This window comes from Bubalus kerabau, chromosome 17 (genome assembly GCF_029407905.1).
Source record: "Bubalus kerabau isolate K-KA32 ecotype Philippines breed swamp buffalo chromosome 17, PCC_UOA_SB_1v2, whole genome shotgun sequence".
In the NCBI taxonomy this organism is placed as follows: domain Eukaryota; kingdom Metazoa; phylum Chordata; class Mammalia; order Artiodactyla; family Bovidae; genus Bubalus; species Bubalus kerabau.
In genome coordinates this window covers 5,706,996-5,808,944 of record NC_073640.1, presented here as the reverse complement: position 1 = coordinate 5,808,944, position 101,949 = coordinate 5,706,996, and the positions used below count along the sequence as shown (strand labels likewise).

Here is a 101,949-nt window from a genome sequence, read left to right as displayed (position 1 = left end):
CTTGTTTTAACCTGTGATATATACCGTGAGCCATGAACCATGCACCAAGCCATTACCATGAACCATGGAAAGTGTACATCCCCACTCTTCAAACATTCTTTGTTATTTTGCTGCTGCCAAGTCACTTCAGTCGGGTCCGACTCTTTGTGACCCCATAGACAGCAGCCCACCAGGCTCTGCCGTCCCTGGGACTCTCCAGGTAAGAACACTGGAGTGGGTTGCCATTTCCTTTTCCAATGCATGAAAGTGAAAAGTGAAAGTGAAGTCGCTCAGTCGTGTCCGACGCGTAGTGACCCCGTGGACTGCAGCCCACCAGGCTCCTCCGTCCGTGGGATTTTCCAGACAAGAGTACTGGAGTGGGGTGCCATTGCCTTCTCCCTTTGTTATTTTAAATGACTGCATAATATTCCATTGTGTGCTTGTATTTATGTCATCAATCTTCTCTGGCCACCGAGGTTGCCCGCCTTTGTTGCTCTACACGATGCTGTGGTGAACTGCCTAGTCCTGGGTCTGGACCTGCATCCCTGACCGTTTCCAGATCCCCGCTACAAGTGGAGCTGTCATCACAAGGAAGGTGCAGGTTTTTTCAAGGCTTTGAAATATGATGCCAAGTTACCTCCCAGAAGGGTCTCCCTCTCTCCAGCAGGGCGGTTGTGCCCCTCTCTTCCTATGTAAACTCTCTGAGAAGACAAGATTCGCAAGGACACTCGTTCTGCCTGTTTGTGAGCACAGTGAGTTTCTGAGCCAGTGCTTTGGGCAAGACGTGTCCATAACCAAAGGGAGAATGGCCCAGGGAAGACTGGCCTCAATGGTCCATGAGTACTAGCACCTTCTGCAGTTCCAGCCCAGGGCTCTGTCTCTGGAAGAAGCATTTGGACTGGGCGGCTGTGATGGTAATTTTTTTGTGCCAACTTGACTGGGCTAAGGGATGCCCCGGTAACTGGGGAAACATGTCTGAAGGGGCTTTCTAGAAATGAGTAGCATTTAAGTGGGTAGACTGACACTGGTGAGAGTCACCAGTGTCGATGGGCATCCTCCAACCCACTGAGGCCGTAGGAGAAGGCCAGGCGAAGGAAGGGCAAGTGTGGTCTCAGACCCCCAGCTAGTCTCGCCCTGAGCTCAGACACCCGTCTCTCCCGTCCATTGGCGCCCCTGGCGCGGGTGCCTGCAGGCTTGGACTAGGACGCGTGCAGCCAGCTCCCTCGGGTCTCCATGGCGCTCTTCAGCCTGTTTGTATCCTACTGTTTCTGCCCATCTGCAGAACCCAAATGCAACAGGAATTTGCCCCCAATGACCCTGCATTTATCTAAACCTAGTTTTGTGGCACATTCATCAGTGAGTCGCTCTAAACATTTTCTGAGACCATTTATCAGGACCTCCCTGGTAGCTCAGCTGGTAAAAAATCCGCCTGCAATGCAGGAGACCCCGGTTTGATTCCTGGATTGGGAAGATCCCCCTGGAGAAGGGATAGGCTACCCACTCCAGTATTCTTGGGCTTCCCTGGTGTCTCGGATGGTAAAGAATCCACCTGCAATGCGGGAGACCTGGGTTCAATCCCTGGGTTGGGAAGATCCACTGGAGGAGGGCCTGGCAACCCACTCCAGTATTCTGGCCTGGAGAATCCCCATGGCAGAGGAGTCTGGCGGGCTACTGTCCATGGGGTCACAGGGTCGGATATGACTGAGCAACTGAGCGCAGCACACATTTATCCTCTCCCTTCTCAGGGATAGTGAGCTTCGTGTGGTTAAGAGGCAGAGCTTCACTTAACTTCTCTCACACTTCCAAGGGGTTCTGAGTTTTGGTGAGCAGGTCCACATTCACCTTAAGTTATCATTCACAACCACGTGGCCTCCACCTCATGGGCTCTCAGTCTTTCTCTCCCCTAACTCAGGCCCCTCTTCCTCTCCTCTGTGGCCTGCCCGTCCTTTTCTCGTGTCAGCTGCCCCTTTGTGTGTCCAGGGCGCCCATGCCCATCCTGACGGGCAGTCAGGTTACACGCGGCTTCCCAACTTGGGGTTCGGACCTCAAACATCAGTTTTGGCGCCCGCTCTCTTGGATTTTGGGCTGCTTCATGCAGTCTCACTTTTGCTGTCTGTACAGTGGGGGTTGACAGTTACGAAGCAACCCAGGCAGACTGGGCCTGGGGCGTCGGCTCCACTCTGCATCCTTAGACAAGGGGGAGCCAGAACTATGTGAGAGCCAGAGCTGGCCCCTGCTGGCAGTTATAGCAAGAGCCGGGCCTCCTAGGATGAGCTGAGCTTGGGTCACCGTAGGCCTCAGGGCTGGAAAGACTCCTTCCTTGGAGATGTGTGAAGGGACTATCTGCGAGGATATCATTTAAGACAGAGCCACATCCTTCTTGAGAGCTGAGACAAGAGGCAGGAACAACACCCTCAGGAAGTTCAAAGTCCCTGGGGCAGCTGCCCTGTCATCTTACGAGCTGAGCTCGTGGCGTTTAGTGTCCCCCCAGGCTGCTGGCTGGCCCAGGGTGGCTGTACCCTTAACCACTGCCGGCATTATTACCTACTCTTCATTGTTCGACAAACCAACAGGCCCAGAGGCCACAGAAGAACAAAGCAAGCTTGCGGCTGCTCCAGAGGGAGCTGTCTTACCCTCACACCTCTGATCTCTGTCGTGGGTTTCCTCCCAGAAGACCGAGGTCCTAGCTGCAGCTCTGTGTGCCTTCTGAAGCACTTCTCTCCCCGGGGGCTCTTCCCTGCACAGGGAAGGGTTTGGGCCTCCAGGCAGCAGCGCCCGCCTCAGGGGAGCCTGAGAAGCAGAAAGCCGGTGGGGGGGAGGGGCGGGGGCCAGCAAAGCAGCCTGTGGTGCTTTAACCGGGAGCCCCACTGGCTCTTCTAGGCCATCCTGACAGCCCGGTCTGTCCAGGACTTCTGAATCAGGGCGCCGCGGCCCTGCGGGACTCTGGGAGGGAGGCGGGGGTGGTCTCAGAATAAAGAAGGAGTGGGGGCTCCCAAAGCTGTGGCTGCTGGGCTGCTTTACTGAGCCCCGTTTGACAGACGGGGTGAAACTGTGCTCAGAGAGTGTACATGCCGTGCTGAAGTTCACGGCCAACCTGCTGCCCAGAGCTGGCCGCCGCGCCCTGCCACCAGAGGCCAAAGGGGCCACTTCCGTCACAGTACAGGCCTCCCTCCCTGCAGTGAGTTCCTTCCGTTTCCATGAGAGTGAGCCTTGCTCCGGGATGAGCAGGGAGGCGCTCCCAGCACCCCAACGCCGACCCTTGGCCTCCAGACAGCACAGCAGCGATGGCAGTGGGGGCCTGGCAGGCCCGCCTCGCTGAGAACAGAACTAGTGCTCTGGGGACTCGCACTGGTCACCCTGGCGTGGCAGCCACTGTTTAATAATTTAGAGAATGTGTACTCATCAGCTGGGAGGCTTCATCCCTGGATTCAGAAACACAGTGCCCTGGGGGTTGCTTCCAGTGGAGAGTGAAATTCCACTTGTCAGGGTCACCGAGAACGCAGGCCTGCTCCTGGAAGGGCTCTGGTCCCTGGGTGTTTACGAACACCGTAGAAGAGAGGAGGCCAGCGGCAGGGCCCCAGGAGCAGGGGTCAGGGCCCGCGGGTCTGCCCAGCTCCGCTGCCTGCTGCTGGGCACCTCCGGCAGCTCCCTTCCCCTCTGTCTGCTGCCTGCTTGGAGGTGACGAGGCTGCCTGGGAACCTGTACTTCCTAGACCTTGGCAACTAACATCTTGCTAACTGCAATAAGCCAGACACAATAGGATTAATATTGTATGATTGCACTTATCTGAGGTACTAGAATAGGCAAATTCATAAAGACAGAGAGAATGGTGGTTGCCAGGGGCTAGGAGAGGGAGGGGAGGTTATTGTTCAACAGGCACAGAGTTTCTACCCAGGAAGATGGGGAAAGTTCTGGAAATGGATAGTGGCAATGGTTAGAGGGCACTGTGATTGAATACTTCCTGCTGCTGAATTGTACACTTAAAGTAGTTAAAGTGAAGTTGCTCAGTGTGTCCGACTCTTTGCGACCCCATAGACTGGAGCTTACCAGGCTCCCCCATCCATGGGATTTTCCGGGCAAGGGTACTGGAGTGGCTTGCCATTTCTTTCTCCAAGTAGGTAAAATGGTAAATTTAACATTATGTATGTTTTACCACAATTTTAAAAAGTGTTTACTATGAGAAAAATTGTACAAATAATGAATATTCACTCAAGAAACATCAGAAGATGGAGGAAATAATTTTAGTTACATCAAAACCCCCTCATCTCCTCCAAAAAGCAACTAAAAAATCTAGTCTCCTGTGAAATTTTAATCCATAAAGAAAGAAAAAGCTCTACTTATTAATCTGTAGAGTATCAAGCACTGAATAGGCCCTCCCTAAATATGACATGCTGGTGAAAAAAATCCAACCCCTACCCCAAGATATCCATACTTGTATTTTGGTATCTACCCTTCCACACTTTGCCCAATGCAAATATACGACATAAATATAAATATGTGAATTTTTATGAAAACAGGGTCCACCTGTACCTATTATTTGAAGCCTCTTTTTCCTTACTTTACGGTATATTATAAACACATCTCCATGCCATTCTACATCATTTGTGGTGGCGCCCAGGACTGAGTTCTGTCCTGGGAATGCTCCATGCACTGTTTCACTGCTGTCTTCTTGAATTTGTGAGTCGCTCCCATAAGGAAAGCTGCAAGTTACATCCTTGCACGTAAATCTCTGGCTACTTGTGAGTGCATTGTTTTGCATGCATTTTTTAGGATAAATTTATGGAATTTCCGGGTCAAAAGTTCCCTGCCTGTTAGAAGTTTTTGCCAGACTGTATGCTGGAGCCACACATGACTTATAGCTGTTCTCACGAACAGCCAGAGATATCTCTTGAACTGAGTGAGAGGGTTCCTGGGCTGGCCAAGTGGGTAGCCACGGTGGAAGTTTAGGCTGTAGTACCTAGTCCGGGAGCAGCTTCAGGGTACCAGGGTCTCCCCCTCCCCGTACACATCTGACTCCCCAGTCTATGATTGAGTTACCTTATAAGACAAAATGTGCTTTGCCACGTGTGATTAAATTAACCATCTTGAAATGGGGAGATTTTCCTGAATTCCCTGAGTGGGCCCAGTGTAATCTCAAGCTTCTTATAAGAGGAGGTCAGAAGGGCCAGAGTGAGAGAAGGAGATGTGATGATGGAAGCAGAGTCTGAGTGACGCGGGGCCACAGGCCAAGGAAGGCAGGCGGCCTCACGCAAGGGAAAAAGCAAGGAAAGGGGTTCTCCCGAGAGCCCCCAGAAGGAATGCAGCCCTCTCAACCCATTTTGGACTTCTGACTTCAAGAACTGGAGGGTAATAAATTCATGTTGTTTTAGCCAGTAAGTTTGGGATAATTTGTTACAGCAGCAATAAGAAACTAATACATCTTCTTCTTGCTACCAGGTCCTAAAACTTCATTGTCTCAGGGATGAGGGTCTCCCTCTGGGCCCAGCAGCCTGATGACCTGAACTTCACTCTCTCCCCTAACCAGAGGCCCTCCAGCAGAGCATACCCAAGGTTCTGTGCACGAGGACAGACAAGGAGGAGCCCTACCCCGGGGGCCTGTCCTTCACCAGACTATGAAATTACCCTTGTTGGAAATTGGACTTGCTTAAGGTCACATGCTAAGGTGTGAGGTGGTGCCAGGACCAAACCCCAGGATCTAGCCTAGCAGGCTAGTGAGGCCCCCCACCCACTCCACTCAACTGAACCTCTTTTCTGTTCCAATCTGACTTGCCTTCCTGAAGAGAAGTAGTCATTCACACTTTAGCATGAGTAAGACAGGACAACTAGCACTGATACTCCAGGTTGATATGGTATTACTACAGAGTAGCAGAGCTCAATTCTCATGCTGAAAACTATGCTTGGGGCGATGCTCCTTCTTATCAACCCCGGGGCTCACAGGGTCCTGCCAGCCACCTCCAACCCTGAAGTGTCTTTCTAGGTCTCTCCCAAACAAACTATTTTGTGTCCGATTCTTTTGTGACCCCATGGACTGTAGCCTGCCAGGCTCCTCTGTTTGTGAGATTTCCCATGCAAGTATACTGCAGTGGGTTGCCATTTCCTTCTGTCGGAGATTTTCCCAACCCAGGGATCCAACCCGCATCTCCTGCACTGCAGATGAATTCTTTTCCACTGAGCCACCTGGGAAGCTCACAAGCAGAGGAGCAGGGTTCAAAGCAGATAATCCTACTTCAGGACTTAGAGCTGCCAGAGTTGGCAGGAAGAAGCATTGGCTTACACAGTCAATGTTTCAAAACCTAGAGATTTTATAAAACAATCTGGATTTCTAGATTCACTTGAAAAATCTGATTCACTAACTGAAATAACTCAACCCAGCCAAAGCAGGAACAATTTGAAGAAGAAAAAAAAGTATTATTGGATTCTAATCCAAAAGTTAAAATAAAATATCCATAAATTCATATGATATAAATGATTGAATAAATAAATAATGGGCACAATTTCCCATACAGAAGAAATACAAATAATTGATGTAGATACTCTATCATCAAAGAGGTGGAACATAACGCCTTTCAAAGGGTACATTGTTGAAAACTGAAGAAAAAAAGAGTCACTTTTTAGCAGAGTAACCTGACAAATGCTGTCTCAGTCAGGAGTTCAAGGTCAACATCACATTGGCAAGAATAAACCCTATTAATATTATGTATCCTTGAAATGATGTGTTGAGAATGTCATTTTACAAACAAACTCTTTTGTGTCCAATTCTTTTGTGATCCCATGGACTGTAGGCTGCCAGGCTCCTCTGTTCATGAGATTTCCCATGCAAGGACACTGGGAGTATATGTCATTTTACCTTCCTCCTAAAAACTCATAACTCCAACCTAACTGTGAGAAAGACATCAGACAAATCCCAGTTGAGGGACATTGTATAAAATCCGTGACCAGTAGTACTCTTCGTATCTGTCAAGATCATCAAAAATAAGGAAAGTCTGAAAAACGGTCACAGTCCAGAGAAGCCTAAGGAGACATGATGACTACATGTAATGTGGGATTCCCGGTGGGATCCTGGAACAGGAAAAGGACAGAAGGGAGAAGGAAGGAAATCTGAGTAGAGTGTGGACTTCAGTGAGTAAGGATGTATGTATCATCGTTGGTTCATCAATGGTGACCAGTGTAGGATCATTACACAGTGCTGCTGGTGCCTCCAAATCCTCACTACACTCTCCTAGGCTGGCAATCCTCTGGCAAAGCCCGGGGCTCAGAGGCTGGGTTTGAGTGTCTAGAGAACTGGGTATGAAGCTTGTCTTTGCCCAGGCTTTGTGTCTGAGTGTGCATTCATTTGCTAAGTTGTGTCCAATTCCTTTTTGACTCCATGGACTGTAGCCCATCAGTCTGCTCTGTCTTTTCCCAGCAAGAATACAGGAGTGGGTGGCCATTTCCTCCTCCAGGGGATCTCCTTCATCCAGGGATCGAACCTGTGTCTCCTGTATTGGCAGGTGGATTCTTTGCTACCTGAACCACTTGAGAAGACACTCTGGCCATGTCCAAATTCCCTTCCATCCAAGTGCCAGGAGCAACCGGAACCCCTGTCTCCCTGGGTCCCTGGTAAACTTTGAGGACACTCCCAGGGTGCTGGTGCCTGCTCAGACAGCCCGGTGTAAACTCCTAGTTGTGAGGTGCCCAGAACCTGTTCTCTGCAGCACCGAGGGAGTCATCCGGGGATCATTTGCCGGCTGGGTAGTGAGGGGGTGTTGGGCGGTGGCGAGCGGGAGCAGCCTTTTTTCACAGACCTGGTCCTGCCTGGTCCTGCTGGCTGCTCAGCACACTGATGGGGCCCCTCTGGCTGCTCCCAACCCCACACCCAAGGCCCTGGGTCCCTGCCTCGGAGTGAGGGAGGGTCTGGCCCGTGTTCTCTCTTCCAGCACTAAGGGATGAGCCTGTGATGGCCTTTCCGGGAAAGTAGTCACAGGGGGTCGGTCGGAGGCACGGATGGTTTTGGAGATTGTGGCCCAGCCGCACCCCTCTGCTGGGTTTCCATTTCCCGGTACCCTGGCCGGGAGAGGACACAGGAACAGTGGGCGATAAGAATTCAGACAGACTGGGAAAGAAAGAAGGGGTGGAGCCAGGCTCCAGCAAGAAGGCGGGGCTGGGGCAGTGTCGGGGTGGGGTGGGGGACCTCTGAGACAGCGCGCCGGCGCCACACTGAACTGCGGCTTCCAGCTCAGGAGCCCCGGGCCAGCTGGATGCGGGCGGGTGGGCGCGGGCAGGACCTCCTGCCAGACACACACAGAAGGCCCTTTGAGGGGGTGGCAGCTGTCACCCCAGACCCCCCTCTGCTTGCTGTGGCCCTGCCTGCCGCCTCTAGTCCGGGAAGCACCCCCCCCCCGGAGCGGAGACAGTTTGTATGTGGTGGGAAGCAGAACAGAGTGGTCAGACCCCCGGTAGTGCCTTCCGGTAGCTGAGGGGGCTCAGAGCCTCAGTCTGTTAGAAGTAACCTTGGGGACAGCAAGGCCTAGCTGGCAGGGGATGGGAAGCAGCTAAGATGCTCAAGTATGTGCCCAGACTTGGGCACCAGGGCAGCTGTGCAACAGCTGAAGAAACTGGGGGTTAACCCAGAGAAAGGAAGGCTCAGGCCCTGGAACGTCTATCTTCGGTGTCTGAAGCCCGGGCTCCGGGGCAGGGCCGGCCCTTTAGCGGGGATAAGCAGAAGGCAGGATCTTCCCCAGAACCCAGGCCAGCTCTGTTCGGTGACCTGGATCAGCCAGGCTGTTTCCGGGGGGTCGGGCGCTCCGCATCCCTGGGGAAGGGCAGTCAGGGGGGCGCAGCGCCAGGGAGGAACGTCCGGCCTCGCTGCCTGGTTGGGGGTACAGAGTGGGGGTAGGGAGGGGTCCCAAGGCCTTCAGCGAGGAGAGCGGGAAGGGTTTCTAGGAGCCCTGATCGGCTGACTTGCAATCGTCCTCAGACACAGGGGCTGGGAGCCCGGCCAGAGAACCAGGCAGGCGCCCAGAGCCCTGGGCTGGGCAAAGTGGGGTTGGGGGTGGGGTGGGCGTTCAGGCTTCCAGAGCCGGCAGGCAGCCAGGAGATGGTGCGCCTCAAGGTGGTCCCTGACGAATGGGTAAAGGGCGGAGACCGAGCCCCGTCGCTGCGTTGGGCCGACAGAAAAACCCCGGGTTCGGGGTCCTCTCCTTTAACGCGGCCGCGGGCGGGGGAGCCCCGAGGGGGAGGGGCGGTGCGGGCAGCGCATGCGCGGCGCGGGCTGGGGAGCCCGGACAGTCCGGCGGCCGGGAGCGCGCAGGAGCCCCGAGAGCGCCGGGACCCCGCGCCGGGAGCGCGCAGGAGCCCAGAGAGCGCCGGGACCGCGCTGGGGGCGCTGAGCGCGGCGGACTGAGCGCCCCGCCTGCCGGCGCCGCTGCCCGCCCGGGCCCCGGGAGCGGCGGCCAAGATGTCCGTGCCGGTGAGTACCGACCGCCGGCCGGGCCCGCTCCTGCCCCCGCCGGGCCCGCAGCCTCGCGCCGCCTGGGGCCGCCGGGCTGGGGCCCCCCCGGGCCCTCTCGCGTAGGGGACTGGGGGCAGCCGGAGGCGGCTCCCCGAGGCCGGCCTCCGCGCCCCCGCCTTTCCCTGCGCCCTCTCCCTGGGGACCCGGGTCGGGCGGGGTCCGCGCTGGCCCCCAGGAGTCCCCCCGCCAGGGTGGCCAGGCCCGGCGGGGAGAGGGCCCGGCCGCTCCCCGGGACACACTCCAGGCGGCCGGGCCGGCTGAGGGGGCGGGGTCCGCGTCCCCCCACCGGGGGTCCGCCTGGGACTGCCGCCTTGCGGTGCTCAGGGGCCTCCCCGGCCGGGGCCCGGGTGTTCCTCTCGGAGACCCCTCGCGCCCGGGCCGGCTTAGCGGTGGGGATCTGCGCCCACCCTTTAGAACCCGAGGATGCACTCTCCAGGAAGCGTACCTCTGCCGCTGAAGCCCCCATGGGTGCAGGCCCTCACCTCTTCTTCCCCCCTAGCCGTGGGGCTTCTTTTCTCACCTGGCACCCCCTGCTGCTACCCCAGCAGGCGGCTCGGGCGACCCCACCCCGGGCTCCACACAGGCCGGTCACCTGGAGGCATCCGAGCCCGGCCTGCGCGGATGGCCAGTGGTCCCCGCAGCCCTTGATCACCAGGTCTCAGGTGCAGCCCCCAGCCCGCTTTGCAGAGGCACCCACTGAGGTGGGGGCTGCTTCCCTGCTTCCTGCCGGGAAGAGGGCCTTGTGCTGTAAAGCCCTGGCCTCCAGCCATTGTTTCTCTGCGGCCTTTAGGGGTTTTCCCTCTGACAAGAGGGGGCAGTGGTCCCCGGGTGCCTATCCACCTGGCCTGTCTGTGGAACTGCTTCCCACTTGGGGGACCCCATCCTTACGATGAGGCAGACTGTTTGGGGCTTCTTGGCAGGGCAAATGGCCTTTTAATTAACCACCATAGAGTACGCGGAGATTACTGGAGAAGAGATGCTGTGTAAGAGCAAAGCATTGTTATTATGGAATTAAAGATCCCAGCTCCTGCCCGCCTCCAGAAGCGGTTAATGCAGAGTTACAGATGAAAAAATTAGGGCTTCCAGACCGTGCTGATGTGAACCCCCCACCCCCGTCTGTTCTGGTTCTAAGCATAATTGCCTCATCTTTAGGAAGAAAGAAAGAAGACAGAAAAGGCCTGCCAAGTCCTTCTCCTGCTCTGCCTTCCTGCAAGGCTCTGGGTCCTTTCTGGCTCAGGGCATCAGGACACCTTCCCTGACCCTGTTGGGCACTGACCGGAGAGATGAGGTGGACCATCTAAGCCTGCCCAAGGGCCAGAGTCTCCAGGGCACGAGTGAACAGGGAATGAGACTTTTAGGCTACATCAGAACCTGGACGGCCTAAGTTTGGGAGGTCCGTGCTCGATTTGGTGTGGTTTTCCACAGTCACAGCAAAGGTCTGGATACAGGGTCTGGGGTAGCACCCAGACCCCTCGCCTGAGCACTCTTGGCAGCCCTCCTGGGCTCTGTGCCTCCGTGGCTCCGTCTCTAAGAGGAGAGGGCTGGTGGGAGGGCCAGGCTCTGGGTGTGACTTGCGCAGACAGGCACCGCTGTAGACACCTGCCCTGGACACCTGTGGTCCCCTTCTGCCCCGTTCGTCCACACTGCCAGCTCCACATTGTTTGCCACCCTTCCACCTGCAGCTGCAGTCCTCGGAGGTTCTGCAGGGGGAGTGGGGGCCTCACCCTCTGTGCGCACATGCCGGGCTATCGGGTCACCCTGGGCCTCTCCTGGGCCCCCTGGTGATGTGTGAACTGGTGGCAGTGGGAAACAAAGTTCATTTTGGGAGCAGCCATGAAATGTTCCGAAAATTGCTTTCATGTGCTGGTGAGTGGTGAGGCCAGCCTCCTGCTCAAGCCCTGCTCTGGGAACCCAGAATGATGACCGCCCACGTGGTGCTCACAGACACGTTTGGGTTTTAAGCATACCCGTTCATTTGGGCAGTCTTTTCCTGGATGGGGCTGACGCAGGCACTTTGGCCCACAGCAATTACCAGATGCTTCAGAATGGGGTGGGAGGCAATGGTGGGCGGCAGGAGGGGGCGAAGAGGTTGGGACAAGCCAGATTGGGCCAGGGGGTACCTCCTGAGTGTCAGAGCAGGGGGACCCTCCAGGGATCAGCTGGTCTCACTCCATCATCTGACCCACATGCAATCTGGGGCTTCCCTGGTGGCTCAGACAGTAAAGAATCTGCCTGCAATGCAGAAGACCCGGGTTTGATCCCTGGGTCAGGAAGATCCCCTGGAGGAGGGCATGCAACCCACTCCAGTGTTCTTGCCTGGAGAACTCCACGGACAGAGGAGCCTGGTGGGCTACAGTCCATGGGGTTGCACAGAGTCAGACACGACTGTACGACTAACTGGGGCCCAGAGAGAGAACAGCATGCAGGGTCCTCCCGACTCCCTGCCTCATATCCCGCCTGTGCTCTGAGCTGAGGGCAGAGTTGACACAGCACCAGGAGAGGCACTTTCTGGCTGTTCTCTGAAGTCTCCCTTCCTCTCGGGCATGGCTGCTCAGTGCCCAGGCCTGCCTCCTCTCTCTGGGCAGGCAGGAAGCATTTGGTAAGGGAAATGGCTAGGTTTCTCACCTGAGACCCCTGGTGGGCACTGGCATGATCTGAATTTAGGAGTGACACTGCCCCCCAGCACTGTCAGGTAGGAAGCCAGCTTCCAGCTGGTAGAGAAGTTGTCTGCTGCCTGTTCCTGCCTCTTGTTCCCTGTCTGTGAAATGGGCACAGCTGCTCCAGCCTCTCCTCTGCTCCTGTATTAAGTAAGGGATGGGTTCTTTCAAGGAGCGAGGTGCTGACGTGTGTGGAGCATTCCCTGTGCCGAGTGCTGGGCTCGAGGAGGTCTTGTCGTCCTGCACAGTTGCACGGCCACTGGGGGATGGGGCCAGGCTGGGAACTGAGTCGGGCGGCATCCAAAGCCAGCAAGCGAGCGTGGCCTCTGTAATTGTGGGGGCTGCGGCCTGCTGGGCTGTACAGAGGCCAGGGCCGCTAAGAGAGTGCCCCTCCGCTCATGGCTTTCTGAGCATGAGTTCAAGTCAGCCCTTCAGCACCCATGGGATGTGGGGCTTCTGGGGTTCCCGATGGCCAAGCAGCTCTCCGGGGAGGTGCGGCAGGGCAGGTCAGCCCATCGGGAGACCCACAGAGCAGGAGTGGCACCTGGTTGAGCCTCTGCCAACGGTCCCAGGGTGCCCTTTGTACCTGGCTCTGTGTCAGTTGCTGCTGCTGCTGGAGAGCTGGCCAGGGGACCGGGCGGCTCCGGCCTGGGCAGCCAGGCCAGCAGCGGCGGGGGCCTGGGAGAATGGGTGCAGAAGAGAGCAGTGGAGCTTGGCAGAGCCCAAGTCCAAGGTCCTCGATCCAGGCTCCAGGGTGCCAGGCACACCCCTCCCACCGGCCTTGGGCTGCGCGGGAAGTGACCTCCGACCCCAACCCCGCCTCGCTCCCCATCTCTCCTCTCGCTCAGCAGAGGGCCCCCTGCAGGAAGCCCTCCAGGATTCCCAGCGGTGGTCGTGCACTCCTCAGGGGGGTTGCCTTGTTGCTGTCAGGCTCCTGGGGCAGGACCTGGGCTGCCTGGCTCCTCCCTGTCCAGTCTGCTCTGATCGCCTGCCGAGGAGGTGGTCCCGGGAGCACTGATGACCCCCGGCCAGCCCCCACAGCCTGGGGTCTGCGTCCCTGCACAAGCCCTGGAAGCCCGGCTGGGGGCTGATGGGGCCCCAGAGAGTCGCTTCTGGAGGGACGATGTTTGGCGGGTCAAGGGCCAGGGCTCTAAAATGATGGGGCAGGGTCGTCTGTACCTTGAGCGAACCCCTGAACCTCTCTGAGTCTGTGTCCTCTGTGTTCTGGGGATTATAAGGGCACTGAGCTCTTGGGGTTTTATGAGATCTTGGCGAGGTTTGCAGAAAGCTTTCTGTAAGAGGCTAATAAGTCATAGTAGCTACTGTTGTTGAGGTTATTATCTTTATCCTGCCACCAGTGGCTGGTACGGTAGCCAAGACCCATTTCTGGCTCCTGCACAACCAGCCCCCTGCCCCCGTAATTCTCCTTGGCCTGCCCAGTCTGCCTCCAGTAGCCCTTTTTTTGTGGCCCATTCCTGCCAGGGCTTAAGCCATGGGATGACCCTGGCCACTTCCCTGCCTGGCTATTTGGATCCCTGTCTCAGCCTTGGATGGACAGGTACTTGCCCTCACCCAGTAGATGGAGTGCCCTCCAGTGGGGCCAACAGCAGACCCACTGTGCCCCAGGCCGGCTGGATGCCCTGCCCTGAGTGCCCTCAAGAGTGGGTGCCGTGTAGCAGCAGATGGAAGCTGCTGGATCGGTGGGTGCTGGGCTGATTTCACATGTGTCTGGAGCAGCCTGCCTAGCATGGGACAGGCAGGGTCCTGGGTGGGAAGGAGACACCATGGGGTGGGTCCTGGCCCTTCAAGGAGGGGTCTCTAGTTTGTGGGTGAGGCAGGACCGCAAGGCTAGGAGGCTGCCCCTCCCGACCCCGCTCCCGTGGCCCAGCAAGAGGTGTGCCTGCTGCCCTCAGCTGCGCCTCCCAGCCTCTGACGGGGCTTCATCACAGCTGCCTGCTCTGATTGCATCCTAGTCTCACCCCATCGTTTCTTCGGCTTTCTCTTAGTTTGCTGGACCACTGTCTCCCTCTCTTCAAGACAAAGATTTGGGGATTGGTCAGGGACCTGGGAGGTGGTGATGGCTGCCCGCTAGGAGAACTGGTCACAAGTTACAGCTTTCTAAAGTTAATCCCTTCTCTAAGGTCTTTTTTTTTCTTTTCGTAATTCAATTTTATTATTTAAACCCTACCAAATTCCAGTAAGGATTTGAAACAGATTATAGTGAAGGACAGAGTTTGGGATCATCGCAAAATCCAGAACTCTGTAATGTATGGGGAAGGTAGGCATACAAATTTGACTTGAAGCTTCCTGATGGCCAGGGCAAAAAGGGTAACGCGGTGGGTTTAGGATTGCCAATTCCTACTTTTGGGTATTCCTAATGCTCTTTATTGTTTCCTCTGTGATTTGTTTTATTTTTACCAGTTGAGACTCTCTTAACTGAGAAGGTTTTCTATGTAGTGAAATGGACAGACGTTAGGTGTACAGTTGGGTAAGTTTTGACTAATGTAGACCCCATGTAACCGTCAATCGAATCAAGATGTTGAGCCTGTCCGTCATCTCAGAACGTTCACAGGTACTACCTTACTGTCAAGTGTGCCCCAGCCCTGTGACATGGTCAACATTCTGGTTTCTTTTTTTTTTTTTTTTCAAAAGGAAAAACTATGATTATCCCATGACCTTGTTCTGGACATTCATTTTTTATTGGCGTGGAGTTGATTGACAGTGTTGTGTTCGTTTCTACAGTGGCCAGCATTGTGATTTCTCTCGTCACGGCAAGGTTTCACCTATTCTTGAACTTGATGCCAGCAGAAGCATATTATAGTGTATACTCTTTGGGGTCTGACTTCATTCAGCAAAATGATTTTGAGAGTCTCACCCACAGGGTATTTATCAATAGTTCTGTCTTCACTGCTGTGCTGAGCAGTCCACTGCTGACTCTGAGTTTATGTATGTCCTGCTCTCTTGCTGATGGATGTCTGTCTCTAGTCCTTGTGTGAGGAGGGCTTTTAATAGTGGAACATACTAGTGTTGTTGGTGGTATAATACCCTATTTCAGTATTTTATAAAACCTGATATCCAGGGCTGTGTGCCTTGAGGCATGCCCAGAGGTGGCTGTGTTCCCTAAGTGCCAAGTTCCCCAAAGTACCGTGATTGTTCAGAGCGGTGTGACGTGTGCCTTCTTGTCCACAGCCCTCCCCAGGTATCCGGGGCTTGAATCCCCTCTTCCCAGGGCCCGTACCTGCCAGAGCTCCTGGTGGGGAGAGGCTTCTAGGAGGAGATGGAGCTCTCCTGGGAGCGGCCCCTGTCTCTCCACCCTCCCTGGCCTGGACGGATTCCTGGGCTCCCCACTTTGTCCCTGGCTGCCCGCCAAGGTTCCCCGCCAGGCAGTCACTCCACAGGCAGGTCCCAAGGACACCTGAGCCCTCAGGAAGCTGCAGTGGGGGAGGCTGGCCTGAGAGCCGCCCTGCTCCGCGTGCTGCGCTGCACACCCGGGCAGTTGTTGGCATGCCTGTGCTATTTTTTACAAACCTTGACTTACTTTTTTCTGTATAATGATAATGAGCCTGAGTAAAAGAGTCACACGCTGCTCAAATGCCACCTCAGCGAGGACCCCTAGCATCTGTATAAAGAAGCCCCTCTCTGTGTCGTTCTCCCCGACATCCCGTGTCTCTCCGCTTGCTCCCTGCACCCACCCTGGAGTGGACGCTCCCTGAGGACGAGGACTTGTTTTCTGGCAGTGGTGTCCCAGCGGGAGCGGGTGCTGGAGGGTGTCCTGATAGACCCTGTTACGGCCACACCCAGTCCCTGGGCTGAGGGGAGACCTTGCCCACCTCTCTGCCTTGGCTGGGGGTCTGGGGGCACCTGGGCTTTGCAGAAAGGTTTTTGCTGCAGAACCGTTCAGGGGATGTGGAAACACAGGGCTGGGGGTGGGGGGCCTTACTGGAGGGCACTTGTGCACAAGGTGTGGGTGCCCAGGAGCATGCCTGGTGGGGCAGGGCTGGTGTGTAAGGCAGAGGCATGAGTGTGCCTGCAGCGTCCTGGCCAGTCCCAGAGGCTCTGAGAGACACAGTGACCACGGAGGGCCCCACGCCGGGTGGAATCAGAGCTCCTGGCCTACAGGCCAACCCGGACGAGAACTGGTGGGCCCGGGGCGCGTGGAGCCCCCTGCAGGCTGGAGCAGGCGCAGGCGGGGGGCGCCGTAGCTGTGCTGTCCCTGCGTTCATGCCGGCCTGGGCTCCTGAAGTCCCCTCCTGTGACCCCACCGGCCCCCCGACCCCCACTGATGTCGGGGTCACACCGCGGCCCCTTGGGGGCCGTGGTGGGTGTCGGCACCTGTCCTCTGGCAGAAGCAGGTGGGGGCGGCAGATGGCATGTGCGGTTGCCCCTCCCCTTGCCCTCGCGCAGGGGCCGGTTGCCATGGGAGAGGCAGGCAGATGGCAGGCTGGGGCTGCTGACCACACCCTGGCCCTGCCGCCCAGGCTGCCCGCCAGAGCTCAGCCGCCCAGCTTTCTCTCCGAGGACAGGGGCTTGTCCCCGGCTCTCCCTTCCCCTACCCCCACCCTCCCCCAGGCAGTGTTGAGGGGCCACTGCCCCGGGGACTGGGGTCCCAGTGCCAGGGGAGGGGCGAGGACCTGGGGACTGGGGTCCCGGTGCCAGCGAGGGGCAGGCCTCCCTGTGCACACAAAAGTGCGGAGCTGGTTGTTGGTTCTCTGAGGCACACCGGGAGGGGGTACAGACAAGAAGGGGGCACTCAGGCTACTGGGGTCCGCACCCAGGGCTGGGGCAGAGAGGCCCTGGGAAGCGCCCCAGCCATGTGAGCAGAGCCCCTCTCTGAAGGCAGCACCTCCCTGCAGGTGCCTCTGCGCCTGCTTAATTTTCAAATTAGAAAATCAATTAAAAAATTAGGAGAAAAAAAAAATTAGGAGACTGTGCTGTCCTTGAAAGAGCCTGAGAGCGGGGGAGGGAGCTGCTGGAAGGTGGGGGCGCAGGATCGGCAGGGGTCCAGGCCATGCACCCCCAGCCCTGCCTCTGCCCCCACCCCTCTGCCTTGGTCCCGCCCTTGCACCCAGGCCCCTGGGGGCTGACCCGGGGCCCTGTTGGGGGACTGGAGCCCACCCCACAGCGGGTCACCACCATAATGACACATGCACACCCGTGGTTTCTCCACCGGAGGCAAGGCTTCAAGGCTCCAGTCCCCGGGCTCTGCTCTGTCTGGGGTCCCCTGGGGTGCTCTTCTGTGGGATCATGCCCTGGTAGCCGGTTTGCATTTTGTGGCTCTGTCAGTTCCCGGAGGTGTGACGGGGCGAGGCCCTGCCCCGGCCCGAGCCTCTGGGAGGGGATGGTTCTGTCCTGGCCCCGGGAGGGCGGTCTGTGTGGCGGAGGCAGTGTGACAGCGGCTCCTGGCGCAGCTGGGCCTGCGCGGTGTCCTGCCCCCTCGCCCGCAGGGCTGGCTCCGGCCGCAGGCTGCCTTGGAGCCTGCCGGTGTGCGTGGCCAGCCCAGGGCTGGGCGTCCACTGCGGCCTTCTAGAGGCATCGTTTCTTCCTGTCCCTGCGGCTGGCAGCCCTCACCTCCGGCCTCAGGAAATCCTTCCCTGCTGCTGCGCCCGGAGCCGGCCGGCCCCCCTCGGTGCTGCTGGGAAAGCCCAGGCTTAGGAGAAGGCGGCTGTCCGAGTCACTTGGAGCTAGCCATTTCAGTCCACGCTTCACTTGGCATCAGCATTTTCTTGCATGATTTTAGCCTTTAAAAATGGCCATCTTAATAGCTGCACAGGATTCCATCGAGAGGTTCTGGTGGCCCAACCAGTCCCCTATAGCTGGGCATTTATGTTATGCCCCTCTTTGTTCACTGTTATAAATGCTGCCACAGACATTGTTGGGGCTAAAGCAAGAACCGTTCTTTGTGCTGTGGGTCTGACGTGGAGAATAAGACCCCCTAAAGCCCAGAGAGCAGGCGCCAGGTCTCCTCACTCAGGGCCTAGGATCACCAGCAGTGCCTGCCCCAGCGGGCCCGTGATGGACGCACGGGAACCAGTGGCCTGGGGCATAGGCCACCATCGGCCCTGCACAGACAGGTGCTCCCCCGGGGCCTGGGGGGACACCCCAGCTGTGAGCTCACCTGCACCTCTGGGGTGACCACGGTGCTCTGGGAGGAGCCCACGCTCTGCCAGCTTCTCCCGGCCCGTCCATCCAGCAGGGTCCTCTCCTTCCCGGGCACACGGTGTGCTCACCCTGCTGAGGGGCGCTCCTGGGCCTGTTCTGAGCTCACTTGTGTCTGAGGATGGTGCTTGGGTCTCACATGCTTGTCCTTTGGGACCTCTGAGTGCGGCAGGGTCCTCAGCTTCCCTGGGCACCCATGTTCCATGACCTCTTTTCTGCCCTGCAGGTCCTGAAGGTGCCGCAGGGGGTTCAGCTTGGGCTGCGCTATAGCAGCCCTGCCTGCCCTCCCTTCTGGGACTGCAGTCTGAGGGGGGGTGCAGGGGGGGTAGGGGAAACTGAGTCTCAGCCTCTTCATCTGGAAAATGGGGCGAATTGGGAAGCCTGTTGTGCAGGATCACTGTGGACACGAGATGAGCACGTGATCATGGAGGCCTTGGCCTAGTGCTGGCCTGAGCGCTGTCCTGGGGGCTGCATCCCTTGGCCATTGGCCTGGGAGGGTCTGCTCCCCCACAGACCCCCAGAGCTGCCCAATGGGCGCCCCTCCCCCAGTTCCCCAAGGCAGGCCTGGGAGGGGGCACTCAGCTCCCCCTTCAACCCCTCCCCTTCCAGCACAGTGGGGCACAGATCCCAGGGCCTGGATTCCAAAGCGGAAATGCCATTCTGGGAGGCACAGTCTTGGGGGGAGTGGGGAGTTTAAGTGGAAAAGGAACAAATTTTTGAAATGCCTGGGCCAGAGCTGGGTTCTCCTCCCCCGCCTGCCCGCCCACTTGAGCAGCCCCGCCCCCGTTCGGCTTTAATCCAGCCCCGCGGAGGGAGGGTCTCTGGTCTTCTCCTTCCAGGCGCTTCCTCGCGCTCCCAAGGCCGACTTGCACAGGATAAGGCCGACTCGACAGGGATGTCCCTGCCCATCTCTGTGGAGACCTACTGACTAGCTGTGGAGCCTGGTCCCCACCCTACTCCCCACCCAAGTGGAGACCCCGGGAAAAACCTAAGGATCCCCTCCACTCAGCATGTACAGATATTCACTCACAGCAGGCTGTTCCGATGTTTCCTTGGAAGCGGAGGTGCCAGTCAGGCTGAGGGCAGGGCAGGCCCAGGGCTTCCTTTCTGACTTTGGGGCGCAGCCTTGGGAACAAGCAGGAGGGGACACCCTTGGCAACATTTCCCTGAGAGCTGGCTCTTCTGTGGGGAACTGGGCTGTTTTGAAGGGTACAGGTGGGCCAGTCCTAAGGCGGGCATAGGGTGGCAGCTTGTCCCGTTCCTTCTTGAGGACTCTGGGTCCCCCTGTGTCCAAATCTTGCTGCTCTTTACCCACACCCTGTGCTGAGAGTTCCGTCCAGTGGTTCCCCAAGCAGTTTTGGGGGAAATGCAGATGTCTGGATTCCCCCCCTCCCCTGCCAACTCCCAGTTTTTCTGGAGGAGGGGACCTAGGAATTTGTTTCTTAACAAGCTTTCCAAGGGATCTATGACCAGCCAGACGTGGGGCGTCCTAGCCCAGCGTCTTCCTTTTATAGATGAGGGAGACCCTGCCCATGGTAGCACACCTGGAGAGGGGCTGTGTCAGTCTGGGTGTCGGTGGAGGGACACCTTTGGATCTTTCTCAGTCTTGTATGTATTTTATAGGCCACGCCCGAGGGTTCTCTACAGGACATGCCCAGCTGCTTCACTGGCATTCCGAGCTGCCTGATGGTGTCTGCACACTCAGCAAGTGGCTCGAGAAGGCAGCCTGTGGGAGAACCCCAGATGTGAGGCGTGGGACCGTCCAGGTCTGGAGCCGGCTCCTTCCTAGATGTCCCTGCAGACCTCCGTGCAGCCCTGGACCACGTTCAGGGACGGTCACAGCTTGTCTCCTGGGAAGGGGAAGCTCAGAACCACAGTGCCCTCCACTCAGCTTCCCTGTAGTGCGTCTCCCTCCCGGTCATTCCCATCAGCATCCCTCCCAGCCCCTGCTGCTGAAACGGGAGTTGTTGGGCCAGAGGTGTCAGCCCTGGATAGGGCTGACTGAGGGGTCTGGGTGGGGGCAGAGGTCCTGGGGCAGCACTAGGGAAGCTGGATTCAGTTCGGAGAAGGGGTAGATGGACAAGCTTCTTGTCCCCGGTGCGCTGGGGCCTCCCGCACACTGGCTATTAGAACACGATGTGCTCCGGGCCTCCTCTCCCCGCATGACCCACGGAGACAGCTGCTGTCCCCGGATCCCCTGCCGTCCCCGGCGTCTCTGCCATGTCTTCACATTCTGGGGCTCTTAAGACACCACAGGCCTGACCAGAGTCGGTGCGGTGGTGGTCGGAATCTTAGTGTTCTGCCAGCTGGGGCATACTCCTCCGGGTGCAGATCTGAGTCGGACTTGTTGGATGGACGCATGTGAAATGACCCGCGCTGGCGGCCGGGGAAGGCTGGCGCCTCTGGGGCTGCCACGGCCGCAGAAGAGGAGGGCAATCCCGGCAGTCTTCCAGAAAGAGGAAGGCCACGGCCTTTGAGGAGGGTGCGTGCTCGCCCTCGGTGGAGGGCAGGGACAGGCCTTCGGAGCGCTCGGCAGGCGGGCTCCTGGAGCCCCTCGCAGTCCCGGCACCGGGGGCGGGGGCGGCCCTGCTCGGCGCCCCGCCCCCGGGCCGGCGGGTCATTTGCATGGGGGCCCGAGTGGCCAATGGGTGCGCGCGGCCGGGCACGCCGGAGCCGGGCGGGGCGGGGCGGGCCGGCCCTGGGCGGTGGCAGTGGCGGGGTAGGCGCTGAGGCGGCCGGACCGGGGCCCGGGAGCCGGGAGGCTTCGGGGCGCTTGGGACCCCGCGAGCGCTCGGCGCGAGCGGCTCGCTGTGCGCTCCCACGGGGAGCCCAGGCCCACCGGACACCATGAACTACCTGGTGAGCTCGGCCGGGGCGGGGTCCACGCACCCGGGGCCGTCGGCGGAGGCACCCCGGCCCTGCCCGCGCCCCGGCGGACCCGGCGGGCCCGGGCGGGGAGGGGATAAGTGAACGGCATTTCCTGCCGGACCCGCGGGTCCTGGGAACGGCCGCAGCGGGGGCGTGGGGCCGGGATCCTGGGAACCCCCTCTGCCCGGCCCGGGCTCTCGAAGGCCGAGACTGTGGGGGACCGCAGGCCCCACGCGCCCGCGGGCTGCTGGAAGGACCGGGCTCGGGCGCCGCGGGCCGCAGAGAAGTTCCTGGATCCGGGAAAGTAGCTGGCCGGAGGCCCGCTACCGCCTGCCGGCAGCGCCTGTCGGGTGACCTTGGGCCTGAGAGCCGGGTCTCCGAGCCCCCCCTCCATCGCCTGGAGCAGCGACCCGGGGCCCCTTGGGCCGTGAATTTCCAGGAGGCGGGGTGGGGCTCCGTGTGTTTTGGGGGGACGGTTGCCCCTGCCCCAGGCTAGGGATCGAGGGCGCCGGGAGCAAGTGCGTGGTCCGCGGAGAAGTTAATAATTAACCTCCGGGTCGCCAGCGTTGGATTCCGGGATCCGGGGCAGACTCCTCTCGGTTATGGCCTTCGCTCGCTGTAAAAGCGTTGTAGGAGCTGGACGGCGGGCAGGGCAGTCCAGGCCCACGCGGCGGTCCCATCCCGGGCCCTCGTCTCCGCGGGTGGAGCGTGCGAGCCGGGAGGGGCGCGGACGCCCCTCGGATGGCGTGTCCTCGGGTTGCTGCTGCGCTAGGCAGAGCCCCGGGTGGTGGTGACGGGTTCGGAGAAGCTGAGGTTTGCCGAGGCCTGGGGGAGGTCGGGGAGCGTGAGAGGTTAGAGTCCGGGGAGATGTTGGGGTCTCCCATCTCTAGCTGGTCTTGAGAACAGGGAGCTTGTTTTCTCCCCAGCCTTAAGAGTCTCAGCTGGGAGGTCCTGTCTGGGTTTGCTGTGCCAGTTTCAGCCAGGCCCGGAGGTGTTCCTCATCCCCACCCCACCCCCCCACCCATGACCGTTTCCTTTCCAGGGTGGGGAGCTGATGCTGGGGTGGAGGGACGTCAGGGCTAACAGGCGTAGAAAAGCAGGAGAGGGGCCCCGGGTGCAAGTGGAGCCTGGTGGGAAGAGAGTCTGGGAGGAGCTGTTGGCAAGCCCTTCTGGCACTGGCACCCGCCACCCACTTGACCTCAGCGAGGGGAGAGTCCAGTGGGTGCAGGGTGGAGGCGGGCTAGGGCAGTCTCTAACTCTGCCAGGACAGTCAGCCTCAGGTCTGGAGAGCTGGCCCCATCTGCCCAGGCTTGGGCAAGGGACTGAAGTGAGGGCAGTGCCCCGGGAGTCCTGCCCGAGTGAGAGAGGCCCCCAGACAGCTGTTCCCCCCAGGCGCAGATGGGAGCATTGAGGCCAGAGAGGGACGTTACTGTCCTCAGAGCTGACCCAGGGCATAGTCTCCTGCTGTGGCCCAGCTCGTCCATGTGCTCCCCTTGCTCAGGGACTGGGGGGACTGCCAGCTCCATGGGGTCTCTCTCTGGCTCCCGCACTGTGCTTTAGTGGCCCCCACCTGGCCTCCATCATTCTTTTAGGGGTCCCAGCGCCCATATTCTCTCAGCCTGGAGAGCTCTCCTCCGTCCCCCAGGAGCCCACAGCCGGCTGGGGCAGCCAGAACCAGCCAGCAGGTGGAAGGGGATGGGGACGGTGCTTGGTGGACACTGGGCCATTCTCCGGGAAGATACTGTCCAAGTTCCTCCTCTCTGGGCCCTGAGAGCCCCGAGTATGGAGCTCTAGGGTGGTCTCCCTGACTTGGCGGTCTCCCTGACAGGGTGGTCTCCCTGACCGGAGAGCCCCTGACTTGCCCTGCTCCCATCTCTTGAGTGGCGAGAGGGACGAAGTACTGGCTGGCCTGGAAGGGGCTCAGGGCGGAGGGGCAGGGCCCCGTCTCAGACCCCTTTTCCAGCAGGCACTATGGATGTCAGGGCTCAGGACCTTTTTTGAGCTGGAGAACTGTGCTCTTTGTGCCATTGTAGACCCTCCTCCTGCTGAAGCAGGTGGTGTGGCTTTAAGGGCTACTGCGAGTTACCATTTAGGACTGGAGAGGGGGCTTTGAACGCCGAGGTGGGGAAACCAAGGCATTGTAGGAACAACGCCTCTGCTGCCCAACCTGGGCTGTGCCTCTGCCTCGGCCCCTCCGGTGGCAAACCAAGGGGGTGGCCGTGGTGGCTTCCCAGGGCCTGATGCTGTCCGTGAAGTCAAGGTTGGCCTGTGCTGGCCTCTGCCGAGAAGCCAAATCCCAAGACTGAACAGGCCGGTCCGTCCCAGCGAGTCTGGGGTCTGGGTCAGTTCCCTGGGTGGGTGGCAGTGGTATGAGGCTCAGGGAGTGAGGACCACTCCCAGCTGTCAGCAGGTAGGTGGGCTCTGGGATGGCGAGCTCTACTCTCGTCCCTCCCCAGAGGGCTCTTCAGTGCCCAGGGCCAGGCCCACCTCTGCCCACCATCTGGTGTGGCGGAGGCTGCAGGCCGTGCTCGCGGCAGGAGGACCCTCCCTGCCCAGCCTCCAGGGTCCGTGCCCGGGACACCCTGCCCGCGGCCTGCTTCCTGCCCAGGACCTGAACGCGGAGGCTTCTGCTCTTGCCACTGTTGATGAAGGCCAGGTCAGGGCACCTGCTGGTCTCAGGGAGCTGCTAGCCATGACTCCCCACAGCTGGGTTTCCAGTCTGTGTCTGTGGACCTGTTCTGGCTGCTGGGGTCAGGCCTGGGGCTGAAGGCCCACACCCAGCCCCTGCTCTGCATCCAGGGCTCGGGCGCTGCCCAGTAGGCGGGGAAGGAGGCACGCCTCCCTTGTTCCCCGAGGGTGGCTCTGGCGCAGGGGGCTCACCCATGCTTCTCACGCTGAATAGTGAAGACCTGAGCCCAGACCCTGAACTCTCAGTTGTCCTGGGCAACGCCAAGGCCAGCTGTTCTGGAGTTCTGTCCGAGATGAGGGTGTAGGGACCCCTGGAAAGGGAAGAGGCGCTGCCTTCCTGGATCCCCAGCCCAGAGCAGAGCGGGGGCTTGTCAGGGCCCTGGGCACGGGGCAGCTCTCCTGGGGGTGTCCCGGGGCACGGGTGAGCTGTGGGCGTGGGCTGCCACGGGGGCATACACACGTTTTGGCTGTATCCACTGGCCGCAGGGTCTCCTTGGGACAAGCAAACAGAATACCCCAGAAATAAACTTGGCCCACATTTGAGACAGCCATGCATGAAGAGAACCAGTGTTTGCCGAGTGAGTGCTGTGTGTGGGGCTCTGTGCTCAGGGCTGGGGTGTGTGGCGGGTCCGGGGACGGGGAGTGGACAAGGCCTGTGAACTTTCCGTCCCGGCCGCCCGGCTGCACTTTGCCACACAGCTTAGGGCTCCTCTGCCACGCCCTGCCCACGACGCTGGCAGATCAGGTAACGGTTGCGTGCCTCAGTTTCCCCATCTGTAGGATGGGCGTAGTCCTGGTGTCTCGAGGTGAAGGAGATACTGAGTGTGCAGAAGAGCCGTGTCGTCAGGTTGTCACTGTGAGCCTGTCAGTCTCTCAGCCACCAGGTAGCACCACCCCCGAGTCCGCGTTTGGGGACACCCAGAGCACACCCGGGACTCCCCGGGGCAGCAGGTGGAGGGTACACCCATCCGGCGGCCACCGATCTCCCGGGCGCGTGCCCAGTGGAGGCCATGGCCCAGCTGCTCTGCGCCCTGGGCCCAGTGGGTCTGGCACACACAATGAGGGCCATTCTCACACCAGGCCGGCCTGTGGGACAGTCTCTCAGCTCCCCGTGCAACAACCAGGCCGTTGTTCTGGGCACGCCGGCGGCAGGCCGTTGCCCAGGGAGTATTGCTTCAGGCTGGGGGTGCCCCTCTGTCCCCTCCCTCTGGGGCGAGGCTGTGTCAGGGGGCCGACCTGGCTTCCTTGGGTGGCTCCCAGGGAGGCCAGGGCACCGCCCCCTCCTGCGCCGGGCAGGTCAGCAGCCCCAGGTTCAGCCCTGCTTGTGTGGGGGTCCCCTGCTGAGGGGGCAGGCCCCCCTCCCCTTCCTGGATGCCCAGGTTGGGGGACATGAAGTGGGCAATGATGAAGGGTGTCGATCGGCACTTCAGGGAGGGCGCAGTGGGTAGTGGGTGCCCAGGAGAGGACGTGGGAGCCTTCCGGGGGGTGGTGACACCCGAGTGGCATCCTGAGGGAGTAGGATTTAGCGAGGGGCTCCCCAGGTCAGGAGCAAGGGGTCAGAGGTGCGGGCGGGGCAGCTGCCGTCCGCGTGGTGCCTGGATGCGGGTGGGCCCCTGTGCTGTGCCCTCCCGGGGGCCCGGCTATGCGCCCCTGGGGCTCATGAAGCCCGGCAGTGATGGAAGCTGGCGGGCTGGGTGCTATGCCCTCCCGGGGCCAGGCTGTGTGCCCCCGGGGCTCGTGAAGCCCAGCAGTGATGGAGGCTGGCGGGCCGGGTGCTGTGCGCCCCCCGGTGCCTGGCTGTGCACCCCTGGGGCTTGCGATGCCCGGCAGTGATGGAGGCTGGCGGGCCGGGTGCTGGGTGGATGGGCCCCCCTTCAGCCTGGAGCGAGGTCGTGGGCCTGGGGGCGCGCATCCAGCGCAGGAGTGCTCCGGAGCGGCGGGTCTTGCCTTGTTCCGCCATGGTGTGCCGCCACTGGATGCGCTTACTGCCCCCCCCCCCACGTCCTCCCAAGGCGGCCTGCCCTGTGGGCGCCCCGCCCACCCTCCCCGCTTCCCGGTCACGTCTCGTGTGTGCCCTCTGTCCACACGCCCTTCCCCGCACCGTTTCCTGGCCACCTGGTTTTCATCCTTCATGAGTCGCCAGAGATGTCCCTCTTGGGGAGGCCCTCAGCCCGACCTCTGTGAGGTGGCCCTGTCACGTTAGTTTTGCGTCCCACTCTTCGCCCTGTCCTGGCAAACCGTGGTGTGTCTTCTTGGTTGAGCTAGGCTTGCACCGCGTTTCTGAGGCTGGCCCAGCACCTGGCCAGGCGAGCCTCTCATTAAACAGAAGCAGCGTCCTGGGAAACCAGGCTCGCCCTCTGAGCGCAAGGGATCCGGGTGCTCAGAGAGGCCACGGGGCCTGCTCGGGGTCCCCAGCAGCGGGCGGAGGGCAGACCCAGGTGGGTCTTGGTGCTGCTGCTCACCCGGGAGGCGGGGCATGAGGAGCAGCTGGAGCAGCTGGGAGGCCCCGGGGTGGTGCCCGGCCAGCTGGCGCGCAGTAGTGCGTGGACTGTGGCTAGCCCACCCCTGGGGCTTGGGGTGGGGCAGGGGGCACCAGCTGACGCAGGCTGAGGCGCTCCCGGTGCCAGGCGCCTGCTGCCGTGTGCCCGCCCGAGAGGCGCTGCGCAGCCCAGCTCGGGCCTCCCCAGACTGTACGGTCACCGCGGGATCGGCCCGACTGCTCCACGTGCTCACACCGCCTGTGACTGGGCCTCCCTGGGTGCAGCGGCCCCGGTAGCTCCCTGGGCGCCCTCCTGGGCCCCGGGGGATTCCTCCCACCCCCTCCCCCTTTCCCACTGGCCCTGGCCCGGGGTGGAGCTCTCCAGCCGCCCAAGAGGCCAGCGCTACCCAAAGCCCCTCTGCTGGCCCTCCACCCCGGCGGCCCTCCTCTGAGGCGGGGGGCGTCTGCAGGGCATGCCCCTGTCTGCACCCGCCCCCTTTGGCTGGAGGGGTTTTCCTGTGACTCACTCTGCTGGCACTTCCTGTGGTCACGGGGCAGGGGCTGAGGGGACCCAGCCGGGTGGCTCCGTGTTCTGGGGTCACTTGCTAAGGGAGGGTGGGCTGGGCGTCCCGCCCCCCGGACGGAATCGGAGTGTGCTCTGTCAGGAGGACTGCAGACCATATTTGGGAAACTTGCTCTTCCTGCAGGCAGCGGGGCTGGGACCCGGGGATCAGCGAGCTGCGGGGCTCCTCCCAGGCCTCTGCCCTCTGACCCACCTCGCCTGGGCCATCCCATCCTGCTGTGGAGCCCAGGAGGTGGTCAAGACGTATGTGTTTTCAGCCCCCAAACCAAAAAATGCTTATTAAATACAAATTGCAAATTTCTGAAAAACGAGGAAAAAGCATCCTTTCATCGTCTCAGACATGATCCTCTCCCCGTTTTTCAAGTTCAAGTGACTTTTTATTGAGGACTCAAGTAGGCCTCTTGTGTTCATAACTGACCTGGTCTAACGAGCTGCGGACGGTGCCGTGTGGGACCCGGACCCCGGTGCTGCCCTTGGTGCAGGTGGGCCTCTGCTCCACGCCTGGGCTGACCTCCCCGGGCCTCGTCCCCCATGGCTCCCGGCTTCCCTGCCTCCGGCTCTGCAGGGGTGCACTCCCCGCCGACACTGCGCCTGGAGTCTGAGCGTGTGGTCCTGGGGCCGCCTGCCCGGCCGGCCGCCTAGACACCATGTCCTGCCCCCAGTTCTCAGCATGCCAGGGCTCAGAGGGGCTCTTTCTGGCCCCCGAGGCCGACGTGGAAATGGGGGAGACCCCATCCTCTCTCTTCTCTGCCCGCGGATGAATCCAGGGGACAAGACGCAGGCCCCAGCGGACGCGGACGCGGGTGGTCCCACCCCGGATCCCACTGCCAAGGCAGGTCCAGAGCAGGCTTTGACTCTTCAGGCCCCAGGAGACGCAGAGGAGGGGTTGGCGCCCAGCCGGCCTGGCCTCCCTCTCGGCGAGGCCTGGGCCTCTGCTGCGCCCCGCCAAGCTCTTTGCCACCCCTGAGGCTGCAGCCGCCCCAGCCCTCTCAGCAGGAGCCAGCTTTGCTCCTGCCCGCCGCCTCGCCCCTGCCCGCCGCCTCCCCCCTGCCCGCTGCCTCCCTCCTGCCCGCTGCCTCGCCCCTGCCCGCTGCCTCCCTCCTGCCCGCTGCCTCGCCCCTGCCCGCTGCCTCCCTCCTGCCCGCTGCCTCGCCCCTGCCCGCTGCCTCGCCCCTGCCCGCTGCCTCCCTCCTGCCCACTGCCTTGCCCCTGCCTCCCCGCTGCCTGCCACCTCGCTCTGCCTGCTGCCTCCCCCCTGCCTGCTGCCCCTGCTCGCTGCCTCGCCCTGCCTCCTGCCTCGCTTCTGCCCGCTGCGGCCGGGCTGGCCGTGGCTCTCCCGCCGGGCCCCTGGGGCACCTCTGGGCCCTGACCCCGCACACGCAGCGGGGCCGAGGACTGAAACCAGGTCCTCTTCCCGGTTCTCTGTCTTCAGGGAGGTTCTAGGCCTGTCGGCACGCTGTCTGCCAGGACTGGGGTCCTTCTGTGTGACCCCAAGGCCTGCACAGGCCGCTGGGCCGTGGGGCCTCTGCGTGGAGCGTTCTCCCCGCTCCGGGGGGGCTGACTCACGGAGAACAGAGCAGCGCCCCAAGTCAGCAGTTCTGGGGCAGCTGTGAGAGCTAAGGGGAATTACTGGAGTAAAGAGCGGGGCTGGGGGGGACAGTGCTGCCCTTCTGCGGCCTTCCTCAGCCTTATGGGATGCCTTCCCGTTTTGCTGTATTTTCCCTATTTATTCCCGATGCCTGGCTCATTCCTGTCCCTCCTCCAGAGGCACCCATGCTAATGTAACGTGTCTGGAATCTCCCTGGACAAGTATCTGAGAAAAACACGTAGAGTTGTTCTGTATGTGCCTGTGACATCTGCATAAAGCGTTCGGGGCCATAGAGCGCCTGTTTGCAGCCGTAACTCAGGAAGGCATGGCTAGCGTTCCTCACCAGCCCCCGGGCCCTGCCAGAGCTCAGAGTGGAATCAAGAACGTGTCCTGCTTCACCAGCGGGAGCCCTGGGCGTCCTTTGTGGCTGTCTTGGCCAGTCTGCTTTGCCTTTCAGAGAACTCTTGGCGTTTTGTGGGTTTTCTGTTGGTGTTCTTGCCTTCTCGCTGCTTACGTGTCGGAGCCCCTCCAGACTCCAGATTTGACTGGCTTTTCATTGGCGGCCTGCCACCCTGTCAGCTTTCTGTGATTCACCTATCCAGCTGAAACCGTTCACGTCTGTGAGCTTGAATCCGTCTTTGCTCCTGTTGTTACCTTAGATTTGGCGCTTTTGTGGTCTTTCTTCCTGGGTTTTGTTTTATAATTTTTCCAGCCCAAAGTCCCAGAGATAGTCTCCACAGTGTTTTCTTCTGTCACCTCTAAGCTCGTGCCTCTCACAGGCGGGTCTTTGTAACGTGAGGCAAGTGTCCACATGGACCTTTCTTCCCACGGTGCGTGAGCATGTGGGTTGTGGTCCTGCCCTTGCCGTCGCTGCAGGGTTCCCAGTCGTGGTCCGGAGTTGTGACCCGTCCTCATGGCAGAAACGCGGTGCTTCTTTGCCTTCCATTTTCAGAACCAACCTGCCTATTTGCCGACCTCTGTTTCTCCACTTAATTCTAGGAAGGTTCTTTGTCTTTGATTGACTTCCCTCCCCCCCCCAAAATTCTGCTGGCATTTTTCTTGCAGTTGTAACATTTTAACTAAGCTTGGCCCAGTTGGTGCATTTTCTTCCTCCGAGGTCTCCTGGAGTCTGTGCTTGCTTAACTCTTGGATAACTTGCAGCTTTTGTTATCTGCTGAGTCTTTGCCGTGAGGTCGGCCCTTCGTGCTTGTTGGGCTCTTGACATAGATGGCGTGCGCTCTGCCGACGATGACTGCTCTGCCCCTGTGTGTTGTCTGGCCTCTCCCTCCTGGCTGACCGCACCTGCGGGGCAGCAGGCAGCGTGTGCATCCTGTTTTCTCTGCAGGACGTGGTGGCCATTACTGTCATGATCGCTGCCTTCCCCAGCCTTGGGTCTAGCCTGTAGCGTGACTCCAGGAGTATTTGGTTGTTGTTTTTTTCTTTTCTCCAGAAGCTTGGGTGCCATCCTGGAGTGTGGGTGGAGGCTGTGGTCGCGAGGGTTTTGAGGCACTCTGCAGGCGTGTTTGAAGAAGCGCCAGCATCAGCGGGGCTGTTCTGCCAGGGGCGGTGGGCACAGAGGCGCAGGGATCCCGCCAAACCCTGTGTAGTTCCTGCCTCGGTGCCAGAGCCACGTGCCTCCCCAGTCCCGGAGGGGATGGGAGCCGGGCGGGCCACGGGTGCCCAGCACCACCTCTGTCCTCACTCCCCATGTCCTCTCCCTAGAACGTGCTGGCCAAAGCCCTCTACGACAATGTGGCCGAGTCCCCGGACGAGCTCTCCTTCCGCAAGGGCGACATCATGACGGTGCTGGAGCGGGACACACAGGGCCTAGGCGGCTGGTGGCTCTGTTCGCTCCACGGCCGGCAAGGCATCGTGCCCGGGAACCGCCTCAAGATCCTGGTGGGCATGCATGACAAGAAGCCGGCGGCACCCAGTCCGCCCCAGCCCAGCCTCCTGGCCCCCGCGGCCCCGTACACGCCCATGCTGTCAGCCACCTTCCCGCCCCAGCCGGACGGCGTCTACCTGGTGCCCACCCCCAGCAAGACTCAGCAAGGCCTCTACCAGGCCCCCGGGCCTAGCCCCCAGTTCCAGTCCCCGCCGGCCAAGCAGACCTCCGCCTTCTCCAAGCAGATGCCTCATCACCCGTTCCCCAGCCCAGCCCCCGACCTCTACCAGGTGCCCCCGGGGCCGGGCAGCCCCGCCCAGGACGTCTACCAGGTGCCGCCCTCCATGGACGCACGGCACTGGGAGGGGACGAAGCCACCAGCCAAGGTAAGGCCTCCTGGGAGATCAGGCAGCCCTTCCAGGGGGTCTTGCCCAGGCCTGATTACTGGACGCAGCAGGGCCCAGTCAGTGATCTTTGGGACCACGGGGGTTCCTGTAGCGGCTCCATGTTTGGTCTGGGGCCACGGTGGGAGGTGAGTGCCGAGTGATTTACCTGTCTGCTGGTGTCAGAGTGAGATGCCCAGGAGAAGACACGGAGCTGGTCTTGGGTAGTGGGGTGTCCTTCAGCTGACAAGACCCAATGGGAGGGTGTCCCCGGCAGACGACACAGCTTGTCCAAGACTGGCGTGGCAGTTGGAGCTGGCCCAGCAGGCCTGAGAGTAGGCCAGGACCCTGGGAGCCTGGTACCCTCCTGAGGACAGAGGATTTGGGATGGGAATGACCTGCCCAACCGTGTCCGGGTAAAGCCATTCTGCGCAGAAGGGAGGACGCAGGGAGCCCAGGAAAGGGGAGTGGAGGCGCTTGATGGGGGTAATTGGAGTATGGAGCGCGAGGCTGGAGTGGCCAGGATCCCAGAGGGATGCAGTGGCTGGCGGTGACTCTCCTCTGCCCAGTAGCACGGTAAGGATGAGCGGTACGGAGCTGGCGGGCGCCTCCGAGACTGTCGGGGTCCATGGCTGCTCCATCTTGCTGCTCTGCCACCTCGCCCGGGGCCCACAGGCCAGGACGGCGGCTGCATGAGCACTAGCCGGCAGGGCACAGAGGAGGGGCTGGGGGAGGCCTGCCAGCTAGTGCCCGGGGCACCCAGGGGCCCCTCGGCGGTGAGCTTGTCCCCCAGGCACCCGACCATCTCCCGGGCCGTGGCAGCGAGCTGCGGAAGCCGCAGGGGGACCTGCCCGTGACTCCTGGACTGAGGGGCAGACACTGCCTGCTGGACCTTATGGTCTCCCTGAGAGGGCCTCGTTCCAAGTCCCTGGCGGGCTGTTGCCCACGGGAGGTAGGAGCCCAGCACCCCAGCAGCACCCCAACCTGCCCACGCACCCCTCACCCCCGGGCTGTCTGCCGTGGAAGGAGCAGGACTGGAGTGCATGTCTCGCCCAGAGCCGCCCGTCTGAGGACACTCTCCTCACGGCACTGGGCCTCTGTGCTCTGCCTGCCTGGGGCCGAGATGCCAGCCGGGCAGTGGTCCAGCATGTGTGTTGCCCTGGCCCTGCCACGGGCAGAGCTTGGCAGTTGGGAAGCCTGGGTGGAGGCCCCTTGTCTCTGCTTGCTCCTTCCGCTGCCTGGCTGGACAGGCTGGGGGCTGGGCTGGGGCGGCCCAGACAGGGACTGCTGAATGGTGGCTCGGGGCGGGGGAGGCGGTAACTGGCTGGTGAGCCTGGGGACAGGCCAGAGTCCCCCGCGCACACCCACACAGCTCCATTCCACAGACTCCCCGGGCAGGCGCCCTCCCCGCCTGCCCTCTCCTTTCCAAGCCTCTGCAGGCAGGCCTGTCCTGGCACAGCTTTGAGGTCAGACACGGTGGAAGCCCCCAGCCCGGAGGCACAGCGGGCCCCACTGCGGGCTGTGGACTCAGGCCCACATTCAGCTGTGGGTCCTATTTCCCTCCCGTGCATGCGGCTTGCTCGTAGACTGCTCTCTGGGTTCCCCTGGCTGGCGAGCTCCCCCCACGTGCCCACTGGGGGGATTGCCCAGAGCCGGTGTCCCCAAGGGCCCCGACCTGGCTGGGGGCCCAGGAAGTAAGGCTCTGTGTCCAGGAATCTCACCCTCCCCTGAGAAGCCTCGCTGCTCCTGGCCTGGGCAGCCTCGATTGCATCTGCTTTTATTTCATAGTTGTGAAAGCCGTGCTTGCTTGTCACGGGCAGGTGCATAAAATGTATGAGAACGCCTAGAGAGGAGCTTCCCCAGTCAAGACGGGCTTGCTGGGGGATTTCAGCATATTTTGTCTAGTGAACTACTCGTCTTGCACAGATTGGTACAGACTTTCGCCTTTGAGGTTACAAATCTGGCATTAGATACCAGAAGCATTTTCTTGGGTCCCTAAGCGTGATTACAACTGCCCCCAGTTTTGCTTGTCACCCCCTCTTTGGGGGACAGGCTCCAAGGGGTTTCTGATGGCGAGTGTCTCTGTAACAAACTGCAAGACTGTAAACATCCTGCAGTGTGTATCTGTGCCCACATTTCAGGCTGTGCTTTCAGAAGCCTGGGAAACTGCGGCCCCTGGCTCTAGGGCTGGAGGTTGGCTGGACTGAGGGGGACCCTGCAGAGTGTCGGTGGGGCTTTCAGTCCAGGGAAACAGAAGGCGAGTGATGAGGCGGGCGCCCAGGAACAGCCATCTGCCTGCAGCCTGGAGCAGGGCGGTGCCCCTGTGGCTCGGGGCAGGCCAGGGCCACCTCGGGAGTCAGCACCCTTTGGGGCTGTGGCATGGCTAAGGAAGCCGAGGGCAGAAGCCGGGGGGCCCCGGAGGAGGAGGCCAGTCCTGGAGGAGCGTCTCTGGGTCAGAGCTGCAGACGAAGCTCAGCCTCGCTCCTCAGGAGGGGGGGACCCACGTCAGGCCTGGGCCTCCGTCCCTCAGCACCCCAGAGCAGAAAGCTGAGGCTCTTAGGTAGGGCTGGGGCCAGAGGTTCCAGACGGGCTGGCCTGGGTTGCGTGGGGTGACGCCCATTGCCCAGAACGGGGACAGGCTGCCTGGCAGTGGTCGCCTGGGACAGAAGGCAGCAGGGCGCTTGCTGGGTCCCGGGGTCTTGGGAGCCTTCAGCCTCACTTCTGTCTCCCGACGGTTCCCTGCGGCACCTGCCTGGTCTGTGGTTTGGGTGTGTGTCTGGCTGTGGCTGTTGGGTGTGTTTTCTCGGCCTCTGCGTGTCTGTCTCCTGCACCTTGAGATGTGTGCGTGAGGGAGCGTGTGGGCTGTGGGCTGGGCTCTGTGTCTCCTACGCCGGGGGCGCCAGGTCTGCTGAGGGGGCCTTGGGTGTGGAGCTGGCAGCCTGTGATGAGGGGCTCCTCTCTGGGGCGTGGGTCTCCCAGACGAGCTCCCCCACGCCCCACCCACCCACCCCCCGACCGTGGCCGCCTGCTCTGCCCTCTCACAGAGACATCTGTCAGCCAGCATGGCTGCTCACCGTCCCTGACTCAGCCGCAGGCCCTATCCGGCCCGCGCCCCCCCTGCGCGCGCCCCGCCCTCCCATCAGCGCGGGCGGAGGCGGTGCTGAACGGCGCGGAGAAGCCAGGGCGCATCCCTCGTCCCGGGGTCCCCTTGGGCCTCGCCTCAGGGCCCCGCCGACCAGCCAGCCGCCCGCCCCCCGCCCCCTGGCCTGATGCTGGCCAGGTCCAGTGTCTGAAAATAGCCCTGGAAGAGACTCAAGTCTGGGGCTGGAGGAGAGGGACGAGCTTGGGAAGGTCCGCCAGCTCCGCGCACAGACGCGCCGGGGGCGGGGACACCGCGGGCGAGCCCCGCCCTGCCGCGCCTCTGACCAGAAAGGGCCGCGCTGCCCCGGGGGCGCCCAGCGCGCAGGCTGCAGAGCGGGCGCGGGCCCCTGGGGGCGCAGAGCTCTGGGAACGCAAACCTGGGGCACAGGGCTCTGGGGCGTGAGCACCGGGGCAGGCCTGCCTCCACCCCGCGGTCCCCAGGGACGTGTGTGGGGAGCGCATGAGTCACCGCGTCCCGGACTTCCCGTTTGATTAGGGGACAGAAGGGCGTTTTGTCAAGAGGGCTGAGCTGGGAGCTGTGTGGAGGTGTGCCCCTGCCCTGTCAGCAGATCCGGGGCCCTCCAGTCCCGCAGGGCCAGTGCCCCGCAGGGCGAGGCTGCCTGCCCAGCCCTGCCCACCAGCTGGCCCAGGGAAGGGCACTGGGAGGGGAGACTTCCCCTCCGAGGCCCTGTCCTTTTGGGTGCAAGGAGGGTGGTCTCTGCAGCCCCGGGGTGTGTTGCTATGGGGAGCAGGGGTCCTGGTTCCAGTCTCTATCGTTCCTCACACCCACACACAACTTGCCAGAACAGCGTCTGTCCTGCTGTTTGCGATAGAATTGGCTCTGGGCGCTGGGAGTTCTCAGTGGCCCCCTTCCCAGGAATCCCCCAAGGGTGTGGGAGACGAGGAGGGCAGGAAGGCCCTGGGCCCTGATCCCTGGGATCGCCTGCAGGCCCCTTCCTCCTCCCACCTGGCACCACCACCCCCATCATCTGGAGCCGGAAAGTGGCTGCCGGGCCCTCCAGTGGGGACAGCCCCGCAGGCAGGCCGTGGGTGGATGGTGCAGCTGGGAGGCGCCGTCGTCAGGGGCACCCCGGGTAGGGGCGGCCTCTGGAACCTTGCGAGTCACTGGGCTGTGGACTCCGCTCCTGTGTCCTGCCACACCAGATGGCTCTCAGCCTAGAGTGGGATCCTTGTAGTCCTTGCGCGATGTTTCATTGACGGGAAGGCAAGGACTACGAGGGACGCGCACACCCTCGGCTCTGGGGGCCCCTCGTGTGTGTCCTGCTTCCGTCAGGCGGTGGCATTTCCCTGAGGAGGTCGTGGAGGCTGGTCTCCAGGGCTGGAGGTGACGGTCGGCCATCTGCCTGCAGGTGGTGGTGCCCACCCGCGTGGGGCAGGGCTACGTGTTTGAGGCCCCCCCACCGGAGCAGGACGAGTATGACATCCCGCGCCACCTGCTGGCCCCCGGGCCCCAGGACATCTACGATGTGCCCCCCGTGCGTGGGCTGCTGCCCGGCCAGTGCAGCCAGGAGGTGGGTGTCTGGGCTGCTGGTGGGGTCCTGTCCTCCCCCTGCCCAGGGCGCTGTGCTGTCCAGGCCCGGCCGGGGGGGTCCCTGGGGTGCAGCTTGGGGTCCCCCTCCCTGCCCTCAGGTGGCCCTGGCCCCTGTATTACTGTACCTCTCCTGCCCTCAGGTATACGACACGCCCCCCATGGCTGTCAAGGGTCCCAACGGCCGGGACCCCTCGCTGGACGTGTACGATGTGCCCCCCAGTGTGGAGAAGGGCCTGCCGCCGGCCAGCCACCACGCGGTGAGCGCAGAGGGGATGCTGCGGCTGCACAGGGTGCTGGGTGTGACTGTGTGCTCCCTGCAGCAGGGACCTGCAGAGCAGGGGTCTCCAGAGACCTGCCTCCAGGACCTCTGTGACGGGTGGAAACCAGGTGCCCCTCGGAGCCTTGGCTTCCTCATCAGGGAAAGGATCCCTCCCCTGCAGGGCGTTCTCCAGGAGGTTCTTGAGAGCGTCACATGGGATAGCAGGGGGACCACAGAATGGACCATCCGAACCAGGATTCTTCTCAGAGTGGGAGGAGGAGGATGAATAATTAGAAGGGGCCTCGGGTGTGAACCAGGACTGTCCTGGGCAAACCAGGGCGTCAGCACCCTGAGTACAGCATGCAGGTGGCTCAGCCACCTATTAATATCTGCCACAGAGTAAAGAACCTGCCTGCCAATACAGGAGACGTAAGAGGTGCAGGTTGGATACCTGGGTCGGGAAGATCCCCTGGAGGAGGGCATGGCAACCCACTCGAGTATTCTTGCCTGGAGAATCCCAGGGACAGAGGAGCCTGGAGGGCAGCAGTCCATGGGGTCACAAAGAGTCAGATACGACCGAGAGAATAAGAGTAGAGAAAGAGTAGAGAATACCCCCGTGGTGGTGGTGCTGATGGTGGGGGTGGTAATGGTGCAATAGCTGACCTCTCCCTGAGTGTTTGCAGTTATACAGAGAATTAAATCGTGTAGTCCTCACAATAAACCCGTGAGGGTGTTCTCTCATAGGCAAGCGGACAGGCACAGAGAGGTGCACCCAGCACCTGAGGTCACACAGCTAGTAAGCGGTGGGGCCGGGATTTTGAGCTCTGGTCTGGCCCCAGAGAAGGCAATGGCACCCCACTCCAGTACTCTTGCCTGGAAAATCCCACGGATGGAGGAGCCTGGTAGGCTGCAGTCCATGGGGTCGCTAAGAGTCGGATACGACTGAGCAACTTCACTTTCCCTTTTCACTTTCATGCATTGGAGAAGGAAATGGCAACCCACTCCAGTGTTCTTGCCTGGAGAATCCCAGGGACAGGGGAGCCTGGTGGGCTGCCATCTATGGGGTCGCACAGAGTCGGACACGACTGAAGTGACTTAGCAGCAGCAGCTGGCCACAGAGTTGGGCTCTGAAGTGTAACCTGCAGGAAGAAGCATCACGGCGTTTGAGCGCCGGGCTGTGTGTGCACAGATGCCTGGGTCCACCCTCAGGTCTGAGGGGGTGGTGGGGCAGGGGGGCAGGTGGACGGGCAGCCGTGACCGCTTCTCGGCCCCCAGGTGTACGATGTCCCTCCCTCGGTGAGCAAGGACGTGCCCGACGGCCCCCTGCTGCGTGAGGAGACCTACGACGTGCCCCCCGCCTTCACCAAGGCCAAGCCCTTCGACCCGACCCGCCACCCTCTGGTCCTGGCCGTGCCCCCTCCGGACTCCCCGCCGGCCGAGGACGTGTATGACGTGCCGCCCCCGGCCCCCGACCTCTACGACGTGCCCCCAGGCTTGCGGCGGCCCAGCCCCAGTGCCCTCTACGACGTGCCCCGGGAGCGGCTCCTGCCCCCCGAGGCGGCTGGCAGTGGCACAGCGGATGCGGGCGTGTACTCGGTGCCCCCTGCAGCCGAGCGGGAGGCCCCGGCCGATGCCAAGCGCCTGTCGGCCTCGAGCACCGGCAGCACCCGCAGCAGCCAGTCGGCCTCCTCCCTGGAGGCAGCGGTGCCGGGCCGTGAACCCCTTGAGCTGGAGGTGGCCGTGGAGGCCCTGGCCCGCCTGCAGCAGGGCGTGAGTGCCACCGTGGCCCACCTCTTGGACCTGGCAGGCAGTGTAGGTGGGTGCGGGGGCCGGCGCGGGCCCCCTGAGCCTCAGGAGCCTCCAGCAGTGGACCTGCGGGCCGCCGTGGCCGCCGTCCACGCAGCCGTCCACGAGCTGCTAGAGTTTGCCCGCAGCGCGGTGGGCAACGCCACACACACCTCCGACCGCACACTGCATGCCAAGCTGACCCGGCAGCTGCAGAAGATGGAGGACGTGTACCAGACGCTGGTGGCCCATGGCCAGGCCCTCGACAGCAGCCGCGGAGGCCTGGGGGCCACCCCCGAAGACCTAGACCGCCTGGTGGCCTGCTCGCGGGCAGTGCCCGAGGACGCCAAGCAGCTGGCCTCCTTCCTGCACGGCAACGCCTCACTGCTCTTCAGACGGACCAAGGCCTCTGTCCCAGGGCCGGAGGGGGGTGGCCCCCTGCACCCCAACCCCACTGACAAGGCCAGCAGCATCCAGTCCCGGCCCCTGCCCTCGCCCCCCAAGTTCACCTCCCAGGACTCTCCTGATGGGCAGTACGAGAACAGCGAGGGGGGCTGGATGGAGGACTATGACTACGTGCACCTGCAGGTGGGTGCGCCTGGGCCTGGGGAGGGCCCCTGATCCCCCACAGAAGGCTCTCATGACCAAAGGTAGACGTGGGTCCCGGCAAGGTCTTGGTGAGTCCCTGTGCCCTCCTCACTTTCCAGGCCAGCTGGGCCCCTGGAGTCCCACCCTCCCCCTGTCTTAGGCCCTTGGACCCATGTGGCCGCACCATCAGGGGTCCTGCAGTGCCCCCCAGGGATGGCTGCCGATCACCTGCAAGGGCAGGGCTTGTCTGGCGCCTGCGCCTTGTCCTGTTTGGGGAGGTGAATCCTGAAGTACAAGCAAAAGCATCTTAGCAGGAGAGGGGAAACAGCGAGGTGAAGGTGACGGAAGGTGGGCCCAGCTGGGCCTTTGACTGGAGGCCCGGCTGCTGGCCGAGTGGGCGTCCCAGGGACAGCGGTCAGGGGTGGGCGGGCAGACCCTGTACCCCAGGGGGCGGCCTGGACATGGTTCCCGCCGTGGGGGCGGGGCAGGGCGGCGGGGCCTGACCGCGTGGTGGGCGCCCGCCTGGTCCTCACCATGAGCCGGTGTGGCCGCGTGGCGTGTGCCGGCCTGAGGGCTGGGACTGAAGGAGGCCCGGGGCCCTGCTGCCTCGCCCCGAGCCCCTAGCCCCGTCCTCACTCCGCACGTGGCCGCAGCGCTCCCGGTGGCCGCTGGCCTCACTGCACCCCTTGGCCTGGGCGCTGTGGCTCAGCTCCATCCTGTGTCTCCCCTCCAGGGGAAGGAAGAGTTCGAGAAGACCCAGAAGGAGCTGCTGGAAAAGGGCAACATCATGCGGCAGGGGAAGGGCCAGCTGGAGCTGCAGCAGGTGAGGGCGCCCGGGCTCGCAGCCTCCTGGCACCGTTGTCTTTTGAGAGTCTGTTTTGCGAGCTGAGCCTCCGGGGCTCCCCAGACCCTCCCCGCCCCGCTCTCCCGCATAACTGTCCCATGTGTCAGCGGGATTTGTGTCGATTATTGTCAGTCATCGTGGCAGGTATCTTAGCACACGCAGAGAAGTGCCAAAGCAAAAAGAAGCCACTCACCCTCGGGGGCGGTCGCCAGGCTCAGGGGCTGGTTTCCGTTCCTGCTCCGGCCTTGGAAGGGGCCTCCATCCGTGGCTGAGACGTGAGTGAGAACAGTTACATCTGCTTTCATCTCAGGACGTTTCCGTGGCATTAAATATTGACCATAAATTGTTTTTAAAGTCAGCCTACATCAGTTACAGTTGAATGTTTACTTTGTACCCAGTTTTTCTTATTGTGAAAAACACTGCTGTGTTTATCTGAGGACGTAGAATTTTCCTCATATTTTGGCTTGTTTCCATAGAATAGGAAAGGGATTTTTTTTTAAGGGGGTTTTATTCTGATTATGAAGATTTTAAAAATTAAAATACAGTCTGGTAGAAAATCAACACAGAAAATATCACCCAGAAAGTTTCCCTCATTTCCCATTCCTTGAGCATGGGGAAGGGTGGTCTAGGAGAGAGCCCACCAGATTCACCCTGAGACCGGGGACTTGGGGTGTGGTGTTCAAAGCCACGTTTTCCCAGCTGCAGAGTAGGGGACATAGTTATACCCATCTTGGGGTCAGTGTGAGAATTAAATGAGTAAACAATGTATAATGCTTAGAAGGTGCTGGGCACACAGAACATGTGCAGTCAAGGTATAGATGTTAATGACTGGTTGTGAATGGAATCTCCACTGACTTAGGATATGGACGTATGCTTTGTCTTCTCTGCCTTCTGCTGTCCTCTGACAGCATTTATTTAACCAGACTCGTGTTGGTGGGCATTTAGTTTGTTCCCAGAGGTACTTTTGTAAACAAATCTGTGCTGCCTACAAATCTCTTCACATACCTGGTCAGTCACTTAGATAAATTACTAGAAGCTGAAATAAAAGGAGCGTGTTTGAGAAACTAAAGAACTTGAGTTTCTAAGAGAGGGGCATAGGAACATAAAATGTGTTGACCGGAGCGTTGGTTGTTCCACATCCACATCAGTGGAGACTCTGGAGACCCCACCACCACCAAATACCTACCTTGGAGGGTAGGCTGAATAAAGTGTGGCCATTCGGACAGTAGAATATGATGTAGCTGTTAAGAATCTGTCAAGGATTGAAAAGGACTCACTGGAGATAAAGCCGCAAAAAATGAGCATATTCTCACGCTGGACAAGAGAACCAAGTGAGTTTCACGGAGTAGACGGCTAAGAGGGAAAGTCAGGGTTTCGAGTGCCAGGAAGGGTCAGTGTCACACTGGTTTCCTAATTAAATAAAGCCTGAAACCTGAGTCTGTGCAGGGCTGGTCACAGCCACCCAGTCAGAACCAGCGTGGGGTGAGGACTTGTCAGTCCCCACCGCTAACACCCAGGCCAGAACTGCTGCTGGTGGGGATTTTTATCACATGGCTTATGTGTACTCACTAACAGGAAGTAAATGACCCATTATTGTTGGGTGTTAAAGGTAGGTTATAATATGTGTATATATTTAATATATATTGTAGGCTATATGTGTATATTTAATATATGTGTATATAGTACACTGTATGTTTCCAGTTTTTATCTTTTCCTGGGGTTGTGGGTGGGGAGGGAGGGCCGTTTGTAGGATCTTAGTTTCCCGACCAGAGATCAAACCTGCACCCACTGCAATGGAAGCAGTCTTAACCATGGGGCCACCAGGGAGGTCCTCCAGTTTTCTAATTCAAGAGGGAAAGGGATTATTTGTGTTTAAAGGAAAACGCCTTTGTAGAATATTCACTAGTTATGGGTGGGAATTTTTTCTGAAATAGGCCAATACTATGACCTTTTGGTTTTTCCTTATCATTTTCATTGTGAGAGATTTAATACACGTATAAAATTGAAGAAAATAACCCCCCAGGTAAACTCATTGGAGAAAAGGAGCCCCGGGCCTCCCCAGCCCCAGTCATTCTCAGGGCAGCGGCTTATCTGCCACATGGTTGTGAAGGCCTTACATTGTTTCATCTGCAGATACTTCAGTGTGTAGTTCTAAAAGGATAATTCACCAGAGATTTAACAGATTTCACGGTGCATGTTACTCTAGGTGAGAACTCTCTTCTTTTCTGTTTCATGTATTTGAATCTTTTCACACTGCATACATTAAGGAGACTTTTTTTTTTTTTAACTTTTCATTTTGAAATACTTAGAGATTGATGGGAAGTTGTAAAGAAAGTGTCGAGTGTGTTCCCTTCTCCCAGTCCCCCAGGGATGGCATCTGAGGTGACTGGACAGCAGCATCCAAACCAGGAGACTGCCACCCCTCACCCTGCCCCGCTCAGCCGGCCCCCTCTCTAGCATTTCTGTCTTTTCAAAGATGTGACACACACGGCCTGCCACCTCTTGAGATGAGTGGGAAGACCGTCTGGAGAATGTCTGAGGGCAGGCTGGGCGGGTGGGGCCGGGGAGGCCAGTGTGGGCCTCTGACCAGGGGCCCTCGCTCTCCCGCTGGGCTCTGTCCCTTCGCTCCATGGCCTGCTTTTCACTCTGCTGTCCCTCTCTGCCAGCTGAAGCAGTTCGAGCGGCTGGAGCAAGAGGTGTCGCGGCCCATAGAGCATGACCTGGCCAGCTGGACGCCGGCTCAGGCTGCGATGCCGGGGCGGCCAGGTGGCCTGGGGCCTTCAGACCGGCAGCTGCTGCTCTTCTACCTGGAGCAGTGCGAGGCCAACCTGACCACGCTGACCAACGCCGTGGACGCCTTCTTCACCGCCGTGGCCACCAACCAGCCACCCAAGATCTTTGTGGCACACAGCAAGTTTGTCATCCTCAGTGCTCACAAGCTGGTGTTCATCGGGGACACGCTGTCGCGGCAGGCCCAGGCGGCCGACGTGCGCAGCCAGGTGACCCACTACAGCAACCTGCTGTGCGAGCTGCTGCGCGGCATCGTGGCCACCACCAAGGCTGCTGCCCTGCAGTACCCGTCGCCCGCCGCCGCCCAGGACATGGTGGACCGGGTCAAGGAGCTGGGCCACAGCACCCAGCAGTTCCGCCGCGTCCTGGGCCAGCTGGCCGCCGCCTGAGTGCTGCCTACGGAGGGGCAAGGGCAGGAGGGCAGGGTGGCATGGTCCGGAGAGCCGCCGCGCTGCGTGGGGCCAGGCGCCCAGACTGCGCAGGGCAGCGTGTGTATTTATGACGGGCCAGGAGGTGGGGTGGGCCTCCCGGCGGAGCCCCAGCAGAGCCGAGGCCATGAGGGCTAGTGGTCTCTCCTGAGCGCACTGTGGGCCCAGGGGGGCCTGGCTGGGGTCCACAGGCCTCACCACCCACACGGCCTCAGGGGACCCCTTGGGCTGACCAATGAGGGGGCCACGTCCCCCCGACAGGGCAAGTGTGGCTGGTTCTCTGCACCAGGAGAAAACCCTAAGAAACTATTTTTCATTATTGATTTTCCAATCATTTGACTAATAGTCTACATTTAAATAAAATTTAAAATGAAAAGCACCCTCCTGAGGTATGAGAGGCAAGAAGGCCAGGTGGGAAGGCGGGTGTGCCACAGGTGGGCTGCCGGGTTGAGGGGTTTCCAGGGGTTTCAGGCTGAAGCTGTGAGAAGGGCGAAGAGAAAGTAGGTCTCTTCAAAAGAAAACGAAGGCCTGAGGGAGCAGGGCTGGGCCTGGAGAGGAGGCGGGGATGCCGGGCTGCTGGAAGGAGGCTGAAGAGCAGCGTCCGGCGGAGCCCTGCGGCCAGAAAGGCTCAGTGCGCGTGTGGCCAAGGGCACAGCCAGCGCCGAGGTCTGATGGAAATCCACCCTGGTCCCCGGCAGTAGCCGAGGGGAAGGTGGGTACAGGGGCGGGAGCCGCTCCAGGAGCCAGTGAGCCTTGCTGGGGCCCCCACATCTAAAGGCAGAGGGCACCCCTGGGGGACACGGGACTCCATGCAGAGAAACCCTCTTTCGCAGCCCTTGTCCAGAACTTAGCCCTTGGGAGCTCTTAATTTCAGCTTGTGGAACTTCTCCAGAAGTGTTCCATCTGAATTACACTGAGACTTGACTTCCAAGTTGGGAGGTAGGGGACCGGTGCGTGCTAAGTCACTTCAGTCATGTCTGACTCTTTGTGGACTGTAGCCCACCAGGCTCCTCTGTCCATGGGATTCTCCAGGCAAGAACACGGGAGTGGGTTGCTGTGCCCTCCTCCCGGGAGGGGACCAGCTGTCACCATGGTGCATGGGAATCTGGGCCTCACTCCTCATCTCCATGAAGAAGGGCATAGGGCTGGGGGATATGCCAGCCCTCTCAGCTCTGAACTCCAGAGGGTCCTCAGGAAAGGCGGCCACCCTCCCACCCTTCATCCAGCCCGGTGAACACGCAGAGGTGAAGATGCAAGCAGTTTTATTTGGGTTTTACACAGATGGGAGCTGGGGTGGGGCAGAGGCTCAGTTGGCCTCCAGAACTTCAAGAATCCAGGGAATGAACTTGGTGACCCGGGCATACACACCAGGTAAGAATGGGCTACACCGGCTGCTGCCCCAGGACACGATGCCTGCCAGGGTCCAGGCTCCGTCCTTCTGGCAGACCAGGGGGCCGCCTGAGTCGCCCTGTAGGAGGAGACAGGACTGTGTCCAAGCCAGAAAGAAGGTGCCAGGGCCCCGCTGTGCCTAGACCTGGCCGAGTCCAGGGGGGTGCAGACCAAGGGCAAGTGGGGGCCCAGAGATTGTACACAGACACTCGGACCTGCTCAGATGGCAGCCCCTGCTCTGCCCCCTACTCCTGGGCGGCCTGGGGCGGGGGCTGATCCTCTCAGCCTCCCCATCACCTGTAAAATGGATGGAAATGTCCATCTTGTGCGGTTGCTATGAAATTAAATCCCTCTGGAAGCACCATACCACACCTGGTTAGAACCAGCTCTCACCAGGGGCCTCTGATAGTGCTGGTCCACGCCTTCACTGGGGCACTGGGCAGGGCATGAGGGTAAGGAGGTCGTGGCAGAGACGACAGCCCTCCTGGCCTGACCAGGGGGGAACCTGTGAGGGCGGGCAGGGTAGCAAGCAGTACCATGCAGGAGGAGATGCCGCTGGCCCCCGCACAGATCATCACGTCGGTGATCTTGCTGCCCCAGAACTCTCTGCAGTCGGCATTAGACAGGATGGGCAGGGTGGCCTGCTGCAGCTTGTCAGGGGTATCGAAGGCTAGAAGGACAGAGGGCGTGGGGTCAGGGCCCAGGGAGAGGAGAACAGCGCCCACCAGAACCCTGCCTTCCTGCGGCGTGGTCCTCCATCACAACGGTCGTGGGTGATGAGTACCACCTTCCAAGAGTCTGGGAGGTGGTTCCTCTCCAGTTCCACACCAGGCAGTGCATCTGCAGTCCCAGCACAGTTGGTCAAGCAAGTCCTGCCTGCCGGGCCCCTGCGCCACAGGCCCACCAGGCCCTGCGTGTGGGCGGAGGGGTGTCCCTCCTCCCCAGTCCTCTGCCTGGGGATGCTGGGGGGACCCATGAGGGAGCACCTCCCTGTTCTGCCCTTTCTTGGCTGCTCACGTCCTGTTAAAGGACCAGCTGGTAGGCTGTGACCTCGGTGGAGGAACTCAGGAGGAGGAACTCAGAACTCGAGGAAGAGCCTGAGGAGGCTGGAGTCGGGGAGGGAGGGGAGACCTGGGCGCTCAGGCCTGAAAGAGGCCTGGACCGTGGGCTCCCAGCACAAACTTCAGGGGTGCTGGGCACACACCCTTCTCACTCTACCTCCATGCAGATTGGGGGGGGGGGGGCGACATTTAGGTGCTGGAACTTAGGTGTTTCTTCGGAAACTGTTCAGGTATATATTGTTAAAGTTCGTTTTTATTTTTGCTTGATAGGTTTTTAATTAAGAGGGTTAACTTCCCTGGTGGGTCAGACGGTAAAGCCTACAATGCGGGAGACCTGGGTTCAATCCCTGGGTCGGGAATATCATCGCGAGAAGGAAATGGTTACCCACTCCAGTACTCTTGCCTGGAAAATCCCATGGACAGAGGAGCCTGGTGGGCTACAGTCGATGGGGTCGCAAAGAGTCGGAGACGACTGAGCGACTTCACTTTAGCTTTCTTTAAGTAAAGAAATGGAAGGTTGATTGTTGCAATTTACGATTGTGCTCAGGACTTAGCTGGAAGCACAGAAGGAGTCTGGGTCCTGAGCGGTTCCCGCGGACACTCACCGTTGTACCGGGTCTTGCCCCAGCCGGTGACGGCGCACAGGGAGCCCGTGGGGAAGCTGGTGTCGGCGCTGGGCAGGCAGACGGGGGCCACGGCTGCGGAGAGGCGGGCGGGTGCCGCCAGCTTCAGCAGGGCCACGTCGTTGCGCACGGCGCGCAGGTCCCACTGTGGGTGTTCGAAGACCTGCGCGGGACAGCGGGGGCTGGGCAGGCCACGGGGGCGGGGGCAAGGGGGGCGCAGGTGTGCAATTGGGGGGTGGGGGTGCAAAGGGTATTGAGGGAACACAGATGGGGCCTAACAGACCAAATGGGGGGAGTGGCATGTGACATAGTTTGCATTTTCCTACAATGAGCAAAACAGCCTTGAGTGTTTGTAAAGGAGCTGTGTTTGGGAAGGAGAAGAACAGAAAGTCGGTCTAGAGAGGTGCGGGCAGGGTGAAGCGGAGCCGCTGGTCAGGGTCTTCAGTCCACAACCCCCCCAGGCCCCCGCCCCCCTCCCCGCCCCAGCACTCCCCCGGCACACCACCCACCCACAGTGAGTACCTCGGCGACCCTCAGCACCTGGCCAGCCTCCTCCTCAGAGCCCTGGTCGGACACCCCGGCCACCACGAGGTGACCCTTCCTAGAAAGGAAGCCACAGTCGGAGCACAGGCTCACAGCTGCCCCTGCAGAGGCCTGGGCACTGTGCCAGGCGGGCGAGCCCACCCGGGCTGCCCAGTCATGCGGGGACCCCGGGGCACCCCTGTTCTCCCTGGGCCTCAGTTTCTCTGTCTGTACTGTGAAGGCAGAGGCCCAGACCCACTGTCCTGGACCAACCTGGGGTCTGGAGGCCGGGGTGCTGGCGGGGGTTGGGGGTTGGGGGAGCTTTTCCTGGAGACTGTTCTGCCTGCAGGTGGGGAACAAGAGCAGCTGCCCCCAGCCCCTTGCTCCCCGAGCAGCCCCGTGCCCACTCCCCGAGCCTGCTTGGGGCTGGGAGGTAAAGGTGGTCCCTTTGAGCAGGTGAAATAGGGCCTCACCTGACCCCACAGTGGGCGGCGGTGACCACCCAGTCCTCACTGATGAGGGAGCCCCCGCAGAAGTGGAAGCCGGAGCTGGTCTGGGGACGGGGGGTGGAGAGAGTCAGCCTTGCCTCTCCCACCTCAGCCCCCTCTGTCTAACCTGCCCCTCCTCAGCCCCCCCTCACCTGCAGGGACACCTGCCAGGGCCAGGAGCCGGGCACGGCGTCCTCCCCATTGACAATCCTGGAGAGGCCGCTCAGCACAGGGTCGATGGCGGGGACCCCGCAACCTGAGGGACAGAGACAGGGCGGCTGGTCTGTAGATGGTGCCTCAAGGGGGATCAGGGTGCGAACGCAGCTCTTCCAGGCCTCTGTGGCACCCTGGCACCCAGAGCTTTGTCTGCTGCAAGACATTTAGCCCCCTCCTGGCTAGCTGACAACTGCCCTTAGGCGCTCTTGTGGACGGTCCCTGAAGCAGAGGGTCTCTGCAGTTGGGGCCCAGGCTCCCCAGCCTGCTGTGTGCTCTGAGGGGAGTGTCCATCCCCTCTGAGCCCAGGAGCCTTTCCCAGAGGCTGGGATGTCCTGTGTAAGTCCTGGGTGCTCTCATGGCCTCTGAGTCTTCAGGGGAAGCAGCTTTGGGTGAGGGTATTTGTGAGGGTATTTCCTTGTAGTTCGGCCACCTGATGCAAAGAACTGACTCATTGGAAAAGACCCTGATGCTGGGAAAGATTGAAGGCGGGAGGAGAAGGAGGCAGCAGAGGATGAGATGGTTGGATGGCATCACCGACTCAATGGACATGAGTTTGAGCAAATTCTGGGAGAAGGTGAAGGACAGGGAAGCCTAGTGTGCTGCAGTCCATGGGGTAGCAAAGAGTCAAACACGACTTAGCAACTGAACAAGTACCATAGGTGGGGTGGCACCAACCCAGGAGTGTGTCCAAACCCAGAGGGTGGGGGGACTGGGCAAGATGGATGGACCTGGGGAACATTCCTGAGGCAGAATTCACATGGCTTGGTGGCATGTTTGGGGGGTAGAGGAGCCCCCACCCCAAAGCTTCTGAGCAAATGGAGGAGACCAGATCAGAAGTCCAGGGGACTTCCAGGTGGCGGGGGGGCCCAGGCCCAGTGGAGAAGTGGGGAGCCAGGCGTAGGTGCCCAAGGAGGGTCAGAGGGGCACCCAGAGGGATGGGCGGCAGGGGTGGTTCAAGGTACGAGGACTTGGACCCTCCCGTCCCCTGTTTCTGGGGCTGAGGGCCAGGGCGGGGGCGAGGCTTGACCTGGGGCTGCCAGGCCTGCCTGAGCCTTGCACTTACCGAAGCTGCTGCCAAAGAGGAAGAAGCCAAGGACAACCCAGAGAAGGGCCATGGTGTGTGGCTCAGCAGGGGAGATGGGGTCTGCCCGAGGGACCCCCAATATATTGCCCCAGCCCACCAATCGCAACCTGCCTCGCCATCCCCTCCTTATCAGAAGACCTTGGGCTGAGAAGCACCTGACTGCAGCACGGGCTTGGGAAAGAGACAGCCCTTGGGGGCCACTCCTGGGAAGGTTTCCTGGAGTCACAAGTGTGTGGGGCCAGCACCGGACTCCACCCCCAGGTGCCCCCTCCCCAGGGCAGGCCTTGAGCACAAGGAGCCAAGGGTCGATGGTGAGGACCCCGTAGTGGGAGGCGGGAGGCCAAGGTCCCCCCTCATCTGTGTGCGTCCCTTCTGGCCACTCATGGGAGGCGGACTAACAAGGGGCCCTCCTGGACACCCCCTGCCACCTGGTTCAGTGAAGGTCCAAGATCAGGAGAAGAATGAACTCCCAGAAACCCCAGCACAGGACACAGACACCGTCAACATGTCTTCCACCGGTTTATTGAGGCTACGTAGGAGCAAGGTTGGCAGGGAGGCCAGTGTGAGGCTGGGGGCTCAGTTGGCGGCCAGGATCTGCTGCACCCAGTTGACGAGAGCAGTGACGCGGGCGTACACGCCAGGGGTGGACGTGGAGCACGTGCTGCTGCCCCAGGACACGATGCCCACCAGGGTCCAGGCTCCGTTCTTCTTGCAGACCAGGGGGCCGCCAGAGTCGCCCTGCAGGACAGGGAGGGGGAGGCTTGGAGCTGGCAGCCCAGAGACTCGTGAACGTTGTTCCCAGCACCCAGTCCCAGGCCGGACAGCCAGTGGAAGCTCAGCACATGCATATTAGAAGGATTGTGAAAGAAACTTCAGCAGCTCCTGTCGTTTGTGCCCCTGGAAGTCTGGGTCACCCCCTGGGGTCCTATAACAGAGGCTCAATGGAGCAGGTTTGATTGACAGGAGGAAAGTACAGGCGGTGCTGGCCACGGGGCCACAGGGAGAGAGGAAGGTCTGCCAGGCCCCTTCGGGAGCCTTTAGGGCCGCCATGCTCTGCTGCCCAGGCTGTGCACTGCACAAGGTCAGGAGGTGCCACTGCTCAGATGCAGATATCAAGGGCATCTTGTAACATGGCAGCTCTGAGAGCAGAGGCCCCTGCTCTAGTACCCCTCTGCTGAGGTCACCGGGGGTTCTCCAGGAGCTCTGTTTTCCCAACTACTCTGGCAGGAATGCTCCAGAAGAGAATGGCAGGCCCTGAAAGAAGGCTGCCTACGGCTTCCATTTCCTCCATCTTTGCCCAAGCCCTTGGCCTGAACCCCACCGAGGCTGGGAGGCCCTACCATGCAGGAGGAGACACCGCTGGCGCCCGCACAGATCATGGCGTCTTTGATCTTAGTGCCCCAGTATTTTTTGCAGTTGGTGTTGGACAGGAGGGGCAGGGACGCCTGCTGCAGCCGGTCAGGGGTGTTGGCATCTGGAAGGGCAGGGTGGGTGGTCAGCGACCATACTCCCCACCTCCCAGCCAGCCCACCGTGGTCACCCCTCACTCACTGGTGTATCGGGTCAGGCCCCAGCCTGTGGTGACGCAAATCGTCCCGGCAGCGAAGTTGTCGCTGGCACTGGGCAGGCACACGGCGGACACAGTCTGGGAGAAGCTTGCAGCCGTGGACAGTTTCAGCAGGGTGATGTCATTGTTGATGGTTAACGAGTTGTAGTTGGAGTTCTTGAAAACCTGTGTGTCGGGGCGGGGCGGGGGGAGACAAATAGCCGCTGTTGGGGTCTGGGGAGAAGGCGTCGGGAGACCCCTCGTGGCATCAGTGCCTCTCCCTGGACGACAGCCTGCTCCACTCGGCAGCTCCTCCTGTGACCCCAGGAACCCCAGCCCAGGCTCAAGGTGCAGACCTTCCCTTCCTGAAGCCTCGCACACCTGGCCTTCTGCTTTGCTCCATCATGATGGGGTATCAGGGTAACCAGGGGAGCTGGAGTGTCTGGGACTTAGTGTGGGCGGCCACTCCCGAGGGACGACCCTACCTGGGGTCACACCTGGACGACCCGGGGGGGCCACCATACCTTGGCAATCTTCAGCTTCTGGATGTTCTCAGAGCTTGAGCCTTGGTCAAACTCCCCAGCCACGACCACATCGGAGGTTCTGCAGAGAGCCAGAGAAAAGAGAGGTTCCCGCTGGAGGCGGGTAGGTGGGGCGCGGAGTGCGCATGTGCATTGGGGCACACGTGTGTGGGCGTCTGCGTGTCTTTGTGCGTGTGCTCTCAGGGGTGTGGTGTGGGTCGGAGCTTGAAGCTCGGAATCTCCACTGTGCAGTCTCGCTTGCCGCATGTTTTCTCCACGACCCCAGGGGACCGGCAGGACCTGGATTTGCTGCACATCTCAAAATTAGAACCTGGGAGGCGGGCGCCTGGACATGGAAGCCGCAGCTCAGGCTGCCGAGCATGCGGAGCAGCCTCGGGGCAGGCAGGTGAGAACCTCGGGGTTGGGGCTCGAAGCCTACTGGTGGTCCAGCTTGGCTAGGGGCAGCCTGTCCTCTGCTCCAGGGGAGACCCTCGCCTGGGAGAGAAGGAGACCCCAGGGAAACGAAACAAAAAGAAATTGGGAAATGGCATTAAAGGGCAAGATCTCAGTGCTGGAAAAACCACCCCAAAGGGTTTCCTGGGGACCCTGGGCCCTCACGTGACACCGCAGTGGGCGGCGGTGACCACCCATTTCTCGTTGATGAGGGAGCCCCCGCAGAAGTGGAAGCCGGTCCTGTCCTGGAGGAAGATGGGGAGGGTCAGCGCTTGCTGGACACCAGCAGCACTGACCTGGGCAGCGCCCCCCTGCCCAGCAGACCCCCCAGTGCCTCTCCCTTCATGCACAGAACCCCGCTCACCTGCAGGGACACCTGCCAGGGCCAGGAGCCAGGGACAGCTTCTTCCCCATTGACGATCCTGGAGAGGCTGCTCAGCACAGGTTGGATGGCGGGGACCCCGCAGCCTGAGGAGGGAGGATGGGGTAAGGAGTGGAGGCCAAGGTCTCACCCAGGACCCATGGCTCCAGGAATACCCCAGGGACAGCACAGACCGATGTGAGTCTCAGGCCCAGCAGACCGAGTGCAACGTGGCGGCGGCGCCAGAGCATGGGCTAGGAGGCTGGGCTCTGTGGGTTTGAACCCAGGCCTATCACACCGCCCAGCTTACTCACTCCGAGTCTCAGTTTTCCCATCAGCAAAATGGGGATCTTACAGTTGGCAACCTCACAGAGTTGGTATATAATAAAGCTGAAAGATGTTTTGACTACCAAGGCAAAGCAGGAACTTACTCTGTTCCTGACACACAAGTTTAAAAGTTTAAAAGGGCTGGTTCAGGGCCTGAAAGAGCTGATGAGGGCCAAGCCACACCCACCCACTTGCTCATCATCTGAGCCTGCTTGGGAGCCACGAACTCTTCACAGAACTTTCTGGCCCTCTGGAACTGCTACCCCTCCTTGAACAGGGTCCACCCTCCTTACACATAGGAAGGTCCACCTCCACCCTGGGGACTTCACACTGGATGGTGTGGTCCAATCTTCCCAGCATTCTAGAGATGTGAGGCTCGGAGAGGGAGAAAGACCCGCTCAGGCTCACACCAACCATGCATGGCTAAACTGGGAGCAGGGACCCTGCTGCCCTTTGCTGATCTGGGGGTTGGTGGAGCCAGCACCCCTTCCAACAGTGGGTGGAAGGGGAGACAGCCTTTCTGGCCTCTCCCTGCCCAGGTACTTACCAAAGGCTGTGCCCAGGAGGGCGCAGCAGGAGAGAAGCCAGAGGAAGTTCATGGTGCTGCCTTCAGAGAGGTGTGGGGTGCCTGCTGCAGGGCTCCCTATTATATCCCTGTGCACCAGGCTGTTATCTGAAGACCTTGATGTGATAATCCCTTTCCTGGGCATGTGCCCCACTGGGTAGGATGTGCCAGAGCAGGGCTGGCATCAGGGCCTGGGATGGCAGCAGCTGCAGCCATGGCCGAGTATGGGCCAGTGAGAACAGTAAAGGTGGGGCCGAACAAGGTGGCCCTTGACCAGCTAAGGGGAAAGGACAGTCAGGTTTCCTCCTCCAGGCCCTGCTTCTGGAGGGGCCCTTTGAGCAGCAGCCAGGTCTGGGCAGGATTTGAGCCCCAGTTCAGTCTCTCATAGTCTGGAGGACCCTGGACAAGTAACTGAGTTGGTCTGCAGTTGTTCAGTACCCCATGGGCAGTGTGGTCAAGTAGGAGGAGGGGCAGGGTCTGCAACATGGTGAGGGCACGGGTGACGAGTGGGCTAAGGATGCTCCCCTGGTCTCAGGATGGCCAAGAAGCTCACTGAAGGCTCAATTCAGTGTCAGCCGAGTCACGTGAGCTGTGTGCTGCCTGGTTCAGAGCCCCCACCAGGTATCTTGCCCTTAGAATTGAGCACATGGCATCCAAAGACAGGTCTGGACTCAGGGCCAGCCAGGGGGCCCCTGCTGTTGTCCCTGCAAGAGCTGGTGGAGGCTGCACCAGGTGGAAATGCAGGAGGCAAGGAGGCCTATTCCCAGCAATTGGGAAACTGGGGAGTGAGAAATTTGAAGGTGAGACCATCAGGCACAGGGCAAGCACCCCATAAAACGGTATCTCATGACTATTTTTCATTTCCATTGCACTGACGACTGTAGTGTGGTGGTTCACAAGTTTTGGCACAAAACAGCTGTGGGGGCCTTGGGCAAGTTACTTAGCCTCTCTGATCCCTTTTGTAAGTATTAATATGTAAAATGGGGCTGCTTAGAGTACAGGTCCTACTTCATGAAAGGCCTGGCCCATCTTCAGCAGTGCTGGGACCAGACCTAACCTAATGCGCGTTGGTCAGCCCTGGTATTTTTCCTTCTTGACTTGCCAGTGGGGCTCTTCATGCTTTCTAAAGGACTGCCAGTGACAGGAAGGGATGGCCACAATGCATTAGGTGGGAAAGCAGGGCATGAAACAGAATGCAGAGTGTGGGCCCCGTGCATATGAAACTCACCACCTGTTCAAGTTCATCCATCTTATCAACCAGAGCTTACCAGGCTGCCGCTGGAACAGAACAAACAAAAGAAAGAAACACAAAGTCCTGCCTTACGAGCCTTCGTGGGAAAGGCGTGGAGAGTTTATGGAACAGTTTGAACACACACACACACAGTAAAATATACATTACCAACAGCCAAGGAGTTATCATAATCATTGTTGTTGTTGTTATTACTAATACCAAGGCAGGAGGGCCCCACTCCGAGGGAGACATTAAGCTGTGATCTACCGTCTGCTAGCTCTCTGGGTGGGGCCGGTGTCGAGGCATAGGGAGCAGGAGGGCACAGGCCTGGTGGAGCGAGCCTGGATGGCAGCAAGCGCCGGGAGGGCACGAGGCAGGGGGGGAGAAAGGCCAGGGGCCGCTGGAGGGGGCCCTGGTGAAGCACAGATGCGAGGAGGCAGCCGCCGAGCCTGAGTGGGCTGGGGCGCGGCCGGTGGGAGAGCACGACCGGGGCCGACCCGTGGCGGTGGCCTTGGGAACCGACAACCGGCCGGTGCCCTGTGGGCGCCGCGCCACCTGCACGAGGGCGGGGCGATCTGGGAAGTCGCGCAGCTGCAGGGAGGGGCGGGGCGGGCCGGGCGGACCCCTCTGGGGGGCGTGGCTAAGGCTGGCCGGGGCGGGGTTAATGCTGGACACCCCCCTTGGGGCGTGGCTAAGGCTGGCCGGGGCGGGGCAAGCGGTGCCCTCCCGCTCGCCCCCCTGAGACTGCGCGGTCTGCCCGCCCCCTCCCAGAGAAAGGACCCCTGAGGGCTGAGTGTTTCTCCGCATCTCCGACTTCTTGTCTCTGGACCTTTCCCCTTCGCGTGGAACAGCCGCCGCCCTCCCGGCCCCTGCCCCAGCGGTGGGCGCCTCCTCACAGGTCGGAGGCCGGGGTCTTTGGACCCCGAGGTTGTCTGGCCAACGCAGTATACAATGAAGAGCCTTTTCCTGTGTTCCCTTTGCCGCGAATACTTGTCTGGCCCGTCCCCGTGTCTGAAACCTTGCGTAGACTCCCAGAGCCCAGACAAACGCCCAGGGGCCGCGGGCGGTCTTCCTGTCAGCAGGCCTTCACTCTGCACCTGTTCGCTCGTTGCCGGTCTGTGGCGTCTAGAATGTTGGGGGGCCATGCGGGAGCCAGCCCGCGGACAGGTGTGCCTCAGGGACCGTCCCTCAGGAGAGGAGACGGGGCCGCCCGGGAGCCCGGGTCAGCGGGCGGGGGCCCGGCCGCCTCCTGGGGTTTGGCCCCGCGCGGGGTCGTGTCAGGGCTCGGGCCCGCGCCTCTGGAACTGTGCCCTCTTCCTCCAGGCGGCACCTCAGAAGGCAGTCTCCTCAGGTTGGGGAGCTCCTCCTCTTGAGGGGGTCAAATCCCAACCCTCTTTACCATCAAAGGTAAGATATACTGAACACAGTTTGCACATGGTGAAACGCACAGATCCAAAGTGAACAGATAAATGCTGACATATGTAGATGATAGTGTAACGAACCCCACAGCCAAGATGTAAGATAATATCACTCCCCAGAGTTTCCGCGTGCCGATTTCCATCTTCCCCTTCTCTGAGGCAGCCAGTAATCACTGTCCCGATGTCTTTCACCATAGATTAGTTTTACCTGTTCTAGAAATTTATACGCATGGAACCATACAGTATGCTGTCTTTGTGTCTGGATTCTTTCACTCTTCCAAATGTCTTCCTGAGTGTGTCAGCAGCATGTTCCTTTGTGTTGCTGAGTGGTGTTGCACTTCATAAGTACATAACACTTTAAAAAAAAAAAATCTTTTTGAGGTATAGTTGCTTTGCAATATTGTGTAATACACCACACTTAAAAAAAACTTTTTTCTTTTTAATCTTTTGGCCATGCTGCTTGACATGTAGGATCTTAGTTCCCCAACCACGGATGGAATTCACACCCCCTGCTTTGGCAAGGCAGAATCTTAACCACTGGACCCCCAGAAAAGTCTCATACACCGCGCTGTATGTACCCATTCTCTTGCTGGGACATTTGGGCTGTTACCCATCTATCATCCCACTCGCTTTTTGCTCCTGGTAATGAAGTGATTCTCAGCCCTAAACACAGGCAGGGAAGAAAGGTAGGTTTCTTTATTTTGCTATTACAGATTGAAATTTGAACTTTGATTCTTTATTCTGCCAGGAGTCTCACTAGAGAGTCTAACAAAGAGACTTTCTAAAGAGACTTTCTAAAGGTGTAGCAAGGACTTAGGGAAACCATAAGGAGATGCAGGTGCTCAGGGCTAAGGCCAGTGGGGCTGGAAGTGCAAGAATGATTACCTGACAAGCAAGGAGGAGGCCACCAATAGGAGCTTGGCCTTTGTGGAAATCAGTAATGCTACTGCTGCTGCTAAGTCGCTTCAGTCATGTCCGACTCTGTGTGACCCCATAGACGTCAGCCCACCAGGCTCTCCTGCCCCTGGGATTCTCCAGGCAAGAACACTGGAGTGGGTTGCCATTTCCTTCTCCAATGCATGAAAGTGAAAAGTGAAAGTGAAGTCGCTCAGTCGTGTCCGAAATCAGTAAAGACTACCCAAATGAGGACTAGCAAAGAGTGTTCATTCAGAGCTTGCTCTACCCAGGTAGTCAGGCAGCATCACTTGCGTTTGGCATAGACTCAAAGGCAAGCAGAGGAGAGGAAGTACTTTATAGTGGAGCACTTCAGATGCACCTGTAGAAGGTGTGGGCACAGGGAAGCTGGAGGAGGGCCAAATAGAACCCAGGCATTCTTTGGGACTGATTAGGAATACACACTTAGCTTTCTGCAGTTAGTCCTAAATTGGATGCAGGGCCAAAGATTAGGGATTGTGTACCTAGAAGAGGAATTGCTTAGTCACATGGTGGCTCTCTGTTTAATCTTTTGGGACTCTGCCAGACTGTTTTCCACAGGAGCTGTACCATTCCCACCAGTAATGTACAAAGATTCCAATTTCCGCACAGCCTCACCAAAACTTATTTTCCATTTTAAAAATTATAGCTATGAAGGGGTATCACTGTTTTTTTTTTCACTTTTCAAAATTGTACTAAAATATGCATAACATGAAATTTACCATCTTAAACATTTTTAAGTGTACAATTCAGAAGGTACAAAGTGCAGTCATACTGTTCTGCGGCCATCACCACCATCCATTTTCAGAGCTCTTTGTTTTTTTTTAATTGAAGTATTGTTGATGTACAGTATTATATAAGTTACAGGTATACAATATAGGGATTCATAATTTTTAATGTTACTTATATTTATAGTTGTTTATAGTTATTGTTGTTTATAGTTACAGTTATTGGCTTCCCTGGTGGCTCAGACAGTAAAAGCACCAGGTTTGATCCCTGGGTTGGGAAGATCCCCTGGAGAAGGAAATGGCAACCCACTCCAGTACTCTTGCCTGGAAAATTCCATGGATGGAGGAACCTCGTAGGCTACAGTCCATGGGGTCGCAAAGAGTCGGACAGGACTGAGCAACTTCACTTTCACTTTCATAGTTACTGTTAAATATTAGCTACATTTGTAGTTATTGTTGAATATTGGCTGTATTCCTCATGTTGTACAATGTGTCCTTGTGGCTTTTTTTTTCTTTTTTTTCCTCCCTGAGCATGCAGGATCTTAGTTCCCTGACCATGGTTTGTCCAGGGGTTGACCAGGGATTGAACCCATACCTCCTGCAATGGGAGCACAGAGTCTTAACCACTGGACTGCCAGGGAATTGCCCCCTGTAGCTTATTTTATACAGAGTAGTTTGTGTCAACCCACAGCAGCCTCTCAGGGAGGGAACCCAGAGAATAAATACTTGACTTCTGTCTTCTCCCCGTCTCTGGCCTTGACCCCAGTAGGAAGCCAGAGAGGCAGGGACGCTGTCGTGCAGTCTCATCCCTGAAGGTCAGTCTTGCTGGAGGCCAGCAGGATAGAAACGGTGGAGAGTAGTTCTGCAGGGAAAACAGAAGACACTGGGACCATTCTCACATTTACTCTGCGTCACTGAAGATGCTTTTCATAATAAAACACTTGGCGGACAGTGGCTCAGTGGCGGAGATTTGCTTTTCTCACACGGCAGAGATCTGGAGGTGTGCAGGTGTATGTAGGCTTTCGCTCAGCTCTGGGCAATGGTGTGGTTCTGGGTCAGGGTCTTTCCTGTCTGGATCTGAGGACGGCAGCCGAGGCGCCAAGCACCGCCTCTGCACGGAAGTCAGCCAAGGTGCATGAAGGGAAGGGCGGGGGTTTGCCTCACCTCTGCCTCCGCCAGCTTCTGTTCATCAGAGTCCTCCCCCCGCTGAGAGCTGGGCTGGGGTGACCTTCCAGGGGAACCCTCCTCGAGGACAAGAAGGGGTAGATGGCTTTAGGCAAGAGGCAAAGGCTGTCATTCCTTGTGACAAGACGGTCACCCTCATTCTAGGGGTGCTCACCTCATGGTCTGGAAAATCTCTATGGGCTAGGGAAGCGCCCCCTCCCCTGTGGTGAACACCCCCCCACTGCCCCACCCCTGCGGAGGCCTTATCCCTCCTGAACTCCATTCGGCCAGTTTACTTTCCCAACAGACCTCAGGAGCCAGTGACCTCAGGCTGCTTCTGCTTTCTGCTCTGGAAAAATCCCAGAGCCAAGGAAATCACAAATGGCTTTGCTACCTGCTTGGGATGAGTGAAGGAAAAACAAAACAGCAAATGTTAATATTTCCATAAATTACCTTGGCCAAGAATTCAGTATGGATTACTCCGTATGCTCAAAACCAGGGCTGACTTTCCTGGACTGAACCCAGCCTGTTAAAATATCAAAAGTGGGTCTTCCCTGGTGGTCTAGTGGTTAAGAATCTGCCTGTGAATGCAGAGGACACAGGTTCAATCCCTGGTTGGGGAGCTAAGATCCTACATGCTGTGGGGGCAACTAGAGAAGCCTGTGCACTGCAATAAAAAGCCCATGTGCTGCAACGAACATCAAGCACAGCCAAAAATAATAATAATTCTTAAAAAATCAAAAAGCTTCAGACCCAGTTATCAAACAGCTGCTGGCCCCACTCTGTTTGCCCCGTGCAATCTGGCTGCCTCCGCCTCCCCTCAGAGACAGGGTTCAGGGCCTCTGTGGGCCTGTCCCAGCCATGGTTACCATTCTCACTGGTTAGAGTGTCTGCTCAAGAGTGTTTAAATATTTTGAACATCCCCCTGCAGAGAACTCTAAAACAAAACTAAATTCACAACTTGGAGACAGAACTTCAAAGCTGATGAAGTCCAAATCCAGACCCGTAACACTGTCCTGCTTGCCCTGACCAGCTTCTCTCTAAATGCCTGTGGCCCTGGGACCACAGAGCCCTGGACGCCTTGGAAATAGACGCAGTTTGCCCAGCTGGCTTATTTTCCTTCTCAGACTGGCTTATCGGTGAGGCCCAGGCTGGACTGTCCGGAGCAGCAGATTTCCAGACCCTCTCTTGGTTTCTCGGACTCTGCACGTTCTTTTCTTGTTTGTTTCATGCCTGTGTCTCTCACTGGGGTCTTGGCCCCAGGAGGGCAGGGGCGCCTTGTGCTCTGTCCCTGTGGGTTGCCCCCGGGGTCCACACCAGGCCCTGGCCCAGGGGAGAGAAGGGCATTGTGTCCATGATGCTGGAAAGTCTTTGGCTTACAGCAAACATGCCACAGGCGTATTACCTACATCTGTCCTCTTCTCGTTGTTCTGTGACAATTAACATCCTTTCTTTGCCGTTTCCTCAGTGTATCACTTGATGGTGCTAAATCAAAGCCCCATCTTATCTGAAACTCAAGTTTCATGCAATCACCAGTTCCTTAAGTTGTGAGGTATCATGGGAGGAGAGAAGGTGTGTTTGAGCTTAGCAGCAGATACAGGCATGTCTGCCAACCTGTGAGCTGCCTGTGACCAGCCGTGGGGGTGATTCCTTCACGTGCCTTCACACAGGCTCGAAGCTGCTTGCCTGGGCTGGTTTCGAGGTGACCTCTGGATTGCTCAGCATCTCTGTGTGATACTGTGCTTCTAGTTGAGTCTCACATTGAAAGCACTCTTTGCTGAGAAGCCAAGTCCCCCAGTGATGACCAGCTGGGATTCTCTGCACCCAGTGCTGGGACCACCTGTACTTAGGAGCTGGGAATCCTCCCGGTGCACTGGGAGCAGAACCCACCACCCTGTGTCCTGGCTGCCCCGAGATGGGCCCTGTGGGACCTGAGCTCCCAGCCTGGACACTGGCCTTGCCCTCAGCACCCTGGCAGACTCCTGGGCGACGTTGTGCCAGGGCAGCTGCCCTTTTCCCAGGTGCTGGGATGTCTGAGGCTGAGAGCCAGTTCAGGCTTACAGGGGGGCTTGGTCCCCTTTATCTCCCAAGGTTCCTAGATAACGGGAGGGAGGTGGCTCTTGGGCTGGGCGGAGCCCTTGGTGTCCCAGAGCATATAAAAGGAGTCCAGGGCAGGTGCCACGTATCCCCTGGGGGCAGAAACATGGCCCCTCTCTGGCTCCTCTCCTGTTTTGCCCTTGTAGGGGCCACCTTCGGTGAGTGCCAGGGTACATTCAGGGCTTCCCAGCTGGCGCTAGTGGTGGAGGCCCTGCCTCCCGATGCAGGAAACATGAGAGACTCCGGCTCGATCCCTGGGTCAGGAAGATGCCCTGGAGGAGGGCATGGCAACCTGCTCCAGTACCTTGCCTGAGAATCCCATGGACAGGGGAGCCTGGCGGGCTGCAGTCCGTGGGGTCACAAAGAGTTGGACGTGACTGAGTGACTTAACACGCAGGGCCATGGTCGGCCACGTCTGGGAGGTGGCTGAGGAAGTCCCTGAGTCCCTGACCGCCTGACGGTCCCAAGCCAGGCCCCATTCGAGGGCTGAGGAGCTCTGTCTGGAGCGAGCTGGGCCTGGCCGGGAGGGAGATCGGAGGTGCCCTGCCCGCTTGGGCCTCACACCCTGACAGGCAGGGCCTTTGGGAGCTTCCCGAGCCTCACACCCTGCACCTGGAGCAGAAAAGGCCAGTCCGAGCCGCACTGAGGTCTGGGGCCCCAGATGAGGCTCAGGTTGGGGCGCTGTGGGCAGAGTGAGGGTGTAGTCACAAGAGCCTCCCACAGCCTCCGCCCGGGGCTATACTGTTTGAGGCACTTTCCAAGTATTTTTTTTTCCTATTAAAAAAAAATAGTGGAAAATACAGAAAATAATACCACATCTTTGTACCTTTCATTGGACTTTAGCAAATGTTATTTTTTTTTCCTGATTTGCTTCAGGTATTTCTTTTTAAAACATAGAACCATTTAAGCTAAAGTCCCCTCTCTCCTTCTCAGAAAGTGATCCCTATTTTGAACTCACTTCTGTGTGGGCTTTTCGAATTTACCACACGTTACTAAATCCACCAGTGCAGTATAATATTTGTAAAAACTTACATGAACTGTATCATCTGCTACTTCAGGTTTACAACCTGCCTTTCCCTACCTATGTAGTTTTAGATTTATTCCCATTAATGCAGAGACCCAGCTCATTCACTTTAATCGCTGCAGAGCACTCAGCTGGGTGAATGCATCACAGTTGATACTGAATCTTCTTGCTAGTTAAAAAAAAAAATGGGTTGTGTTGATGATGTGTATTTTGGTGATGAGGGGCTGGTCTGTCCACACGGGCAGGAGACACTGGACTGGACCTGAGGCAAGGCCCATATGACCTGCAGGTGGCCTGGCTGGTCATCAGGGCTGTACCTGCCCAACACTCCTCGCTGTCACCGAGTTGTAGAACCTGTATACAGGTGCCAAGAACTCCCCGGGTCCTGACACAGCAAGCGTGTCCGGGACACATCCAGTCCACCTGCCTTTTCTCATTGTCTTGTGCCAGTTCAGGTCCTCTGTTTTCCGTTTTCCTCAATGTGTCCTTTTACAGCATGGAATCAGTGTTGTTTTATTAAATAATTAAAACTTTATACAATGGAGAGTTCCTGAAATCTCTGGGAATAGAGATTTCAGTGTAAAACGTTCTCCCATCAGCTGTCAGCGTTCTGGGTTCCCCAGGGGCTGGGGTTATCAGATTTTAACCTCACGACCCCCAGACCCCACCAGGCTAACAGGTGAGCTTTGACTTTGCTCCCCAGTGTCTGAGGAAAATGGGATCTGGGGACCGGTGGGAGGCCTCCCGGCAAGGAGGGGCGGGCCTCAGAGTCCAGGCAGGACAGTCCCTGTCTCAGCCTGTCCCCTGCTCCTTCAGGCAGGGTGGCCCTGGGTGGCGGCAGCTCCACGCCTCTGCATCCAGGGTGGGCTCCTGGGGTCGGTAGGCTGTGTGAGGGGATCCTTGAGCCCACAGGGTTCCAGGAGAAGCGAGGAGTGTGGCGGTAGGTTCTGGGTCTGCCTAGACATCTGAAGTAAAAGCAAGGATTTCCGCAGACTGGCTCTGGGTCTTAGCGCTTCTTCACCCTCCTGTCACCCTCCCCAGGCTGTGGAGTCCCCGCCATCCAGCCTGTGCTGAGTGGCCTCTCCAGGATCGTCAACGGGGAGGACGCCGTGCCCGGCTCCTGGCCCTGGCAGGTGTCCCTGCAGGTGAGAGGGTAATGAGGTGGAGGCACCAGGGGCTCAGCTGGGCAGAGGGCCGCTGCCAAGCTCGGTGCTGCTGCTGTCCAGCACGCACTGACCCTCCCCATCTTCCTGCAGGACAGTACCGGCTTCCACTTCTGCGGGGGCTCCCTCATCAGCGAGGACTGGGTGGTCACCGCCGCCCACTGCGGAGTCACGTGAGGACCAGAGCTTGGGGTTCTGCTTCCGGCTTCGGCCTGGGGTCGGGGAGGGGATCAGGGCGCATGCTCAGTCCTTAACCACCACCTGATTCCCCCAGAACCTCTGATGTGGTTGTGGCCGGGGAGTTTGATCAGGGCTCACAGACCGAGGACACCCAGGTCCTGAAGATTGGCAAGGTACGCGCAGGCCTCACTGGGCGGGCCGGGGGACAGCCGCCGGGCTGCAGGCTGGGGCTGGGGAGTGGGCAAAGGGAAGACCCTTCAGCCCCTTGAGAGACAGGAGCCAAGTGGATCGAGCCAGTCTCAGGATTCTCACTCTGGGCTCCTATGGGTCCGTTTGTCCTGAACAGATCACCAGGAAAGGAGATGGTCTAGAAACCCATGGATCCCTGATTTACCCCAGGGCCTCATCTGTCTTTCTGGGCCTTGCCTGCAGGTTTTCAAGAACCCCAAGTTCAGCATTCTCACGGTCCGCAATGACATCACCCTGCTGAAGCTGGCCACGCCCGCGCAGTTCTCAGAGACTGTGTCGGCCGTGTGCCTGCCCAGTGCCGACGAGGACTTCCCCGCTGGGATGCTGTGCGCCACCACGGGCTGGGGCAAGACCAAGTACAACGGTGAGCCTTTCCGCCCACCAGCTGGGGGTCTGGGATGGGGGCTCCCTGAGCCCAGGAGTCTCCAAGTGGCACACACATGGCTGTTCAAAGATGTTTTGGTCGTAAATTCCTTTACAGTCATCAACCTCCCCATTTCTTTATTTAAAAACACTCAATTAAAAACCTATCAAACGTGAATAAAAATAAGGTTTAATAATACATACATGAACAGTCAGCTTCTGAAGAAGCACCTGAGTTCCAGCAAGCGTCGCCCCACTCTAACCTGCATGGAGATGGACTGCCCAGACTCCCCTCCAGACTGAGGAGGGCGGCTGTGTCCAGCGACCCTAAAGTCTGAACCCAGAGCCCAGGCTCCAGGTCGGGTTTAGGCCTGAGTGCCGGCCACAGCCTGCCAGTCCTTTAACAGGACGCAAGCACCTAGGAATGGAGGAGGAAATGGCAACCCACTCCAGTGCCGTTGCCAGAAAATTCCACGGACAGGGGAGACTGGCGGGCTTCAGTCCCTGGGATCATGAAGAGTCGGACACAACTGCGCAACTGAGCACACAAGCAGCCAGGAAAGGGCAGAAGAGGGAGGTGCTCCCTCTGGGTCCCCCCAGCGTCCCCAAGGAAGAGGAGGGCTGGGGAGGGGGGACGGCCCCTCCGCCCACACGCAGGGCCCAGCGGGCGCGGGGCTCAGGGGCTCGGAGGCAGGAGTTGCTTGACCAACTGTGCTGGGAGCACAGACGCACTGCCTGGTGTGGAACCGGAGAGGGACCGCCTCCCAGACTCTTGGAAGGTGGCACTCAGCACCCATGACCGTCGTGATGGAGGAGGACCACGCCGCGGCAGGGCAGGGTTCCGGCGGGTGCTGTTCTCCTCTCCCTGGGCCCTGACCCCACGCCCTCTGTCCTTCCAGCCCTCAAGACCCCTGACAAGCTGCAGCAGGCCATCCTGCCCATCGTGTCCAACACCGACTGCAGGAAGTACTGGGGCAGCAGGGTCACCGACGTGATGATCTGTGCGGGGGCCAGCGGCGTCTCCTCCTGCATGGTACGGCCTGCTACCCTGCCCGCCCTCACACGATACCTGCCCCTTCCCCACCACCACTGTGGTCAGGCCTTGAGGCCCACTCCTCTCTGCCATGCCTTATTTAACCTCAGGCCCTGCCCAGTGCCCCAGTGAAGGCAGGGACCAGCACCAGGAGATGTCCCTGATGCGGGCTGGCCCTGACCAGGCGTGGTGTGAGGCTTCCAGGGGTGTTTAACCTCACACTATGCTCACAGAGTGGACATTTCAGGCCATTTTACAGGTGATGGGAGGCTGAGAGGATCAGCCCCCACCCCAGGCCCCCCAGGAGTAGGGGGCAGAGCTGCCATCTGAGCAGGTCCGAGCGTCTGTGCACAATCTCTGGGCCCCCACTTGCCCTTGGTCTGCACCCCTTGGACTCAGCCAGGTCCAGGCACACCTGGGCCCTGGCACCTTCTTTCCGGCTTGGACACAAGTCCTGTCTCCTCCTGCAGGGCGACTCTGGCGGCCCCCTGGTCTGCCACAAGGATGGAGCCTGGACCCTGGCGGGCATCGTGTCCTGGGGCAGCAGCACGTGCTCCACGTCCACGCCCGCCGTGTACGCCCGCGTCACTGCACTTATGCCGTGGGTGCAGGAGACCCTGGCTGCCAACTGAGCCCGGGCCTCCTGGCATCCCATTCCAAGAGTCCCTAATAAAATCCTCTGTACATAAGCACGGTCTGCACATGGCTCCCTGTGTGGTCGGGGCAGCGTGGGGCTGCAGGGTCCCCGTCAACCACCAAGGGGGTGTTACTGCTCCCTTCCCAGGCTGCCAGTACCCCAGTACCCCCACACACACGCTTCTCAGGAAGCTGAGGCTTTGAATCCCATTCTCCCTGCTCAGGACTCCATCCTGGGGTAGAACCCAGGTCCTAATTGCTGGCGCCACCTTGACCCATGGAGCATTCTGGAAGGCGGGAGTCTTGCGCCATCCACGGGTGGGGCCTGGGAAGCTGTGCAGAAGGTTTTCTAGGTCCTTGGTTCCTCCCCTGCACATTTCTGCACGACCCGTGTATACTGATGGCACCTGTCCTTTCCATCAGAGGGGCCTGGGGCAGAATCTATGGCCCCAGAGCACTGGGTTTAAGGGAGAAGCAGACAGAATTACGACAGTTAATTTCCCATTTTATCCTCCCGGAGCAAGGCCTACAGCCTCCACCATCGGTCCCAGCACACATCAGTCACACACACACACACACACCCTGCCCCGGTCCACATTGTCCTCTCCCAGGTCCCATATCGTGATGTTTCCCTCTGGAGTTCCTACAGATCTGGTCTCAGAAGAGGCGGCCAGTAGCCCAGGCTAACGGGGCATCTGGGAGGGAATGGCATTGGTCTCCTTGCTGCATTTCCCTGTCAGTATCCTTCCTAATATATTTCTCCTCCCAGTGAAATTTTAATTGTTCTGATAGTGGGTCATAGTATGTTGAATTTAAGGTTACACACACAATTTAATTAGTAACGAAGCAGAGAAAAAGCCCCCAAACAGTTAAACCTGATTTGGAGAATGAAGATGTGAAAGGGTGAAAAAGAAACATGAGAGAGAAGGGCTGGGCAGAGGAGTTGGCATGAAGTAAATTATTCAAAACGTTACTTAAAGCCCAGTGTCTTAAGGAACACTGAGGGTTTGAGATGGGGATACTGTTTAAACTCAGGAGACCAAAGTACAAGCATTTTATGTCTACATCAAAACCATTTACACACAGATGGATGTGGGATGTGATTCGAATTAAAATGGAGTAGCAAGCACAAGACTGGTTAAGTTCCTTTTTTACTTGGTAGCAAGACCTGCCTTCACCTCTGCCCACCATCCCACCAACCCACCTCCCGGAGTCTGAAAACCTCAAAACCAAAATTGCCACCTCAAGGCCCATGTGAAAACCGTGAGGCTGTGTCTGGCTTCTGACTTACTAAAGAAACGTGCATGCATGCTCAGTCACTCAGTCGTGTCCAAATCTTTGCAACGCCATGGACTGTAGCCCACCAGGCTCCTCTGCCCATGGGATTTCCCAGGCAAGAATACCGGAGTGGGTTGCCATTTCCTCCTCCAGGGGATCTTCCCGACCCAGGGATCAAACCCGAGTCTACTGCATCTCCTGCTTTGGCAGGCAGATTCTTTATCATTGCAGTGCCTGAGAACCCCGACTTAGAAATGTAATGTGAGCCAAATGGATGACTTTAGATGATATTATTATAGCCTTTCTAAAAGCATCAAAAGAAATATGTGAATTAATTTTACTTATGTATTTTATTTAACTGAGTATATCCAAATAATGTCATTTCAATATGTTTTAAAATTGCTAACGTTATATTCTACATTCTTTTTCTCATATTAATTCTTTCAAATCCAGTGTGTAATTTGCACTTAACAGCACATTTCTATTAGGATGCTAAATTTTCAAAAGGAATATTTGCTCCATATTTAAATGTCATAAAAAATTGCAGTTTAAAAACTAGATTAGCATACCCAAATAGTTTCCAATTAGGTGTTAAACTGAAAAGTATAGATAAATTAAAAGTTCCATTATTGAGAGTCTGTCCCAGTTTGTAAACAGACCCACTGTAGGGAAGGGTCTGCCTATGGGCCCTGCTGAGCTGCCTCATATAGTATTCTTTTTTTTGTTTTTTAACTATTTATAATTTTTAATTGATATATAGTTGATTTACAATGCTGTGTTAAGTTACTGCTATACAGCAGAGTGATGCAGTTATGCACATATATATTCTTTTTCATATTCTTTTCCATTATGGTTTATCAAAGGATATTGAATATAGTTCCCTGTGCTACACAGTGGGACTTTGTTTTTTATCCATTCTGTATAATAATCTGCATCTGTTAACCCCAAACTCCCAACCCATCTCTCTCCCACGCCCTGCCCCTTGGCAACCACCAGTCTAATGTCTATGTCCCTGATTCTATTTCTGTTTCATAAATAAGTTCATTTATGTCATATTTAATGTAATTAATTTATTTTTGGCCTGTGCTGAGTGGAATGCGGGATCTTCCCCTACCAGGGATTGAACCCGTGTCCCTGCAATGGAAGCATGAAGTCTCAACTGCTGGACCGCCAGGGAAGTCCTATGTCATGTTTGAGATTCCACATATAAGTGGTGTCATAGGGTGTCTCTCTCTCTGACTTACTTCACTTAGCCCGTTCAGGGTTCCTGTTCTGTGTTAGACACAGTGCATGCCGCCATCCTTTTCTGTCTACAGATGACCGGGCTTCCTGCTTAACTGTCCCGACAGATCAGAAGGCAATGGTCGTCATTAACATGTGGAGGGTCACGCCATTCGCAGTCATCCACCATCCAGCATCTGTGCCCACAGCTAATGGCCACGGGCATGATCTGCCCAGACCCTGCTCCAGGGCCGACGGACACCCAGCTACAGGGAGTGTTGCCCACGCACAGCCCTCAGCGGTCAGTGCTCGCGGCTTCCTCAGCTGCAGGGAAACCTGACCAAGGGCATGCCGCCTTTCTAGGCCATGCACATCCCTGATTCGTCAGCTCTGTTTTAAAGCGCCATCCCTTCCTTTTCCAGGTTTTGATCCCAGAAGTCTTCCCTGATGCATTTCCTGGTGCCAACCTCTGGCTCAGCCTCTGCTCCCTGGAAGCTCAAACTGTGCCTGCTGCTCCCAGGAGCGAGTGGAGCCCAGGGAGCGGACACCAGGAGGTTGTTGGAGCTGCTGCTCTCTGCCGCTGGCTTGAGGACCCTTCACCCTTGGTGGTGAAGTAGCACCCGTGGCACAAGGTAATGATGAAACTGTTGTTAAAACGCCCACCGCGATGGACTGATGGTAGTCTGCCGGGGGAGAATTCACTAGTGGGGTCCATGTGTCAAGAGTTTGAGAAATGGAGCGGAAGGGAGCAACTCCAAGGCTGGTGAGACGCGTGGCCGTTGCTAAGACAATTCAGGCTTCGGGGGTAAAAAGGAAAAGCTGAGAGTGATTCATTAGCAATTAAAAAGCCAGGCCTGAAGGCCAGGGAGCCTCCCTGCAACACAGAAAGAGCTGCCCCCCAATCTCACCGCCCCCGGCCACCAGGTAAGAAAGCTAAGGGTGAAGCCAGTGCTGCGGAGCTCCAAGGTTAAACGCGCGACCCAGGCAGGTCTGCTCCCCAGGGTCACGCAGCCTCCGCCGGCCTCCTGTCTGAGCGGCTCTGATGAGAGAGGAAAGAAGCCGTGTCCCGAGGCAGCGGCAGGCCTGTTGCCACCAAGGCCAGGTGAGCCGGGGTCAAGCAGGGTCAGACCGTGAAATCGGATCCGGGAGAGCTTACTGACTAGGAGCCTTCTCCCAGGGCATAGGATTGATCACCCCAGCGGGGTCCCCTGGGGGTGGTACCAACATGCCGCCTGGATGAAGCTGGAAACCAGCACCCGGCCAGATGCCAGAGTGACCATGTCAGATGGCGGGAGAAGGGCGGTAAGGCTGGAAGAAGGGCCGGGTAGGGAGGCCGCGCTGTGTGACGCAGGCCCCGAGTCTGCCTGTTCCGCGGGAGGGCCAGGAGCGCATGTGCTGTCGGAGGGGCCCCAGCCTGGGTGAGGAGTTCTCCGGCTCCCCCGTAGGCCGGCTGGGGGAGATGCTGCCACAGTAACTGCCAGGGCGTGCAGAGCCCACGGTGATGGCAGCGAGGCGGGAGGGGCCGCCGAGTCCTGGTCCGCAGGATCACGGAGATGGTTAGGGGCTCCTGGAAACCCTGGGGCAGAAGAGATGGAGCACTGTTAGAGGTCCCGCTCAGCCTGTGGACTGAAGGAAATGAAGGATGGGTGACCAACAGCTTGGCATTGAGCAGCTCCTCTAATAGATCAGGCCTCCTTTGCCTCAACCAGAGTTAGGAGGTCCTCCTCCGAGCTTGGCACCCTACTCCAGTACTCTGTCTGGAAAATCCCATGGACGGAGGAGTCTGGAAGGCTGCAGTCCATGGGGTCGCTGAGGGTTGGAAACGACTGAGTGACTTCACTTTCACTTTTCACTTTTATGCATTGGAGAAGGAAATGGCAACCACTCCAGTGTTCTTGCCTGGAGAATCCCAGGGACGGGGGAGCCTGGTGGGCTGCCGTCTATGGGGTCGCACAGAGTCGGACACGACTGAAGCGACTTAGCAGCAGCAGCCTCCGAGCTTGCATGCAGTGCCTAGTCCCCCCAGCTAGAAGCTAATGATGGTCCGTTGGAGTCACCTGTTCACTGCACCTTCTCTAGCTAGACTGTGGGCTTTAAGAGCCAGGAGCCCTTTCTCCACGCTGCAAAGCAGTGCTCTTAACCACCAGCGAGAGTCCTCTGAGTGGGGTCCTCAGGCCAGCAGCTGCAGCGTCACGTGGAGGTGGGCCGGCTCTCTATGCAGTCATGTGACTGGCAGTGTGACTCAGCTGTCGTTGAAGTGGATGTCTCAGCAATCCAAGGATTGTCAGACACTTGCATTAAAATTTTAAAAAAGCGAAGTTTATTCTAGAAATTGGAGAGAATTTACTAAGCAGCATAGAGGTTTGTTTGAATGTTACTTTGGGATGCTAGTATTTGTGGAATTAAAAAGAGTCAGATACCTCTGTACTTTACTTTTAAAATCTGTGTTCTTTAAATTCATAATAAATAGATGCAGTTGATACTTGGGAACATATAAAAAGATAATGTTAACTTTTCTGTTTTGTGTTCACAGTTTTGGTTTTATAAAACCAGATGGATTGAAAACTTATATAAGCATTTGAACATTCAGATAAGTCTAATGATTTTCTATTACTATTTGAATATCTTCATTCCTCTTAAATTCATGAAAATTCTGTGTCTCTGAATAAGCATATAAAAATATTTTGGTCTTCCTTCCTTTACATTGTTATTTTTGTCCTAAGTAAATAACACTTTTTGTTTTTTATTATAAAGGACATTTGTTGTTGTTCAGGTGCCAAGTTGTGTCCAACTCTCTACGACCCCATGAATTGCAGCACTCGATGCTTCCTGTCCTTCACTATCTCCCGGAGTTTACTCAAACTCATGTCCATTTCTCATCCTCTGTCATCCCCTGCTCTTGCCCTCAATCTTTCCCAGCATCAGGGTCTTTTCCAGTGAATCGGCTCTTCAAGAACATTTACTGAACTACAAAAATGTACAACAAGTTAAAATCTTATGTGAATGATATTAATGCTTGAATTTGCACTTCTATCATTATTTCAGTATGCACAGTATTTTTTTAAATTTTATTTAACCATGGAACCTTATTTAAATTTTTTTTTAACCATGGAACTGATATCTTGGAATGTTACCTGTAATATATTTCACTGCTAAGGATAAACAGAAAAAACTAGTACACAGTTTAACTTCCCTAAACGGTAGTTTTTGTTTTGCCAAAATTTTATTTCTCTACATATTAATTCAGATTATGTTCTGCATAGCTCAGACGGTAAAGAATCTGCCTGCAATGCAAGAGACCAGGGTTCAATCCCTGGGTCAGGAAAATACCCTAGAGAATGGGTATTATACAAGAATGGCCACTCTTGTATTCTTGCCTGGAGAACTCCATGGACAGAGGAGTCTGATGGGCTGTTACAGTCCATGGGTCACAAAGAATCAGACACGACTGAGCAAGTAACACATTAGCTTTTACTCTGCATTTTTATTCAGAATTCATAGTAAAGATGAGATAAATTCAGTGACGCGCACACACACACACACACACACAAAACCCCTGTCTGGCGCTTACACTACAATCTACCCTGTGATGCTTGAGGCATCAGAGTCAATGATAAAGACATTAGCAGCCTGGGTGGCAGATTGGTTGAAACTCAGGGATAGGGCAAGTTGTAACCAATAAAATACACCTCTAAATGCTAAGTGTGCAAACCCAATAATAATATACAATCTGAAATGCACTCCATAGCTGTTGTCCCAGACTTAAAACATCCAGCCACGAAAACAGGTCAGTGAGCTCGGGGGCCCTGGAAATTTGTTCATAGATTTGGGTAACACTGAGCAATATTTCAACATCTGGGCAAGTGGTGAGGTCTCCGAGGGGGTGGCGTGTCCCAGGGGGCCATCTCTGGTGACGGAGGCAAAGGCACCTCCCAAGGCAAATTCCTGGGTGCGTGCCGTGTGGTCTGAGATGGTGTCCTTTCCAGCAACGAGTCCTTCTCACTCGGAGGCGATGCTGTGGAGGGTCGTGGTGGGCCACTCTCCTACACGGTGGGTGACTCTCCCATGTGACTGTCGGTGGGCGTATTGGTCAGGAGCAGGGTGCAGGCCACCCTGATGTAACCTGGGGGCTTCCCCGAGCACAGAACTGCGCGTCTGCTGCTGCTCCTAGGGACCCGTTGTGAGGAGCCCGCCGGGGTCCTCAGGGCCACGTTCAGCTACGGGCCAGGCGGCCGCCCTTCATGCCCTGAGCACGTTTCATCAGCATGGAAAGCACGTGAAGGTCCTGGGCACAGCTCTGTTTGCAGGCCAGGGAAGACCTTACACATGCTGCCTCCTGGGACTGTCCCTTGAGGCACCGGACAGACATGGGAGCACAGTCCCTGGAACCAGATGAGTTTTCTGTGCAGGCAGCCACAGGGCCAGCTGGTGGCAGGGTTCCGCATACAGGAGTCTGGGGGTGAGTATCATTAGACACTGCTTCCAGAGGACCAGTTGCCTGGAAAGGGAGTCCATCCCTTGCTCAGGGCTGGGTGGTCTGGAGCCCTGAGCCCTCCGACAGGGCTCCCCAACCCTCCCCACTCCTCCACCCTGCAGCGCTGTTGCAGGTGGGGACAGTATGTTCCAGTATTGGAGCTGCATGATGGTTGGCTCAAGAGTGTAACCCGTCATCCTAGCTGTGCAAAGTCATTTAGTCACGGCCACGTCGAGCACTGAAGCTTGGTGAGCTTGACTGGGGTCCTGGCTGAGCTGACTGTATATTGATGAACGGCTGAGTGTGCCGATTCCTGGGGAGAAAGCTGTGGATCGTGGGTTACCTCGGCTCTTGTGGGATCTGACCAGTTTCTGGCTTTCTAATCGTATTCTCATCTCCAAGTTTGGCTCATCTCTACCAAGCAGAGAGTTTCCTTCCCTCTTTCAGACACTCAGACTGTGTCAGGGATTGGGCTCCAGGCAATGATTTTTACTTCCTGTGAGTTAGTAGAGGGTCTGGTTTCATTTGCCACCCTTGTGGCCTCTGTAAACGGGGAGAGCAGCTAGCCTGAAAGTGGCCCCTCTGTTGTCAGGGTTTTATTTATTTATTTATTTATTTTTTATTAATAGTTTTGGCACAGTGGTAAAGAACCCGCCTTCCAATGCAGGAGATGCTGGAGACACGGGTTTGATCCCTGAGTCAGGAAGATCCCCTGGAGAAGGGCATGGCAACCCACTCCAGTGTTCTTGCCTAGAGAATCCCATGCACAGAGGAGCCTGGCGGGCTACAGTCCCTGGGGTCACAGGTTGAACATGACTGAGCACAGACAAAAACAACACTTACTTTAAACTTTTTTTGATGTGGACAATTTTTAAAGTCTTGATCGAGTTTCTTACAATATTGCTTCTGTTTTTATGTGTTTTTTTTTGGTCACAAGGCATGTGGGATGTTAGCTCCCCCTCCAGGGATGAACCTGCCTCCTGCATTGGAAGAGGGGAGGGATCTTATCCCCGGGACCACCAGGGAAGCTCTTGTCAGGGTTTTAGAAGAAATGATCTCACACTTGCGCTTACTGAGCGTCTGCCTGGGAGCCACACAGCCATGAGGGGTCACGTTGGACCATCTGCCCTCAATCAGGTCCCCAGTGCAAAGCCAAGGATGAGAAGGTGGAAAAACCAGAGTGGAAGGGGAAGTGGAGTCAGAGGACAGAAGAGAAAGGACCCTGTCTTGGAGGGGTAAAGCTTGCGGATTGCCAGAGACATAGGGAAGTGGAACTGGTGGGGGCGGTGGGTCTGCGGGGTGTGCAGGCTGGGGGTGGGGGGAGAGAATCAAGCAAAATGGGGTCCTAGCTTGGTCCATTTCAAGGGTCACTTGCTTAAGGGTGACCTAAGGAGAGTCTCTTTCAGAAGGCTCTTCTGGTAACTTCCTGGCTGTATCGAGGTTAGGGCTCTGTTCACTCACTGCCAAGGGCCCAGGTTCAATCCCTGGTGGGGGATCTAAGAACTAAGATCCTGCAAGCTGAGCAGCATAGCCAAAAAGAAAATGAGGCTGTCCTGATGAAAAGTCAGTGCCCAGGTTAGAGCCAGTAATGGCTGGCGATGCAGAGGGCACAAGACACACGCAGTCAGGGAAGAGATGACCTGTTTGAAGGGGAGCCACTACCGGAGTGGTGCGGAGGGGCCCGGAGTCAGAGGGCGATGGCTGTGGCTGCGGAGTGGTCAGCGGCCCAGGAAATCAGCCCGCCCGCAGGGGCGCTGGGTCTCCGCGGACGCATCTGGACAGCTCCTTTGCTTGCTTTGGAATCAGAAGATGCAGTCCTCTATGGTAATCGCGGGGAGGCAGGGTTCCCCTCCCTTTAACTCAAGTTGCTAAAGTGTGAATTCTCGATGTGCCCAGCTCCCGTGGGCCCACTTCTCAAGTGGGTGGGAAGGGTCCCAGCGGGAGGGGCGTGGAGGGTCTGGTGAGTCTGGGGTGTCCTGTAGGAGGATTTCCAGTGTGGAACCGTTAGCACGTGCAGAAATGGGGATAACCCTGAGCGAGTTGGGATCTCTGCTAATTCCTTCGATATCGGGGTGCCCTGCCCGGGCTTGCCTTTTGTGAGAAAATTGTCCCTTAGCTATAGATCGAACCCCCAGGCCCGTAGCGACAGCCCAGGGGTCTGCAAGGAGGAGGAGGCAGCCACCCCACCCCCATCATCACTTGCTCAAGGAGCTCAGGTGAGGGACGGAGTAAGGGGAAGCCACGTCTTCCAGTACTTTGGAAAGGCCTTTGATGTCAGGCATAGCCCTCCCCAGATGTCAGGTGTATGTCAGGTGTGCCCCTCCCCAGAAGGTACCGTTTCCATCTTACCAGAGGGGCTTCTGCAGGAAGGCATCTCTAACCCAGGGCCTTTCAAGAACTTGTGTACAGAGCACATGCAGACTTTGGAGATACTACAGGTCCAGACCATCAAAATAAAGCAAAGAGTGCAGTGAGGTGAGTCACACAAATGTTGGGGTTTCCTAGTGCACATGAAAGCAATGTTTTATTTGTATAAAGTTCTTATTGCCAGTTGCTTAGGTAACAGGTGACAAAGCAGAGTTCTTAAAAGTATAATTCAGTTCAGTTCAGTTCAGTTCAGTTGCTCAGTCATGTCCGACTCTTTGCGACCCCATGAATTGCAGCACGCCAGGCCTCCCTGTCCATCATCAACTCCTGGAGTTCACTCAAACTCACGTCCATCGAGTTGGTGATGCCATCCAGCCATCTCATCCTCTGTCGTCCCCTTCTCCTCCTGCCCCCAATCCCTCCCAGCATCAGAGTCTTTTCCAATGAGTCAACTCTTCGCATGAGGTGGACAAAGTACTGGAATTTCAGCTTTAGCATCATTCCTTCCTAAGAACACCCAGGACCCATCTCCTTCAGAATGGACTGGTTGGATCTCCTTGCAGTCCAAGGGACTCTCAAGAGTCTTCTCCAACACCACAGTTCAAAAGCATCAATTCTTCGGCGCTCAGCTTTCTTCATAGTCCAACTCTCACATCCATACATGACCACTGGAAAAACCATAGCCTTGACTAGACGGACCTTTGTTGGCAAAGTAATGTCTCTGCTTTTGAATATGCTTAAACCTAAGGCTGAATCTTGAATACATTATTGAATTATTTAATGTCCTGATGGCTAGCAGATTGATGGCTACACGTTGGGCATGCTTGTTTTTTTTTTTACTTTATTTTTCACTGCAGATTTATTTGGCAGTCTATAGTAAATTTGTAAGCTTACATCAAATTTATGAATAAAGAACCATTTAAATTTTTTAAAAAAGTTTTCTACCTGCAACTAACACATTGTAAATTAACTATACTTCAACTAAAGATTTAAAAAAAAGTTATGTTTGCACTATAAATAAATGGGCAGTAGCATTATGTCTAAAAAATACTATGTATATGCCTTCCTTAAAAACCTTTATTGCTAAAAAATGCTGAATATCATCTGAGCCTTCAGCAAATTGTAATCTTTTTGCAATAGTAACACCACAGATCACTGGTCACCATATCAACTATAGCTGAAAAAGTTTGAAATATTGTAAGAATTTCTGCAATGTGACACAGACACAAGGTGAGCAAATGCTGTTGGAAAAAAATGGCACCAGTACACGTGCTTGATGCCAGGTTGCCATGAACCTTCACTTTGTAAAACAAAACAAAACAATGCAATATCCACAAAGTTGCTGAAAACTTCCCTAACCTAGGAAAGGAAATAGGCCTCTAGGTCCAAGAAAACTGGGGAGTCCCAAAGAGGATCCACCCAAAGAGAATCAAGTGTAGTGTTGACATATATGTGTGAGCTAGGTGGTTACCATGTGAACTGGATAACTACCGGGAAGCTGCCGCAGAGCACAGGGAGCTCAGCTCGGTGCCCTGTGACGACCCAGAGGGGTGGGGTGGGAGGGAGGGAACACACACACACACACAGCTGATTCACTTTGTTGTGCTGCAGCAACTCACACTACATTGTAAAGCAGTTGTTGTTAAGTTGTGTCTGACTTTTTTGTGACCCCGTGGAGCCCACCAGGCTCCTCTGTCCATGGGATTTCCCAGGCAAGAATGCTAGAGTGGGTTGCCATTTTCTTCTCCAGGGAAACTTCCCAACCCAGGGATCAAACCTGTGTCTCCTTCATTGGCAGGCAGATTCTTTACCACTGAGCCACCTGGAAAACCCGTAAAGCAATTACACATCAAAAAAAAAAAAAAAAAAAAAAAACCTCCCTAAGAACACTCTCCACTTTCAAGAAAAAGGGGGGCAAAAATTAAAGATAGTCTTAAAAGCAGCAAGTTATGTACAAAGCAACTCCCAGAAGGCTGTCAGCTGACTTTCTGGCTAATTGGAGGCAGAAAAAGGTGAGGTAATGGCTGCTCTGTAAAGCCATATCTGAGTTGCATGCTTCTTTGTGAGCTGCACATTCAGAGCATGGTGGTTTCAGCATGATCCAAGGGTGGAGATTTTGGCCCTGACATCAAAAAATTTTGGCCCTGACATCACGTGCATTGGACACCCGTGCAGGCCCAGCTGGAGGGTCGATGGTCCCAACCAGTTTGAACTTGGCAAGACTAGCTCCGTGTTCCTGAAAAACAACTTAAGTACCTGTTACCATAACAACCCTTATGTCACAGATATTACCTGTAGGGGATGATAAAAAGAGTCTCACTACTTTTTGTGTCTAAGCTATGCAAATCTGGAAGAGTACGCAATTTGCAGGAACATTTAAGGCAAGCTTGGTTATGGGACATTATGTATTAAGCAAATTAGAGTCTAAGGGATCTAACTCTTGAGTGCCCTCAGTTTCAGTCTCACTGTCGGAGACATTTTCATATGGAATGCTGTTGACTGGATGGTTGTTAACAACTAAATGGGATTCTAGCAATGTGCCAGTATCTTTCCACTTTCTTTTTTGCAGTTTCAACACATTTTATTATATTTCTGTATGCATCTTTCCACTTTTACGATCATTTTGCCATAAAGGATCCATGTTTGAAGACCAAGGTGTAGACTGGGTGGAAGGAAAAGCAAAATGGAGTTGCCATTGCTAAGAGAGCCTGGAGGCCCTTTAGGAGTGTGGCTTATGCACACCTCAGCCGGGCAGAATCAGACCTTCTGACCCCTCACGGTCATAATGGAGTCATTCAAAACATCTGCCAGAAACTCAAGATACTTATCAGAGCCTTACCCTAAAATTACTCACCACAGCCTTTCTACTTATCTCCCGGACCCTAAAACAATTTGTGATTCCTTAAGGACAATATTTTCCAGCTTGCATTCGAGTTGATCACAGTTCTTTTTTTTTTTTTTTTAATTTAAGATTATTGTATTTCCTTACAAGAGGAACGTTTTAACAAATTTTACAGGTGTCAATCAACTCTTGTTCAAAATTGGGCACACATCAAATCTAGCATTATGGGAGTTTTATTTGGAAGTGAACTTTAACTATTAATACAAATGCCAAGAGATACTACACAAAACATCCACAGGAATTTTTTTCATCTTTTTTTTTGAATTGTTCACAAACATTTCCTACATAATCCAACATACAACAGAGAAATGGTACATCTTTTTCTTTCAGTTTGCATACAATGGAAAAACAAGAATATATATATATATTTTACAAAGTTTAACTAATAGACACTACCAAGCTGACAGTTAAGTCTATATGTGAGAAATTATCTAATAAAAAATAATCAGAATTTATTTAGCATCAGTCACTTCCATAACCAAGTATTATTCTGATTGATAAAACTTGTCATTAAGCTTCTGGTATAAACTTATACCACTATTCCATCGGTTGTGTTGCTCCCCACCTTGGTTCTTCAGAATTACGAACAGAAAATCGTTGCAAAGTAGGGGCAAGCATTTGCAAAAACAAACAAAAATCCCCAGCTTATTATAAGCATGAAAGTGTGGTGGAATTTCCTCCCAAGCAATGGACTTCAAATCATTAAGAATCACCAGAACTGAGTATTGTCAAGATATTTTGCCTAAGTCCAAGAAGAGATGCCATTTATTTATATCCAACAGAGGACTGAAAATTAAACTTAGTGTTCCGTTTGGGGGTAGGTTGGAGGGAATTCAGCCATTTGAAAAATGACCATCTTAAAAAAAATGACCACCAAAAATAGGTTCACTAAATTTATTTTAAAAATCATAAAACGTTTCTTACAAAAGAGCATTACATTCTGCACACTGCTCTGAATAGATGCCAGGGACATATGGACTACTGTTACTTTTCCTCCCTGTCCCACCACCCCAAATGTTACAGTGACCACAAAGCAAAGTGTTCACAATAATTACATGGGGGGACTTCTTTAAACCACCAACAATGAACAAAAATTAAAATTCACTCACTCTGCTGCTGTTTCAAAATTTCAATGTTAGTTTTCGCACACCCTCCCCCACCCCCACCCTGTTTGTAAGGAACTAAAACATTACATCTGGTGAACAGCAAAGGTTTCACTACACCTCAAATGCAGAACACCTATGAAGCAGAGGAATGTTGGCTTTTTAAACAGAAGCAGATAAAAAAAAAAAGATGGAGGACTCCTTCAGTTCTTCACTAGTCTTAGAAAAACTTTCCAGAATACTGCTTCACACTATAAAAAAGAAAAAATATCTTGCATTAGAATCCTTCAACATCTGCATACTGCTTCACACTGTTCTGCAGCAAATACTGTGCATTCTGTATCTGGTCCTGTGTTCCCGTAATGGTAATGATCCAATCTTCGGATCCTTCTAAAGGCTCATCAATTTTGATCGAAGCTCCTGACTCATGACGGATTTGTTTAATCCGCTGACCACCTTTGCCAATAATAGATCCAGCCAAATCTTTGGGAATAGTTACTTGTGTAGTAATAATAGGTCCACCAAGATCACCATATGAGCCACGACCCCCTGCATAGGAATAATCATATCCAGAGCCACCCTGTGGTTCATAAGCCATCTGCCACTCTGATGGGCTCCATGTATCTATTGCAGAGTCCCAGGTTTCATCAGCACTGAAACCAACCATGCCATCATAACGGTCTCCAGGTCTTCCTCTTCTGTCATAGGCCATTAGATCTCCTCCTCTAGGTGGTGGTGGTGGTGGAAGAGGAAGATTCCGAGCTCTACTACCTCCCCGGCCACCTCGTCCGGGAGGGGGTGGAGGAGGTCCTCGACGAGGGCTCATATCATCATAATCTCTTCTGGAGGGAGGCATGGGACGCCCACCCCGACCAGGCGGCATTCTGTCAAAACCACCTCTTCCCCGCATGGGAAATCCCACAGGACGTCCACGGCGGTCATCAAACATCATTGTAAAACCACCATAATCATAGGTTTCATCATAAAAATTGGGATCATAAGGCTGAGCGCGTCCTTTGATGGGAGACTCTGATATAAGATCAAGGATGATCTTTATGCACTCTACAACCCTATCAGGTTTTCCTCCGATAAGAACGACTCTGTCAGTAGATTGAGGACAACATTCCTGGAAAAGTTTGATTGTTGTCTGAGTGTTCTCTCGAAGTTCTTTGATTTTAGCACCTTTGACTCCAATAATTCCTCCTGCCAGACTCTGATGAATCAACAGTCTCAACTCGCAGTCAAAGTCGCTTCCTTTATAGTGTTGGTAATTTAAGCATTCCACAGCATCAGATTCGAGCGGGAGCTGGCTGGTTGCAGTGGGTGATGGCAACTGCAGGCCCTCTTCCAAGGTAGGGATGATTTTCTTCAGAATTTCTCCAATCGTTTCAATATCAGCACTGATACTCAATATGCGCTCGGGGCCACTGCTGTCTGGGACTGAAACACTGGCATTGTAGTCTGTACGGAGAGCCTTAATATTCTTGCCTCCTTTTCCAATCACTGCCCCAGCATTCTTGCTCTGAAGCAGAATGCGTAATTCAACCATCTCATCAGTGTTTCTAGATCTTTTAAAAGCTTGTTCCTCTTCCATATCTTCAGCAGGGCGTTTACCAAATTCTCCATTGGTTTCAGTGTTGGGAAAGGTTTCCTCTGGCTGTTCAGTTTCCATTTTCTTGTATTCAAGGGACACACCAATCAGTTATTAAATATATCCTTCCAGGGCAGAACTGAAGTGCTCTGGGCGGGACCAACTGACACCCTAGCGCTGTAGTAGCCTATAGGCCGCAAATAGGCGGGAAGTAGGCAAGACGTCGAGGTCGGTGCAGCAGAGAAACAGAGGATAATGGCGTCTCTGATCACAGTTCTTGCCAGGCAACTTTTAACCTCATGACTTTTTGCGTCTATAAGCGCCAACTCTCTTCCTGTGAACACGCTCTTGGTTTTACTTGAATGTGTAGCTTTTGAATTGGAATTCTTAGAACTCCCAATAAATTCTCTTCTTGTTGCAGCTTCCTGCACTATTTCTTGGTTGACAATTGTGATACTATGATTTACAATAAGAAATATATGTTTGATCTTCATCCCCATTTCTGTACAGAGCTCCTAAGACTTTGTTTTTTCTTTAAAAAATTGAAGTGTAATTGATTTACAATATCATATTAGTTTAGGGTGTACAGCAGCACAGCAATTTTGTGTGTGTGTGTGTGTGTGTGTGTATTTATCCTTCAGCTTCTTTTCCCTTTTGGTTATAACAAAGTATTGAGTATAGTTCCTTGTACTGTCAGTAGGTCCTTGTTGGTTATCTGTTTTATTTTAATTATTTTGGGGATTCTATAACTTTATTCAACAATCGGCAGTTCTCATCCACCTTAACTGTAGATTTTTCGAAAGTGGTGACAGGCACATAGGTGACCAACATATAAAGCTTGTTTGATGAACTTTCCTTTTCATTATGTTTTTAGAACAAAAATACAGAATGCTTTGTGACTTTGCAGGTCTTCCTTGTTCAGGGGTCATGCTAATGTTCTCTGAATCATTCCATTTTTAGTATATGTGCTGCTGAAGCAAGCACTCTGTTTTATATATAGCAGTCTGTTCTTGCCTGGAGAAGCCCATGGACAGGGGAGCCTGTCCTACACTCCATGGGGTTGCGAAGAGTCAGACACGACTGAAGTGACTTGGCACCCACTCGGTGTGTATGTGTCAATCCCAATCTCCTAAATTATTCTTCCTTCTGCCCCATCCCTTTCCTCTTTGGTAACCGTTAAGATTGTTTTCTATGTCTGTGAGTCTCTGTTTTGAAAATAAGTTCATTTGTATCTTTTTTTTTAAAGATTCCAGGTGTAAGTGATATCATATGATATTTATCTTTCTCTGTTTGGCTTACTTCACTTAGTATGATCATCCCTAGGTCTGTCTACAAATGGCATTACTTCATTCTTTTTATCTTTTTAGGCCATGCCACACAGCTCCTGAGATCTTAGGTCTCCAAGCAGGGATCGAACCTGGGCCATCGGCAGTGAAAGTGGAGAATCTTGACCACTGGACCACCAGATAAGTCCCTAGTTCATTCTTTTTTATGACTGAGTAATATTCCATTTGCTGACTGTAGCTTTGTAGTATAGTCTGAAATCAGGGAGCCTGATTCCTGCGACTCTGTTTTTCTTTCTCAGGATTGTTTTAGCTATTCGAGGTCTTTTGTGTCTCCATACAAATTTAAAACTTTTTGTTCTAGTTCTTTCAAAAATGCCATTGGTAATTTGGTGGAGACTGCATTGAATCTGTAGATTGCCTTGGGTAATATAGTCATTTTGACCAAATTGATTCTTCCAGTACAAGAACCTCCTAAGACTTGGAATTTCTGGTGTAATGAGAGCCATAAAGGTGTCTTTTGTTAACGGGGTGACTTTCAGAACTCACCTATATTTGGGGGCTGGTTGCCAGGGGAGACAGCCTTGTGGTTCGAGGGCTGGAGCTTCCAGCACGCCCTCAGTGGGAGGGGGCTGGGGTTGGAGCTGTCACCGGTGGCCCATGATTCAATCAATCGTCTCTGTGTAAGGAAACCTCCATAAAAATCCCAAAGGACTGGACTCAGAGCTTCCAGCCTGGTGAACAAGTAGAGATCTGGGGAGAGTGATGACCCTTGAAGGGACGTGGAAGTTCTGTGCCCCTGTCCATAATTTGTGGTCCGTTCTGGCTGTTCCTGAGTTATATCCTTTTATAATAAACTGGCGATCTAGTGAGTAAACAAATTTTCTGAGTTCTGCAAGCCCCTCTAGCAAATTAATTGCACTCAAGGGAGGGGGGTCGTGGGAACCTCTGATTTACAGATAGTCAGTTAGAAGCGCAGATAACAACCTGGATTTAAGACTGGCCTCTGAAATGGGGCGGGGGTCAGTCTTGAAGGACTGAGCCCTGAACTGTGAAATCGAATGTAATCCCTAGGTAGACAGTGTCAGAACTGAGGTGAATCTTAGGACATCCAGCTGGTGCCTCCGGGGCCTGAGAATTGTTCGTTGGTGTGAGGAAACCCTCGCTCCCTCATACCCAAGGGAACTGGGTGTGCAGCACTCTCATTCACCATTGGCTCAGGCCAACTTTGCACAGCAGGAGACGGGTCTCAGGAGTATGTCCATTCATTGTGAGCTTTCCCAGTGACCCCTGTCGTGGAAGGACAGGCCGGCCCCAGGCAGGAAATGTCCTCGTGAGGGGGAGGCCCTGGAATGAACGCCAGAGCCCTGGGCCCTTCCCTTCTGTCCTCCTCCACGGGGGGCCTGGACACCCGTCAGCCTTTCCCTCCATGCAGGGAGGCCTCCTAAGGTGAGCTTCTTGGTTCTGCCCTGTTCAGGGGAAGGCCACAGGGCCATAGGATCTGTGGAATCTTGGAGGGAACAAGCTTGTAGCTGGGGTGGATCTTCATGGAGGTTATGGATTTCAGGGTCTTCAGAGATAAGGGCCCGTTGACATTTTTTGGCAGCTGTGAGAACAGCTCAGAGCCTGACCTGCAGATGGGCAACAGCCAGTCAGCTGCCCTCTCTCCTTCCTACTGCACAGAATCTTTTTTTAAAAAAATTCTATTTGAGTATAGTTAACTTACAGTGCCATGTTTCAGGTGCACAGAAAGTGATTGTTACACATTCACATCGACTCAGTCTTTTGCAGATTGTTTTCTCATACAAGTTATCACAGAATGTTGAGAGTTCCCTGTGCTATGCCACAGGTCCTTGCTGGCTATCTTTTCTAAAATTTATTTTTAATTGGAGGATAATTGCTTTATGTCTGCCTTATATGTAGCAGTGTGTGTGTTCATCCCAAGCTCCTGCTTTATCCCGAGGCCTACCTGTCCCCTTTGGTAACCATGTGTTTTCCATACCCGTAAGTCTGTTTCTATTTTGTAAATCAGTTCATTTGTGTCATTGTTTAAATTAGATTCCTCATACGATTTTGTCTTTCTTTGAAATATGTTACAAAGTGTGATAATCTCCAGGCCCTTCCATGTTGCTGCACATGGCACTATTTCATTATTTAGGGCTGAGTAATATTTCATTGTGTATATGTACAGTATCTTCTTTATTCCTCTGTTGATGGGCATTTAGAGTGCTTCCATATTTTGGCTATTGTAAACAGTGCTGCAGTGAACATTACGGTCCATGTATATTTTCTTTTCTTCTTTAAAATTTTGCTTTTTTTTACTTTTAATTTTTATTGGAGTAGAGTTGATTTACAATGTGTTAGTTTCAGGTGTACAAGAAAGTGAATCAGTTGTAAATGCACATTTATCCATTCTTTTTTAAACTTATTATTTCTTTACTTACTTTTTGACTGCAATGGTCTTCCTTGCTGCCCACAAGCTTCCCATAGTCCTGGTGAGCGGGGACCACCCTCTAGCTGCCCTGAGGAGGGTTCTCACTGTGGCGGCTTCTCTGGATTCAGCGCACAGGCGCCAGGTCCTGCAGGCTACAGCGGTTGCAGCTCGTGGCCCGGTTGTGGTGCACGGGCAGCAGCTGGAATCTTCCCCCCGCAGGGATCCAGCCCATGTCCCCCACAGTGGCAGGTGGATTCTTAACCGGTAGACCACCAGGGAAGTGCATATTCATTTTCTTTATTCTTTCCTCATACAGGATATTACAGAATACTGAGTCGAGTTCCTTGTGCTATAGAGTAGATTCCTACTAGTCACCTATGTTATGTATGGTAGTGTGTACGTGTTGACCCAAATCCCTTAATTTATCCCTCCGCCTCCCCATATCCCCTTGGATAACCACAAATTTGTTTTCTACATCTCTGACTCTGTTTCTGTTTTGCAAATAAGATCATTTGTACAATTTTTTTCCATTCCACGTATAAGCCATATCATGTTTATGTTTCAGTGTCTCAGTTATTTGACACAGTGTGATCAACTCTGGATCCTGCAAAGGGCATTTTTCATTCTTTCCTATGGCTGAGTAATTGTCCGCAGCATATGTGTAGCGCAGCTTCAGTATCCACTCATCTGCGGATGGACATTTTGGTTGCGTCCGTGCCTTTGCCATTGTAAACAGTGCCACAGTGTAAACAGTTCCCTTGGTGTAAACGCTGGGGTGCCTGTGTCCTTTAGAAGGGTGGTTTTGGCCGGAATAGGCCCTGGAGTGGGATTTCAGGATCTTCTACTGGCTTGGTTCTTCATTTTGAAAAAAACCTGGATACAGTTCTCCGTAGTGTCTGTTAGTGATTTCCATCCCCAGCAGCAGTGTAGGAGGCTTCCCTTTTGCCCACACCGTCTCCAACATTTACTGTTTGTTGATTCGGTGAGGACTGGTGCCAGATGATGGCTTGTTAGAGTTTTGGTTTGCATTTTGTGAAGAATTAGGGAGGCTGAGGCTCTTTCCAGGTCTATGTTTTTTGCTTTTTGTAAGTGTGAGCCAAATTTGCCTTTTGAAGTTGGCCCTGAAAGTCGGCCCTGTTTTAAATTCTTTTTCTATTACTTACAGCAAAATACATCTTGGGGGGTGGGGTCATTTCGCAGGCCTCCTGCAGAAAATGGGCCCATTAGCCCCGGTTTTAAAGCTGTGGTTCCAGTTTACAGCCATAAGGTAGCAGCAGTTCCTTATACTCCACTCAGGGTCCAGGGGCAAAAAGACCCTCAGCAAAAGGCATGTGCCTGGGTTGTAAATGAATTGCAAACTGCCAGAGCCAATACCCAAGGCCTCGAGTGTCATTACTTCTTGCCCCTTCCTCTTTGTCCCCAGACATATCCTGCTGCTGCTGCTGCTAAGTCTCTTCAGTCATGTCTGACTCTGCTGTGCTGAGGCAGCTGCCCCATCAGCTGTCAGGAGGGACACTAGGGAGGAGACTGGAAGCGAGAAACCTGCCGCCAGCAGGTGTGGAGACAGGAAGACTATTGAAAGTTCTTCCAGCCCAGAGCATCCAACATGTTTTGGGTGCCAATGGCTTGGTGTAGCTGTAGGAGGGCCCACCTGGATATGAAACTCGTGGTCCCATCAGGAGAGGACTGGGCACTCAGGCTCCAAGGGGGTCCTTCTTCTGGCACGTCCTCTCCAGATCCCCCAGCCCAGCCAGAGCCCAGCCGTGGAGGTGACACCAGTCCAGGTCACTGAACCCGTCTGAGTCCAGGTGTAGCCTTTCATGTAACTTTTATTTTCTGTTGGGTAGAGCGGATTCACACTGTTGTGTTTGTTGGGGTGTGCTGCAGGTTGACTCAGTTCTACATGCACACGCATCTGTTCTTTTTTGGATTCTCTTCCCCAGAGCTTATGACAGAGTGTTGGTAGAATTCCTTGTTCTATCCCATACATCCGTGTTCAGAATGCTATCGATCTGTATATTTAGAAGCGTGTATGGTTTATTCCCAAATTCTACCTTATCTCTTTCCCTGCCTTCACCCCTCCCCTAACTCCTTCTTTTCCTTTCGTAACTCTTGAGTTTGTTTTCTAAGGCTGTGAGTCTGTTTCTGTTTGGTAAATCCTTTCACGTGTATCCATTTTTAGATTACACCTGTAAATGATATCATAAGCTATTTGTCTTTCTCTGAGTTTGATCATCTCCAGGTCTATCCATATTGCTGCAAATGGCATGAATTCATTCCTTTTTTATGGCTGAGTAATAGTCCATTGCATACATGTAGCATACCCCCAGTATCTGTTCATCTCTGGAGGGAAGTTTTGATTGCTTCTGTGCTTTGTCTGTTGTCAATAGTGCCGCAGTGAATCATGGGATTCTCGTGTCTTTCTGAAGGATGGTTTGCCTGAGTATAGGCCTTGAGTGGGATTGCAGAATCTTATGCTAGCTTTGTATCTAGTTCCAAAAGGAGCTTCATGATCTGCATCGTGGCTGTTAGCAGTTTCCATTCCCAGCAATAGCATTGGAAGCTTCCCTTTTCACCACACTATCTCCAAGATTTAGTTTGTGGATTTGATGAGGACGGTAAGCAGATGATAGCTCGTTTTAGTTGTGGTTTGTATTTCTCTACATATTATAGAGGCAGAGGTCTTTTCAGGTACAGATTTTGTGTGTGTGTGTGTGTGTGTGTGTGTGTTTTGTAAGTGTGAGCCAAATTTGCCTTTTGAAACTGGCCCCGAATGTCTGGCTTGCTTGGAATTCTTTTGCGATTACCTACTGTAGGCTATTTCTCCAAGGCGGGGGTCATTTAGAGCCCCACAGACCTACTGCATAAAACGGGATAAAATGTGCCCATCCCTGTGCTGTGCTCAGTCCTCTTTGATTTTTGCCGCCCCAGGGACTGTAGCCCAGCAGGCTCCTCTGTCCATGGAGTTTCCCAGGCAAGAATACTGGAGTGGGTAGCCATTTCCTTCTCCAGAGAATCTTCCTGACTCAGGGATAGAGCCCACATCTCTTGCATCTCCTACATTGGCAGGCGGGTTCTTTACCATTAGCGCCACCTGGGACATCTTAGCAAAAGGCATTTTCCTGGGTTGTAAACTAGAGGGCAAAGGGCTAGAACAAACACCCAAGGTGATTACTTTTTGCCCCTTACTTCTAGCCCTCCAACTAGGGCTAGAACCCCTAACTGCTATGCTGAGGCAGCTGTCCCATGTAGCTGTCAGAAGGGACTCCAGGGAAGGAAGCTAGAAGTGGGAACCCCATCACCAGCAGAGGAGGAGACAGGATGACTGTTGAAAGCTCTTCCAGCCCAGAGCATCCAACATTTTTCAAGTTTAAAAGATGGGTGTAGCTATAGGAGGGCCCACCTGGATGCGAAACTTGTGGTCCCATTAAGAGGGGACCAGGCACTCCAGATCCAACGTGGGGGGTCATTAGCTGGCATAGCCTCTCCAGCTCTCCTAAAGTCCAGTCTCAGGAAGCAAGCCTGCTCAGGCCTCAGAGAGGTGGCTTCCACCGAGGTCACCCGAGGGGAATGGTGTAGCTATTTGTCTTCGTGTAATCCTTTTGTGTAATTTTTATGTTCTCTTACAGTAGCATTGATTTACAGTGTTGTGTTTGCCTGAAGTGTGCAGCAAGTTGGTTCAGGTCTGCGTATATATGTATCTGTCCTTTTTCAGATTCTCTTCCCATAGAATTGTGACATAGTGTTGGGTAGCGCTCCTCATTCTATCCCGTACTTCCTAGTTCAGTATACTTTGTTTCTGTCTATGTATTTGAAAGAGTGTCTGGTTTATTCCCAACATCCTACCTTATCTCTGCCCCTGCCCCTGCCCCTCCCCTGGCTCCATCTTTCCCTTTGGTAACTCCTGAGTTTGTATTCCAAGTCTGTGCGTCTGTTTCTCTTTGGTAAATTCATTCATTCGTGTCCATTTTTGGATTCCTCCTATAAGTGATATCCTATGGTATTTGTCTTTCTCTGACTTAGTTGGATCATCTCCAGATCCATCCATATTGCTGCAGATGGCATGATCTCACTGCACAGGCGCAGGAGGGCCTAGAGGAGCTATCCCACGTTGAAGGTTAAGAAGGGCGGCGGTGAGGAGATACCCCTCGTCCAAGGTAAGGAGCAAGGGCTTCGCTTTGTTGGAGCAGCTGTGAAGAGATACCCCACGCCGAAGGTAAGAGAAACCCAAGTAAGACGGTAGGTGTTGCAAGAGGGCATCAGAGGGCAGACACACTGAAACCATACTCACGGAAAACTAGTCAATCTAATCACACTAGGACCACAGCCTTCTCTAACTCAATGAAACTAAGCCATGCCCGTAGGGCAACCCAAGATGGGCGGGTCATGGTGGAGAGATCTGACAGAATGTGGTCCACTGGAGAAGAGAATGGCAAACCACTTCAGTATTCTTGCCTTGAGAACCCCATGAACAGGATGAAAAGGCAAAATGATAGGATACTGAAAGAGAAACTCCCCAGGTCAGTAGGTGCCCAATATGCTACTGGAGATCAGTGGAGAAATAACTCCAGAAAGAATGAAGGGATGGAGCCAAAGCAAAAAGAATACCCAGCTGTGGATGTGACTGGTGATAGAAGCAAGGTCCGATGCTATAAAGAGCAATATTGCATAGGAACCTGGAATGTCAGGTCCATGAATCAAGGCAAATTGGAAGTGGTCAAACAGGAGATGGCGAGAGTGAATGTAGACATTCTAGGAATCAGCGAACTGAAATGGGCTAGAATGGGTGAATTTAACTCAGATGACCATTATATCTACTACTGCGGGCAGGAATCCCTCAGAAGAAACGGAGTAGCCATCATGGTCAACAAAAGAGTCTGAAATGCAGTACTTGGACGCAATCTCAAAAATGACAGAATGATCTCTGTTCGTTTCCAAGGCAAACCATTCAATATCACAGTAATCCAAGTCTATGCCCCAACCAGTAACACTGAAGAAGCTGAAGTTGAATGGTTCTATGAAGACCTACAAGACCTTTTAGAACTAACACCCAAAAAAGATGTCCTTTTCATTATAGGGGACTGGAATGCAAAAGTAGGAAGTCAAGAAACACCTGGAGTAACAGGCAAATTTGGCCTTGGAATACAGAATGAAGCAGGGCAAAGACTAATAGAGTTTTGCCAAGAAAATGCACTGGTCATAACAAACACCCTCTTCCAACAACACAAGAGAAGACTCTATACATGGACATCACCAGATGGTCAACACTGAAATCAGATTGATTATATTCTTTGCGGCCAAAGATGGAGAAGCTCTATACAGTCAGCAAAAACAAGACCAGGAGCTACCTATGGCTCAGACCATGAACTCCTTATTGCCAAATTCAGACTTAAATTGAAGAAAGTAGGGAAAACCACTAGACCATTCAGGTATGACCTAAATCAAATCCCTTATGATTATACAGTGGAAGTGAGAAATAGATTTAAGGGCCTAGATCTGATAGATAGAGTGCCTGATGAACTATGGAATGAGGTTCGTGACATTGTACAGGAGACAGGGATCAAGACCATCCCCATGGAAAATAAATGCAAAAAAGCAAAATAGCTGTCTGTGGAGGCCTTACAAATAGCTGTGAAAAGAAGAGAAGAAAAAGCAAAGGAGAAAAGGAAAGATATAAACATCTGAATGCAGAGTTCCAAAGAATAGCAAGAAGAGATAAGAAAGACTTCTTCAGCGATCAATGCAAAGAAATAGAGGAAAACAACAGAATGGGAAAGAATAGAGATCTCTTCAAGAAAATCAGAGAAACCAAAGGAATATTTCATGCAAAGATGGGCTCGATAAAGGACAGAAATGGTATGGACCTAGCAGAAGCAGAAGATATTAAGAAGAGGTGGCAAGAATACACAGAAGAACTGTACCAAAAAGATCTTCACGACCCAGATAATCATGATGGTGTGATCACTGACCTAGAGCCAGACATCCTGGAATGTGAAGTCAAGTGGGCCTTAGAAAGCATCACTACGAACAAAGCTAGTGGAGGTGATGGAATTCCAGTTGAGCTATTCCAAATCCTGAAAGATGATGCTGTGAAAGTGCTGCACTCAATATGCCAGCAAATTTGGAAAACTCAGCAGTGGCCACAAGACTGGAAAAGGTCAGTTTTCATTCCAATCCCAAAGAAAGGCAATGTCAAAGAATGCTCAAACTACTACACAGTTGCACTCATCTCACACGCTAGTAAAGTAATGCTCAAAATTCTCCAAGCCAGGCTTCAGCAATATGTGAACCGTGAACTTCCTGATGTTCAAGCTGGTTTTAGAAAAGGAAGAAGAACCAGAGATCAAATTGCCAACATCCGCTGGATCATGGAAAAAGCAAGAGAGTTCCAGAAAAACATCTATTTCTGCTTTATTGACTATGCCAAAGCCTTTGATTGTGTGGATCACAATAAACTGTGGAAAATTCTGAAAGAGATGGGAATACCAGACCACCTGATCTGCCTCTTGAGAAATTTGTATGCAGGTCAGGAAGCAACAGTTAGAACTGGACATGGAACAACAGACTGGTTCCAAATAGGAAAAGGAGTACGTCAAGGCTGTATATTGTCACCCTGCTTATTTAACTTATATGCAGAGTACATCATGAGAAACGCTGGACTGAAAGAAACACAAGCTGGAATCAAGATTGCCGGGAGAAATATCAGTAACCTCAGATGTGCAGATGACACTACCCTTATGGCAGAAAATGAAGAGGAACTAAAAAGCCTCTTGATGAAGGTGAAAGAGGAGAGTAAAAAGTTGGCTTAAAGCTCAACATTCTGAAAACTAAGATCATGGCATCCAGTCCCATCATTTCATGGCAAATAGATGGGGAAACAGTGGGAAACAGTGTCAGACTTTATTTTTCTGGGCTCCAAAGTCACTATAGATGGTGACTGCAGCCATGAAATTAAAAGACGCTTACTCCTTGGAAGGAAAGTTATGACCAACCTAGATAGCATATTCAAAAGCAGAGACATTACTTTGCCAACAAAGGTTCGTCTAGTCAAGGCTATTGTTTTTCCTGTGGTCATGTATGGATGTGAGAGTTGGACTGTGAAGAAGGCTGAGCGCTGAAGAATGGACGCTTTTGAACTGTGGTGTTGGAGAAGACTCTTGAGAGTCCCTTGGGCTGCAAGGAGATCCAACCAGTCCATTCTGAAGGAGATCAGCCCTGGGATTTCTTTGGAAGGAATGATGCTAAAGCTGAAATTCCAGTACTTTGTCCACCTCATGCGAAGAGTTGACTCATTGGAAAAGACTCTGATGCTGGGAGGGATTGGGGGCAGGAGGAGAAGGGGATGACAGAGGATGAGATGGCTGGATGGCATCACTGACTCGATGGACGTGAGTCTGAGTGAACTCTGGGAGTTGGTGATGGACAGGGAGGCCTGGGGTGCTGTGATTCATGGGGTCGCAAAGAGTTGGACATGACTGAGTGACTGATCTGATCTTGGCATATCTGTAGCCCATCTCTGTGTCCATTCGTCTGTGGATGGACATTTTGGTTCCTTCTACTCCGTGGCTATTGTAAATACTTCCGCAGTGCACGCTGGGGTGCACGTGTCTTTCTGAAGGATAGTTTTGACCAATTTAGGCCCTGGAGTGGGATTGAGGGTTAGGCTAGCTTTGTCTGTGGTTGTGAAAGGAGCTGCATGATGTTCTGCTCTGTGGCTGCCAGCAGTTTCCATTCCCAGCAGCAGCATAGGAGGGTTCCCTTTTCTCCACGCTGTCTCCTAAATTTCTCCTGAGAACTTGGTGAGGATAGTTGGTTATAGTTGTGGTATGCATTTCTCTAAGAATTCGGGTCTTTTCAGGTCCCGATTTTGTGTTTGTTGGTAAGTAGGAGCCAAATTGGAGAAGGCAGTGGTACCGCACTTCAGTACTTTTGCCTAGAAAATCCCATGGACGGAGGAGCCTGGTGGGCTGCAGTCCATGGGGTCGCTAAGAGTCGGACACGACTGAGCAACTTCACTTTCCCTTTTCACTTTCATGCACTGGAGAAGGAAATGGCAACCCACTCCAGTGTTCTTGCCTGGAGAATCCCAGGGACGGGGAAGCCTGGTGGGCTGCCGTCTATGGGGTCGCACAGAGTCGGACACGACTGAAGCGACGTAGCAGCAGCAGCAGCAGGAGCCAAATTAGCGTTTTGAAATGGGCTCTGAAAGCCAGGCCTGTTTGGAATTCTTTTTCTGTCACCTGCTGCAGGATGTTTTTCGGGAGCGGCGGTCAACTAGAGCCCCACAGCCCCACAGGCTTCCGGAGGCGAGTATGCCCGAAGACCTGATTTTAAACCTGCTGTTCCAGTTAATGGCCACAAGGCGGCAGCACTTCCTCATGCCTCTATAGGGGGAACCAAGGCAACCAGAGCCTTAGCCAAAGGCATGTTCCCGGGTGGTGAATCGGAGAGCAGAGTGCCAGAACACACACCCATGGTCTCGACTGTCATCACTTCCTGCCCCTTACTCGTAGCCCCCCGGTAATATCTGAACCCCCAAATACGTGCTGTGCTGAGGCAGCTGTCCCACGTAGTTATCAGGAGCGATTCTAAGGAAGGACACTGGAAGTGGGAACCCCACCACCAGCAGAGGTGGAATCAAGGACTGTTGAAAGCTCTTCCAGCCCAGAGCATCCACCAGCTTTTGGGTGTAAAAGGCTTAGTGCAGCTGTAGAAGGCCCCACTGGATGTGAAGCTTGTGGCGCCATCCAGAGGGGACCAGGCACTCCAGATCCAAGGGGACGGTGGTTATTGGCTGGCATGTCCTCCCCAGCTCCCCCAGCTCAACCCAAGTTCAGCCTTGGGTACCCAGCCTGGTCAGGCTCCAGGGAAGTGACTCCTGCCCAGTCACGGAACTGGAGGGGAATAAAGTAACCGTTTGTTTTCGGTTTTATCCTTTCATATAATTTTTACTTTCTATTGGGGTAGAGCTGATTTACACTAGTGTGTTTGTTTGAGGTGTACATCAAGTTGATTCAGTTCTAGACATAGGTGTATCTGTTCTTTCCTGGATTCTCTTCCTATAGAACTCACGACAGTGTTGGTGGAGCTGCTGGTTCTGTCCCACACATCCTTGTTCAGTATGCTTCGTTTCTATCTACCTACCTGTGTATTAGAAGCATGTGTGGTTTATTCCCAACGTTCTACCTTATCGTTATCTCTGCCTTCACCCTTCCCCCAGCCCCTTCTTTTCCTTTGGTAACTCTAAGTTTATTTTTTTAAGTCTGTGAGTTTGTTTCTGTTTGGTAAATTTGTTCATGTGTATCCAATTTAGATTACACCTGTAAGTGATATCATAAGCTATTTGTCTTTCTCTGACTTAGTTTGATCATCTCCAGGTCTATCCATATTGCAAATGGCATGTTTCCATTCCTTTTCTATGGTTGAATAATACTCCATTGCATGTATGTAGCATACCTTCAGTATCCATTCAACTGTGGATGGAAGTTGTGATCGCTTCTGTGCTTTGTCTATTGTAAATAGTGCTGCAGTGAATCATGGGATTCTTGTGTCGTTTCGAAGGATGGTCTGCCCGAGCATAGGCCCTGCGTGGGACTGCAGAATCTTATACCAGCTTTGTTCTTCGTTTGAAAGGAGCTGCATGATGTTCTGCACCGTGGCTGTTAGCAGTTCCCATTCCCAGCAATAGCATTGGAGGCTTCCGTTTTCACCACAGCCTCTCCAAGATTTGTGGTCTGTGGATTGGTTGTGGTTGTGGTTTGCACGTCTCTATGTATTATGGAGGCAGAGGTCATTTCGGTTCCGGGTTTTGTGCTTTTTTGTTATGTATGAGGCAAATTTGCTCTTTGAAAATAGTCTGGAAAGTTGGCCCTATTCACAGTTCTTTTTTGATTACCTTCTGTTGTATACTTCTCGGGGAGCAGGGATCATTTAGAGCCCCACGGGCCTGTTGAACAAAATGTGCCCATCCCTGTGCTGTGCTCAGTCATGTCTGATCTTTGCCACCCGGTGGACTGTAGCCCGCCAGGTTCCTCTGTCCATGGGATTTCCCAGGCAAGGATACTGGAGTGGGCTGCCATTTCCTTCTCCAGAGGATCTTCCCGACCCAGGAATGGAACCTGCAGTTCAGTTCAGTTCAGTTCAGTTACTCAGTCGTGTCCGACTCTTTGCAACCCCATGAATTGCAGCACGCCAGGCCTCCCTGTCCATCACCAACTCCCGGAGTTCACTCAAACTCACGTCCACCGAGTCGGTGATGCCATCCAGCCATCTCATCCTCTGTCGTCCCCTTCTCCTCCTGCCCCCAATCCCTCCCAGCATCAGAGTCTTTTCCAATGAGTCAACTCTTTGCATGAGGTGGCCAAAGTACTGGAGTTTCAGTTTTAGCATCACTCCTTCCAAAGAAATCCCAGGGCTGATCTCCTTCAGAATGGACTGGTTGGATCTCCTTGCAGTCCAAGGGACTCTCAAGAGTCTTCTCCAACACCACAGTTCAAAAGCATCAATTCTTCGGTGCTCAGCTTTCTTCACAGTCCAACTCTCACATCCATACATGACCACTGGAAAAACCATAGCCTTCTCTAGATGGACCTTGTTGGCAAAGTAATGTCTCTGCTTTTGAGTATGCTATCTAGGGAAGCCCCCAATTGTGACCATGCTGCTGCTAAGTCACTTCAGTCGTGTCCGACTCTGTGCGACCCCACAGGCGGCAGCCCACCAGGCTCCCCCGTCCCTGGGATTCTCCAGGCAAGAATACTAGAGTGGGTTGCCATTTCCTTCTCCAATGCATGAAAGTGAAAAGTGAAAGTGAAGTCGCTCAGTTGTGTCCAACTCTTAGCGACCTCATGGACTGCAGCCTACCAGGCTCCTCCATCCATGGGATTTTCCAGGCAAGAGCACTGGAGTGGGGCCATTGCCTTCTCCGAAATGTGACCCTGAGCCCCAGCTTTAATGTTGTTGTTCCAGACATCAGCCACGAGGTGGCAGCACTTCCTCACACCCGCTCGGGGAACAGGGCAAGCCGAGCCTTAGTACCAGGCGTGTTCCTGGGCTGTAAACTAGAGCACAGCGCCAGAGCAAACACCCAGGGCCTCGAGTGTCATCACTTCTTGCCCCTTACTCTTCACCCCCAGTCATATCCGAATCCCCCGCCCAGTGCTGCTCTGAGGCAGCTACCCCGGTAGCTGTCGGAGGGACCCTAGGGAAGGAGGCTGGAAATGGAAGCCCTGCCACCAGCAGATGAGGAGACCGCATGGCTGCTGAAACATCTTCCAGCGCAGAGCATCGAATACTTTTTGAGCAAAAGGCCTGGTGTGGGTGTAGGAGGGCCTGCCTGGGTGTGAATCTGTGGTCCCACCCAGAATGGACCAGGTGCCTCAGATCCGGGGGGTGGGGGGCTCATTTACTGGCACCGCAGCCCCTCAAGCTGACTGAAGCCCAGCTTGGGGAAGCAAGCCTGCCCAGACCCCAGGGCGCTGAGTCCAGCCCTGGGCATCAAAACCAAGGGGAGTAGCCATTTGTCTTCGGCTTTATTCTTTCATGTAACTTTTATTTTCTGTTGGGGAGGGCTGATTTACAATGTTTAGTTTGTTTGAGGCGTACAGCAAGTTGATTCAGTTCTACACATACGTGTGTCTGTTCTTCGGATTCTCTTCCTATAGAGCTTGTGACTGAGTGTTGGGCAGAGTTCCTTGTTCTACCCTGTACATCCCTGTTCAATGTGCTTTGTTTGTATCTGTGTATTTAGAAGTGTCTGCAGTTTATTCCCAACATCCTACGTTACCGCTATTCCTGCCCCTGCCCTTCCCCTGCCTCCTTCTCTCCCTTTGGTGACTATGAGTTTGTTATCAAAGTCAGGGAGTCTGCATCTGCCTGGTAAATTCGCTCCTGTGCATCATTTTCAGATTCCACCTTTAAGTGCTATTTGTCTTTCTCTGACTTAGTTTCATCATTTCCAGGTCCATCCGCATGGCTGCAAACGACATGATTCCATTCTTTTAATGGCTGAGTAGTAGCCCATTGCAGACCTGTGGCACACCTCCAGTACCTTTTCATCTGCAGATGGGCGTTTCGGTCGCTTCCATGCCTTGGCTGCAGTAACTAGTGCTGCGGTGGCGGTTGAGGCGCACGTGTCTTTTTGAAGAATGGTTTTGTCCAAATATAAGCCCTGGAGTGGGATTTCAGGATGAGATGCTTGCTTTGTTCTTCCTTCTGAAAGCGGCTACGAGATGTTCTGCATTGTGGGTGTTAGCAGTTTCCATCCCCAGCGGCCGCGTAGGAGGGTTCCCTTTCCCCACACTGACTCTAGCATTTACAGTTTGTTGATTTGCTGAGGGCTAGTGCCCATTGATAGCTCATTATAGTGGTTTGCATTGCGGTTTGCATTTGTATATTATGGTTTGCATTTCTCTAAGAATGAGGGAGGCTGGGGCTCTTTTCAGGTCCAGGTTTCTGTTTTGTCCTGTGTGAGCCAAAATTGCCTTTTGAAATTGGCCCTGAAAGTCAGCCCCGTTTGGAATTCTTTTCCTGTTACCTACTGCAAGCTATTTCTCGGGGGGTGGGGGTAGGGGAGGTGGAGTGGGCGAGGATGGGTGGGGGAGTGGGGAGGGGTGGGGGTGGGCTGGCAGCATTTGGTCTCTTCGGGCCTCCCCAAGAAAATGTACTCATTAACTCTGGTGTTACAGTTGTTGCTCCGATGAACAGCCAAAAGAAGGCAGCACTTCCCTATGCCCCACTCCTGAACTGGGCGAGCAGAGCCTCAGTAAAAGGCACGCTCCTGGGTTGTAAACTAGAGAGCAGAGGGCCAGAACAAACACCCAGGGCCTTGAGCATCACTACATGTTGCCCCTTATTCTTCCTTCCGCAGACATAACCCACACGCTGAGTGCTGTGCTGAGGCAGCTGCCTTAGAGCAGCTCTGAGGGAGAGGCTGAAGTGGAAACCTCACCGCCGGCGGACGTGGAGACTACTGACACTAATGTCTGTGTTGCTAGAAATTGCGTGGTTTATTCTTTGTTATGGCTGACTCATGGTCCATTGCATACACGTAGTACATTTAGTATCCATTCACCTGTGGATGGGCATTGTGTTTGCTTCCCTGTCTTTGCTACTGTAAATAGCGCTGCAGTGAAGGTTGGGGTGCGCGTGTCGTTCTGAGGATGCTTTGCTTGGGTGTAGTCTTCAGCGTGGGACTGCAGGGTTTTATGCTAGCTCTGTTTGTCATTTTCAAAAGAACCTGAATGATGTTCTCCGCAGTGGCTGTTAGCAACATCCATTCCCAGCAGCAGCGTAGGAAGCTTTCCTTTTTTGCACACCTATTCCAGCATTTATTGTTGGTAGATCTGGTTATGACTGGTATCTGGAAATGATCGTTATCGTTTTGATTTCCATTTCACTAAGAACCAGGGAGGCTGAAGTTATTTTCAGGTACTTAAAAAATAATTTTTTTTTAAGTGTGAGCTAAATTTGCCTCTTAAAATTGAGTTTTGAAAGTAGGCTCTGTTTGGATTTCTTTTTTTATTTCCTGAAGCTGGATTTTTCTTGCTGGTGGAGGTCATTTAAAAGCCACAGTTCAGTTCAGTTGCTCAGTCATGTCCGACTCTTTGCGACCCCATGGACTGCAGCACACCAGGCCTCCCTGTCCATCACCAACTCCTGTAGTTCACCCAAACCCATGTCCACTGAGTCGGTGATTCCATCCAACCATCTCATCCTCTGTTGTCCCCTTTCCCTCCTGCCCTCAATCTTTCCCAGAATCGGGGTCTTTTCAAATGAGTCAGCTCTTCGCATCAGGTGGCCAAAGTTAGAAGCCACGGGCCTCCTGTAAAACGTGCCCATGCTGCTGCTGCTGCTAAGTCGCTTCTGTCGTGTCCGACTCTGTGCGACCCCATAGATGGCAGCCCACCAGGCCCCGCCATCCCTGGGATTCTCCAGGCAAGAACACTGGAGTGGGTTGCCATTTCCTTCTCCAATGCATGAAAGTTAAAAGTGAAAGTGAAGTCGCTCAGTTGTGTCCGACTCCTAGCGACCCATGGACTGCAGCCTACCAGGCTCCTCCGTCCATGGGATTTTCCAGGCAAGAGTACTGGAGTTAGGTGCCATTGAAGTTGTTGTTCCAGACAAGGGCCACAAGGCGGCAGCACTTCCTCTTGTCTTACTTGGTTAATGGGGACACCAAACCTTGGCAGTGGTCATGTTCCTGGGTTGTAGAGAGACACCTAAGGCTTCAGGTGTCATTACTTCTTGCCCCATCCTTCCCCCACCCCTCAGACATATCCCTACCCCCTCCAAAGTGCTGCACTGAGGCAGCTGTCCCAAGTGGGTACGATGGGGGACCCTGAGGAAGGAGGCTGAAGTGGGGACCCCACCACCAGCAGAGGTGCAGGTAGGGTAACTGCGGAAAGCTCTTTTTGGCCGCAGCGTCCACCGTTTTTGGGTGCAGGGGGGTTGACTTAGCAATAGGAGGACCTGCTTGGGAGGAAGCTCTGGTCCCATCTGGGGGGACCCGGGACCCAGGATCCAAGGTGGGGCTCGTGTGCTGGCCCACTCTCCCCAGCTCCTACTGATGGGCCGAAGCCCAGCCTTGGGCACCAGCCCTGCTCAGGCCCCAGGGGTGTGACGCCAGCCTGGGTCTCCAACGCCAAGGGGAATAATGTAGGCATCTGTTTCTGTTTTTATCTTTTCATGTAATTTGTACTGTGTACTGGAGTAGAGTGTGTTTACAGCATTGTTTGTTTAGGTGTACTGCAGGGGGATTCAGTTACACATACACACGTGTCTGCTGTTTGCTGAACAGTGTTCTCATATAGTTTATGACATAGTGTTAGGTAGAGTTCCTTGTTCTATCCAGTAGGTCCTTTTTCAGTATTCTGTTTATTGATCTGTCCTATCTAAAACGGTATATGGCTTAATCCCAGCATCCTAAACTATGCAGTCCCTTGCATATGTAGTCCATCTTCAGGGTCCATTCACCTGTGGATGGAAATTTGTGTTTCTTCTATGCCATGGCAATTGTAAATAGTGCCACAGTGCATGCTGGGGTGCACATGTCTTTCTGAAGGATGGTTTTGCCCCATATAGGCTCTGGAGTGGGACTGAGGGTCTTATGCTAGCTTTGTTTCTGAAAGGAGCTGCATGATGTTCTGCACTGTGGCTGTTAGCGGTTCCCACCCCCAGCCGCAGCGCAGGAGGGCTCCCTTTCTCCAACCGGCTCCAGCGCTCATTGTCTGTGGATTTGGTGAGGGCTGTTACCAGACGACAGCTGGTGATAGTGATGGTTTGCATTTCTCTGTCTTAGGGAGGCAGAGGTCTTTTCAGTTTCAGATTTTGTATTTTTTTTCTAAGTGTGAGCCAGATTTGCCTTTTGAAATTGGCCCTGAAAGTCAGCCCCATTTGGAATTCTTTCTGTATTACCTACCTCAGAGTAATTCTTGGGGGTGCTGGCGGCATTTAGAGCATCGCAGGTCGGTCTCCTGAGGAAAAGGTGCCCTTATGCAGCTATTTAAAGTCGTTGTTCCAGTTAACGGCCACAAGGTGGCAGCACGTGCCCACGCCTCTCGCTGGGACAGCCTGAGCCTTCGCGAAAGGCCTGCTCCTGGGCCTGTTCCTGGGCAGTAAACTAGAGGACAAAGTGCCACAACAGACACTCAAGGCCGCGAGCCTCACTGATTCTCGCCCCTTATTCTTCCCCCCAGTCATATCCCAGACTGCCGGTGAGTGCTGTCCTGAGGCACCTGTCCCACATAGCTCTGGGGAGTGACTTTAAGGAAGGAGGCTGAAGTGGGAACCCCCTGCCAGCAGAGGATGACTGTTGTATGCTCCTCCAGCCCAGGGCCTCTCCCACTTTTTGGGTGCAAAAGGCTGGGTGCAGCTATGGGAGGGCCTGCCTGGGTGTGAAGCCTGTGGTGCCGTCCAGAGGGGGCTAGGCACTCCGGAGCCAAGGCGGGGCTCCTTTGCTGGCACATCACCCCCAGCTCCCCAACCTGAAGTCCAGCCTCGGGAGCCAACCCTGCTCAGAGTCCAGAAGGTGACTCCAGCCCAGGCCACCGAACCCAAGGGGAAAAAGTAGCCATTTGTTTTCGGTCTGATCCTTTCACGTTATTTTTGTTTTCTATTGGGGTAGAGCTGATTTACAGTGTGTTTGTTCAAGGTGACAGCAAATTGATTCCGGTCCACACATATATGTATCTGTCCTTTTTGAGGTTCTCTTCCCATGGAGCTTACGACAGATTGTTGGACTTATTATAGAATTCCTTGTTCTGTCCTGTACATATTTATTCAGGATGATCTATTTCTATTTATGTATTTAAAAGTGTGTAGAGTTTATTCCCAACATCCTAGGTTATCGTTGGCCACCTGATGCAAAGAACTGACTCATTTGAATAGACCCTGATGCTGGAAAAGATTGAGGGCAGGAGGAGAAGGGGACGACAGAGGATGAGATGGTTGGATGGCCTCACCGACTCGATGGACATGTGTTTGAGTAAGCTCTGGGAGTTGGTGATGTACAGGGAAGCCTGGTGTGCTGCAGTCCACGGGGTCCCAAAGAGTCGGACACGACTGAGCGACTGAACTGACTGACTGATGTGGGTTCCTTTCAAAATGACAAAACAGCTAGCTTAAGATACTGCGTTCCCACTCTGGGGCCCATATCTGGACAAAATCATCTTTCAAAAAGACACATGCACTCCACCATGGCCCTATTTACAATAGCCAAGGCATGGAAAGAATAAAAATGTCCATCCACAGGTTCAGTTCAATTCAGTTGCTCAGTCGTGTCTGACTCTTTGCTACCCCATGGACTGCAGCACGCCAGGCCTCACTGTCCATCACCAACTCCCATAGTTCATCCAAACCCATGTCCATTGAGTTGGTGATTCCATCCAACCATCTTATCCTCTGTTGTCCCCTTCCCCTCCTGCCCTCAATCTTTCCCAGAATCAGGGTCTTTTCAAATGAGTCAGCTCTTCGCATCAGATGGCCAAAGTATTGGAGTTTCAGCTTCAGAATCAGTCCTTCCAATGAATATTCAGGACTGATTTCCTTTAGGATTGATTGATTTGATTTCCTTGCAGTCCAAGGGACTCTGAAGAGTCTTCTCCAACACCACAGTTTAAAAGCAACAATTTTTTGGCATTCAGCTTTCTTCACAGTCCAACTCTCACACCCATACATGACCACTGGAAAAATTATAGCTTTGACTAGACAGACCTTTATTGGCAAAGTAATGTCTCTGCTTTTCAATATGCTATCTAGGTTGGTCATAACTTTCCTTCCAAGGAGCAAGTGTCTTTTAATTTCATGGCTGCAGTCACCATCTGCAGTGATTTTGGAGCCCAAGAAAATAAAGTCTATCACTGTTTCCACTGTTTCCCCATCTATTTGCCATGAAGTGATGGGACCAGATGCCATGATCTTTGTTTTCTGAATGTTGAGCTTTAAGCCAACTTTTTCACTCTCCACTTTCACTTTCATCAAGAGGCTCTTTAGTTCCTCTTCGCTTTCTGCCATAAGGGTGGTGTCATCTGCATATCTGAGGTTATTGATATTTCTCCTGGCAATCTTGATTCCAGCTTATGCTTCTTCCAGCCCAGCGTTTCTCATGGTATACTCTGCATATAAGTTAAATAAGCAGAGTGACAATCTACAGCCTTGACGATCTACTCCTTTCCCTATTTGGAACAGGTCTGTTGTTCCATGTCCAGTTCTGGTGCTTCCTGACCTGCATATAGGTTTCTCAAGAGGCAGGTCAGGAGGTCTGGTATTCCCATCTCTTTAAGAATTATCCAGAGTTTGTTGTGGTCCACATAATCAAAGGCTTTGGCATAGTCAATAAAGCAGAAGTAGATATTTTTCTAGAACTCTCTTGCTTTTTCCATGATCCAGCAGATCATGGCAATTTGATCTCTGGTTCCTCTGCCTTTTCTAAAACCAGCTTGAACATCTGGAAGTTCACAGTTCACATATTGCTGAAGCCTGGCTCGGAGAATTTTGAGCATGACTTTACTAGCGTGTGCGATGAGTGCAATTGTGCAGTAGTTTGAGCATTCTTTGGCATTGCCTTTCTTTGGGATTGGAATGAAAACTGACCATTTCCAGTCCTGTGGCCCCTGCTGAGTTTTCCAAATTTGCTGGCATATTGAGTGCAGCACTTTGACAGCATCATCTTTCAGGACTTGAAATAGCTCAACTGGAATTCCATCACCTCCACTGGGGTGTTCTCCACAGTGGCTGTTAGCAATAAAACATGAGCACCAGTTTTAAAGTTGTTGTTCTAGCCAACGGCCATAAGGTGGCAGCACTTCCTCATGTCCCAGTCGGTGAACTGGGGCTACCTGAGCCTTCGCAACGGTCACGTTCCCTGGTTGAAGAGTATAAAGTGCCGAAGAGATGCCCATTGTGTCGAGTGTCACTCCTTCTTGTCCCTTACTCTTCAGTCCTCAGACAGATGCCACTCACTTCCAGAGAGCTGTGCAGAGGCATCTGTCCCCGTTAGGTGTCAGGAGTGATTCTAAGGGAGGAGGCTGGAAGTGGGAACCCCACCACCAGCAGAGGTGAAAACAGGGTGATTGATGGAAGCTCTTACAGTCCTGAGCATCCGCTATTTACTGGGTGCAGTAGACGTGCTGCCGTCCCCAGAGGGCCTGACCGGGTGTGAAGCCTGTGGTCCTATCTGGAAGGGACCAGGCACCTCAGGTCCTGGGGGGCTCGTTTGCTGGCATGTAGTCTCCAGCTCCATCACCCGATTAAAGTCCCACTTTGGGAGGCAAGCCTGCTCAGGCCCCATGGATGGTTCCAAAGCACAAGGATAAATTAGGCGTTTGTGTTATCTTTCATGTAATTTTTATTTTCTAATAGAGTTGTTTTACCATGTATTTATTTGAGGTGCTCAGCAAGTTAATGCTATTATACATATACATGTATCTGGCTTTTTTTTTTTTTTTTTTTGGATTCTGATCCCATCTAGCCTATGACAGAGAGTTGAATTGAGTTCCTTGTTTTTTCCCACACATCCTTATTCATGTGCTTGCTTTCTGTCTGTCAAATCTGGAAGTGTGTATGGGTCAATCCCAGCATCCTAAATTATCTCTGCCCACCCCACGCTTTCTCTTTCCCTTGGGTAACTCTGAGTTTGTTGTCTGAATCCCGGAGTCTGTGTCTGTCTGGTAAATTACTTCATGTGTATCCGTTTTTAGGCTCCGCCTCTAAGTGGGCTCCTATGCTCTTTGTGTTTCTCTGTCCTGCTTAGTGTGATCACCTTCAGGTCCGTCAGAGTGGCTGCAATTCGCATGGGTTCCTTCTCTCTTTGTGACTGATAGTCCATGGAATATACATGGCATGTCTTAGGAATCCATCCCTCTGGGGAAGGTCACTGTGGTTGTCCGTGCCTTGACTGTCTAAGTAGTGTGGTGTTGAACGTTCCGCTGCATGTGTTTTTTTGGAAGGATGGTTTACTCAGATATAGGACCTGGAGCAGGATTCAGGATCTTAAGCTCGCTCTGTTTTTTGTTTTGTGAGGACCTGCATACCGTTCTCCATAGTGACTTTTTAGAGATTTCCATTCCCAGCAGCAGTGTAGGGGGCCCCCTTTTCTCCATGGGTGTCTCCATGTATTGTCGTAGATTCGCTGACGACTGGTGCCGGGGACGCTGGTCGTACTTGTGGTTTGTATCTCTCCAGGATATCACCTGTGCGTTTGTATCTCTCCAGGATATCACCTGTGTGTTTGCATCTCTCCAGGATATCACCTGTGCTGCATTGTGGCCCCTTCTACACGCATG

General features: G+C 54.8%; 5 protein-coding genes, 1 long non-coding RNA gene and 1 other non-coding gene across 8 annotated transcripts; 3 read left to right on the top strand and 4 right to left on the bottom strand.

Moving 5' to 3' along the window:
• Positions 1-9,235: 9,235 nt before the first annotated feature.
• On the top strand, positions 9,236-42,522 carry BCAR1 (BCAR1 scaffold protein, Cas family member). Of its 2 annotated transcripts, none has more exons than XM_055551726.1 (7): positions 9,236-9,427; positions 30,211-30,759; positions 35,268-35,429; positions 35,590-35,706; positions 36,984-38,081; positions 38,815-38,904; positions 41,592-42,522. In XM_055551726.1, the coding sequence occupies exons 1-7, from the start codon at positions 9,416-9,418 to the stop codon at positions 42,102-42,104; spliced, it is 2,541 nt and encodes an 846-aa protein (XP_055407701.1). In that variant the 5' UTR covers positions 9,236-9,415; the 3' UTR covers positions 42,105-42,522. The 2 variants fall into 2 exon arrangements, with proteins under 2 accessions (XP_055407701.1, XP_055407700.1); XM_055551725.1 differs by lacking the exon at positions 9,236-9,427 and adding an exon at positions 18,646-21,141.
• Positions 42,523-43,449: 927 nt separating this feature from the next.
• LOC129632094 (chymotrypsinogen B-like) lies at positions 43,450-47,557 on the bottom strand. The gene is made up of 7 exons (XM_055553521.1): positions 47,506-47,557; positions 46,379-46,482; positions 46,212-46,291; positions 45,739-45,817; positions 45,199-45,379; positions 44,069-44,202; positions 43,450-43,611 (listed from the first exon to the last, which is right to left on the bottom strand). Exons 1-7 carry the CDS (start codon positions 47,555-47,557, stop codon positions 43,450-43,452), a joined length of 792 nt encoding a protein of 263 aa, XP_055409496.1.
• Positions 47,558-48,102: 545 nt separating this feature from the next.
• On the bottom strand, positions 48,103-51,333 carry LOC129632034 (chymotrypsinogen A). Its single transcript, XM_055553460.1, has 7 exons — positions 51,282-51,333; positions 50,411-50,514; positions 50,212-50,291; positions 49,597-49,675; positions 49,078-49,258; positions 48,867-49,000; positions 48,103-48,264 (listed from the first exon to the last, which is right to left on the bottom strand). Exons 1-7 carry the CDS (start codon positions 51,331-51,333, stop codon positions 48,103-48,105), a joined length of 792 nt encoding a protein of 263 aa, XP_055409435.1.
• A 2,340-nt stretch (positions 51,334-53,673) lies between these two features.
• On the top strand, positions 53,674-63,729 carry LOC129632093 (chymotrypsinogen B). Its single transcript, XM_055553520.1, has 12 exons — positions 53,674-53,881; positions 56,669-56,740; positions 58,444-58,475; positions 58,741-58,794; positions 59,017-59,028; positions 59,339-59,408; positions 60,936-61,039; positions 61,151-61,230; positions 61,332-61,410; positions 61,670-61,850; positions 62,749-62,882; positions 63,353-63,729. The coding sequence occupies exons 1-12, from the start codon at positions 53,674-53,676 to the stop codon at positions 63,512-63,514; spliced, it is 1,188 nt and encodes a 395-aa protein (XP_055409495.1). The 3' UTR covers positions 63,515-63,729.
• A 12,188-nt stretch (positions 63,730-75,917) lies between these two features.
• Positions 75,918-78,713, bottom strand: LOC129631435 (heterogeneous nuclear ribonucleoprotein K). Its single transcript, XM_055552423.1, has one exon. The coding sequence runs from the start codon at positions 78,533-78,535 to the stop codon at positions 77,141-77,143; it is 1,395 nt and encodes a 464-aa protein (XP_055408398.1). The 5' UTR covers positions 78,536-78,713; the 3' UTR covers positions 75,918-77,140.
• Positions 78,714-79,331: 618 nt separating this feature from the next.
• Positions 79,332-79,438, bottom strand: LOC129632655 (U6 spliceosomal RNA). Its single transcript, XR_008704642.1, has one exon. It is a non-coding gene; the product is annotated as a U6 spliceosomal RNA (small nuclear RNA).
• Positions 79,439-84,490: 5,052 nt separating this feature from the next.
• On the top strand, positions 84,491-95,146 carry LOC129632108 (uncharacterized). Its single transcript, XR_008704302.1, has 3 exons — positions 84,491-84,789; positions 86,195-86,328; positions 95,037-95,146. It is a non-coding gene; the product is annotated as an uncharacterized LOC129632108 (long non-coding RNA).
• The last annotated feature ends 6,803 nt before the right edge of the window (positions 95,147-101,949 follow it).

Bases quoted from the DNA above. Each gene is read 5' to 3' on its own strand.
- BCAR1 (XM_055551726.1), top strand. The intron at 35,707-36,983 runs GTGAGCGCAGAG...CTCGGCCCCCAG, and splicing joins CGCCGGCCAGCCACCACGCG to GTGTACGATGTCCCTCCCTC. The intron at 38,082-38,814 runs GTGGGTGCGCCT...TCTCCCCTCCAG, and splicing joins ATGACTACGTGCACCTGCAG to GGGAAGGAAGAGTTCGAGAA.
- LOC129632094 (XM_055553521.1), bottom strand. From the start codon at position 47,557: ATGGCCCTTCTCTGGGTTGTCCTTGGCTTCTTCCTCTTTGGCAGCAGC. The intron at 45,818-46,211 runs GTGAGGCCCTAT...CTTCCTTTCTAG, and splicing joins GCCGCCCACTGTGGGGTCAG to GAAGGGTCACCTCGTGGTGG. The intron at 45,380-45,738 runs GTACTCACTGTG...TGTCCCGCGCAG, and splicing joins AGGTGCTGAGGGTCGCCGAG to GTCTTCGAACACCCACAGTG.
- LOC129632034 (XM_055553460.1), bottom strand. From the start codon at position 51,333: ATGAACTTCCTCTGGCTTCTCTCCTGCTGCGCCCTCCTGGGCACAGCC. The intron at 50,515-51,281 runs GTAAGTACCTGG...CTCCCTCCTCAG, and splicing joins CCTCCTGGGCACAGCCTTTG to GCTGCGGGGTCCCCGCCATC. The intron at 49,259-49,596 runs GTATGGTGGCCC...CCCGACACACAG, and splicing joins AGAAGCTGAAGATTGCCAAG to GTTTTCAAGAACTCCAACTA.
- LOC129632093 (XM_055553520.1), top strand. From the start codon at position 53,674: ATGCGGGAGCCAGCCCGCGGACAGGTGTGCCTCAGGGACCGTCCCTCA. The intron at 58,476-58,740 runs GTGACCTCTGGA...CCTTGCCCTCAG, and splicing joins TTGCCTGGGCTGGTTTCGAG to CACCCTGGCAGACTCCTGGG. The intron at 61,040-61,150 runs GTGAGAGGGTAA...ATCTTCCTGCAG, and splicing joins CCTGGCAGGTGTCCCTGCAG to GACAGTACCGGCTTCCACTT.
- LOC129631435 (XM_055552423.1), bottom strand. From the start codon at position 78,535: ATGGAAACTGAACAGCCAGAGGAAACCTTTCCCAACACTGAAACCAAT.